A 123,445-nucleotide genomic window follows, 5' to 3' on the forward strand; every position below is an offset into this window, starting at 1 on the left:
ATGCCTGCCACAGGCAGCTGTAATCTAATTAGCAGTTATAGAAGACTAGATGATTTGTAGTTTCTTGGATAAAGAAGGATTTTCAAGCAACAATTATTGGGACTCCAGATGTGAGGTCTCGAAATTAAAAAGTGGGAGGAGAGAAGTGGGAGGGTGAAACAAAAAAGAGGCAGGAGGAGACTCCTACAAAAGCCTTCTTAATTTTTTTCAGGATGGAGTTGATGGCCCAAAGAGCACATAAAACATCCAGAGCCATAGAACCTGGTCTTCCCCAGGTCTTCCCAACCTGAAGACCTCCAGTTGTTGTTGGACTAAAACTCCCATTGGCCCCACAGCTGAATCCAGGCCACTGTGTTGAAAGTTCATTTTTAAAAGGAATTAGGAATTAGTTCCCATTCCAGCTCACCCACTCTAAAAAGACATCTGGGACTCAGCTGTTGTAGTTGTTTAGTTGTGTCCGACTCTTTGTGACCCCATGGACCAGAGCATGCCAGGCACTCAGCTACATTAGTCAAAATAAAATATTGTAAATGTGTTATAACACTCTGACACCAGATGGTGCTGTAGAGCTGAAATTGTAACTCTATGAAATCTTCCATTGTGAGCTATACCATGTTTTTTCCCCAAAGCATTTTCAGAGCGTTTTTATAGCTGTGTAGATGCAGCCCTGTGTAGATATAGCTGTGTAGATGCAGCTTACAGCACATAAAAAAATAAAGTGTTGGGCCGCAAGGTAGTTGGAAGAACATGGACAAGGGGGGATTAAAGGAGACCCCAGGGGTTCATAATCCACATTAAGCCTGAGGTAGGGACAGGGCTTGAGTCTTTTCAACTGTATTTGAGTTGCTACTGAAGCACATACTCTGCATTTCTCTTGTATCAGGAAACACGACTGGTTTCCTCAAGGAGATAGTTGTGGCATTTAGAGTTAGAATGGCAGATCTCTTAGATGGCAGCATTCCATTTTTTTTAATCTCCCGTTTCTGAAAATGCTACAATGAAAACACAGCACTTCCCATTCAAAGCGGGCAAGCTACATAGAACAAAAACATGCAGGGCGGAACAGCCTGGCTGCTCGTAATTAGACTTCATTCTTTCCTCTAGAGTGGAATCAGACATAATAGCACAAAAGCGTAGCAAGAAAAATAGCTTTTTAGATTTGCGAACCCATCGCTGTAAATGCCGATTCTATTTTTAACATCCGGCACTGCGTCCTATGGTAGTATGTATATATCTCTGCCAGTCAAGTGAAGGAGTAGACATGAAGTGCTAATCATTAACTAAGATTTAAGGTTGCGTTCACATGGATCATTAATTACCTCTGTAGGGGGATATACGTGGGTAGGTTCTCTTACTAATCGTGCACTTTAGGGGGGGAAGTACAATACTATATTCTTATTAAACTGTACGTATAAGACTGACTTCAATTACATTATGAAGGCAGTGCATGGGGTTTTGTTTTTCCCTGCTTTGTCTACCCCAAATCATTTGCCCCTGCAAGCCAGAAAGGTGCTATTGCACTTTTCCAAGCCATTCTTCACAACTTGCACATTTTTGATCTTATAATTGTGTGTTTCATTTCTGAAGCGCCGTTGCCAAAGCTTACATTCCTCACCACCCCCGACCCGGATGAAAGCATTATGATGTTGCTTTGTTAGCAGTTCCAGAAGCCACCTACCTCGCCTGACTTCCTCAGGTCCTGGTTCAAACCTGCTCAGTGCTTGTATAGGGTAGAAGGATGCTACTTTAGGACTGCGGTCAGTGCACACATGTTTAAAACCTTGAGTCCAAAGTAATGCTTTCAGAGCAGGAAGATTTTTTAAAAAAATTTATTCAAGAGAAAGCTCACCTTTTAAAATTATTTTTATTCATTTCCTTGAAAAGATGATAGAAATAAAAACATTAAACCAACATAAAATATTATATCTATCATCCAAGTTCATTTCCTCCCTTTTATTCCCCTTTTTCTTTTTCCACGCTGAAGTTCCCAAGGGCATGGAAGTTCCCGGCCACCTCATGTTTCATCACCACTTTTTATTTTTTAACTAAGAACTGCTACACCCGGCTCACCAACACTACCAAACCGCACACTGTTGCTATCCTCCCTTCCCCTACACCTGACCAAACCCCACCCCCTCCACACCTTGCCCCACCCCAGCTCCCTCCAAACCTCACAGTTTGCCCAAAAAAGTTATTTCTCCATAACATGTTAATTTTTCCTCTCTTTGAACATCACTCTTTCTTCAGCCAGCCACCTGCCCTGCTCACTCCCTCATCCTTGCTGCAGTTGGCATGGCTGTGGCACACTGGAAAAGTAGAGCAGAGAGAAATTGCTGTCTCCCTCTTTCTGATTTAATCACACCAATGAATCTAGCCAGTAGGACTGGGCTGGCTCAAGACATTTTTCTGCCTGAGGTGAAGGACAAAATGGTGCCCTCCTCTGAGACACATACAGAAGCCAACTGGACTGGCAATGAAATCTTAATGGCAAAAGGACAGGGTCTTCCACTGCACTTGAGGCCAACAGGCTAGCGTAAGGGGTACAGGGCCGGCCACATGGCACTCCAATCTCTGGCCATTCCACCTACCTCAGCATCTGCTGCCTGAGGCAGCTGCCTCACTTTGCCTCATGGTAGGGCTGGCCCTGCAATAGCAGGCCACATAATAAATAAGGTGACATCTCAGTGGCAAAGTAAATTCAAGAAGTAGTATTCTCGTTCTGAATTGAAATCCCTCTTTTTTACCCTCTTAAGAGCAACCCCTCCTCTCAAAAAAAACACCCAAAGGGGGACATTTTTCTACAATGCTGAAAACATTCACAAAAAACATACTTTTAGATCAGTGCTATATCTTGTCTTCTACTCCCTGTAGTTTAGGGTTCCCTTTTTCATACTTTAAACAATTGCATATTGCCAACTTTCCCCAATGCAGCAGTGATGGGAGAAGCTACAAGTGGCAGTTTCCCCTTCTGTGAACAAGAAACTTCTCAGGATCTGAACCTGGCAATCCTGTCAATGACCCGGAGCCCAATGTGTTCGTGCGCTTGTCATGCAAATTATAATTATTATTTGTATGTCGCAATATGTCCCCCTAGCTGATAATTATGTTTGAAGAGCGGCAGGCAGAGCTAATCAAGCAGCCCACATTTGCCATTCTAGCTGGTCACATAAAACTTAGGTGAGCATCTTAAGCAGGGGCGCAATCCAAATTGAAGGCCTCCTGATCTTACTCGTCATAAATTTCTAGCAAACAGCAGAATGAATCTGAATTCCGCCTCCTCTCTCTGGTGCAAAAGTTTGGAAAATTTATTCACTGATGAGATCATTTTGAAAAAGGGGGGAAGTGGTAGCATAATAAACATTCTGAAATCCGTTTCATTCTTAAATTGCAAGAAGTGGCAGTTAAATGGCTTCTTAAAGAGGTGGTGGTGAGGCATTATTTTATTTAAAAGATAGGATTTTTTAATTGCCTACCCTGGATGGGTTTGAACTACACCTGAAGGAGCAGGTTTGCAGTCTAGGACAGCTTCTTAATCCAGCTCTGTCACTCAGGTAGCCTCAGTGGGTTTAAGTCCACCTGCAGTTGATATGACAAACTTTAAACAACAACAGGCAACACATGGCTAATAATGTTCTAACAAAACATGTGTATTTTTTTCCCAATTTTTTTTATTGATTTTCCAAAATTTCTAAACAAACAAACATAAATCTTGACTGTACTTAATCCAATCTTAGTAACATTGTTAAGTGACTTCCTCGACTCCCCCTGGCTGAGTTTCAATGTATATCATTGTAACATTTTTCCAAAACAAATTTCTCATAAAATTAACTTAGTCAGTTAACATCTTTCTTTCTTTTCATATTAACTTTAAACATCTTATTCTATAACATCACATATTTACCGTAAATCCTAAGCCTATCTGGTATTTGCAAGTTTTTCTATTTAAATTATCTTACCATATTTAACTAAATAGTCTTTGAATTTCATCCATTCCTCCTGGTATTCCTCCTCTTTCTGGTTGCAGACTCTTACGGTCAGGTCGGTTAGCTCCGAAAAGTCCATCATCTTCATCTGCCATTCCTCCACTGTTGGCACATCTTGTGTTTTCCAATTCTTAGCTAACAAAATTCTAGCTGCAGTTGTGGCATACAAAAACATTCTAACATCTTTCTTGGGCAACAAAACATATGTAACATGTATTATTTCACAATTCTTAAACAGAAAATATATGATGAAGATACAAAGGATAAAATAAACAAATATTGTATGAACAAAATTAGAGAAGATAGTCAATCAATATCACAGAGGCAAACAAGCCTTTCAATAGTCCCAATCCTGTAATCATGCGATAACAGAAGCTCCACGTGTAGCCATTCTTAAACAGAGAATATGAAATAGAATCACAGAAAATAAAAGCCTATCAGTGTTGCATGAACAAAATTAGACAATGTAGTTCATCGGTATTGAAAGAGGCAAACAAGTCTTTCAACGCCCTCAATCCTGTAACCATGTGATAATGGATGATCCAAAACGTAGTGCAGTTTTTCCAAATGACAAATTGTTTCAATAGTAACTCTTCATCAGCTGGTGGTGATGTAAAATAAAATCCATTATATTTGCATACAATATAAATATAAAAATGACAATCCTGTATACATAATCAAATCATAAATAATGAATACATACCATATGAATGGTCCTAACAGGTACATCAAGTAGCAGTTGCTATGACAGCTATAACCATTCCTGTACCAGGAAAGCTTGGACAAAGTAGTTCATACATTGGCTACTTCAATGCACTCTTTGTGGGGCTTCCCTTGTGCGTGATCCGGAAGCTGCAGTTAGCGCAGAATGCTAAAAATGTTTTTGCTTAAACCCTACCTAGACATGTAGAATGTTCATATGTGTTTTAATTTATTTATTTTTTTAGTTTATTGCCAATTTAATTTTTTGGGAATGTTTAAAATCATTGTTTTTAACTGTTATAATTGATAACTTTCTTGTTTTTCTCTCTCTTTGTAAACCATTTTGAAGTGTTTGTGTTTTTGCATAGATTTTTATGAAGTAAATAAACTAAATAATGAGGATGACAAAACAAAGCACCCAATGGATAAGGAGAAGTAATTTACCTAAGCTGTTGACTCTGTAGAGACAGTGAAATATGTGACTTAATGCAGAAAAATATTGGGGGGTATTATTATTTACTTATTGAAATCATGTTTACGCTGCTCCCCATCCAAAGACCGTGATACGGTTTACAGAGTAAAATTCAGACGGATTCACATACCTGTATGAATGCACATCACATGATTCCCCACCACAGAGAGTGCAATCCAGCAACCACTTACAGAGAAGTTAGGTGTAACATACCGTATTGGCCCGAATATAAGCCACACCTGAATATAAGCCGCACCTTTAAAATTCAGGGAGGGGGGAAAGACAATACCCGAATATAAGCCGCTCCCTTAAAATTCCGCAGGCATTCACACCCATTCTGTTTTACTGTATGTCTGTTTCAGCAACCGTATCGTAAAAGCCAATTTTTGTAAGGTTGCGAATTTAAGCCGCACTTTAACTTTTCACAGTTAGAATTTTTGGGGAAAGTGAGGCTTATATTCAAGCCAAAACAATACAATACAAAAAGACCTGGTGTGGGGCAGGTCTTTAAAGTAGTAATCAGGTAGGCATCTCTGGCGAAGCATTCCATAGCCATGGGAACAGTGGATTTCCCCCCTAGAGAAACAGGTGCCGGAACTCTCCACAAACACCTCCCTTGTTCTCTTAGAATGGCAAGGGCGCCCACCTGAGAAGTGCCAGAACTGAGTTCCGGCGAGTTCCAGTTGAAAAAAGCCCTGCATGGTACCATTGCTGAAAACGCCTTTTCTCTCAGAGCCAACCTCCCTACCTCATTCCTACATCTCCTGCTACCTGATCCTGTTAACTGGAAATGCCAAAAAATTGAACCCAGCACTCTCAGCATGCAAAGACTTAGGCCCAGGCCACACCCTAGTAGTGTGAATTATTTTCCTTTCATAAAAATTGAAAAGCTAAGGCAGTTTAAGATGAAGGAGGTTTGTCAGTTCGATGCCTGGTTTTGAAACAGTTAGCATTATTTCATTCACAGAGACTGGGGTAAGGAGGGAAACAAGCAATTTTGCACACACACACACACACACACACACACACAAACACACATTACCACCCACATTGAACCTGACAACCTGTTTTTGCAGTTCGTAGAATTTCTGTTAAAACGCTTTGAGTTGGTGAAGTATTTCATTCTCACCCGTTTAAAACACTTCAGGATGAGCTATATCTCTTTCTTGACAAAAGGACAACTAAGGTTTTTTGGGGGGAGGGCAATATAGATCGGAACCATCAGGAATCCTCACTCCCCCCCACATTATTTTCCTATTGAAAACCCCCTTTAGTTGCTATTCGTCCCTGAAGGTTTGGGTGGGATTTTGAAAGGAAAACGGTGCAGGAAGAACTCACCAACTTCCACTCACGGTCCCAATCCAGATCAGATTTCTCCATAGCTGCTTTTCATTAAGAAAGAGACATGGCCATTCTTATACTATATTTTAAACAAAATGGGTTGTATGCAATGACATCTTGTTGGTGTCCTTCTGTCTCAGGAGACAATGGAGTGCGCCTCCAGGGTGAAGTCAAACTACTGCATTAGCAGCACCAAAGTGACCTCCCTGGGGCACAAGCTTGGGCAGTGTGTTTGGAGGTCCTGAGCTTCTCCCGAAGATATCCCACAAGGTAGTGGAGGTTTGTGATCAGAGTTTTCCTTCTCCTAGATGGGCTACCTTCCCAGGTTGATGAGCCTTCCCCATCTGTCCCTCACTTTCTTCTTCAGCACATGCAGAAACTGCCTTCTTTTGTACCCACTATTAGTCTTGTCCACTCAATCTCCTGGAGCCTGTCAACGCATGTAGGAGAAGTCCCTAACTCACCAAGGGTTTGAGATCCATCAGCTACCCTCCCCTGGTTTATCTGGCCAGTTGAATCTGTTCTCAGGGTGTGGACACTGTCACATGCTGACAGCTTCTCTAGGAGCCACAGGTGAGAGTTGATTGCAGGATGGGGACCAAAGGTGGACTGTCTACCCCAGAAGGAGGATGACATGTCCTCCAGCAGATGTACTACCCCTCCCCTAATACCCCCATACACTCAACTAATAGAGTTCCATCAGCAAAATGGGGAGGAAAGAAATTCCCAGCTATTCCGTCTTCTCCTTTCAGTACCCACTGCCCCCAAAATCTCTTCTGGAGGGTCTCCCACCTTCTGGAGCAGATTTGGGGGTAGGAGGTGCAGGTGGGAATAGGAATCTCCAGAATTCACTTCCCCTTGTGCTGATGAAAGCCTTACTCTCACCTGAGTGACACCATGAGATACAACCCAATATTAATATGAGGTGTAGCTTAGCCCCAAATTAGCATTCATTAGGAATCAGAATTGGTGAATGAAAAAGGTGGTATTTTAAATTCACATCCACCCACCAGAAAGAGTAGGAGAGGTAGCTGAAGCTGTGTTTTCTTTGTCTGGAAACGGTGACTCTTCATTTCTTGTTTTCCTGTAAAAGTAAAGCAATTCTTCCAAGTAAGAAAATGGGTCACAAATAAGTTCTTAGTATGATGATGCATTTCCTTTTGTAAGAATCTGGAGGGCATTTTGTTCCAGTATAGCTTGGTAGCATTTGCTCACAACTAGGGAGGGAGAGGAAATTATATTCAGCTCACATTTAAAGTTGAACCTATCTAATTCTCTCTCTTTCTTTCTCTCTCTCTCTCTCTCTCTCTCTCTCTCTCTCTCTCTCTCTCTCACACACACACACACACACAAACTGTATACTGAAACTGAGGGCGCATCCACACTTGCCTTTTGCCCCACACTTTCTAGGCGCAGGTTCACACTTTAAACTGCTGTGTCCAAGTGGTTGTTGGTTGCCCCCCCCCCATTGCCCTGGCGCTTTGCCCATGAAAACCCACTCTTTAACACAGATGGAAATTCGGGTTTTCTGGGGATTGCTGTTTGCTCCAGTTCACTTCCCCAAATTTTTCAGTGCAGTTCGAGAGGTACAAAAATGCATGTTCTAGAGTAAAATGTGCATAGGAGTACATAAATTAGTGGGGAAAAAGCATACAGGAATGTGTTATATCAGTGTTAGGAGTCCAGGTTCCCGGCTTGATGACACAGTAAGCCTCCTTTGCAATAAAAGAGGATTTATTGCAAAAAAACAAGCAATTATCTCCAGTTGGCTCTAGCAAGCCTCCGGCCCCCATCACTCAGTTGACCCTTCTGATGAGTTCTTTCTGTGTCGACAGAAGAGATTGAACCTTCAACCTTTACATTTCTTATTTTGCTTCCTGTCTAGCAGCTTTCCTATACACCTACGCCTCAGACTTATTTGGTCAGTTGCAGCCCCTTCCTGTTCCGAACGCTGTCTCTGTGGCTTTCCATGCCTGTTTGGGCTTACGGGGAGCTTTGGCCGTGTTCCAGCCTGCTCTCCTTTCCTCCCTTATCAGCCGACCATCCAAGGTCAGGGTTCTCCTGTGCCGGCGTCAAAGCCCAGCCTCCCTGTTCCTGACTGCATTCTACAGCCGGCTGTGAGATTACACCTGGAGCTGGTGTGTTCACGACAATCAGGAGGAACTGATTTGCAAAAATGTGCCTACCGGCTCATACAAATGTGTGTCTGCTAGGAGAAATTCACACTACTAACTCATGAGGACTTAAAGGGAAAAATTTGCAAGCTGGCATGGAAATGTGGAGAGCTGAGCTTATGACTAGAAAAATGAGAAACTGAGAGAGGATGAGTTTGGATTGGATTCGGGATTTGACCCGAAGGAGCCAGTGTGGTGTAGTGGTTAAGAGTGGTAGACTCATAATCTGGTGAACCGGGTTCGCGTCTCCACTCCTCCACATGCAGCTGCTGGGTGACCTTGGGCTAGTCACACTTCTCTGAAGTCTCCCTGCCCCACTCACCTCACAGAGTGTTTGTTGTGGGGGAGGAAGGGAAAGGAGAATGTTAGCCGCTTTGAGACTCCTTCGGGTAGTGATAAAGCGGGATATCAAATCAAAACTCTTCTTCTTCTCTTCCTCAAAGTGGCTAACAATCTCCTTTCCCTTTCTCCTCCACAACAAACACACAATGCAATTATTTGTTGTGAAGCAAGCCAAACCGCATTATATCCTTCCAATATCCCTGATTGTTCCAAACATTTATTTAATGCAAAACTAATGAGAGTAGAGCTAAGCCCTCAGGTTGAATATATTCATTTATCAGTAAAAAGAAAGAATGGGATAAAGGTGGGTTGTTTTGGGGGGTTTTAAGTGAAATCCTTGTGCATCTAGACTACAGGTCCCCAGAGTTAAATTTCAGGGCATGCATGCTAAATGGAAATGGGGAAGAAAGGGTGGAAGTTGGGAAGTGTGGTGTAGTGGTTAGAGTGTTGGGCTAGGACCTGGGAGACCAGGGTTCAAATCCTCACTCAGCCATGAAGCTCACTGAGCGACCTTGGGCCAGTCACCATCTTTCAATCTAACTTACCTCGCAGGTTGTTTTGAGGATAAAATGGAGAGAAGGGAGAACCACTGAGCTTATTGTAGGAAAGATGGGATATAAATGTAATAAAATAAATCAATACTAATCTTTTCTAGCTTTCTTCCCTTTCTTAAATTGCATTATATCAAATACATTAGCTTCATAACATTTTAAAACAAAACAAAAAACCTCACACAAAACCCTGAAAACCTCACATGAAACCCTGGAAAGAGGAGTTGGTGGTTAAACCAATCTTGGAATTGTAGCTCTTTGAGGGGAATAGGGTTACATTACTGTTTAAAGTGATACGATACTACTTTATAGTACAGAAGAAGAACTTTCTGACTGTAAGAGCTGTTCGACAGTGGAACAGACTCCCACGAAAGGCGGTGGACTCTCCTTCGTTGGAGGTCTTTAAAGCAGAGGTTGAGTGGCCATCTGTCATGTATGATCTAGCTGAGATTCCTGCATTGCTGGGGGTTGGACTAGATGACCCTGGGGTCCCTTCCAGCATCACAATTCTATGATTCTGTGAGATGTGAAGGCAGAAAAGTAAGGAAACTGTCCAAGTTCCTCCACTCAGCCTCCCATAGTATGTCACTTTTTGAGTGAGCTTTTGCAAGTGCAAGAAGGGATTTGTGTTCTGCTTTCGTTAGCAAATGTTGTAATTCTACCAGTGTGTTTGGGTCTAAGGACTGCCAGCTGTCAACCACACCGCCTCTGAATCTGGTTCAAGCTAGCATACAAATCCATCAGACCACTTTCTTGACTCTAGAATCTGTGCAGCTACCAAATTCAAAGCAAGAGTTGCAGAGATAATTTGTTTCCCAAACCCAAATTGCTCTCATTCAATTGACTTTGTGAAGAGCAGTGCTTATAGCAAGAAAATGTTTTTTTAATGGCTTGCACCAGGCTGCCAAAGCCTTTCCAACTCTTCTGAGGAAAGGGCTCTATTTTAGTGAACAGAAAATTGATACAAGTGCTTGTAATTCCTCAAACATACTTAGAAATCGTGCCACTTATTTCCATCAAAATACATTTAGACAGGGCAGGAAGCCCTTGAGATGGCAATGAGTACCTAATCAGAAAGGAGGTCAGTTTCCACTAAAAGCTCTTAACGTGAACTGCCACCTGATTTCCAACATCTTGATTTCTCCTTGACATCAACCCATTTTAGTGGGATGGTCCAGTGTCCCACATTACAGAGTCTTCTGTCTGAAGGATTGTCACAGTATAGTCCTCTGTTTGAATATGTCTTCTCTTCGAATGCCTGTCCTGTACAAATACAGATAAAAAACTCTAAGGAGGGAAAGCCAAAGAGCCTTAAAGATGCCCATACAATGTCTGCACCCAGAGAGCAAACTAAGCAGGCACACACCTGGTTACAGTCCCCCTGTGCACACATGTGTGTGTGCATGCACTTCTTGTTGTTGTTTAGTCATTTAGTCGTGTCCGACTCTTCGTGACCCCATGGACCAGAGCACGCCAGGCACTCCTGTCTTCCACTGCCTTCCGTGGATTGAACACTTCATGTAATGCGTTCAGGTAACAAGCCCAGATCAGCTAAATTGTGTCTATTTAGAGTGGAGTACCTAGTCACAGAACATGATTATAATAATATAGTTATATGGCGGACTCCAAAAGGTGACTCACACTATTGTGTTGGAAGAGAGTATGGATTGAAATGTTCATATGCAGAAAGGTGCTGGCCTGCGGGCAATAACATGGCCTTGTGTTTTGCTTTACAGACTGCGGTCCTCTTAGGTAAGGAAATATTTGTATTATCCTTCCTTCCCTCACGCTAGTAAGTGATGTAGCAGAGCAAACCCCCTCTATATTCATAGAAGCTAGTTGATTAGATTTGTTTGAATCTTTGTTGTTGTTGTTTAGTCGTGTCTGTCTCTTTGTGACCCATGGACCAGAGCACACCAGGCACTCCTGTCTTCCACTGCCTCCCGCAGTTTGGTCAAACTCATGCTGGTAGCTTCAATAAAACTGTCCAACCATCTCGTCCTCTGTCTTCCCCTACTCGTTGTGCTCTCAATCTTTCCCAACATCAGGGTCTTTTCCAAGGAGTCTTCTCTTCTCATGAGGTGGCCAAAGTATTGGAGCCTCAACTTCAGGATCTGTCCTTCCAGTGAGCACTCAGGGCTAATTTCTTTCAGAATGGATAGGTTTGATCTTCTTGCAGTCCATGGGACTCTCAAGAGTCTCCTCCAGCACCATAATTCAAAAGCATCAATTCTTCAGCGATCAGCCCTCTTTATGGTCCAGCTCTCACTTCCATACATCACTACTGGGAAAACCATAGCTTTAACTATACGGACCTTTGTTGGCAAGGTGATGTCTCTGCTTTTTAGGATGCTGTCTAGGTTTGTCATTGCTTTTCTCCCAAGAAGCAGGCATCTTTTAATTTCGTAACACACGCCAAAGACATGTATTGCCTTTCTATTTAAATTATTGCCATTATTTCTAAATTTGTATCTATGCAAATAAATTAGAATGTGCAAAATGTATGCAAACCTGTGTCCTCTTTCGTCGCCTTTTTCATCAAGTAGATACAGTGATGTTCCCTGCCACATGTTCCTGCCCAGGTGGGGCTGGTGGTTGCTCTGTCCTGCTAGCACAAGTTCATGCAACTGATGAATGTACAGGCTTCTCTGCTGGCTATGGAAATCTCCGCCTTGGAAGAGCCTGGTCGCCTCCCTCTGCAATGCTGTTCAGATGGTACATGAAACTTAACATAGGACCTATAACAAAGGAGAGCTCTACAAGAGCAAAACCCATCGTTCTTGCCAAAGGACTTCTCCCTCCTATCTTACTCCCACCAGTGATCTGCATTCTAAAAGTAGGGAACCAGACATTTCATTTTGAGACTTTAAATACATGCACAGAGACAGCTGGTGCTTTAAAAACATGCACTCTGGGGTTTATCATCCTGGTCACCACTACAGTTTCTTGCCTGTGTTTTAATACCTGCCTGACAGAAGGCTTGCCTCATTTGCCAGCTCTTAGAGGCCAAAACAAGCCTGCATTTTCCATCTCCTTCCAGGTTCTCCAAAGCCTGCCATCTGCAGTGCTAGTTCTTTCAGAGACTGTCAGTTGTGGTGTCACCTAAACAGACAGCCTTTATACTGCTCCCAGATCTCAATTAGTGCACCCACAGTTCTCTTCTTGTCTAGTCCCATCTGCAGCAGGCAGCACTGCCACACAGCCAACTTAAACCAAAGATTGCCTTCCTATTGCATGGAGGGTGGGCAGCAACAGACACACATGCATTCCAACATGTATGTTGCAATCTTACTTTACGTCTGTTTTCACTAGGTCATATAAAAAGCCATAGAGTCAGAAGTAGGGATAAACAGATATGATAATTTTGACTTCTCTCAGCTTCTTGTGTTTCCATTCTTAAATTTGGTTCATCACATTTGCACATCCTTTCGCATGGGATTTCTTAAAGTCCTCATGAAGACACATCAACATTTTAGTGTGAATCTTGCACTAGAACTCATGGAAGAAAATACATTTCCATAGTATGTTGGAGGGGTTGTTGCTGTTATTGACATCAAAAAAATATTGTATCTTTATTTTAGACCTTATTGTGATTTATGTGTTTGATTTGGTTGCGTGTATTTTTTGATGCCTTGTTTATTGTTTAGGACTACTTTTGTTATGTTGCAATTATATGTTTTTCATGATGTAAGCTGCCTTGAACATGGTTTTGAACTATGGAAATGAAACATAAAAATAAAATTATGTATACAGTATACGTTTGTAGTTAGACTATGGAACTTGCTCCCAAAAGGAGGGAGTGCTGCCCACTAGCTTGGATGGATTTAAAAGAGGATTGGGCAAATTCATGGAGGAAAAGGCAACTGCTGGCCACTAGCCCTTGGCTGTGCTCTGCCTCCATGGTCAGATAAAGTAATGCTACTGAATGCCAGTTGCTGGAAAACACAGGAGTGTACACATACTTTAGTATGTGCCTTTTTGTATACACTGTACACATTTTTTAAAAATGCACGCACACGAAAGCTCATATGTATAACAAACTTAGTTGGTCTTTAAGGTGCTACTGGAAGGAATTTTTTTATTAATTTGTTTCGACTGCAGCAGACCAACATGGCTACCTGCCTGTAAATTGTACACATTTGTTGGAGAAGTGCAAATTTCAAATGATGACTCCTTTTTCCGCTCTCATATTGTGTTAATTAAGTAAGTTTGCATTTAAATGCAAACTGAATCAAATTTCTCCCTAGCTGGAAAGAACCTTAAAATACACTTAATCCAGGGGATGGGAACCTTTTTCAGCTCATGGGTCACATTCCCTACGGAACAATCTCCCAGGTGCCTCATGGGTGGGACCAGAGGCAAAAGTGGGTGGAAAAAACTAGTATGAATTTTACCTTTTTACAGTAGGCTAGTTTCTACACAGAGCTCTTAAGCCCTCATACAGGCAAGCAAGAAGCATTGTCAGAGCTCAGGGGCACATTCCAGCCAGGCAATAACACTCAAGGAAGGTGCAAAGCAGGTGTGGTCCGAGGCAAAGTCACATGGCTGAGAGGAGAGCCCTGATGGCAATATTGAGGGACCTGGAAGAGCCTCTTGGGCTCCTGGCAGCTGCCCAAGGATGCCAGGTGCTGACGCCAGCCCTGATAATAACAATAACAACAACAACAACAATTTATACCCCGCCCATCTGGCTGGATTTCCCCAGCCACTCTGGGCAGCTTCCAACAGAATATTAAAATACAATATTAAAATACAATATTAAAATACAATTGATGCTTTTGAATTATGGTGCTGGAGGAGACTCTTGAGAGTCCCATGGACTGCAAGAAGATCAAACCTATCCATTCTGAAAGAAATCAGCCCTGAGTGCTCACTGGAAGGACAGATCGTGAAGCTGAGGCTCCAATACTTTGGCCACCTCATGGGAAGAGAAGACTCCCTGGAAAAGACCCTGATGTTGGGAAAGATGGAGGGCACAAGGAGAAGGGAATGACAGAAGACGAGATGGCTGGACAGTGTTCTCGAAGCTACCAGCATGAGTTTGACCAAACTGCGGGAGGCAGTGGAAGACAGGAGGGCCTGGCGTGGTCCATGGGGGTCACAAAGAGTCAGACATGACTAAATGACTAAACAACAACAACAACATTAAACATTAAAAGCTTCCCTAAACAGGGCTGCCTTCAGATGTCTTCTGAAATTCTGGTAGTTGTTTTTCTCTTTGACATCTTGTGGGAGGGCATTCCAAAGGGCAGGTGCCACTGCCAAGAAGGCCCTCTGCCTGGTGCCCTGTAAGTTGGCTTCTCGCAGTGAGGGAACCGCCAGAAGGCCCTTGGCGCAGGTCCTCAGTGTCCGGGCAGAACGATGGGGGTGGAGACGCTCCTTCAGGTATATTGGACTGAGGCCTGTTTCAAAGAGCCAGGTTCTGTGGGTCAGGTGAGTGAAAACACCTGACGCTTCATAGACAGAGATCGATCTATGAATTCCACCTCTGTGCAGTTTCAAAGCTGAAGCAAGGTGACAGATGGAATCCACACACTGAATAGAGGCTTCAGAGAGCACTCAAACATGATTAGCCTAATCAACCATTCATTCAGTGTCTCCCCTGTCTAGCCTGCACCCCAAAAGGGATGAAGTTCACAGAGGTAGGCCAGCACGATAAAACGGAGACACTGAAATTACCATCATCATCAGAAGAGCCTCAAATCTCTCACACAAGTACCCCTTTTGAAAAGGCCTCTGTTGAGTCCCCTCATTTTGTCTGATGTTAAGGACAATGCCTTTGATTTTAGTCCCTTTTTTATTTGAAAAGCATTTCTCATTGTCATTCAAACATGCTTCCTTTCCCTTCACTGGAGCAGCTGTTGCATTTCCTCAAGTCATTTAAAAATATATATATTATTATTATTCTCATTATATGAGATTGGCCCATTTTATCTCTTACCAAGGGAGGCCACTGGGAAGCATCATCAAAAGAACAGCTGGGAAAGAGCCCTCATGAAAACAATCAAATACCGGTAATTGAACCTTAGTGATAACGAAGAGTCCTTGAAGAAATGCCACAGCCCATGGCATCAAAAGTGATCATAGGCATGATTAGAGCAAACTTCCCCTTCATCAGGACTGGGAAAGAGTTGAACATTCCTTGGTACCGATATTATTTATTACATTTTATATCACACTTCTCCTCCAAGGAAATCAAGATGACATGCATGGTGACATGAGTGGTCGTTCCCTTCTCTGTTATTTTATCATCACAACAACCTTCTTTCTTTTTTTGAATTTTTTTTTTTTGAATTTTTAATACACATTTATTACAAATATACAAGCATACAAACATACATTTCATACAATCCTTAAAAGTGTTCAAACATACCTACACTCAATCCCACAAATAATTCATTTTCCCATCACCATCCACCACCTTTGTGTTTGACTTCCAATCTACTCAATTGCAATTTCTTTCCACTTCTATTACTTTCTTTCAAGCACCTTTAACCTAATTTCATGCTCCTTTTTCTATTACACATTGTTATCCATCTTATTTAGTATTTCAGTATTTAAAACGGAACTTGTTCATTCTAATAGGAGTTCTGATTTTTCGATATGGTTTTGCAGGTATCTTTTAAACACCTTCCAGTCCCTATCTGTCTTCTCTTTTGAGATCCTTCCAATTTCTCCCATTGTTTTGGATATATTGTAGTACTCCAATAATTTGGCAAGCCACTCTATTTTTGTCGGTACAATACTGCTTTTCCAATTTTTCACAATCAATAACCTTGCGGCTACTGTTGCATATAAATATAAGGTCTTTAGGCTTCCTGGTACTATTCCCAATAGAAAACCTTCTGGTGTTTTCCTAAATGAATATCTGAACATTTTTTTATTTCGTTATAAATTGTTTCCCAAAATTGTTTGATGTTTAAACAATTCCACCATATATGTATCATAGTACATTTCCAGTGTTGCATCGCCAGCAGACATCGCTACAATTTTTATTCATTTTTGCTATTCTTTCAGGTATTAAATACCATCTATGTTGTATTTTGAGGTAATTTTCTTTCAATGTATAACACATAGTGAATTTCATATCTTCTTTCCACAATTTTCCCCATTGTTCAAACATGATATTTTTCCCAATATCTTGCGCCCATTTAATCACTGATGCTTTAACCAATTCATCCTTTGTTTCCCACTCTAAGATCAGATTATACAATTTAGATATATTTTTTATTTTTCTTGTATTAAGTATTTATCAAATTTTGATATTTCTTTTTCAAATCCTAACTTTTTGTCTTTCGCTAATCTATACGTAATTTGAATATATTGGAACCAATCACTAATATGAGCTTTAATTTCTGTATAATCCTTTAAATCCAATTCTCCGTTTTCTTCCTTTATTACAATTTTATAGGTAGCCCAATTTTCTTCCATATTTAATTTTTTCACTGCGACAATATCTGCCGGCGATGCCCACCAGGGAATTTTTGGTTCTAGGAGTCTTTTATATTTCTCCCATATTTTATATATAGACTTTCTGACTATATGCCCTAGGAAGCCTTTATGTACTTTGACTTTTTCATCTATTAGATAGGCATGCCATCCAAATCTTGTCTCTACTACTTCTAAATCCAATACATCCGAGTCGTCTAATTTGATCCATTCTTTTAGCCATGTCAGACCCACCGCATCATGATATAACTCCATGTCAGGGAGACCAAATCCTCCTCTCTCCTTCTTATCTATCATTATTTTGTGTTTTATTCTTGGCTTTTCCCCTGACCATACGAATTTAGCTAAATCTCTTTTCCAATTATTAAAACATTTATCTCCTCCTAGTATTGGGATACTTTGAAATAAAAACATCATCCTTGGTAATATGTTCATCTTTATTACCGATATTTTCCCTAGTAAGGAAAGATTTAATTTCCCCCATACTTGCAAATCACTTTTTATTTCATTCCATGTTTTCCCATAGTTCTCATTACTTAAATCTATAGTGTTTGTTGTTAAATTTATTCCAAGATACCTTATTTTCTTTTTAATTTCCAATCCCGTAATTTCTTGTAATTTCACTTTATCTTTTTCTTCCATATTTTTCACTAATATTTTGGTTTTCCCATAGTTTAATTTGAATCCTGCTAATCTGCCATATTCGTTTATGCATTCCAATATTCTAGGTGTACATTGTAGGGGATTTTCTGTTGTGATCATAACAACCTTCTTTCAAAGCCAGCCAAGCTGAAGGCCAACACTTCCTCTTGTGAGAGTACAGTGGTACCTCAGGTTACATACGCTTCAGGTTACATACGCTTCAGGTTACAGACTCCGCTAACCCAGAAATAGTACCTCAGGTTAAGAACTTTGCTTCAGGATGAGAACAGAAATCACGCGGTGGCAGCACAGCAGCAGCCGGAGGCCCCATTAGCTAAAGTGGTGCTTCAGGTTACGAACAGTTCCAGGCTAAGAACGGCCCTCCGGAACGAATTAAGTACGTAACCAGAGGTACCACTGTAAAATACAGTGGACGCTCGGGTTGCGAATATGATCTGTGCAGGATGCACATTCGCAACCCACAGCGTCCGCAACCCACAGCGGCATGTCTGCACACGCACGGGTTGCGATTCAGCACTTCTGCGCATGTGCAAAGCACGATTTAGCACTTCTGCACATGCGCGACCGCCGAAACCTGGAAGTAACCCATTCTGGTACTTCCAGGTTTTGGCGGTCCGTATCCCAAAAAAACACAACCTGAAGCATCTGTAACCCGAGGTATGACTGTACTGTGGTTTCTCCCAAAGAGTCCTGGTTAGGCACAGAGAATTTCCTGTTAAGAGATTGCTAGACCTTTCTCACAAGACTACACACAGTGTGCACAGAAGAATAAAGTCTACAGGGCACTCCTAGTTTCTTGACTAGTAATGCAGATATTCAGGTTAAGCATGCAATGGGGCGCAAATTTGAGGCAATGGGTGAAAAGGTGATACAGGCTGGATGACCAGGTTGGGTGGCCATCTGTCATGGATATGTTAGCTGAGATTCCTGCATTGCAGGGGGTTGGACTAGATGATCATTGGGTCCCTTCCAACTGGGACATGCTGGGTTGTGACCTATGGAGGAGATAATCAGCCCAGGAAAGGATTTGACGTAGCCATCCTTGTAAAAAAGAAAGCCCTGGATGGTTGCAGAGTTTGCTTTTCATTCGGATAGGCTCCACACTCTGGGTTCCTTTGGGAGGAAAGATAGCATAGAAATTGAATAAATAATAATAATTAAATTCTCTATTTAATACATCCAGGAGAGGAAAAACAAGTGAGGTCAAATCAATGCAGATACACATTAAAAACTGGAAATTCTTACTGGATGAAAAGCCAGGCATTCTGTGCAGAGTTTCTACTGAAGTTTCTATTAAAATGAATAGTGATATTACTCAGCAAATAAACTACCAGAGCTCAGAGTATTGGAGTGCAGAGAGAAACATTATTTCTGAATGACAAATGGTGCAAAATACCAGACCATATTACTTTGGGGACTCAGTGGGCCAAATAGTGCCAGATGTTTAGTGGCGGTGATATAGATTTTCAATTTTTAATTAAAAACTAAGATAAAAAAATCCAAAAAAAAATCCCGTGATACAAGTGCTGGCAAAGGTACATATGAAGACAAATTCAGCCTCCATTGTGCTTCTTGGGGGATATAAATTAAATGTACACTGTAACAGGCAGTTTTATATGAGCAGTAGTCCCTTTATGGTTTTAATTAAATGTCACTCAGTCGAGTCAAATCTTTTTCTTCAAAGCCTCTAAAAAGCGCTCAGTCCTTCCGGGGCGGAATGGCAGGGGGAATGATCACAGGCATATGAAAGTCTATGAGACTGCATTTTGAATGCACTCTGAAAATGCTATCCATAAAGATGCACTGCACTTTTGACTAACCAGAAATCTGTGGTTTTTGTTTACAGTACAGTTTGGTAACCTGTGGCTCTCCAGATGTAGTTGGACTACAGTTCCCATCATCCCTGACATTGGCTAGGTCTGATGAAGGCCACCAGCATCTGGAGGTGCCAGGTTCTCCATCTCTGGCTTAAGGAGTGAGAAGTAGAGGGCAGTAAGAAGAGAACAAAGAGGTAGAGGGAACATTCCCTGTGGCCGACCCACAGTGCTTGAATGATTTGCTCCTTTGCCATAACAACAGCCTGTTTCAAAAAGGAAACCATGAAGCAACATTTGAACATGGCCAAATCTTGTTTTCTTTTCAAGGTCAGTGTCTCTAAATGGTCTGCTTAAGAAGGGTAGAATTATATTTTTTGCCTCTCTCTCTCTCTCTCTTGTGTTTTGAAATGAGCTGTAGCAGGCCTTGGCTCTTAGCCCACAAAATCCATTTATTGTCTAACACTAAAAGGAAATGGGGAAACATTGGTATTTTTATTTCTTGCAAAGGAAAAGAAAACATTGATACATACCTTGTTCCTAGGGAATGACGATCTGCAATTCTCCATACAGGGACTTCAATCACTCTGCTATGGCACCAACATCTTTCCAAATCTCAAGGCTATCATCACTCATCATTTAGAGCTGACAATGTATTTGCTATTTTGAACTACTGTGCCAGATTTTACGATCCTAATTCCATGGCCTACTTGAGTTTGGATGACTGCACTGCTACAGATCCCATAAGTCAAAAAAATTTGTTTAGCTTTTAAGTTTTTAAACCACATCGCAATTTTTCAAGGTAGGAATACATTGTATGCAAAATCCTCTCATGAGTTTCACCATCTAGAAATTCTAAATGGACAACTAAGATTTTTGGCAACAGTAAAAGTCTAATGGCCTTAATTACTGAGAGATGCTTCTCCTGATGGCTTGGAATGCAACCTTGAGAAGTTATCACCCATCACATTTTCCAGGGCAGAGGGGCAATGAGGCAGCAAAAGGTGGTTTTGTTGTTTGAAATATCAAGGTAGAGAGCTTTGAGTTGGCTGAAGTGCCTTTGGGCAGTCTTATTCTGCCTGAGAAGCATGGTTAGCTGCTATGCTGCCTACTAAAGAAGTGTGTTTGTTTCCACTAGGCTCTAGTTGTGTTATCTGTAAGCAAAGCCAATATTACATAAGACCCTGGCACTCTCTCGTCCAAAAGAACCTAAGCTTCATACCACTGCCCCAAGCTTTTCCATTTTAAGTGGGGTACACTTCACACCGCTTCACACTACCATTTTACCAAGGGGTGGGGAAATGGATCCGGCCAGTGAGCAAGTTCTAGAATTGGCCCAGCATCCATGGGCTACTTTAGACAGGTAGGCAGTCAGTGGCAGAGCTTCATACTCTGGCACCAGGGGGTAGCGAGCAGGCGGGGGCGGGTCTGGTCTGGCATGCATCCCTGGGGCGTGGCACACGTCCTGGGGGCATGGTGTGCATCCCAGGGGCAGGGCGCACCACCCGCGGGGACGGGGCATGCATCCTGGGGGCAGGGCATGCTGCCCAGCGTGGGTGGGAGGCAGCCGCGATAGCACCCTGGGGATTGCGCTGCAGGGGGCAGTGCGCTCCCCCCACACTCCTCTTCCTCCGCCAGTGTAGGCAGTGCCTCCAGCCTGTCAATCACCTGCCATAATGTGGTCTCTGAGGCTGCCGAGATTCCTGCAACATGAATAAGTGAACAGAGTCAAGGAATTGCAAAGTAATCAGGGCCTTATTAGCTTTAGGAGACAAGATCATAATATTTACTTGCACTTTTCAAGCAGCAGCCCATTTATGGTACAACTTTTGCTCACTTTTCAAACAAAGCAAAATGAACCAAGGCAACAGTCTGTGTGAGAAATTCAAACCTTTCACCAGTTCACACCCCCTACCACTTTTCAAAAGAGGCATAACTTGAATTCCATTTCCTCCACTCAAAATTTGTCCCTATATACAGCTGTCTCATATCTAAACTCCCCCCCCCAATTTTGCCAATAATCGTTCTTCAACCCAGACACTTCTTTAGCCACACACACAGAGAGAGAATTAAATCTTTATTCCTCAAGACCGTAATTTTGTGCAATTACTCAGTGAGGGAGACTCACTGAAAAGCTTCTTATGCCTGACAGAAAACAGTACTCTGGTCTAGGGATGGACAAATCTGTCAATTTTTCTAATATTCAGTTTGCTCCATCTTTGCATCAGTTTTTGAACTTCTTTTTTTAAAAGTCTGCACGTACATTTGTGCACATTTTATGTGCATCTCTCCCAATAATATACCCATTTTTGAAACAATTTCCCCTAATATAATGCATCTTGTACATTATTTTCACTAATATATACTTTCCCCTTATACTGTACATGTCATTTTGGTATTCTTTTTGTTTATTGGAGAAGTGCATTGCAAATTCAGAGAGGTGAAAAATTCATTCATCCATTCATATTTTTATCTGTATTGCCACAAAAATGATCATGCTCAAAGCTACTTTCAACAAAGAAAACAGGAAAACTTCTCAAAATCTCCCATCGCAAGAACAATTTTATAATAACATAACAAGGTAGCCGGACAGTTTCACCCTCCCATGATGTTGGTCACAGTCCCTTTGCTGCTGCAATTTTAAAGGATAGCTATGTTTCAGTTCAGGGATTTACATAAGTTCCCAGTAAAATGCAAAGTGAACAAATTCATCCTTCATCCTTATTCTGGGCACATTCCTCCCCACATATGATTTCCAGGCTCAATGTATCTCACTTCAGTGGAGGAGAAAAGCCTGCTTGCTACAGTTCCTGCTAGCCTTCTTGTGGCTTCCCCAGGGCCTCGCATTCAGCAGGTAGGAATTACTTCTTTGTGTCTGTAACACACAGGACTTTGTTGAATAAATATATTGAGTGAAATCCAGTGCTAGTCATACGCCGAGTAAACCCATTGAAATCAGTGAGTTTTCTCTCTCGCCTGTTTATTTCAATAAGGCTACCACTCTATTCTGCCTTGGTCAGACCACACCTGGAGTCCTGTGTCCAGTTCTGAGCACCACAGTTTAAGAAGGATATTAATAAGCTGGAATGTGTGCAGAGGAGGGTGTGGCGTTTGCCCTCCTAGGTGTGTGACATCATACTGGGTTCATAAGGAAAGGGTTAACTAATTGTAAAATGACTAACCTATAGGAACCCAAGGGGAGGAGTTAGAGTTAGAGTGGTTAAGAAGTCAGTCTGGAGTTAGAGAAGGGAGAGAGAGGATAAATCTGTGGGTTGGGCTAGTTTGACGTGAGAGAATGAGAGAATCTGTTAAGAGGAGTCAGTTGGGATAATCAGTCAGAAGGTATTAGGAAGGTATAGGCCGGTAAAGAAACTAAGGGTAAGAAACTGACAAGAAAAATTATCTGAAACCATAAACTTGTTAATGCTTATAAAATAAAATTGTTTAGTTGGTTTAATTTTAACAACTGTCTGGACTCAGTGTGTACCCAAGAGTAACGGGTTGGTGGCAGCGGGGAAGCGAGCACAGTGGTGGCACAGGGATCAATAGACCGTCAAACGTCCAGGGACCCTGTGTGATCACCACAGAGGGCAACCAAGATGATCAAAGGTCTGAAAGCCAACCCTTATGAGGAATGGCTGAAGGAGCTGGATATGTTTAGCCTGGAAAAGAGGAAACTGAGAGGAGATGTGATAACCATCTTCAAATATCTGAAGGACTGTCACCTGAAGGAGGGAGCAAGCTCTGGAGGTTAGGACACGAAGCGATGGATTCAAGTGACAAAAAAGTAGATTCCAACTAAACATCAGGAATCACTCTCTGACAGTAAGAGCTGTTCAACAGTGGAACGGTCTCTCTCAGGAGGTTGTGGACTCTCCTTCCTTGGAGGTTTTTAAGCAGAGATTGGATGGTCATCTGCCATGGATGATTTAGCTGAGATTCTTGCATTGCAGGGGGTTGAATGAGATGGCCCTTGGGGTCCCTTCCAACTCTACCATTCTATGCTTCTATGATTCAATGAGTATGACTAACATTGAGTATAACCCATTAAGGGGAAGCCTGCAAGCGCAGGAAGCCTTCCTCCCTAGCCCTATATCCCAGGAGAAAGACAAGCAGGTCATCAGTTGGCCCAGAGCCCAATGCTATGCCAGTTCTACCAGGTCTCTCTGCCAGCCCCACCAGGCAAAAATACAGAGCTTTTTGCAACATGTTGCTTATCCTGCATAAGCTGCCTTGAGTACTAGCCTGGCAAAGCAAGAAGACAGAACCAGAATGCAGTGCTGGAGAATACTGTATGTGTTGAATACACAAGGCTGCCAACATTGAGTCTGGTCAATCTGCTTGCCACTTGCAGAACCTGGAGGTTGAGAGGAAATATGTGTCAAGAGCAATGCTGTCTTCCACCATTCATGTTGCTTCATCTCTCCTTCAGTTGCCCACCTCTGTGCTTGTGTCAGGGAACTGCCATCGGAAGGAAGGGAAGTGAAAGGGCTCACACAGGTTGGGAGAGACTCAGCAGCTGAAGAGGGAACCAGTAGGGGGAGAGGAGCTGGGCTGAGGGAAAGGGAGCTGGAGGGATGGCTCAGAGACACTTCCAGCGAAAACAGTGGGGAGGTTTCAGGACCTCCTGTAGGGACACCCACTCCTCGCCGGAAACTGTCACGCAGAGAGTCCAGAAGACGTGTTTCCGTTAAGGAGCTTTTATGTTGGAAGCGATTCCGAAAGCAACCACTGTCGGAATCTGCCAGCGACTGACGGAGCCATGTTTAAGGGGCTCCGTTACAGACAGAGGTTTGCAAACTTGACCAAACTCTGAGGGACTAGGATTTTACACACAAGCAGCTCATCGTCCCATCACAGCATTCCGACAGTCTTCGTGAGCAGCTTGTGCAGGAGAAGGCATCATGAGCAACCCAGCCGGAACCGGAGAAGCAGGAGCTGGAGCGGGTCCAAGCCTGGAAGAAAGGTACCGGGTGTTGGAGGTCCAGCTAGCGCTGCAGACGGCGAGGCTTGAGGAGAGGAGGGCTCAGGATGCAGACAAAAAGGGGAAAGACACCCAGCTCGTCAGAAAGGTACCAGGATTGGTGCAGAAGTTTGGGGGGGAGCCCAAAGACTATCATGGCTTTCGGACAGAGATGCAATATGCCCTCAATCTGCAGTTTGATGAATTCCCTGACGAGGAATCAAGAGTGGCTTTCGTGATTGGGCATCTTGAAAAGGGGGCGAGAGACTGGGTTAGACCCCTGATGGCAGCGAATAGTGACGTCCTAAAGGACACGATGAAGTTCTTTCGCGCCATGGATCTGATGTTTTCCAGCGATATTGAACAGGGAGTGGTCCGCAGACAGTTAATGGCTTGCAAACAGGGGAGCCGATCTGTCCGTGAGTACTGGACTGAATTCACCATGTTGATCCATAAATTGGGGTGGGATCTATCGGCGGAACCCATTCAAATGCTTTTTGAAGAAGGGCTTTCTTCGGCTGTGAAAGACGAACTTTCCCGGGCGCCCAGGGCGGAGTCTATGGACCAGCTGACCAAATCAGCGCTGACCATAGGAGCGCGCCAGGAGGCGAGAGCATTGGAGAGGCGGGAAGGGAAGGGGGAACGTTGGAAGGAGTTCCGCATTCCAGACATTCCAGAGCCAACTTTCCCGCCGGCAGAGCCGATGGAAATCGGAACAGCGCGCGCGCGCGCAGTTTCAAAGCCCAGTGAGGGGGGAAAGAAGGAGGGAAAAGGCGCCCGGAAATGCTATCTCTGCCAACAGCCAGGTCACTTTGCCAGAGTCTGCCCCCAGAGGAAGGAATGGCAAGGGATGGTAGGAGCTGTGGAGGGAAGAGAGGAAGAAATACCGAAGCAAGTAAAAGCCAACGCCTGGCTGCCACCGTCGGGGCACAGCAGTCAGGCCAAAGAGCAGTGAAAGTGCCCACGCCAGAACCTCCTAAACCCGCCCTAGTGATAGAAGTGGCGCTAGAGCTGCCAAACGGACACCCTCTAAAGATAAAGGCGCTGTTGGACTCAGGCAGCTCCTGCAATTTCATGAGCAAAGAGTTTGCAGCTGAACACCAGATACAGACGATCCCTTTAAGCAACCCCCTGCAGGTGACCACGATCGATGGCAGGGAGCTGTTGGGAGGAGAAGTCAGCTTGCAGACCGTCCCAATGATAATGAAGGTGGCAAGGCACACCGAACTGATAGCGTTTAATGTGGCCACCTTGGGAGGAGCTCCCATTATATTGGGGATGAGCTGGCTAGCGTTACATGATCCGCTGGTGGGCTGGCATCAGAGAGTGGTTTCTTTTGGTTCAGCACATTGCTTAGAACACTGCAAAGAGGGAAAGGGTTTGGCAGGGGCCCAAGCCACCCTAGCAGGGACTGAAGTAACGGAGAACGTGAAGGTACCACGACAATACGCAGATCTCCGCGACGTCTTCAGCGAAAGGGAAGCTGACCAATTACCCCCGCATAGACCCTTTGACTGTCAAATCAATTTACTCCCTGGGGCACAGCTCCCTGTAGGCAAGCTGTACGCCATGTCAGACAGAGAGATGCAGGAGCTAAGAGAGTTCATTGACAAGAACCTGAAGAGAGGGTTCATCAGAGAGTCCAGGGCGGTGGGGGGCAGCCCAGTGTTTTTTGTGGATAAAAAAAACACGAACAAGCCGAGGCTTGTGTGTGACTTCAGGGCCTTAAATGCAGTGTCAGAACCAGTGGCTTTCCCTATGCCCAGGATTGACGACATTTTGACAAGGGTCAGGAAGGGAAAGATTTTTACTAAACTGGACCTAAGGGGGGCGTACAACCTGATACGAATAAGGAAGGGGGATGAATGGAAAACCACCATGTTCACCCCTTTGGGGGCATTTGAATATTTAGTTATGCCCTTCGGCCTACAAGGAGGCTCCGCGTGCTTTCAATCGTTTATGAACCACGTCCTGGGGCCTTTGCTTTACAAGAATTGTGTGGCCTTCTTAGACGACGTGTTGGTGTATTCTGAGAATGAGGAGCAGCATGTGAGAGACGTCAGAGAAGTGTTGAGCAGGCTGCAAGCCAACCAGCTGTGGGTGAAACTGGAGAAGTGTCAGTTTCATACCAAGGAGGTGGAATTCCTGGGGTATCGCCTGTCAGACAAGGGATTGGCCATGGATCCCGGCAAGGTCCAGGCGGTGCTGGAATGGAAAACACCCAAAACAAGGAAGGATGTGCAGAGGTTCCTAGGATTTGGGAACTTCTATCGTAAGTTCATCCGAAACTTTGCCCACCTGACGGCGCCCATTACGGACTGTCTCAGCAGTAAGAAGAAGTTCGTTTGGACTGAGGAGGCGGAGCGAGCATTTGAGGAACTAAAAAGGGCCTTCGCCTCGGAACAACAACTCCTGCATGTGGATTTACAAAAACCGATGAGAGTGGAAACTGACGCATCAGACAGAGCGATTGGGGCGGTGCTTCTGCAGCCAGGGAAGGAGGAGTCAGAGTGGAGACCGTGTGCCTTTTTTTCGCGAAAGCTGAACAAATCCGAGAGGAACTACACGGTGTATGACCGAGAACTACTAGCCATTCATGAGGCGTTCCGGAGATGGAGGCACCTGCTAATTGGCGCACAACATAAGGTGCAAGTGTGCACTGACCACAAGAACCTAGAGTATTGGAGGACGGCACGAGTGCTCAACCAACGGCAAGTGAGATGGGCCCAGGAGTTCTCCAAATTTAACTTTGAGATTTGTTACGTGCCAGGCCCAGAGAACATTAGGGCGGACGCTCTCTCACGCAAACCTGAATATTTGGAGGAGGAGGGAGCACCCGAAGAGAGACATGTCATTCCAGAGGACCGCTGGGTGTGTGGGGCGGCATTGGTGGGACAAAGAGAACTGGTAGAGGAAACAGAGAATGATGAATACGCCCAGAATAAGCTCAGAGGTCTTAGGGGTGAGGGAGAGGAACCAGGGGGTTTCGAGGAAAGAAATGGAGCTTTGTATTACAAAGGGGCACTGTATATCCCTGAAGGAGACTTAAGGGGGAGGGTACTCAAGCAGTTGCACGACAGCCCCACGGCGGGGCATTTTGGACAACACAAAACCATGTGGTTGGTCACCAGGGAATTTTGGTGGCCTAAGGTGAGGGAAGATGTACGGGAGTATGTAAGAGGGTGTGAGCAATGCCAGCGAGCCAAAGGGGAGAGGCGGGCACCGGCGGGGCTATTAGAACCCTTACCAACCCCAGAACGACCTTGGGAGGCAGTGTCGATAGATTTTATGACTGATCTGCCGAAGTCCAAGGGGAAAACAGCCATCATGGTGGTGGTAGACCTACTAACAAAGATGTGCCACTTTGTAGCCTGCTCGCATGCAGTCACGGCGGAAGAGACAGCGAAGTTATTTGTAGAACACATTTTTAGGTTGCACGGGGTGCCATTGAGGGTGGTCTCAGACCGAGGAAAACAATTTACTTCCAGGTTCTGGAGGAAGCTCATGAGCTTACTGCAGGTGGAGGTCAACTTTTCGACTGCCCGGCACCCTGAAACCAACGGGCAGGCGGAAAGAGCAAACGGGGTCCTCCAGCAATACCTGAGGTGTTATGTCAATGACAGAGAGAATGACTGGGTAGAAAAGTTGGCGCTGGCGGAATTTGCCTACAACAATGCCGAGAATGTGTCCACAGGGATGAGCCCCTTCTTGGCTAATTATGGGTGTCATCCCAGGGCTTTCCCAGGGGGAGAAGGGGAGAGATGGGGTGTCCCGGCAGCCGAGCATTTTGTAGAAGAAATGGAAGCAATCCATCGTCAGCTCCAACTCAACTTAGAAAGGGCGAAGGAAGAATACAAGAGGCAGGCAGACAAGAACCGAAGGGAAGGTGAAACCATAAGGGTGGGAGATAGGGTGTGGCTGTCAACCCAAGGGTTGCCGTTCAAAGGAGGTTGTAAGAAATTAAGACCCAGGAGATTGGGTCCCTTTGAGGTCATTCAACAGGTCAACCCAGTGGCTTTCAGGCTCCGGTTACCCAACCACATGAAACTGCACCCAGTATTTCACAGGTCGTTACTGTCACCGTATGAGGGGGGACGAGAAGGGATGGCCACTCGGGGACCGGTCATAGAAGAAAGGGAATGCAGCAGCCATGTGGCAGAAATCCTCGACGCCAGATGGAAGGGGGATCAGGTGGAGTATTTGGTAGCGTGGGAAGGAGAACCGGAGTCAGAAAACACTTGGGTAATGGCAGAAGATATCAATGACGAGGTATTGATAGAAACGTTCCATCAAAGGTTCCCAAGGAAACCTCAGCCTGTGGAGAGGTTCCGGAGGGAATACTTTGGGACCACCGATGAGGAGGAGGAGTTGGAAGGATTCTCGGAATCGGAAGGGGAAGGGGAGATGGACTCTGAGGAGGAGGAGTACTTCGAGACCAGGAACCGCAACAGGTGGAGAGAAGTGTTCGGGACATCGGAAGATGAAGGAAGTTCATTCCGGGGTTTTGCCTCCTCACCGCCCGTAGAGGAGGGGGCGAGAGGGGATGAAGGGGGCCCTGGAGGGGAGGTGGATGTCAGGGAACTGCCATCGGAAGGAAGGGAAGTGAAAGGGCTCACACAGGTTGGGAGAGACTCAGCAGCTGAAGAGGGAACCAGTAGGGGGAGAGGAGCTGGGCTGAGGGAAAGGGAGCTGGAGGGATGGCTCAGAGACACTTCCAGCGAAAACAGTGGGGAGGTTTCAGGACCTCCTGTAGGGACACCCACTCCTCGCCGGAAACTGTCACGCAGAGAGTCCAGAAGACGTGTTTCCGTTAAGGAGCTTTTATGTTGGAAGCGATTCCGAAAGCAACCACTGTCGGAATCTGCCAGCGACTGACGGAGCCATGTTTAAGGGGCTCCGTTACAGACAGAGGTTTGCAAACTTGACCAAACTCTGAGGGACTAGGATTTTACACACAAGCAGCTCATCGTCCCATCACAGCTTGCCAACCACAAGACATGACTACCTTCCTGCTTGCTGAATAAGGTAGAAGAGAGGTGGGTTAGTGAAAGGGCCAATGGAGTATTCTGCCCTGGTATACAGAAGTTTTCTGTGTTATCAACATATAGCAACAGAGAGCTGTGTACACGTATGAGCCTTCCCTGGCCAGGAATCGGAGTTCGGCTAAAGGGAAGCAAGCAGGAGTCCTGAATATTCACATTTCAATATTTTGTTTGCACTTAGCTGTAGATCAACATGCAGATAAAGAGAGGGAGAGAAGGGTGCTTTTTAAACATTTTAAAAAGGCTGCACTATAAAATGGCTTTGTATCTTTTTCTTTACAGGATCTTTTAGTCCTGTACTACCCAGAAAGAAGCACGCTATAATTTCCACCATGTAAGTGCTCAGTGGGTTCAGCTGACCTTTAGAAAATATGTTCCTTTCTTTCAGCCCTTTCCTTAATGACTAGTTGATTATTTTTCACTCGGAGGCCCACTGGGTGGTCTAGGACCGCCCGTTCACAGCAGGAGTCGTTTGTGCAAAGAAGAAGGAATGAAAAGGGAAGGGTTTCTGCTTGCTTTTCTGCACAAAAGAAGACCACACATGCATTGACGATGGACCGTCTCCATGAAAGGGGTGATGGCAAGAATTCAAGGAAAGCATGATTAGGCAAGATGAATGAGTAACATACTGGGGTACTTTGGGATGTCTCCCCCTTGCCCCCCCTTTTTTATTTCCTGTAGCTCTGACTACTATTTTGCTTATGAAAAAAGGCAACAATCCTGTGGTTGCTCTTTGCTCACACGTTCTATTCACTGCCATCAAATCTCCCCATAGGATGGAGGGAGCAAGTCACATTGGGTTGTATTCTACTAAATAAATGCGCAAGCAGAACTACTTCCTCTTGCACCATGGGACTTCACTTCCTTCCCCACCCACCCACCCCACCTGCTCATGCACCCTGTTCCAGAGTGTTGTGGGGAAACCCAGAACAGAGTTAGGGGGTGCTTTGGAAGAAGAGAAGTGGGGGGGGTGGAATCCCTGTTGTGTAAGACAAAGTCATTCCACTCACTCCAAGTGCTGCTTGCTGCTACACTGAATGTGACCCACACCTTCCAATATTTGTCAGAAAGGAATTTGAGACATTGGTTTTACACCATGTAAAAAGATCTGTGGGAAGAAGAAGAAAAAGTGGGAAGAGAGATTGATTGTTAAACCACTTGTGAAGCTGTGAGGGAGGGAGGGGTCCCATCGTAACTCTCTACAAGCTACACTTCCCAGGATTCCTTGGGAGAAGCCGTGCCAGTGTGGTGTAGTGGTTTGGAGCGGTAGTCTCGTAATCTGGGGAACCGGGTTCGCGTCTCCGCTCCTCCACATGCAGCTGCTGGGTGACCTTGGGCCAGTCACACTTCTTTGAAGTCTCTCAGCCCCACTCACCTCTCAGAGTGTTTGTTGTGGGGGAGGAAGAGAAAGGAGAATGTTGGCAGAGGCAGTATGTCTCTGAATGCCAATTGTGAGGAATCACAAGTGGGGAGGGAGACCGTACTTGGGTCTTGCTTGTAGGCTTCCCACTGGAATCTGGTTGTCCACTGTGTGAGGACACGAAGCTGGACTAGGTGGGCCACTGGCCTGTCCTTATAAAGCAGAACCAATGACAGAGGGGAGATGGCATGGGAAGAATATGGCCTAAGTATGGATGGGAAAATCAAACACTGCTGATTAAGCCAGTGTGGTGTAAGGGCCAGTGTGGTATAGTGGTTAAGAACGGTAGACTCGTAATCTGGTGAACCGGGTTCGCATCTCCGCTCCTCCACATGCAACTGCTGGGTGACCTTGGGCTAGTCACACTTCTCTGAAGTCTCTCAGCCTCACTCACCTCACAGAGTGTTTGTTGTGGGGGAGGAAGGGAAAGGAGAATGTTAGCCGCTTTGAGACTCCTTCGGGTAGTGATAAAGCGGGATATCAAATCCAAACTCTTCTTCTTCTAAAGTGGCAAGATGGTGTTTTTAATGTATAGTGTGGATCAAGGGTTGGCAACCTAAGGCCTATGGGCCACAAGCGGCCCACAGGGGTCATTTAACCGGCCCCCGAGCTGCCCCCGAACTGAGCTGCCCACTCCACTGCATCAAAAATCGCGTCTGCGCATGCACAGATGCTGGAAATCGCCACGATCTGGCCCACAGAGGGATCGCCACTGGAGTGAACCGGCCCAGGCGAGGAAAACCTTGCTAATCCCTGGTGTGGATGGAGCCTTTGTATCATGCCTAGTTTGGCTTCAGTGAGCGCACAAAATAGAAAACTGAGTGATATTTCATAAGCAGTTTTGAAGGACTTCATGCACACACTTACTCCCTACCATGAAGTTCAAAATACAGTGATATTCAGAATCACACTAAGGCCAAAATACCAACTTTTTCATCACATCAAAATACCTACTTTTTCATTACCCACTTTTTTGAAAGGCAAATGCATCTGTAGAGAGGGTAGCATAATTCAGTTGGAGACTCTAGTTCTGGGTGGAAAGGAGGGGATAACCCCCATCTCCACATACTGCATTTCAGGTTGAGCTTGAAGCAACTTTTTGCTCCATGGGACGAAGCATACAGGCACCGCTGACCATTTTTAAAAACCTCAGGAGACCCAACTGTTGACCTCTAACCATCTCATCTTGTAGGACTCTTAGTAGTCTCTGTTTTGTACATGAATTTAATGTTTCTATTTAGTCTTGGAGCTATGATGTCTTCATTTTTATGTTGTCATTTTAGATAACACCTTGCCATATATTCATTTCCCTTTTTTTGTTATATCATTTGCTTGCTCTGTTATGCATAGGAGGGTGGCAACACGAGAACAGGCCTTTTCTGTGGTGGCTCCCTGTCTGCGGAATGCTCTCCCCAGGGAAGTTTGCCTGGTGCCTTCATTATACACCCTTAGGCACCAGGCAAAAACATTCCTTTTTAACCAGGCCTTTGGTTGATTTGATTGACATCTATGCACTTTTAAAATGTGGCTCTTTTTGAGTGGTGGTGGTTATTGGGTTGTTGTTTTTATTTTGATTATGTATTTTCGCACCCCGTCGTGGGGATTCAAACTGCCAACCTTCCAATCGGCAAGCCCTAGGCTCAGTGGTTTAGATCACAGCGCCACCCACATCCTTAAAGAGCTCTATCTATCTATCATCTATCTATATCGATATGATTTTTGTGCTTAGTTTTTCCAACCTATAGTAACAGGTATTATTATTATTATTAATAATAATTGAATTTATAAAGAGCTATATATAAATTTAATTAATAAATAATAATAATAATAATGTTACTATAGGTTGGAAAAACTAAGCAAAAAATCATATAGATGATAGATAGATGATAGATAGATAGATAGATAGATAGATAGCGCAAAATATTCAGGCCAGCAGCTGTGGAACGCTGTTTAAATCTGAGAAATCAAGAAGATGATACGATAAGGTACCCAGAATTAATTAGAAGCAGGCTTCTCGAAAATGTGAGGTGTCAGATATTTCTATCTGATAAACTCATGAATTATATAACAAACATAATCTACCAGAGTATGAAGGTCAGAGGCCTGCAAATCCTCCACTGGAAAATGTTCTCTGTGAAGGAAGAGCATATGTTTTCTGCCAGTGGAATTCTCTAAATTATTCTGATGCTATTTTCAACCTGTCAGCTTTGTAACACAGAAAACTCCTTGAAGCCTGGTTACCCTTCACAGAGCAATCCTACAGACCAGGGTTAGGCAACATGGTACCCTCCAGATGTTTTGGACTACAACTCTCATCATCAGCTACCATTGGCTTTGCTGGTTGGGGCTGGTGGGAGTTGCAGTCCAAAATACACCAAGGATGGCAGAGTAGAGCACTATCCTGGCAGAAGAGCTGCCATGTTCTATACCTGCTCAGTACAGAAAGGGAGCAAACACACAGCTCAGAAAACCCCCAAATAGCATAAAAATGGCAGACACACAATCAGCATCCATTGGTGAATCAGGGACAGGGACATTAATGCCACCTTCACCAGGAGGGAGCCAGTTGGCTCATGGGGATGGTAACACCTCTCCAGCACACACACTTTGACATCACAATACACAAATCATTCAAAGAGGCCACCTTCAGTGCCCTGAATCTAACAGCCTCACTGGCCCAGAGAGGTATGGCTTGTAGCATAACACACAAAGGGAAGGAAAAAGAGCCCATACGACACAGCAAGTCCATCCTCTGGCCAGAATGCCTATGACGAGAGCACACACGGGTCCCTTGGGGCAAAGGTGTGATCTGTGTAATTTCACAACAGTAGACATAGAGATGAATGCCGTTTGGGGCAGAAGATGAACTGCAGTGGAACGGAAGCAGTGCTGCATGTGTGAAATACAGCGTGGAACAGAGAATAGTGCTTCCTAACATCCTGAGCAGCAACTCAAGTGCACAGAATCTGCGAATAAGGCTCCGCTTACCTTTTGCATGCCTGGGAAAAAACCAGTCCTACCAGAAGCAAATGAGAGGGAGCTTCCAATATTTACATGGTGGTGAGCCTGAGGCCCAGAGGCAAAAGCAGCCCTCTAAGCATCTCTCTCTGGTTGTTGGAGTGGTTCCCAGGCCACACAACCCTTACCAGCCCTGCATTACACCCCAAATATTTTTGCCCAGATAGAATGTGTCCTTGACCTCTGATAATGCCTCTTGCTTGTCTGGGTGGAGGATACTGCAGAGTGTGTGAGTGTGTGTAAAAACTAGATTATTACACAAAGGTGAAGATGGCATCCATTGCTCCATCTACGGGTGCCTCTGACCCTACCCAGCACAGTTGTCCAGAAAGGAATGCAACCCTAACCTGAAAGAGGTTCCCCACTATGGCTATACTCAAAGCTACACTGCAAACACCCCAGAGTAATTCCATAACCACTTAGCCACAGTGGCAAATAAAGGATAAAGATGCCATGGGTCATTTGCCTTTCCCCAGCCAGTGGTGGTTGGCAGAGAAGCGTAGGCAGGCCAAGTGTTGCTCACCTGCCTTCCAAATGCCAAGCACCATTGCTGGTTGCTGAGATGGGGTGGCTCAGGGTGCCCAGCATGGTGCAGGTAGCAGGAGCATGGCATCTGCTCTGCCACCATGGCCGCAGCACAATGAACTCCCTGCACCTCACTCTAGACCCCTTCTCCAGAACCAACAGTGATGCTCGGCAATGGGAACACCATCAAAGCACATTCTTTCCACATCAAAGAATACTGGGAACTTTAGGTTGTTAAGGAACTGTGGTTCTGTGAGGGGTGAACTACAGTTCCTAGGAATCTTAAAGGTAAAGGTAAAGGGACCCCTGACCATTAGGTCCAGTCGTGACCGAGTCTGGGGTTGCGGTGCTCATCTTGCTTTATTGGCCGAGGAAGCCAGCATACAGCTTCTGGGTCATGTGGCCAGCATGACTAAGCCGCTTCTGGCGAACCAGAGCAGCACATAGAAACGCCGTTTACCTTCCCGGTGGAGTGGTACCTATTTATCTACTTGCACTTTGATGTGCTTTCAAACTGCTAGGTTGGCAGGAGCAGGGACCGAGCAACGGGAGCTCACCCCATCGCGAGGATTCGAACAGCTGACCTTCTGATAGGCAAGTCCTAGGCTCTGTGGTTTAACCCACAGCGCCACCCACGTCCCTAGGAATCTTAGGGGAGGGGAAATACGATTTAAATGTATTCCATGTATGTAGCCACCGAGTAAGTTTGCTCGTTCCCTGTGCCACCTCATCCCACCCATAACAACAGCCTGTTTGGACCGTTCCACCAGCATAACATCACCAGAGTACTTTACGTAGTGCCAGCATAGCACTGCTTTTGCCAAATCCTGGATCCCTTCAGCCAGCATAAGCTTTGGATTGTTCTGTGAGTCTTTTACTCCCTTATCCAAGACCTCAGCGGCTTTGGAATTTGAAACCCATTGCTTAAGGAAACAGTTTACCCAAAGAATTCTTAATTTGCTCACAGAAACTTTCCCCTGGTTTTAGATCCACATTTATTTCCCACCTAATTATTTCAGCCCTGCACTTTTTCAGATCTTTTATTAACATTATTAAGCTCACTGAGAGAAGAAATATCATAAACAACCCAGATATTCTCTTGCAAGCCCATGCGTTTATTTTTAAATCACCCTCCTTGTTTCAAAGGAAGAAAAACAAGGTCTTATTAATTTTGCATTCGAAGTCAGCCAACATCAACACTGTCACTTTCCAGGTAATTTATGTTATTAAAAATAGCAATGGTACCTTAAATATAGCACTATGAGGCAAACAAGGAATGAATGTAAGCATCAACTATGTCATCACATACCTAAACATTCGTTTTGGAACACCAGCTGACGGTATGTGTGGTTAAAAATTGCTGAGACAATAAGTATTAATAATTCTCCTTTATGTTTACTGTGGTAATTGGGTTATGATTTGTAACTTATTTTTGTTTTTCATCTTATGGCTAAACTAGGGTCAAGATCTGACCAATTCCTAAATAAGATGGAGGGGCCAGTCTATTTCCAGTTCATGTCATTTTCACATATCTTCATTCATAAGCTTTCCCTGTTCCATTTCTGTCTTCTGCAGGTGTTGTTTTTTAGCAGTCACATGAAAAGTCACATTTGAATATCTATATTTAACATATTGTTAACAAATACACATTTCTCAAGCTATTTTTTCTTTTAAAGCATACTTTCTATGTGTATTTCATCCTAAAATAACATTTATACACAATTTTGTACTTTTTAAAGCCATTAACTCCAACACAAAATTTGGAGAAACGTGGAACTGGAAGAACAGCTGTGTTCAAGTCCATACATGAATCTGAGATATGGAACTGAAGCCAACTTGTTCTAGAATTATTATTATTATTATTATTATTCCTGGGGGATGCAGGGGGACGCATACCCCTAAACATTTTGCAAATCTTTGTCCTTTTGTCCATGAACTGTATTTATTTTCCCCAATTTGAACTATAAAATGGTGGTTTTCTTGAGTCAAAATGAGAGTACCTCTAAACATTTTTTTAGTTTACACTTCCCTTACTCTGATTTCGGCGACCCTCTACATTTATTTACCGTTTCCCTTATTTGGTCTATGTTCCTATGCAATTACTTGCTAAGCCAAGCAAAAAATACTGCATTCTGATAATAAGCTTTAACATCTCCATTTCACAAGTGTGAGTTGATCTGGACTGCAGACACTTGTCTACTTGTTGCAACCACATCCAGACCATAAGCACTAAATAGCTCCACTTGTCTGGACTGTTGACATTTGTCTAACTGTTACATTTGTTTGGGGGAAAGCAACATCCTCATTCCTCACACCCATAACCTGGGGTCTAAGTCAGCACCCCTTGCAAGAGGCAACTTATGAAAGCCTCCTAAGCTTAATAGTCATGGAATGAGGGTGGTCCTCTGGTGGATCAAGAATTGGCTAAGTAGCAGAAAGCAGAGAGTAGGAATAAATGGACAGTTCTCAGAATAGAGGGAACTAAAAGCGGAGTCCCCCAAGTATTGGTATTGGGGACCAGTGCTTATTAACCTGTTCATAAATGATCTAGTCCTATGAGCAATGAGGTGGCCAAGTTTGCTGACAATGCTGACTTGTTCAAGGACATTAAAACAAAAGGATATTGCAAATAGCTCCAAAATGGCCTCTCCAAACTGAGGGAATGGGTGGTAAATGCAGTTCAATGTAAACAAGTGTAAAGTGATCAGGGCCGGATTTAGGTTTCATGAGGCCCTAAGCTACTGAAGGTAATGGGGCCCTTTATATGCGATATTTTAGGGAGCAGGCTAGCAGGCGGGGCCCATTACTTACATCATAGGAGCCTACAAACACAAAACACTGTTGCTGTATGTAGGTTTTATGTTATTTTTTTTATCTTATATTTTGGAAATGTACATCCAGTGTTTTTTTCCTTTAAATTTTTTGGGGGGCCCCAAGAGAGTGGGGCCCTAAGCTATAGCTTGTTTAGCTTATATGTGAATCTGGCACTGAAAGTGATGCATATCTGGATGGAAATAAAATCTTAATTTCACATATACACTCGTGGGGTCTGAACTAGCACTGACTGATCAGGTACGAGACTTTGTGGTCGTGGTGGTTGAAACTGTTGACCCTGTGTGTGGCAGCTGTGAATTCCTTACTAGGAATTATTAGGAAAGGAAATGGAAATAAAACTGCCAATATCAAAGTTTTGAGCAGTAGGCTGCTCTCTCTCTCTCTCTCTCTCTCTCTCACACACACACACACACACTTTTAGTCCATAATAACATCTGAAAATGGCTGTACAAGAAGCAGTTTATGATTGACAGCTTCACACATACACTTTTTTTCAATACAAAGTCTAAGCTATATTTGTTGTCATAGCCAAAAGAGGAAGCAGTCTTTACACAATTAGCTTCTTTATTACAAGCGCCTCGAAGCATAATTAATTCATGGCTTCTTCCATAATATTCTTTTAATTAGTGATAAAAAGTAGTAGTATGCCTCGTAGACAGACTAGGCAATAAATTAATAGGTATAGAACATTATTTAATTACTGTGCTCAGTTATCTTGTTTTAAACAGAACTTGTATTTTTTAAATACACTCGAACAGACGACCACAAATATGCTAAAATCACACCTTAAAGTATATTCTCTCCTACTTTCATTATTCTGGTTTTATATGTCAGTAAAAAATAAAAGCAAAAATCCTTTCTTTACGTCACAAGAAATTTACCTTTAGATTCATCTTTAGAATGAATCTGTTGGATTTGGTGCAAGGAATTTATTTCATCATGACCTAGAGTAGCAATGGGATACCTGCAGCCTTCCAGATGTTACTGAAGAACAAGTCCCATCATCTCTGGTCATTGGCCACGCCAGCTGGAATCTCCGCCAACCTCTGGAGGGCTAGCTCTGATCCAGAAACATATGTGGATTAGAAGAGCGAAGCTTATCCCTGTGAAAGGGTAAAAGTTTTGTAGAGGAGATTGTCTGGATAGATAATTATCAACCCATTTTTTAAACTTGTCTTGGGGCACTACAAACCCAGGAAAGTGAGAGAGAGAACAAAGAGCCCTTACTGATTCTGTGCTACTTGAAATTATTCAGCCACAGAGGTGCCAACACAGGAAGTTGAACAGGATGTCACTCAAAGTCAATGTAATTCCTGCTGCAGGCATTTTTCGCTTGTGTCACTGCGCCAACTACAATGATCCCTGTTAATCCAGTGCAGTCCCTGAACTGCTTTCAGGCAACAAGTACATTGGGAACATGAAAAACACTAAATCCTATAACTCACTGAGTCTGGTGACATGTTACACTCCCCCAAGATTGCCAAGATGATCAAGGGTCTGGAAGCTAAGCCTTATGAGGAGCGGTTGAAGGAGCTGGGTATGCTTAGCCTGGAAAAGAGGAGACTGAAAGGAGATATGGTAGCCATCTTTGAATATCTAAAGGGCTGTCACATGGAAGAGGGAACATGCTTGTTTTCTCCTGCTCTGGAGGGTAGGACTCGAACCCATGGCTTCAAGTTGCAAGAAAGGATATTCCGACTAAACATCTGGAAAAACTTTCTGACAGTAAGAGCTGTTCAGCAGTGGAACAGATTCCCATGAGAGGTGGTGGACTCTCCTTCATTGCAGGTTTTTTAATAGAGGTTGGATGGCCATCTGTCATGGATGCTTTAGTTGAGATTCCTGCATTGCAGGGGGTTGGACTAGATCACCTTTGCGTCCCTTCCAACTCTAAGATTCTATGATTTATAAAACATGGCCATACACAGCAAAGCTCTACTGTTTCAGAATTCTGCCAGAGATAGCCAGAGTTTCATCAGCAAACACACATGGAAGTCACCTTTCTCTCCCTGTTGTCTCTGCTTATGAGTAGACCCACCCCCTACTTCGGGGTACCTCGGGGTACCTCAGTGGTACCTCGGGTTAAGAACTTAATTCGTTCTGGAGGTCCGTTCTTAACCTGAAACTGTTCTTAACCTGAGGTACCACTTTAGCTAATGGGGCCTCCCGCTGCTGCCACGCCTTCGGAGCACGATTTCTGTTCTCATCCTGAAGCAAAATTCTTAACCCAAGGTACTATTTCTGGGTTAGCGGAGTCTGTAACCTGAAGCTTATGTAACCCGAGGTACCACTGTATTCTGTATTAACAGCGATCTCCATCCCTCTGCAGTGAAAAAAAATGGCACCAAGAAAGAACCCAAACCTTAAACATTATGAGCCAATGTGGTGTAGTGGTTAGTGTTGAACTGCAACTTGGGAGACCTGGGTTCAAATCCACACTCAGCCAGAAAATTCGCTGGGCAACCTTGAGCCAGCCACCTACTAGCAGCCTAACCTTCCACACAAGGTAGTTGTGAATGCAAAACTGGAAGGGAAGAACCACACGTCACACTGAGGCTGGAGCTAGACACATCAAAGAAGCGTTTCTGTTAAACACGTTGTAAGCTTTCTATGAGAAATCAGTCTGGCAAAAACGGAACTCCACAGCGCCACCTGGTGTCACAGAGTTATAATGCATATACAACACGTATAAAGCACTTTTTCTTTACCAATCTAGCTGAGTCTCGTGTCCCTTGCAGGAAAGTTGGGATATAAATTGGTACAAGGTATGGGATGTAGGCTCAATAGTGTTATATGCTGCCCCCATCTCCAAGCAGTGAGAGACTCCCAGGGTAAATAATATTTTTAACATAGTGTATAGGTTGGTATTTATATGCCATTGGTTTTGGTGAGAAAAGTAGAATGAGAAAGTTAATTGTATCATTGCACGGCACCCCAATCTCTGAGCGGTGTGAGGCTCCACAGTTCCAGGAGCTTAATCCAGGGTTTCCTTGGAATAAGAGACAGCAGTGACTGCAGTGTCTTTATGATATATGGTTTATTTGCACATATATACAAAACCTGAGCCTATGGTGGTGGTGTTCACAGCATTAACACCCACAGCCTTCAATTCCAGCAGAAATCAAGCATGTCTCTCCTTCTCAGGCTTCTGCCTCTGTCCTGCTTCCAGCTTCTAGCTCATACACACAACTCTGAGTTTTGTCCTTCTCACCAAGAGCCAGTGGAGGGGGCCCCACCCATTTACCCTCTAGCACAGAGACACTTCCTTTGTTACCCTAAAGGTAAAGGGACCCCTGACCATTAGGTCCAGTTGTGGCCGACTCTGGGGTTGCGGTGCTCATCTCACTTAATTGGCCGAGGGAGCCAGCGTACAGCTTCCAGGTCATGTGGCCAGCATGACTAAGCTGCTTCTGGCGAACCAAAGCAGTGCACGGAAACGCCGTTTACCTTCCTGCTGGAGCGGTACCGATTTATCTACTTGCACTTTGACGTGCTTTCGAACTGCTAGGTTGGCAGGAGCAGGGACCGAGCAACGGGAGCTCACCCTGTCGCGGGGATTCAAACTGCCGACCTTCTGATCGGCAAGTCCTAGGCTCTGTGGTTTAGAGCACAGCGCCACCCCCGTCCCAAGCAGCCAATAATTAAGGAACATTACCAAGCAGCTGGCCTGGCTACTTCAACAATGGAGTCCTCCATTGGATTTTAACCCTTTCTGGATCCATGAATTAGAAGGGTCTCAGGCATGCAGCCTAACACACATAACCCGCCAACTCACAACAATACGTTAACTCTCTCTTGCTGCAATCATTGATGCTGTAAAATACTTGACTTTTGCTGGTTTGTCCTCCGTATCTCTTATCTCTCATAATTCTTTTTAATCTTTTCCCGGAGTGCTTATCGCTCTTATATATTACTGCTTAGCTATCATCGCAAACATATTGCTACCACTTTTCCACGTTTTGACAAGCCACATAAGGAGCAAAAAGTGGCTGCTTTTTGTGAATCATAATGAGCCTCCCCCAAATAACCAAGACAGTGATTTTTGCAAAGCTTTACCCATTAATGTAGAAGGAAAAAAGAAAAAAGAAATATATCTGACATTTTTAGGTTTGCTAAGAACCTCTCCCACATGCGAAAGATTGCTCTTAATGCAGGGCAAAATTAAGTTCTAATAGCCCGCATTTTACCTTAATCGTTCTGAATTATCATTGCTCCTTGCAGAAAGGCTCTCAGGTCTGGTGACTAGGCAGCAGATAAAAAGGTTAGAAAACATGTATCTGACAAGTGCATCAAAACTCAAAGCAGGTGCTACCTGCTTTTGCAAACTTCTGAAAGGTCAGTCATGATGAGGCAAGTCCGCATCCTCAGTGAGCATCATGCTTTTGTGTAACTTTGTCACACTTACTAGAGAAATAATGGCAAGTGAAGAACTTGGCAAGTGAATAACAGGGTAATAAGTTTATTATTAGCTACCATAGGCACACACGACTAGCCTCTAATCGGGACTGGCCAGAAAATATTGTTGCCTCAGGCCCCCCCCCTCCGCCACTCATCCCTTGGCCCTCCAGCTGTTCTGGGACTACAATTCCCATCATCCCTGACCACTGGTCCTGTTAGCTAGGGATGATGGGAGTTGTAGTCCCAAAACAGCTGGAGGGCCAAGTTTGGCCATGCCTGTGTGTATACCGAAGCCAACTGGGCAGGTGATGAGTCGGCACATTCCACCACACCTGAGGGCTGTAGGCTAGCTTAGAGGATGCTGGGCATGCCGTGTGGTACCCACAACTCTGACCTGCAACACTGCATCACAGCTGCCTGCCTCCACCCCCCACCCCAAGTGATTTAATAATCAAGGCCTTTTCCTAGGGAACTCTAAAGATCATAGTTCTATGAGGAGAATAATCCCTTTATAAACTACAGTTCCCAGGATGCTTTGGGGGGAGCCATTACTGTTTAAAGTGGCACGATACTTTAAGTATGTAAAGTACAGATGACACACATGTGGGTTCATAAATGTACTGGGTGCCTGTGATGGCCTGGGGTTCGGACTCAGATGCTGAACCTGAGAGACCCCAGCCTGCACAGGATTCCCCGCCTCCAGAACCAGCTGAGCCCGGGCTGGGGCATGAGCCTGAAGGGTCCTCACCTGTGCTGGATCCAGGTGCAGGCATCAGCTGAGTCTGCTCTGGCTCCTGAGGTGATGGAGGACCCATTGCCTGCAGGTGCTCCACTCTCAGCCCCGTCAGAGGAAGCTGAGGTTGCCTCTGGGTCCAGTAACCCTCCAGCCTCTACTGAGCTGCAGAGGCTCAGGGCAGAGAGGCGGAGGGAACTAAGTTCCCACAGGAGGAGTGCTGGACTCCAGGAGAGGCGGGTCACCAGAGGATCGGGGCCGCCCTATGCCTCAGGGCAGATAAAAGCCGGCCAGCCCCAGTCCCAAGTTGCAGGAGCAACATTGTTGGTTGCTAGTTCCTGTCTGAACCCTGTCCTGCTTTTCTGCCTGAGCTCCTGACCCGCCCTGGCTCCTTGCTTGCATGCCTGTTCCTGACTTCACCCAACTCCCTGCCCTGCACCCAGCTTCAGCTACTATGGACTGCCTCCACGTTGCACCTTTGACCATGGACCGGACTTGGACCTCGCCTCTCAGGTAACCCATGGGACCAGCACAGTGCCATTTTAAGAACGGTCTACACAGTGCTATTTTTCTAGAAAAAAGAGGTGCCAGAACTCACCATGAACACTTCTTTTGCTCTCTTAGAATGGCAATGGTGCCCATCTGAGAGGTGCCAGAACTGAGTTCCAGTAAGCTCCAGCTGAAAAAAGTCCTGGGTCTACGAATATTTTTTCAATATCATTTTGAAGCTTCTCTCTCTCTCTCTCTCTCTCTCTCTCTCTCTCTCTCTCTCTCCCCTCTCTCCCCCCCCCCCCCAGTCTCTGTTGCATTTACTACTTTCCCCCCATTTCCCCCCTCTTATCTGACCTAAGCATTAGGGGCTTGAGGAGGGGGGCTGTCAACATGCAGCAAGACCCTCTGACGTTATCAACTGCAGCTTAAACCTCAGTTTATCTTTTCAGCCAAAAATAAATCCATGCTAATAAAATAAAATCCCTTTTCTGCAAAACCAGTTAAAATAACAGTTACCTTAGCGACATTTAAGAATTCATTGCAGCCCCTCCCTGCCAGCTATAATGTCAACATGCCTTTGATTTAGGAACGACAGTTCCTATGACAACTGATGCATGTAGATAGAAGAGAGTCTGGACTCTCCCAAAATGTCAAAAGCGTATGTTGACACATAGGTTAAAAAACAGGAAGGAGCGGAGTATCCAGTGCAAATATAGTCTATATGTATTTGCCACCCTGGGTTCCTTTAGAAGGAAAGGCAGTATATAAATTCAAAATAAATAATAATAGTAATAGTAATGCCAAACCTTTTTGAAATATGGTCTGGAGGAGACTCTTGAGAGTCCCATGGACTGCAAGAAGATCAAACCTATCCATTCTGAAGGAAATCAGCCCTGAGTGCTCACTGGAAGGACAGATCCTGAAGCTGAGGCTCCAATACTTTGGCCAATTCATGAGAAGAGAAGACTCCCTGGAAAAGACCCTGATGTTGGGAAAGATGGAGGGCACAAGGAGAAGGGGACGACAGAGGACGAGATGGTTGGACAGTGTTCTCGAAGCTACCAGCATGAGTTTGACCAAACTGCGGGAGGCAGTGGAAGACAGGAGTGCCTGGTGTGCTCTGGTCCATGGGGTCACGAAGAGTCAGACACGACTAAACAACAACAATGTCAAATGTATCCATCAGATCTGGAATTCTGCTTGAAAAACTCCAATCAGACTACTTAAATTAGTTAATTAGAATGCCATATACAAAATATCTACAGAGGGTTTGGATACTGGAAGATGGTAGGTGTACAAAGCAGAAGAGGGCATGAAGAGAGGGGCTGAATCATTGGAACTTCGATGTCCCAGCAGTCTCAAAGTAGGAATTATCGAAGCAGCTCATCCATAAGGACAGACACACACACCCCAACATGAGCTGGTGTGTTGTTGTTGCTTGCTGAGAAGGAGAGGAGATGTTGGGGAGTTTGACGTGGTGCGGGCACACCAGCAGGAGCACTGGATTGGCTCTGCCATTGCACCCACACTGCGCTGACCTCCCTGATATCTCCTCCCTCTCCCTGTCCCAATGTGTGACATTGTCATTTCATAGCGATTGAATGGCAATCCATTTTATTGACAGAGATGGGGAACTAGCAATCATGAATGAAGAAGAATATACGGTTAGCTCTGCGTACCTCAACACCTTTTTATCGGCTTATGTTAACATTAAACCAGCCACTGATACATCACATTTTGCCTCTGTGTTGTTAGATATGCCCCTGCTGCCCAAGAGGTGAAAAGGGCACCTGAAGGGGTTTGTTCCCTCTGTAAATGAGAGTCCTGGAGGCTCACCGTACTGCCGTACTATTTTCTGTATTTACAAATGTACAAGCTGAGCAAAGTGCAGGCAAATACATTCCCAGGCCTAACCAGTGCACCGGGACTTCTGGCAGTTGCTAGGGACCCTGAAAACCCCATGATGGGCAGCTGGGTCTTTAACAGCCATTTAACATTTCATGAGGGGAGAATCTCAAGACTCAGGATCCAGATATGCCCTGCAGGCCTCTCTGGACCTCAGAACTCTCCCCATGTCACATCCAATCTCCCCAGGCAACTAGCCTACTGCACAAAGGCAGCATTTACATGCATTGCTCCACCCACTTTTGCCTCAGGCCCCACCCACCAGTGGCACGTGACTCCTGGAAGGTTGGCCAGAAAGGAATGCAGCCCTATGGGTTCCTCACCCTTCTCCGAAATGTACTTTTGCCCAAGAGCATTGCGGGAAATTTTAAATGGTAGGATCACAACTGTCCGCCACATTCACCAACTCACACTGGCGGTCTGCCAGAATAGAGGTGGATAGACAGTAGTTCTGGACCTACTGTTAGTTCTTGGGAAGATTGGCAATAGATGGGCAATGATTACTGACCAGTTGCAGCAACAAAATTATTCCACCTCCATGAGGAAATGTAGTAAACCAGGAGTTGATTTTTGTGTGGAAAAGAAGTGAGTGCTTTTCAGTTATGATACTCAAAATCCCTGGGCTCATCATCATCATCTTTTTATTTGTATGCTGCTTTTGCATAGTTGAAGCCATGCTCAAGGCAGCTTACAATATGAAAAGATATACATAATTTAAAAAGTAGTCATAAACAATAAAACACATCAAAAAGTACACAAGAAAACTTAAACAAATTCCACATACAGTCATACCTCATGTTACGTTTGCTTTAGCTTGCGCGTTTTCAAGTTGGGTCCCATGGCGACCCAGAAGTAACAGAATGGGTTACTTCTGGGTTTCGTCGCTCGTGCATGCGCAGACGCGCAAAATGACATCATGCACATGCGCAGAAGCAACGAATCACGACCCGTGCGTGCACAGATGCGCAGACACGGGTTGCTTTCTTTTCAGGTTGCAAACAGGCCTCCGGAATGGATCCCATATGCAATCAGAGGTACCACTGTAAATCCTAAGATATAAATATACAAAAATATATCAATAACAGCAACAACAAAAACCAACAAAACCACTTAAACAATGCCCCTGAATAACCAGATCTTTGTCCAGTTTCACTTATACCAAAATACATTGTCATAGCAAAGGAGGGGGGAGGAATTGTGTCTGTGAACAAGCAACAATGGATAGAGGCAAGTTAAATAAACATGGGCATTTCAGTGCCTGTCCCTGAAGTTCAACTGGAAGATACTTGTAAATAGGTTGAGTACATGGATGGTTGGATATGAATCATTCCCAACAGTGAGAGAGGAGACACAACATTGCTGTGTTCCATACCCAGTGTCCTGTACACCCCAATAGGCAAGCAGCGTGGTTGCTCATCTTACACATAAGTGGCCCCTAGTCCACAGTTCCAGCTAACTCCAACTAAACTCCCGACTCTCTTTTTTCCCCTCTAAATTCAAACTGTAAAATTGCCTGCTTCTCAACCAATCTCCTGTACAGTTCCAGACCCCATCTCCTCAGGTGAATTACCCATTCAAGAAATGCATCCTTAATCAAAGAGAACCATTGATATTCTTTTGAGAAGTCCTACATTACTGAGCATCAGGTGCCACTTTAAGAAAATCGCAATGATAGGCCCATTCACAGAAACGAAGGCAGCCAAACTCACAATGATAGTCAAGTAATCCTTTTCATGTTCATAAGTATCTGTCTCTCGTTCTCTAAATAATCTTAAATGCATAGGCTACAGCAACTCACTCACCTTCCAGCCGGGGCAAAAGCTAAAATTTGATACCCTGGTTGACAGAAAAGTTTGGAAATCCTGTCATATATATGTAGTTCCTCTCTATCCTTTGAAAGTGAGGACTTGAACTCCACATCACAGCAGGTCTTGGTTTGAGTGAGGGGTGGGGGGTAGGATTTCTGATGTCAGAGAAGTGAGAAGTCTGAAAATGAGACAAAGCACATGCATGCCCTCCAACATTTCTCTGATGAAAATAGGGACGCCCCATTCCATAATTATAATTTTACTATTTATACACCACACATCTTACTCGGTTGCCCAGCCACTCTGGGCAGCTTCCAACATATATAAAAACATAATAAAACATTTTTTAAAAATACTTCCCTATACAGAATTGCCTTCAGATGGCTCAGGGATCAGATAAGTCCATACCCTCCAACATTTCTCCAGTAAAAATAGGGACATCCTAAGGAAAAGTGGGACATTCCAGGATCAAATCAGAAAATTTGGCTTCTCCAAATCAGGGATGTCCCTGAAAAATAGGGACACTGCACATGTGAAGAGGGCTTTTTCTTGTAGCCCAGACACATAAATACAACTTGCATTTTGCAATTGTCTATTTGTTTCTGGCTATCCCTGCACAGCCCCTCTGCTCCAAAAATTGTTGGGACAAATGAAGCACATAGTCTCTTGCATAGGTCAGAGACCTTGCAAGGCAGAGAAGCCAAACAATAATATAAAACATGGCTGGGGAACCTGAGCCAGATCGACTACAGCTCCCATCATTCTTGATCACTGGCCATGCTGACTGGGGCTGACTGGGGAGCTGAAGTCTACTAACAACAGGAGGACCACAGGTTCCCCATCCCAAGTCTAATGGGAACAAATGGACCACAGCGAACCATTGACTCATGCACTCCCCTTTTCCTCTGCTCCTCTGACATCTGCTTTCACTTGAGAACGAGCCACACTTCTGTGCTATGGACAAACTCAAGAAACTGGGAAACTGTGGTTTGTTCTAGCCAGAGATAGTTTAAGCAACCCAGAAGTCATGTATTCTGATGGCCTGGTTTGTTTCAACTAATTTTGGCTAGAACAAATCACAGTTCCCCAGGTGAGTGCATAACATACAGTTGTGTGTTGTGTGTGTGTGTGTGTGTGTGTGTGTGTGTGGTTTTTTTGGAAATAAAATTTTATTTGATTTTCCAAAGTATAAACATACAACAAAACCAATTCCGAATCTAATTATTGAGATTACTCTGAATCTCCTGACTTCCTCCCATCCCTTCCATGGGTCCTATTAATTCTATTTTCAACTGTAGAGCCAGTGTGGTGTAGTGGTTAAGAGCGGTAGTCTTGTAATCTGGGGAACCGGGTTCGCGTCTCCGCTCCTCCACATGCAGCTGCTGGGTGACCTTGGGCCAGTCACACTTCTTTGAAGTCTCTCAGCCCCACTCACCTCACAGAGTGTTTGTTGTGGGGGAGGAAGGGAAAGGAGATTGTGAGCCGCTTTGAGACTCCTGAAGGGGAGTGAAAGGCGGGATATCAAATCCAAACTCTTCTTCTTCTTCTTCAATTTTTCATCTTCTTAGATTATCTATACATTCTGTTACATTACAGGTGTGTTTAAAATCCTGTTAATGTTTTGACCTGTTTACAGTGATTTTGTATTTACATTAGAAATATTTCCCATTCTTTTTTAAATTTACTGTCTTTTTGATTCCTGAGCTTCCCAGTTAGTTTTGCCATTTCGGCATAGTCCATCAGCTTGATTTGCCATTCAGTTGTGTTGTGTTTTTGTTCTAAAGTGGAAGTGGAAGCTTTCACATGCCTCCTCTTACACACAAAGCCACAGCTCAATGGTACAGTGGTACAAACCCTGGTATTATTACTATTATGATCTTCTTCCTCCTCCTCCTCCCTTCATCCAAAGATCTCAGGGCTAGTTAAATGCACCAATGGGGTCCAAAGGGAGGAAGGGATGGGAAGAGGAACCTGTGAGCATAAAGTTAGAGATGTGTTCTCTTACTCCTCTACCATTATCAGACTCGGTCCCTCCCAGTACAGTTGGAGACAGCTGGCAGTGGGTCAAACCAAGAATGAAACAAGTAGGAGGCTAGACTTCTGCCCTCAGATGCAGTGGAGATAGCTGCAAAACATTGCTAAGGTACATGAAAGGAAACTCATTTTTGTATTTATAGACAACGAAACTTTTATACAGATCAGGAGCTTATTAGCTGAGACACGAGATAAGCCCCAAAAAGTGCACATAAACTCATGCAATCTGCTGGGATTCTGAACAAACTTGAGCTAAAAATAACCGCTCATTATGACATCTACAAATTCAAAAGGTTGTTTATATTGTGATCACACAACACTTGAGTGGCTTTTTTGTTTGCTTGTTTGCTTGCTTGCTGGCTTTTATTGCTAACATTTAACTTTTTGGCTCAGTTTTCTGTACACTTCTTTGCTTTCCTCACTCCATTTTTCACCTGTGTTTTTTAATTTGCACTTCTTGTTCAGAAGATTACTGCTGGAAATGCGCTAATAAAGTTCAGGCAGGGACAACAAAATATCCAACTGAAGGTGTCATTTGTATTGGGCCAATACCCCAATGAAATACATGAAAGAAGAATCAATAAAGGGAAGTTGGGGGAATTGATGAAACAGAACAAAAGACTGGGGAGTTTTTCAAAAGCAGAGACTAAGAAGTACTTCCAAAAAATCTATAGTATGTGATGTGTCACTTCTGAAAACTGCTAATGCTTGAAGATAAGACAATGGAAGGGAGCCATCTTAAATTACGCATATATTTGCATTAAATCTAGCTCTTTCATTCTATTTATAGACACAGAACATATGAAAACCAATTTACATGTTAGTAACTTTCGGAAATGGCTTGAAATATTTGCATACGTTAGCCCAAGATGCTGTGTGCAAATTAGACATGCCCCTTATTTTGCAGAAAGTAGTTATATATTTCAACTAACAAGCAGGCTGTGAGAGAACTTTGTGAGGACTACAAACCGACTAAAGGATAATTTAATGGTTGTTGTTCTCCTGCAGGACTGGCCCTACCTTTAGGTAGAGTGAGACCACTGTTCCAGGCAGTGGGTGCTGGGGGAGAGGGGCAATGGTTTTGAGAGAGGGAGGTGTTTAAAATAAATAAAAGGATAGGAAAGTTTCTTCCTACAATATCTCTCCAGACTTAAATTTTTAAAGGAAGGCAGACTGGACCCTGCCTTTCCGACTTCTGAAAGTCAAAAGAGAATGCTGCAGATTTGGTTTCAAGCGATTATGCAACAGGAGAATGTTATTAAAGGGAGCGGGCATAGGCTACAGCCAAGTACAAACTCTTAACTGAATGCCAGAATTCACCACTAAAACGTTTTGTGAAGGAAATTTCAGAGTGAAAAGCCTGGAACAAGAACACTACAAAACAAAGAACACCTGATAGAACAGAACAGCCTGAAAGTGTCTATATTTTATACTGAACATTTGCAGACTGCTCACAATGACAATAATGCAAAAGATGACTATGCAAACAAATACTCTGATTGTGGTCTTCATGGGGTTTCAGAGGAGCTGTACATGAAGATCCAAAGCATTGATCCCGAGACATTGTGCAAGTAAAATGTGTGCTCCAGCAGTGAGTGACGGCTCCTTGCTAAGCCCTTCCCGAGTTTGTAACTTTTTCCAGGAAACATATGATTGGACACTGTGGAAAGCAGGTTGCTAGTGCATATGGGCCCTTGCTCTGTTCTAGCAGGAACTCGTATGCTTTCTTAGGGCTGTAAACCATGCCTGATCACCTCTTAATACAGTTTTCCTGGAATACATCATGCAACCTTTTCATTTTAGGCAAAGGTAAAGGGACCCCTGACCATTAGGTCCAGTCGTGACCAACTCTGGGGTTGCAGCGCTCATCTCACTTTACTGGCCGAGGGAGCCGGCGTACAGCTTCCAGGTCATGTGGCCAGCATGACTAAGCCGCTTCTGGCGAACCAGAGTAGCGCACGGAAACGCCGTTTACCTTCCCGCAAGAGCGGTACCTATTTATCTACTTGCACTTTGACGTGCTTTCGAACTGCTAGGTTGGCAGGAGCAGGGACGGAGCAACAGGAGCTCACCCCATCGCAGGGATTTGAACCACCGACCTTCTGATCGGCAAGTCCTAGGCTTGGTGGTTTAACCCACAGGCATTCACCAAAGTTGCATGTTGTAAACAATCATATGAGTGGGTGCAGAAAAATGCTGCCAAGCTCTGCCCCTCTGGTACAACTTCATTATTCCATGTACAGTCCCTCATTAATCTTAGAGTGAAAATTTGCAGCGGGGAGTCTATTCTATTCACGGGCCTGCCGAATCAGGGTTTCAAATCATGCAGGGAGCCTCCATAAGCAGAAGTTGTTCCCTGCTTCAAACTCTCACCCTTAAACTCATGGAGAGTTCTAAATTGAGTAGAATTGATGTGCCACAGGGGGTAGATCTTGACAGCGCACACCCCATGCTTCCCTGCATAATTGCTTACATGAGGCTGCATTGAACAGCCAAATAGGGCTACAGACTGATTCCTACACAGAGGTGTCATGCGAAAGCGCTTAAAGAACTTATGTTTCTTAGGAATAATTGCATGATAGGTCGCATAGGAATCAAAGATACACTTGCTCTTTCCTGATCATCCATATCGCTTTTTAAATGTTATCTCCCATCCAAATGACACGTTTGCTCATGTTTTTACAGTGGGATTCAGCTCGATCCAGCACTCTGATTACATGACTAACGAGAGCTACACTAGTGACATTTTGAAATATACACATCACTGTGCTTTACTTTTGTAAAACAATAAGCCCACCAGAAGAACAAAATTGACAGATGGCTGGCAAACAACATCACTGAGAGTGATGTGCTCAGAGGAGGTGGTGGTAATCCAAAATGATGTGCAGGTCGCAACTCAAGTGTTGTTGAAGTCCAAAAGGCAGTATTTGGAATGACCTCAGTGGACTTCAGAGCAGTTTCTATAGTCCTGACAGGTATAAAGGTTTAGCGCTGCATCTGGCATAACACATTCTCAAGATCTCTTACCCCTGCCCTCCACATTCATCCATATACTATATACACACACATACACGTTCTCAAGAAAAACACCACAATTTCCCAAATGGTACACATTCTCTCTTTCCGATTCAGTCCTAGTAAACATCATTTCTGTTTGCATTGTTGAGCCTCATTACAGCTAAACTACTGTTCAGAACCACCAACTGGTCCTGAATGTGACAGCCCGTTGCCCAAGAAATATGGATTCTGACAGTGCCTGCACTTTTAGACTTTTTGTATCTTTTGTACAACTCAAAGACCTGGCAATTTCATCCTTTTTTCCCCAATTGCACATCACCCAAATAGTGATATTTTAATCCAACGCTATTCACTGCCTTCCTTGTTACTCTGGAGAGATACAAAGTTATTTGTATTGATTGAACCCTCCTAGGTGGGCGGGTTTCACTCTTTAAAAAACACACACACAGTCTAATATTAGGCTTTGTATGTTGCAAAGTAAACTTTTCCCCACATGTAGGGCAAGCGGTTTCTATAGAAACGAATGCTTTTCCCATTCCACATTAGAGTTGCTATAGCAACATATCAAGAGTTATAGAAATATGTAAGAGAAATTAACTTCTCAATCGTGTTCTCCTCCTCCTTTTTTTTCTGTGCCCCTTCAATTTTCTAACTATGAAGCCTTCATTTGTTCTCATAGTTTTCGAGTATGCAAGATGTTTTCCCAGAACAGAAAAGCAGTTCTCACCAGGTCCTACTTCAATTCACGTCTTCGTGTGTTTCTTCAGCTGAATTAAATGACCCACTCCAAATGGATTGAGCACTTCATGTAATGCGTTCAGGTAACAAGCCCGGATCAGCTAAATTGTGCCTATTTAGCGTGGAGTACCTAGTCACAGAACATGAGTATAATAATATAGTTATATGGCGGACTCCAAAAGGTGACTCACACTATTGTGTTGAAAGAGAGTATGGATTGAAATGTTCATATGCAGGAAGGTGCTGGCCTACGGGCAATAACATGGCCTTGTGTTTTGCTTACAGACTGCGGTCCTCTTAGGTAAGGAAATATTTGTATTATCCTTCCTTCACTCCCGCTAGTAAGTGATGTAGCAGAGCAACCCCCCTCTGTATTCATGGAAGCTAGTTGATTAGATTCATTGGAATCTTTACAAGATGACTAATCCAATCTGGCTTGCCCAGATGGATTACTCCTGGTGTCCCCTTTTCCCTCTTTTAAAATACAATAAAGACTCGCGAGTCTGTCTTTAAAAGTATAACAATAAGTTTACTCACAAGTTGTTCACAGTACACATCCTAGAAGGCAGGCTTACATCCTTTGTGAGGATGGGCCAAAGTGCTGCTGGCTGAGAACCAGCAGACAACAAAATGGATGAGATTTAACTTAGAGTTGAATCGACCAGAGAACAAAATGGCTGTGTGATTCTGCTTTTATAGGGTCACAAACATCTGCTAAGTCACTTACAGCAGGGACAGGAAGTTACACATCCCACTGTCTCTGTCCACTCTAGGAAGTAAAGCATGTTGTAACTGACTGTACCGATGTAACGCATCCCACACTCTGTTAGGAAGCTTCTTCTATTTGAAGGGCTTTCTGATCCATGCCCAGTTTAAAGATGAAGAACCATCCTCCCTCCTCCGTTGGGGAGGAGAAATTGTAAACAGTAAGGTCAGAAGGAAAGGAGATACAGAAAAATACAGACAATGATAATTAACTTTATTAGCAGCAGACATAACAGACATCCTGGCATTGATAAGCCAATAAACGCATGTAGTGTGATAAATATCTACCATGCTGATTCAGAACTGAACCCCTTGATGAACTGTAATTCAGTGGTTTCATGAAGTCTCTTCTTTTGAAGCTCTTTTGTTCTAGTATGGCCACTTTAAGATTAATTTCAGGGTATCCTGAGAGGTTGAAATGTTTGCCCACTCTTTTTTGGATATTGGTATTCCTGATATGATGGATTTGTGTCCATTTATTGAACTTTTTCATATAGAGTGGCCAGGATGTAGTTCACAAAAGCTTAGGCCGCAATATAGTTGTTGGCCTGTTAGGTACCATGGGAGTCCTTGTTGCTCTTGGGACTTGTGTTTCTCAGATAGGTGGTCTTCATGTCATCGTTAGATGCTTACTTTCCCAGAAGAAGAAGAAGAAGAAGAAGAAGAGTTTGGATTTGATATACCGCTTTATCGCTACCCGAAGGAGTCTCAAAGCGGCTAACATTCTCCTTTCCCTTCCTCCCCCACAACAAACACTCTGTGAGGTGAGTGAGGCTGAGAGACTTCAGAGACGTGTGACTAGCCCAAGGTCACCCAGCAGCTGCATGTGGAGGAGCGGGGAATTGAACCCAGTTCACCAGATTATGAGTCCACCACTCTTAACCACTACACCACGCTGGCTTCCCAGCCTAAGGCCAACAGAAACAAGGTTTAAAATCCTTCTCTAAGCCAAGCATTTCTTGCATAATCAAAATCCCATTACACCTGACATCATTAAAATTACGAATTGACCTAGCTTTTGATTAGTACTGCTGAATTATGAATAATACATCGTTGCTGAAAATGCCGACTTTTCCCCTTTCCTTCATCTCAAAAACTCGACCGTTGTGAGAATCCAGTGGGTTTTGTTTTGTTTTCTAGTTTAGGCTTCTAGCTGTCTCACACTGATAACAATTGCAGTGACTTTCATGGAATTGCTACAGAATAAGAAGTTGCCTTCCGGATAAGGTCAATGTTCTATATTGTCCAACGTCCAGTTCACACTATGGCCTACCAGATGCCTCTGGGAAACCATCAAGCAGAACTTGAGCAGAAGAACAACTCTCCCCTCCTGTGATTCCCAGAAACTGGCGTTCAGAAGTTAAAATGCCTCTGAGAAAATGAAGTGCTTTGAGGATGGCAACTTCTGGTTACTTCGAGGCAAATGGAGCTCAGAAAGTTCACCCACATTTGAAAGAATCTGGCTAATGGGCCCCACAGGAATAGAAGGCCGGGGGGGTGATAGAACCCAGCTGAAATGCATTTATATCTGTTGGACTTACAATCGATGAAATTATATTCAGTAATGATTAAAGAATCAAACTCTCACTAGAGTCAATTAAATGTTATTATGTCTGCACACTGCCAGGGTGTAGCTTCTCTTTCCATATAATAAAATTAGGGCAGAAATAATTGGTGACCTATTTCAAATATGTTTTCTTATTGTTCTGAGCATGGCTTATGAATGATAAACATTGCAGCTTCCTACATGCTTAAAATAGCTAATCAATAAAATTATGAATCAATGAATTATATAATAAAACCCCAACTTACATGGAATAAAACCACAGGAAGACCACCATCCTGTGGTCTTACTTTCCCAAGAGCATAATTTCTCACCCAATGTTTCAACCTGGTCTCCAAATTATTTCATAATTATATCAATAGTGGCTGGTCAATTAAAAAAAGTAAATTAAATTCATTGCGTATTTGAATAATAAGGAAATAAGCTTGAAAAATATGTAATATCCTATTTACTGCATCATCTGGAAACTCACAACGATGGGAGCTGCCTATTCAGCCAGAAAATGAATGAGTCTGATTGTATATGCTGCTTTCTTACGTGCTTTGGACAACATAAAGTGCTGTATTAGATTAGTTAGTCTAATTTTGTTGGACTTCCTAAATCTAGTAAAAGTTGTAGGATCCAATTTCCTGCAAAATTTAATGAGAGCAGACCTATATCTTTTTCTCTTTTTTTTACCTTCACTTCCATGGACAGGGTTGAGGGTGAAATGAAGTGCAGGGAATAGTACATAAATAGTTTAAAAAAGAACTGCGACTGGCCAGATGGTAAGAAGAATTTAGTTTACAAAATACACGAGAGTGAAGTGGGAAAGAAGCTTGCTCAGCCTGGCAAAGAGTGCTTTTGACACTGCATGCTATTAAGGAATCCAACTGAAATCCCAGCTTTCATGTGGAACTGTTGAGGTCTCTTTTATTTTGTATCAAATTTTGCCACGGGAAGTAAGAGGAAGCTGACTCAACACCACATAGCTGCATAACTTTCAAAAGTCCTGAGCACTCCATTTTCTGACTTCTGGTCAATCCCACTATTGCAATGGAGGGCAGAGGCCACTGATGTTAATCTATTCTTTGGAAATCAAACCCCACTTATGGGACAAGCCTGAACAGTCTCATTCTATCCAAGACTGAAGTGTGTTGTGATGCAACTTCAGCAGCTGTTGACATTTATTCCATAATTCCAATGGCTCTCCTTTAAAATAATATCCCCCCCCCCCCCCCTTCTCTAGGGTTCAGATTGCACTCACTGCCACGATGCTTTTCCTGGTCATTTATGAGCATCTGAGGAATTATTATTATTATTGTTGTTATTATTATTATTATTATTATTATTATTATCATTATCATCATTATCATTATTATCATCATCATTTTAATTTATTTATTTGGTTTTTCAAACTACAGCTTTACAATCACATGTCCAACATACAACATAAAAACAAGATTCCAAAGAATCTCCTGGACTTCCCTCCTCCAAGATTAAGATTATTATAAAAGATGCAGGAGGAAATGACCAACAATAGGACCCACAAAGGGGAGGAGGGCATGTGAGGATCTTTAAAACTTGCAGAATCTGGTTCTGTTGTATAGTCAGTGGCAAGATACCACATAGTCATTTCTGACATGGTATATACAGTGTTAGTAGAGCCACGGCAGGCCTGAGTTTTCCATGTGCTAGTTTACAGTTAACTCACAAATAAATCTCTGCCGTCTTCATGACATTATCCAGCTGGATAGAAGATTAACTGAAGTAACACTTTCTGCTATAATGCTGTCATAGATCTAGGGTGCTAGAGTCTGCCAGTGAATGGTAGAAATTAATAAACAGTAGTGTGGTAAGAATTCACTTCTACACCACCTCGATCATTATCCAGGTGAGATAAATAAACCACAGAACGAAGAAAACTGTTTTCAAGCCCAGCATCCAGATTAGGGACCTGGTGTTTATTATAGCCATTGCAACACGAAAGAGCTCCCTCAACTCAACGTGCCAGCTAACAAGGTCTGCCCTGAGGCACTTCGGAACAAAAACTTATATAGTAGTTCAAACTCAGCAAACAAAGAATCATAAAACATCTTCACATACATTAAGAAAGGTTACAGGTCATGGGGATAGATAACATGTATGGCAGGCTTCCTCAAACTCGGCCCTCCAGATGTTTTGAGACTACAATTCCCATCATCCCTGACCACTGGTCCTGCTAGCTAGGGATCATGGGAGCTGTAGGCCAAAAACATCTGGAGGGCTGAGTTTGAGGAAGACCGATGTATGGTGTCTTCCTGCTCTCCACTTCCCCTGGTATCACCTTGGAGTTGACCAGAAGTGCGTAGGCCTTTTGCCCATTTTAGGTATTGGATGTCCCACGTTGCCCTGGGAGCCTAGCCTATGATTAGTCTTTACTGACATTCCTCCATCTATCTTTCAGGAAGCTTCCAAGGATTTCTGATCGACACCCTTGTGCTAACTCATAACTGACATTGGAAAGCATCCTGACATTTGTGCCTCTTTCGGGGTCAGATAAGAAGTGATGGGATCCAGCGTAGGAGGGACAGACTGAAAAATGCAGAACATAGGCTCCCCATCCCTGGCTTGAAGCCTAGCAGAAGCAACCAGCCAGAAGGAGTGCCACTGCAGACCAGGCTTACATGGATGACGAGGGAATGATGAGGCAGGGTGGTGGTAAGGTTGGAGTGGTTTGGGTGTGCTAGTAGAGGCCCTCCATCACTGAAACCATGGCCCACCTCCTCACTGTCCCAGGGCATGGCAGTGATGTGCTGGCCACTCTTGAAGCGTAGCCATTGCTCCCGATGATCTTCCCAAGTTGGAGAATACTTGCTCCTGCAGCAGGAACAGAGCCTAAACTGAATGTGTGTTGCCCTCCTTACTACAGCTAAAGTCACCAGCAGCCTGTTTTAGAAGAAATCTTCTCCCCATCCTTATTTTTGATGCCCTCCTAATGCCCCTGCCTTTCATTTCATTTCAGCCGCTGTCCTCAGATGTACATGTTCATTTCAAGTGCTTCCAAGTCAACCCTGCAATTAAATAATCTCCTCGCTCCCCAATTCTTTCAAGCGTCTTATGGAGATGCTTTCACAGCTCACAAACCTTAGACAAGAGGCAGTGAGCAAAATCGAAATGGAAGCAAAACACAACTGAGCATTTGAGACACAAAACACAATGCCTTGAATAAGAAAATCTTTTTCCTGGGAAATGAAATCATGGTGACTAACAAGAAGGACGGCATGCTTTTTCATTTCTGGCAGCTTCTATCCCTTTGAGAAGATGGTTGGGAAACGACTAAAATGAGCGAGATCTGCCTCTTGGGAATCTCAGTAGAGAAAATGACCGGGAGTTTCATGTTACAAGAGGCCAAAACCAAGGTAGACATCCTGCAGAACCAACTAATATATGAATTCCCACTACCTTGAATTATAGAAACACCCCCCAAACGATGGAATGCTCTCATTCAGGGTATCTGTGCATTACTATTAGACTGCCATCATTCTGAGGTCTTGGCAAGCCATGGTCTATGGGTGGTCTCTGCATTTACGGTGACAACATCCAAGTATCTGTGGACAGAGTAACATACAGTGGTACCTCAGGTTAAGAACTTAATTCGTTCTGGAGGTCTGTTCTTAACCTGAAACTGTTCTTAACCTGAAGCACCACTTTAGCTAATGGGGCCTCCCGCTGCCACCGTGCGATTTCTGTTCTCATCCTGAAGCAAAGTTCTTAACCTGAGGTACTATTTCTGGGTTAGTGGAGTCTGTAACCTGAAACGTCTGTAACCCGAGGTACCACTGTATAGTCGCCAAGCTAAAAGAGTTAACAAGGTGGATTTACCCACATCAGTTTCAAGCTACAGATAGAAATTCTGCAGATACATCAGGACTTTAGTCCTTGGTGCCTTTGGCTGGTGTGCTTCCTCCCCGCTGCCCCCCACCCATTTCCCATTCCCAATCCGGGCATGTGTCAAATACTTGCCATATAAAACAACCAAGGAAGTGTTAGCATTTCACTCCTCCGTTGCTGATGTGTGACTGTTACATCACGTCACATATCTGTGTTTACTTTCTAGGCTGAAAAGCCTGAGAACGGAAGTGGGCCTTATCTCTTCCGTTCTGCTGTGTTTTTGTACTTTTTACTTTCTGTTCTCTCTCGGAGCTAGAGGGAGAGAACGCCATGATCGTTCGTCCTGCAAATATTGCTGAATAAAAGCTTAGAATGAACACACAATTCTCCACTTTGTTTCTGCTGATCTCTGCTGAGTGTGTGTGCATGTAGGCATCTGCTATGTGTCGCTGGAGCATCCCGGGTGTTATGTAGTGAGTTGAATAGGATCCAAAAGGCAGCAGTCTGATTGGCCCTAGAACAATAGGGTCCAGAATGCAGCAGTCTGATTAGTCCTAGAACAATGCAGCAGTATGATTGGTCCGCAGGAGCCACCCAATCCAGCTCCAGGTGGAAGTGAATCCGCAACCTGATTGGCCTACAGGAGAATCCCAGAATTAGCCAATCATGTGTGGCCCATTGTGTAAATAATGTATATAAAGCAGATATTTTAGGGGAACTTTCATTCCTCACTACTATGAGATGAATAAGGACCATGAAATCCACACTCGACTCCGAGTATATTTCACCGGGACTGTTGATTTATAGACGTCCTGGAGCTGCGCAACACCAGGAGGCCTGGAGAGATTTGTCTCATCCCAGGGGCTGCGCGGGCCCCCAGGGGCGTATCCTGACAGGAAGGACATCTATTTTTACCAGTGTAACATAGGCACACAGATTGCCTGAACATTTAACTTAGCGTGCTGGCAGGAGGCATGTTGCCTACGGAGATGCTTCATAGGTAGTATAAGATCCTTGTCCAAAAATATCTTAAAAGGCAATCACATTTAAGAGAGAGCTTACGGTATTTGAGAAGTGAATTACGAAAACAAACAGAGATAAGTAAAAATATATCAGCTTTTACTTAAATCAAATACAGGACAGATAACAAAATACATGGTGATGGGAGCACAGAATGCAAGGCAGAATATTCCTTTGGATATTTGGGGAGGTCTCTGGAAATCATCTCATAAATTTCCATTAAATATGAGCATGAGAAAAAATGCTTCAAAGGCATCAGCAAACAGTGCATCATTCCAGCAAAGATAAGCAAATTTGGTGAAAATTGTCCATCTTTGTGCTGGAAATGTCACAAAGAGTTAGGGGACTTTTTCACATGTGGTGGAAGTGTAAAATGATGGACGGTCATTGAAAGATAACAAAAAAACCAGTTTCCAAAGATTTTAGGAGAGGAGGTCCCACTTTACTTTATATGGTTTTTATTAAATTATGTTGAACAATCAATGAGGTCAGAAGATAAAGAGCTGGTTTCTTTTGTGGCCACTATGGCCAGAATTCTCTACACAAAATACTGGAGATTACAAGCTGTACAAAAAAAATAAAGAATGAGTTGAAAAAAGGGGGGGATTTCACAGCTACAAATTCAAATATTTTCTAAAATATTGAGAAAGAACAGAGAGAAGAGAACCTCTTGGTAAGGTGGCAGAAATTTATTGATCTTAGGAAGAGACAAAATAGTATTTATGGATTTACAATGCACTAATATTTGAATTATGAAAAATAGATACAGAAATATCTTATTTATTATGAGAAATGTTCATGAAAAATGGAAATGATGTTTTAGATTTTCCTAATTGGGGAAGATGGAGCTTATATATTTTTTCCTGTTCAGCTTTTGGCTAGCAACATTATTATTATTGGATTAAGTAATTATGGTTTTGTGGAGTACTCTGTTATGACTAATAATGTTATTCCTCTGCAATAAAGCTATGTATGCTGTTAAAATGATAATGATGATGGATGATGAGAATATATTTTGAACTTCGAGTAAAGGAAGTGATTCTCAATCGAAATATACTAATAGGAGGTAGTATTCAACTAAGTTTTACTCAAAATAGACCCATTGAAATTAGTTTGCACAACTAAGTTATTTCCATGAATTTAAATGGTTTACTCTGAGCAAAACTTTGTTCAATACAACCAAATATATTAGACAGAAAATATTTAATAACTTTGATAAAACCTGAGTATACGTAGTCTTTCATGAAGAAATGCACTTATCTCAATTACATATCCTTAATAAAATAAAGGTTTACAACTATTAATCAGCATTGAGCTCCCTTTTGTGGAAGACAACACTGATTAAGGTCTAGTTTAAAATGTCTGCATTGTAAATCTGCAGTTACTGCATTTGTTGATCATATTTGGCACACCCATCCTTGCATATCAATCCATTAAAAGCAAGCTATTTAGCTTAATGTAAATAGAAAACCCAGGGGCAGATCTTTTGGCATAATTCATGGGCACTGCTTATGTTTACCAAGCTTCCCATAAATTGGCATAATTGCCTACATTGGTGTGGGATGTGAACCACCAATAAAATCGCTTACCAGTATGAAATGGCCAAGCAAGTCCACTGATCTTCCATGACTGGTTTCAATCTTCAGGTTTTATCTCCACAGTACTAAAATGATTTGTTCAAAGAAGGAAGCTGAGCATGTCTGGAACGTGCATTCTGAGAACTGCAGCTAATGGCAGAAAGGTTTTGAACGGCAGCAGCTGGCCTGTTGAGGCTGAGCTGCCCTCCTGATAGTGGCATTGCTGAGGTTGACCTCGATGGCATTGGGTGGCGCAGGGTGGAGGCAAGGTCTGGGCTGCACGCAGGTGCCAGGGGAGCGCTGGACTGCCTCTGCTGGTGCATCTGCACAACGCTGACCTCACTGTTCCCCAGGAAAGCTACAGTGACACATGTGCCAAGTGGGTAGCTCTGCCCAACCACATTAGCTGCTACTGATTTTGAATCAATCACAAGAGGCAAATCGGTACAACTTTGTGCCAAAAAAATTTCCTCCTGCCCAACCATTCTCTACCAATTAACGAGTAAAGAAATTGCATTCAAAAAGGGAAGGTGAGGGTGTTCAGGGTTCTTGCTGCACTTATCTTATTTTCAAACTAAGATCATGGCCGCTGGTCCCATCACCTCCGGGCAAGTAGAAGGGGAAGAAATGGAGGCAGTGAGAGATTTTACTTTCTTGGGCTCCATGGTCACTGCAGATGGTGACACCAGTCACGAAATTAAAAGACGCCTGCTTCTTGGGAGAAAAGCGATGACAAACCTAGACAGCATCTTAAAAAGCAGAGACATCACCTTGCCAACAAAGGTCCGTATAGTAAAAGCTATGGTTTTCCCAGTAGTGATGTATGGAAGTGAGAGCTGGACCATAAAGAAGGCTGATCACCAAAGAATTGATGCTTTTGAATTATGGTGCTGGAGGAGACTCTTGAGAGTCCCATGGACTGCAAGAAGATCAAACCTATCCATTCTGAAGGAAATCAGCCCTGAGTGCTCACTGGAAGGACAGATCCTGAAGCTGAGGCGCCAATACTTTGGCCACCTCATGAGAAGAGAAGACTTCCTGGAAAAGACCCTGATGTTGGGAAAGATGGAGGGCACAAGGAGAAGGGGACGACAGAGGACGAGATGGTTGGACAGTGTTCTCGAAGCTACAAACATGAGTTTGACCAAACTGCGGGAGGCAGTGGAAGACAGGAGTGCCTGGCGTGCTCTGGTCCATGGGGTCACGAAGAGTCAGACACGACTAAACGACTAAACAACAACAATCTTATTTTCATCGGAGAAATGTTGGAGGGTATGGGAAACCTGTTAGATGGCTTGGACTCCATCTCCCATCATCTCCAACCAGCATAACCAATGATCTGGGATGATGAGAGCTATTGTTCACCAACTTCCTCAGGGCCTGTCTTTGCTTTAAGACACCATATTGTGTAGAAACTGGCTTTATACAAACTACAGCTCAGTTGGTAGAGCCTGAGACTCATGAGACTCTTAATCTCATGTCATGGGTTCAAGTTCCAAGTTGGGCAAAAGATTCCTGCATTGTAGAGGGTTTGACAATGTGGGAATGTTCTGGGGTGCAGGAGAGGATATATTGACTAATTATATCCTTATCCAACTTGTGCTAACAAGTTCCCAAAATATCAGCAGAGTTTATAAACATTCCCCTTTAAGTTCGCAACGGTAACGTGTGCACAGGTTCGCTAGAACCTCTATAATAATTACTCTGGTAATTTCCCCTTTTGTTCCCTCTTAAAATACAAGACACGACACAGTCTTTATAAAAGCATAAAAGAGTTTACTCACGTTCTGTTCACAATATGATCCCAGAAGGCAGACAGCTTAAATAGGTTACATACATTTAGAATCTATCTTGTAGCAAGATAGTCCTTTCCTCCTCTCTTGGCTGAGAGCCAAGAGAGCATCTTTAGATGCTTCCTCATCGAAGGAAAATGGCAGAGAGAGAGAGATGGCTGCCTGCCCTGTGCTTTTGTCATTACCTGCACAGGTGAGGCCACACCCACCTCTGGTCACATGCGGAGGAAGTCCGTCCCCAGGAAGTTTACCTGCTTGCTGGACAGACATCCCTCCCCATGTTCTAACATGTACACTCTAGGAATGTTGTCATTGACTGCTCCTGTGTTTACATCCCACAGACAACAGGACTCTCGTGGTCCCATCCAACTCTACAATTCTATGATGCAGCTCAATGAGGTTTGTTTGAAACTGTTAAGTATGGTAACATAAGAGAACTGCATTTAGTACAACATTCCTTTCACTATTAACCTATGTTAGCACATCAAGGCTCTGACAATGTTTGTTGTCTCCTGGTTGCCTAAGCACAACAAATATCAGCAGCTCACTCCCACTTAACTACTTATCAAGAAGATGGATCTTGGATGGGCTTGCTGGATGTTGGCAGCTAGTGTTAAGTAGGTATAATCAGTTCCATTTTGAGGTTGGCACGAAATATTCTTAAGGGTTTTTTCCCTCCCCAAAAAGAAATATTTATGGTCATGTTATTAACACTCTTGCTTTAGAAGCCAAAGCAGGACTGGGTTTGGTTGAGAAAATTAATTATTGTGTATAGGAACCGAGCATGTTCAACAACGTGTTATTGTGAGGAAGAACAAACATACAAAAGAATGCTCCCCTTTTCAGCTGAGAAATGTTGGGAGGCTGTGATTTCAGGGAGCTGTTCTCAACCTGGGGCTCTTCAGGAGTTTGGGGACTACGATTTTCATCAATTGCAGGCAACATATACCAGTGATAAAGGACAGCAGGAGATATATTCCAAAACTTCTGAGGGGCAGCAGTTTGGGGGCAGCTGCTATAAGACTTGGATGTTAGTAAGAAAAAGTTCCCTTCTTTCAATGTCATACACAGAAAGGCACACTGAACTTAATTAAATTAGTGTCTTATGATTTGCTACTGTCCACAGTCTCTCTGCCAGCCTGATATACAAGCCAGTTTGAGAAGCATTTGCTTGGCCAGTGGCTAAAGCACTAAAACCATCACAGCAAATTGTACTTTCCTGCAGAATTTGTCCATCTCAATCAAAAGGGTAAGCCCTGCCAGTACAGGAAGTTGAGAACTTGATTTGAAATTGCAAAAAATCACATTTTCAGAGCACAGAACATTTTCATATCAAGCGTTCCCATCTGCAAGGATAGGGGTGGTGTTAGTGTAGATATTACATAATCTCAGTTTATAACTAGTTTCCAAGTCACAAACAGACAATTACAAAACACATTTAATAAAGATGAAATTAATCCTATTGGAATCTGACAATAATGAAGTTAATTTTGCCAGTCAACAAATAAGCAAGCCTCTCTTTCCAGTAATTCTCCCCAGGGATGCTCACCTGGTGCCTTCATTACACATCTTTAGGTGCCAGACAAAATGATTTTCTATAACCTGCCCTTTGGTTCATTAACACTGTATGGCCTTTTAAATGTGTTTGTGGGTTACTGGGTTGTTTTTGTTTTATTATGTATTTTGTGTTCTCATTTTGTATTTTTGTGTTTGCGTGTTCAGACCCAGAAACCTCCCCTCTAAATAAATTCAGACTTGACTCACATCTTGGTTTTGGTTTTTGGCAGAATTTAGGCCACAACTTTATTGATTACAGAAAGTGACTGGTTGCATAGGCTCTGGTTTGACTAGCTCCCTGCCATGCAGGTAGCGCTGACCCAGGATTCCAGCATAGGTCAGCCAAGGGTGAACACCTGCATAAGCGGGAAGCCGGGAACAGGCAATCTTTGCCACCCAAATGTCCCCCTGGACTCAGGCACGGGCACAACCCCCTCTCCGGGGTTGACCAAACCATCGAGTCCTTGGATTCCTTTAACGGAATACCCTTCACATAGATATGGCGAGACCCATCGTTCTCCCATCCCTATCACCTGAACCAGAGCCTATCCGCAATCTTACAAGTTTTTTTTTAAAATTATATTTATTGGGGGGGGAAATTTTTAAAAAAATTACACCAAAAAAAGACAAGACAGAAAAATAAAAAGAAAAAACAAAACCATCATTCTCAAATTCTCCACTTTCAATACCTTCTTTCTTTGACCTCCTCTTCCTCCCTTTTCTTGTATCCTGATTAATAATAATCGCAGCAAATCCTTTCCATAATTCATAATATTCTGTCATTACATTACCTTAATCTATTTTCATCTTATCTTATAGAAAACCTTAAAGTTTAAAACTTAAATCTTATTTTTACCAACTTCTCCTAGCCATAACATTCTTACCAAATTCTTTAGACATTTTTACAAGAGCCAAGTAATTTCATTTCAACATTTTTCTAGCATTCATCAATTTCATAGAACAATCCTAATGAAAAAAAAAGAAATAAATAAACAATCCAATCTTCATCCAGCGTCCCTTCCTCCTGGTCCCGGGTTTTGTCAGTCCTTTTTATCTTATTAATCTAGCACATTAACCTGGTAATCTTATATCCGAAGCCCTCAAGTCTCTTCCATGTCCCTCCTGCAGCTCTTCTTCATATTTTCCTTTCATTCGTGGGAACTCCAGCTTGGTAATGTTTTTGACCCTTTTCAACAAATCAGCCCCTTTTCCATAGTCCAGACTAGACTCCATGTGGTATTTAAAAACATGTTTCAGATTCCCTCCAAAATTGAGAGCCCCCACAGCTCCAAACATCTGACGGCCCATTGCCAGACTCGAAAAGTCCAAATCTCCCTGTATAGGGGGGTCTGTCCAACCCCCCATTTCCAAACCAAACCAAACTTTATCTTTCCAAGTCTGGTTTTTTCCAAGTTCATTTATCAAATCCAAAAATTTATGTTCCTGCTGGGCCGCAGCTCCCTCCGTCTCTGGCGCCCAAGATTCAGCAGCATCCTCTTCTCTCAACTGTTCTGTCATGGCACACTCCTGTTTTAGCTCCTGGGTGGGCTCCATATACTTTCCCACTACCTGTTCAAAGGTTCTGGCCGCATTAGTCATCAAATCCGTCTTCTGGCTTAACTGATCCAATAGGGCATTTATTTTGCAGAGAGCACCCAACAGTGCTTCTGAAGACATTGTCCTGCAAGGTCACAAATCCTTTCCCACGGTTGTAATCTGTGGCAGCTGCAAGCTCCCAGGAATTAGTTACAATTTCACAGTCCCCCTCTAGGGGGAAATCTTCTGGTTGTTCTTTCTTTTAAAAACAATAGCAACAAAGTTTCTTTTTTAAGGTATTTTGTCCATATTTGTTCTTTTTAAAATGCGAAAGGAAACAATGGAATCACTATGTTTCTCTTCTTTTAACTATCTGTCAAAGACATTTGTTTCTGGTCAATGAGCTTCAAACGTCAATTCTGACACCCCGCTCCAGGATCAGGGCGGTGGAAAATTACTTTGCTTTAAACTCACTTCTGCAGGTTTAAACAGCCCAAAAAAGATCCCCCTTCTTCTCCTGCTGCCGAAGGGGGGTTCAGCGATTTTAAATGATGAAAGCCAATCCTTTGAAAGTGATTTTTAAAGCTCTAGTTTACATTGTCTTTGCTTTATTCTGGCTACAAGGAAACGGAAGGCTGACTTCCTGTTTAGACCTTCCCGTTTCAGTACCAAATTAAGGTAAATTTTTAAGTCCAAATTCCTTTCTATTTCGCCAGTTCTTATTTAAAGTCCAAATGTTCAATGTTCCAGTACTCACGGGTGGTTATTTTAGATGCCAAATTGTCCCAGGAAAAAGGCAGCGCTCTCCGGCAACGGCTATGCGGCTTCGCTCCGCAGAAAAAGCAATTGACTCACAGCACCGCGCCACTTCCCCCTCTTCGCTTTGGAGCCCGTTAGTGGGTTCCTTTGCGGGTTGGGGGGGCGCTAAGGGTGCCCGCCGAGTCCCACGGTCACAGGCTTCATCCGCCTGTGATTTCCAGAAGGGTCCCCGCTTCGCTGTAGCGGAAAAGACCCGTTTCATGCGGAGCTGGTCCCTCCAGTTCAGAGGGAGTCCGCCATTGCCGATGGCGCCACCCCGGAAGTCCGCAATCTTACAAATTGGCGATGATTTGCTACACGGCAGGCGAAACCCAAATGGCAACAGCCAATCAGCCAAGTGGGGGAAATTCCTGCCAGGACCCTGTCCCAACAATAGACGACACACGACGGCATAGCAAGGTCAAGCGCAAAGCCCTAAAAGTAGGGAGAGGTGGGCGGGTGTTCCAAATGCATGCACCAGAAGAGGAAGCTCTGGGTCACGTGCATGGGTATAAATAGGTCCCTCAAACCGTTTGGACTGCGTCCCATTGGCCAAATTGCACCCAGCTACGAGGGACCTACCAATCGGGTGTTGTGGCTGACCAATCGTACCCACCCACAACACAGGGAGTCGGTTGTCCAGGTCTCACCGTAATACGTGCCCTCTTTAAGGGAGGACCCGATTGAGAACCGCCCTGTGATCTTTAGATGAAGTATACAAATATCAACAACACCAACATTTAATGCCCCACCCCACCCCCCGTCAAGTAAATATAGCTGATTAACTTACTCACACATGGTTTCAAACTAGAGACATCAGTGATCAGCAAAAGAGGCATGAGTTTTATATGTCAGTGTGTTGCAGCAAAGGTTGGAGAGGAGCAAGCTGGAGGGTTTGTCTAATCTTGTTGGACTCTTTTTGATCCAATATGATTCTTCTCTGCCGGTCTTTCCTAACTGCCACTTCAGATTCCTTCATTCTCATTTGCAAATGGTCATTTAATGAGGCTAGCACAAAGACATTGGTGCTAGGCATATTATAGGCACTGTAAAATTATTTACAGTTATTAAAGGAGGATAAATGATGATAACTCCAGTACTCTCTCTTCTCCAAAGGAAAACGACTTTGGGGTGGCTGTTCCTAACTTTCCACCAAGCAGAGAAGAGAGAGGAAAATAAACGATAGTCTTGCTGTCAGCATCAACACTTTGAATCTTTGACTTTTAACTAGGGAAGACATCCTAATGAAAATCAACATGTTTCTGAGCCTGTGTATATATTTTTGCATTTATCCCCTTTTTGCTTGCAGTTTGTGATGTACCCTTTCGAAAATAGCAGCCCAAAGAGTGACCCGGGCTTTGCATAATTAGCTCTTGTTGAAACGAGCCAACTGTTTAATGAAGTTCCAACTCACAATGCGACTGATGGAAAACAAAGAGAATATCTGAGACCTGCAGAAAGCTAATCAACGTTACATGTCAAAAGTAGGAGGGCTAAACAGACCGATTATAATAGTCAATCCTTTGTTTTAAAGCCCGTCAGTATATATACAGTTGCAGGAAAGACACATCTGGATGGACAGAGAACTGATTTTCCAGTCAAAGCCCAATATGCCAAGAAATGAGGATAGTAAAAGATGAAATAGTAGGAAATAAAATACCTAGCATTTCATGGGCCTGGGAAGCAATAAGTAAGTCCATTCAACATTTTGCCTGAGGTCAAAGGCAGAGGGAAATGTACGCCCTGAAAACTTGTGAATAGATGCCACACAATGGCTTCCAGTTTGTTTCTGGGTCCATTCAATGTGCTCATGTTGGTGTTTAAAGTCCTAAACAAGTTGGGCTACAAATATCTAAAAGACAGCCTCCTTCCCTACAGTCCATCCTGGGTATTAAGATAAACAGAGGGTGCCTTTTGTTTTGTTTTGTTTTTTTAAGATGATCTTTATTGGTTTTTTATAATTACATACTATACATACACAAAAGGGACGCGGGTGGCGCTGTGGGTTAAACCACAGAGCCTAGAACTTGCCGATCAGAAGGTCGGCGGTTCGAATCCCCGCGACGGGGTGAGCTCCCGTTGCTCGGTCCCTGCTCCTGCCAACCTAGCAGTTCAAAAGCACGTCAAAGTGCAAGTAGATAAATAGGTACCACTCCGGCGGGAAGGTAAACGGTGTTTCCGTGTGCTGCTCTGGTTCACCAGAAGCGGCTTAGTCATGCTGGCCACATGACCCAGAAGCTGTACGCCGGCTCCATCGGCGAATAAAGTGAGATGAGCGCTGCAACCCCAGAGTCGGCCATGACTGGACCTAAAGGTCAGGGGTCCCTTTACCTTTTTATACATACACATATTATATTGCATTTTACATTTATTCTTGCTCTCAAGAGCTGACTTCCCTCCTTCCTCCTTCCGGCTTTTTTGTGTCGTCTTTAACTTTTCGCATTGTCTAGAGGGTGCCCTTTTGATAGCTCCATCTCCCTCAGAAATTCAGGGGACTGCTCTGGGAGAGGGCATTCTCTGTGGTAGCCCTTAAGTTGTGGAATTTCCTCCCTACAGAAGTACATTGGCTTCTTCTCTATATACAGTAGGACCTTGGGTTACAGACACTTCGGGTTACAAACTCCGATAACCAGGAAGTGGTTGCTCTAGGTTAAGAACTTTGCCCCAGGATAAGAATGGAAATTGTGTGCCAGTGGCGCAGCACCAGCGGGAGGCTCCATTAGCGAAAGCACGCCTCAGGTTAGGAACCATTTCAGGTTAAGAACGGACCTCTGGAACAAATTAAGTTCTTAACCCAAGGTACCACTGTACAGCTCTCTGCTAATGCTGAAGACACATCTCTTTACACTGACTTTTGACACCTGATATGTGTTTTCAGGGTCTACGCCATGGGTATGCAAACTAAGGCCCGGGGGCCGGATCTGGCCCAATTACCTTCTAAATCCGGCCCGCGGACGGTTCAGAAATCAGTGTGTTTTTACATGAGTAGAATGTGTGCTTTTATTTAAAATGCATCTCTGGCTATTTGTGGAGCATAGGAATTCGTTCTTTTTTTTCTCTTCAAAATATAGTCTGGCCCCCCACAAGGTCTGAGGGAGAGTGGACCGGCCCCCTGCTGAAAAAGTTTCTACCCACACTTACACAGCCCTCTCTATCCACCATATAAACAAGCAAAAGGCATTGTGCTAAACCATGCTTTAGTGTGGCTTGTGGACGTGGTCTCCGTGTACCTGACTTCTCACTTTTACCACCGCTATTATTGCCCTCACCCCCAGGCCCTGAACCACGTGTCTGAAATCAAAGCCCAAAAGTTCCACTTTTCAGCTCCGACTCTTCACCTTCTGGCACAATTGCAAATGAACCGAAATATTAATTAATTTGCATTAATTAATGAGATAAAAATGGGGATAGATGCCTGAAAGACAGGACGCGTCAGCAAGTTTACAAAGGCAACTGTCTCAAGACAGCAGTAAGGTATATAATTGGCACAGTCAATTAGTGCAGTCAATTGGAAGAATCCTGAAAGATTTAACCAACCAGTAGACAATTAATGACATGAAAACTCTCTTCTTAATTCTATTTATAATCCTGTTATGTGCATCAGTGCATACTTTCCCCTTTTCTTGCTGCATTTCTTATGCAAGAGGGTGTGTGTGTGTGTGTGTGTGTGTGTGTGTGTGTGTAAAAGAGTAAGGGAACACGAACAGGACACTTGCCGGGAAGCATTTTCATGAAGTGCCAAAGGAATGTTTAAACCTTCCATATGAATGGATTCTCCCCATGAGATCTGCTGCAGGCCAATCACTGCGCTGGCATTACAAAACAAGCATACCTGTGTTTGTCTCACAAAGCAGTTCTGCCCTAAGGAGTTATTATTATTTTCTTATTATTCTTAGATTTCTAGCAAACAATTTCCTCCAGGGGAGCCCATGGCGGCAAGTTAGGATGGGAAACCTCATCAACTGTTGGCCTAGATAATCACAATTACCAGGTGAGGAGCAGATTGGCAGGATATGCAAAATTGCATGGAGAAGGGATGCAGCAAGAGCAAGCTGACCCCATCTGGATGGCACCAGGAGCCATTCGGCTCATCGTGAACCATCTTTGTGTGTGCAGTGATAGGCCCTGATTTAATAGTCACCTATTCTAGTAGGATTACAGCCCCGCAAAAAGTAGGTAGCTAGCCCAACCCACCATGTGGTATTTTGCTCCACTTGCCATGACTCCACTGGGGGAGGAAGGGGGTGCGGTGGGTGTGATCCACCCTGTGTGTCATCCCTGAGGGGGGATGACATCGCCGCCACCCCCCCCCAGAACGCTCGCTGCTTGCTGCAGGCGGTGCCCCCCTGGGATGCTCGCCCCGCCCCCGGGTGCCAGAGCAGCTAGCTCCACCTATGCATGACTCCCTGGCTATAGGCCAAGCCACTGTTCTACATGTGCCGCAACAGCAGCAGTACCTGTCAGGGGGGTGGCCTGGAGGCAGGACAGGCCCCCAGGCAAACCCTTCTGCGTGCCGCTTGGGAGATCCATCAGTCTTCTTCCCTGACGTGATTCCGTGACTCATGTCTTGGGACGTGAGCACACATTGACTTAGCAGAGTCAATAACAGCTGAGCTAGGCCTGAGGTGTGAGTACTAAGCTACTTTTATTATATACAAATCAGGACAAAGGAAAAACATGGCTCCTTTCTCTCTTCTTCCTCGGAGAGAAGGGAAATACAACAGTACAACAGAGTGGAACAGTGTAAAAACAACATCCGCTCCCATGACTCCATCAGTGATGGAATGTAAACACAGACATGTGATGAAACAATCCCATATATCTGCACAGCGGGGGTATGGAAATCCAACATCACCACCACACAAATATATGGTTAAAAGCTAAGAAATGGGTCCCCAAATGCATGTTTGGGTTAAAGGCAGTCTCGGGTCTTTAAAAGTTGGGCAACTGCTATCCTAAAGCTACCTTGCCTCTGAAGTATGTGTCTGAAGAGATTAATGCTGAAACATCCTTTCCTCCTTGAGATGTTTTTAAAAGGTATCATCTTGCCATCAGCAGCTGAAATAATGATCTTGTTCAGCAGGCTATAATCACCCTTCACAGTCTTGCAGGGAACTTGGGGTGGCTGGAGTAGAAATCTTAATTCTTGTGCCATGTTAAAACCTGTGTCTCTGATAATAAGCTTCCATCTGTTGCAATCAAGGGAGGGGGGGGATTGTAATGGAGAATGGGGAGTGACCCAAACACTTCAAGGAAATTACTGCACACAATTACATGTGAGGTTGTGATTCAGAAAGGTCACTCTTTTGAAGGTTTATAATTGATGTACTTTGAGGGAAGTATTTAGAAGTGGTATTTTAAAAAAAAAAGCTTGAAAGCATTCAGCTGTTGGAGGCAGGATATTGAAAGAGATGGACCAGGAGCAGGGCCATCTTAACCATAGGCACCAGGGGTGCAGTTGGCAAATGTATCTGTGCATTTGCCACTCTCCAGGATTCTTGCACACTCTGCATAGCTGTCAACTTACAGATTTTAAAATAAGGGACCAACAGCCTCAAAAATAAAGGATCAGCAGCCAAAATAAGGGATTTTCCGAACACAGGTATATTCAACTTCTGATCCCCTCCGAGCCAAAGGCAGGAAGCCCAGCCAGCAGCCAAATGAAGCCTCAAGCGGTGGTTCCCACAGTGCAGCAACCCGGCAAAGGGGATGCAGCAAGGAAAACCACCGTTACCTCTCTGCTGGGAAGCGCTGAGCAAAGGCGAGTCCCCAGGCAACGCGGCCGATTTGATCAGCACAAGGCATGCAAGCTCCACCCCCCAGTCGTTCTTAGACTCCTTATTGGGTGAGCAACACAGCCAAGCAACACAGTTGGAGCCTCCCTCCTCCCTGGCTGGCAGGGAGGGAGGGAGGGAGGGAGAGGAGCTGCTTCCTTTGAAACCCGGGAAATTTAAGGGACATAATCAATAAGGGACAGCAGCGGGACATGGCGCTGGGATAAGGGACTTTCCCGCCAAATAAGGGACGGTTGACAGCTATGACACTCTGGCACAACCAAGAAAAAGAAGTAATTTTAGGCCTATACAGACAGAAATTGGTTCTGGTTTGCAAAGGTTGGAAAGGAAGCCAACCACATTTCCATTTGTTTCATGGATGTAAGCCTTTTGTTGATGGCAGAAAACAGCCACAATTTTACAGTAAATTTTATCCCTTTGAGCTTCTCATTTTAAACCTCTGGTTTATAAATGGGTGTGGATGTGAAGATAGGGGACACCAAGAAGTTTATCTCCTTCGCTACTAATATCCAGGGACAGCCAATGAAAGTCATTGGCAAGAGATTTGGAACAGACAAAAGAAAGTAATCTGAAAATGATTGATTCATGGAACTCAGTGTCACAGGACTGGTGTGATGAATGCCACCATTAGTTTAGATGTTTTTTAAAAAAGGTGATTAGACAAATTAATGAAGGATAAGTATATGAATGGTTATTGGTCACGAAGGCATATGCCACTGAATATTAGTTGCTTGGGAGGAACAGCAGCAGCCTGGTTTGTGGGCTTCCCCAGAGATGTCTAATTGGTGACTTATGAGAAATAGGGTGCTGGACTAGAAAGACCTTTGATTTGATCCAGCAGGGTTCTCTGTATGCTTTTATAAGCTGTATTTTGTACAGCTGGAGTGGGGAGAGCAAAACAAAGGACTCCTCCACACTATTTTAAAAAGCCTCTTTTTCCAACCTTCACCTGTCCTCTGTAGTACATTGTTCTTTTAATTCTTGGTCTGGCAGGAGGGAGAAAAATCATTTCCCACAAACTAAAACCTCATTGTCAGACTTAAAATATGAAATCTACAAGCTGCAAAGATTGCGGGCTATTTGTGAGTGCAAATGTTTGAAGTAACGTCCTTTGCCGTGCTGAACCAGTGGAGCAGGTGATGATAAGAACGACTCTAACAAAAGCAGAACGAAGGGCTGATAATGCAGCACAAGCTATCTTTTTGTTGTCAGTATATGCTAGTGCTTCCATACTTATAAAGCAGCTCTGTTGCCAATAAGTGCTTTCTATTCCTTTTGGCTTTTGCAGGAAGGAATTTGCATTTTCTCCTTCTTGATTACCTTGCTTGACATTTGCAATCAAATAATGGGGCAGAGTTATCTCAGAAGGCGTTTACTTGAAAAAAAATACTTGCAAATAATTTATCCCAGCTTAATCAAGTTTGTTTTAAGACAATTGCTCATAAATGTATTGGGCTGCAATCCTAGCATAAGGAGAATTTAAGAAAAGCCTGCTGGATCGGGCCAGTGGCGCATCTGGACCAACATCCTAGTCTCACAGTGGTCACCTAGATGCCTGTGGGTCAGTGGCATAGCATGGGTTGCCAGTACCTGGGGCCACACAGAGTGGGTGGGAGGGAAGGAAACAGATGGAGTACACATGCGCATTCAACTGCCTAACAGCATCTGCGTCACCCAGGAGATTACAGCCACAGAGTTAAGATAATAAGAGTTCTTCCGTTGTCTGGAGAGGTCATTTCCTGATTCAAACTGAGAAGCTGTTTTCAACAGAGCCCAGCAATGAAATCATGCAGCTGTATTGGAGCAGCACCAGGTGTTGAAATTGTGCATCCCTAACAATTTTGCACCCAGGGCAAGCAACCCTGTGCCCCTCCCCACGCCATGCCATTGCTGTGGGTAACCTGCAAGCAAGATTTGAGCGCAAGAGCATTCTTCCTTCCCATGCTTTCCTGTAACTACTATTCAGAAGCATTGCTGCCTCTAACTATGGAGGCAGAGCCTAGCCACCATGACTAGTGTTAAGCTGTGGGTGAACATATCAGACGACACAGTGATTCTTCAAACAGCTCTTGTTTATTCACAGGCCAGAACAGAACTAAACTGAAGGGTTCAGCCACCCTGCTTATATAGAGCTCCACTACAACGCAACTGTAACCACTTTCTGTAACTATCCAATCACTTTTTAGTCACTTTCAATCCCCTATTTGCATATGTGGACCTGAGTGAAAACTATCTACAGTATCCCCCTGCTGGCCCAGGGTGAGAACTTCAGTACATAACAGCTAGTACGCTTCAATAGCTCTCTCCTCCATGATTCCGTCTAATTCTCTTTTAAAGCCATCCAAGTTGGTGGCCCTCACTGCTTGCTTTGGGAACAAGCTCCATAGTTGAGCTGTGCGCTGTGTGAAGAATTATTTGCATACATACACACACACAATTGGTTTTTACAAAAAAGAAGATTTACTTACTTTTCTCTGCTGAACCTTCCAACTTCCAGCTTCGTTGGAAGTCCACAAACTATGAGAGAGCAAGAAAAACTTTTCTCTTTCCACTTTCTGCATGCCGTACATACCGTATCACCTCTTCCTCACCTTTTCTCTAAACAAAAAACTCCCAAATTCTGCGTCCTTTCTTCATAGGGGAGTCACTGCATCCCCTTGCTCAATCCTATACACTCTTCCTTGGAAGCAAGCCCCATTGAAAACAGCAGGGTTTCCTTCTGTGTAGGCATGTCAGGCAAGTTATGCAGTGTTAGCCTAAGCATATTTACTTAGGAGTAAATCTCCATCACTTATTTTGGGTTTACCCCCTAATAAGTGTGTTTAGGATTGCAGCCTTAAAAGAGGTCAAATGAGACTGCCATTGCTTATGACAATGTATTGCCCTCCAGATATTTTTGGATTAAAGCTTGCATTGGCTGCATGATGGGAGTTGTAGTTCAAAATCAGGAAGGCACAACATTGGCTACCCCTAACTTATAGGATGTACAAGCAAATATGATCATGGTGGTGAGTTTTTTGGTTTGTTTTGCCCACTATCATCTCTGGCTAAACAGGTTTTATAGGTAAAGGTTTTGGTAGTACTTCAAAAACTGTTTGGGCAGTGATTCCCTCTGCAGCTTTTAACACCACTGTAGTGAGAGGAAGCAGCAAGTGAATAATGGTGAGCTGCCTCCAAATTATTAAGAGGGGAAAAATCTGGTAAACTGAACTGTGAGGGATAAATTTAGCTTTTTCTCCTTATAAACTCCTCTCGCTTCTCCTCATAAATTGCCTGGCACTGTACTGTTTGTACAACCCATGCAAGATGTCCCACCTTCCCAAAGAACCTAACTTTTTTTAAAAAAGGAAAACAATGTTCCCGTTTGATATGCGCTGGCATCAGATAGGCTAAGCACAGAGATTTCTGGTGAGTGTGTAGATGGGAGTTTTTCCAAGTGAAAGCTCAGAAAAGCGTCAAGCAACCTTAATGGGTGGCACACTTCCAAGGCGCTTTTTCACAAATCCACGAGGAATATACATTATAATTTGTTCTGCTTTTTCAGACGCTGTATTTCTAATACAGTGACAAAACGTGCAGTGCATTCCTATGCATGTTTACTCAGAGGTATATTCAATTATGATGTTGTAGGTGTGGGTCAGGGGATGCGGGTGGCGCTGTGGGTTAAACCACAGAGCCTAGGACTTGCCGATCGGAAGGTTGGCGGTTCGAATCCCCGCAACGGGGTGAGCTCCCGTTGCTCAGTACTGGCTCCCGGAGAGCCAGTATGGTGTAGTGGTTAAGAGCGGTAGTCTCGTTATCTGGGGAACCGGGTTCGCTTCCCCGCTCCTCCACATGCAGCTGCTGGGTGACCTTGGGCCAGTCACACTTCTCTGAAGTCTCTCAGCCTCACTCACCTCACAGAGTGTTTGTTGTGGGGGAGGAAGGGAAAGGAGAATGTTAGCCGCTTTGAGACTCCTTAAAGGGAGTGAAAGGCAGGATATCAAATCCAAACTCTTCTTCTCTTCTTCTTCTTCAGTCCCTGCTCCTGCCAACCTAGCAGTTCGAAAGCACGTCAAAGTGCAAGTAGATAAATAGGTACTGCTCCGGCGGGAACGTAAACGACGTTTCCGTGTGCTGCTCTGGTTCACCAGAAATGGCTTAGTCATGCTGGCCACATGACCCGGAAGCTGTCTGCGGACAAACGCCGGCTCCTTCCGCCAATAAAGCAAGATGAGCGCCGCAACCCCAGAGTTGGTCACGACTGGACCTAATGGTCAGGGGTCCCTTTACCTTTACCTTTACCTTTAGGTGTGGGTCAATCCAGAGTCCCTTCCGATTCTTGGTGTTCTGTACCAAGTATGGGCAGGGGCGTAGCTAGCAGAGGGGGCACCACAATGATCCGCGCACGGGGGCACTGTTAGGATTCAAGCCTTTATCAGGAGAAACTGGCCACTCTCCAGGCACCCGGCTTGATCTCCTGTTGACCTCCCTGTCTGCATTCCCCAGCAGGATACAGGCTAGGTCGCGATAGGCGATCCTTCTCAGCGTGAGAAGAACACGCCCCCTCTTTCCTGCCCCCCCTGGGCAGGGGGGAGAGATAGACAGAAACGTATTTACATGCCTTTATTTCTGTCTTTGCAGCGTTACAAAAATCATGTCTGCTCTCTTCAAGCTTCAGCAGTCGAGAGACAAACTCCTCCTGTACTTCCTGTACAGCTCATATTACACTCTGAGCTAATTCCGGTGCCCTCTGCACTGTGAATTGACTGTCCCTCTGTTTCCCATGGAACAGTCCCAACATTCCCATTATGTTTTGCTTTCAAGCTACCAGCTCGCGGCCGCATTGCTTCTATATCGTAACAGGCACTGCGTGGGGGTGCCACAGCGATCCGTGCATGGGGGCGCCGCGGTGAGCTGCCCACGGAGTCCGCCTGGCAGACGCAAGCCCCACACTGCTGTTTCGGGCAGCGCGGGGCCCTGAACCACCGCGTCACTCCCAGGAGAGACGCGTGGCTTGGGCACGCAGCAGGCCAGGCCCCACAGTAAGTGCTGACCCCTGCGGTGTGCTATTTTGTCACCCCCCTCAAGCATGACACCCAGGGCAGCCCGCACCCCTGCACCCCCCTTCCTACGCCCCTGAGTATGGTTTAGAATCCAATAGAGGGTTCTGTTATTGAACTAGTCTGGCTGTTTATGTTAAAGGTAAAGGTAAATGGACCCCTGACCATTAGGTCCAATCGTGGCCGACTCTGGGGTTGCGGCATTCATCTCGCTTTATTGGCTGAGGGAGCCAGCGTACAGCTTCCGGGTCATGTGGCCAGCATGACTAAGCCGCTTTTGGCAAACCAGAGCAGTGCACAGAAACGCTGTGCTAGGTTGGCGGGAGCAGGGACTGAGCAACGGGAGCTCACCCGTCTCGGGGATTCAAACCACCAACCTTCTGATCGGCAAGTCCTAGGCTCTGTGGTTTAACCCACAGCGCCACCCGCATCCCTTCGGTTTATGTTAGCCAGATTTAATATGTTTCCCTCAATGATAGTAAGAGGAAGATATTTAGCTCTCCCAGAAGCAGAGCGTCTCTGCAAATGTAGTAAACGGGAACCTGATACTTTGGAGCATATTTTCTTTTCTTGTGATTTTGGCATTTATGCCAGAAGACAATTATTAGAGGCCTTACAACTCAACAGGCTCAATTCTATGCCACCAACGGTTCAGGACCTGCTCTCGGACAGAAATGATCAAATTACTTTAATAGTGGCTGAATTTTTGAGTGCTGTCCATGTAGAAAGACTGGGCCATTATAAAGAGATTTAGTGGTTCTTAATTGATTGGTGATGTGGTAGTGTTATATTGTATTATTTATGCAAATTGATTTTCTCTGGAGTTAAAGATCTGACTGGGACAAACCTTGTTATGCTGAATTCGTATTTTGCACAATTTGTATATGATGTTTGTTTGATAATGTGTGGTTTGCTATGCCCAATAAAGGATTGAGTTTTTAACTAGTCTGACAAGGAACATTCTTTGTTATTCACAAACGTGCCTAGAGAGCTGGTGTAGTGATTAGCTTATCAAACCGAGGAAAACTGTAGTCAAAATCCCTTTCTGTAGGGCCCCAGCTCTCTATGAAATCCACACACAAAGGCCTTCCTTTCTCCACAAACTGAAGTTAAATAAGTACTGTGCGTTCTGCAACATTTGTCCCCACAATATCTGAGAGCCAATTTTCCTATTAAGCCTTTCTGTGTCTCCCTTTCATCTGATTAAGTGCATTAGTCAGAAACAGATAGGATATTTGCCATTAACTTAATACGTATTTGTCACCCTAAATGATGTGTTTAGAATAAGGCTGCAGTGAAATTACACACCATTATAGATGACACCATATCAGAAATATTCTATACACAGATTAAAATGCACAAAGAGCCTTTCTCTGCAGCTATAAAAGCTGCGGTTCCTCCCAGGCTTAAAGTGGAAAGGGTAAACTAGCTTTGTCCATTTTGTAAGACGAGAGCGCAAGAAGCCCCCTGCTGGATCAGGGGATCTTGCTCTCCCTTACCCTCCAAATTTCTATTTTCCAGGGACAGTCCTGGAATTTCTGAAGCCATCCCAGTTTCTGATTTGATCCCAGAATGTCCCGGTGTTCCTTTTTTCCTCACCTCCACATCTCGGAGAACAATTAAAAGTGGTATACTGAAAATACCGGTAAAATCCTTGCACCAAATGAAGGATATGGTGAAGCTGGCATACAAAGCCCTTCCTAGAATTTTGAAGGAAAATGTCACCCACCCACTTTAAATTCATTGCTGTTGAGAAAATTTACTGTTCCCAACCCTAATCCTGCGGAAAGCCATCTAATTCAATTTTAATTTGATGATGACTTGTTTTTAGGAGGTAATTTAATTATTGTTTGATTTTATACCAATGTTATATATTTGATGTTAGCCGCCCTGAGTCCCGGCCGGAGAGGGTGGGATACAAATAAAAGTTGTTTATTATTATCATTATCATCATTATCATTATTATTGCAATGCTTCAGCAGCCTGCCATTTTTAAGGAAACGTGTGGAGTGTTTATTTCTTTATTGTAAACAGAGTTTTACACAGTCTACTGAGAAGTAAGTCCCACTGTATTCAATAGAGCTGACTCCCAGGTAACTGGGTAAAGACTGTGCAGCCTTACACTGCAATCCTAAGCTTTCTTCCTTAGAACTGAGTCCCAATGAGTTCAATAAGATAGTATGTTTCTGATCATTCTCACAGTTTCCATTACTGCTGCTGCTACTACTACTAAATTATTATTATTATTATTATTATTATTATTATTATTATTATTACCTACCTTTTTCCCTGACGGAGACTCAAGGCAGCTTACAGCTAAAATTTTATTTCATTCCATTTATCTGTTGAATAAATATACAATCCCTTCTCTCATACATTTTTTCTTTACAATAATCCTGTGAGGTCGTGAGGTTCACTCAATGTGACAGAGGGAATTTCTGGAAGGCAATGGATCTTTGGCAAGTAAACCAAGAAATCGTGGTTGTCCTGGCGTTTTCATAAAAAACATCTCAACAATTTCAGGATGTCTCCTGGTTTTTGCTTTTTGAAATACCTTAGAGCAGCTTCCAAGAGGACCCTTGTGCCTTCACAGAGTCCAACACACTGATGGCTGTCCGCCCTCATGGACCCTTCAGGCCCATTGAATTTCTGCAGCCACAACATAGCTGGCATCCACCATTTTGTTTCCCCCACAATGCCCCAGATGTTGTGTCAGTCCATGGCACTGCGGGAAAAGAACAAAAATGGCACCCTACCCCCCCCAACCAACACCTCTGGGACATTGTGGAAAAACAAAATGGCAGATGCAAGAAGGCTGTTACTCAGCAGAATTGTCATTCCTTACAGCTAAAAAGAAAAAATGGAGAACGGCTGCATATACATCCTACACATTTAAAGCAGTTTACAGCAGAGCTGTAATTCCCAGAACCCTTATGATCTATTATGATCCCAGAACCCTTATAATCTATTTTCTTGAAAAAGCTCAATGACTACAAAAATACGTCAACAACTTTTTTACTTCTAGAAATATGGCAACCCTGAATTTGCAGTACCAAAAATCTAGCCCCATCCCTTGAAACTTAGGGGACCCCCCCACATAGGGGGAGAGGCAATGAGAGTAATGCGCAAATGGACCCTCAAACCTGCCCTGAATCTATTGATTTGCTTTTACCCATATACTGTACCGGTATTTATGCCCCTGTCCTGATACAAGTTCATGTTCTACATATTCTTCCCCATAAAGGACTGAATAGCATTTTCCAGGGAGGGGAGCAGAAACCTCTGCAGTGGTTGAACTGCAGAAAATAGGCAAGCTTGTTGCCCGTGATAAGCAGAAAACAGGCATAGATAATTACGAGGGTGGGGGGATGGGGGACGAGGAGAGACATCAAGGCAGATACTTATTTTTAGATAAAGACTTGGAGAAGATTTATGGTACAATTACTATGAAATACCATTATCAGATTCTTGTGTCTGCTTAATAAAGTCCTTATTTTAGAATAATGCTTCCTAAACTTAATTTGTAAGGGCAGGAGTCATTAACCAGATAGCTAGACTGCATTTCATGGTAATTTTGCCCTATGCAAAGACATATGTGCAGAATAATCACATTATGTATGTCTCGCATCTTGGTGTATTATAAGAACGATAAGAAGCACAGACACTGTTTGAACTTCACGTTGTCTCCCCCGGTTCATTGTTACAAATATCCGCCCCACGCTAAATGAATTCATTATCTTCCTTATTCATGACCCTCAAATTTAGATTAAAGTCAGTCTAATTGCATGCCTTACCCATTCCTTAAGACCGTGCAGGCCAGCTGCTCTCAGATCCTTCCTAAACTTGATGCTCTTGCCAGTTGGGAAACTATAGACCAACTAATTTTGGACAGCTCCCTGCCCCTTTACCAATTAATTAATTACTTAATTAATTAATGCCCAAAAAAAGAGGGGTTGGGGGTGGGAAAGCTGCATACTCCTCCCTGGTTTGCGCTCCAGATTTAATTTCCTTTTCTTTAATTTATGTTACTTTGTTTTTTTATTTCTGAAATAATACACAAACAGACAGAATTTTGTCTTTCAGGAGCAGGCAACTTTAGCAACAAGTGCACAAGTGACATTTGAAGTTAGAGTTGTACGCCGGGGGGGCTGTTTGAGGGCCAGTGTGGTGTAGTGGTTAAGAGCGGTAGATTCGTAATCTGGTGAATCGGGTTCGCTTCCCCGCTCCTCCACATGCAGCTGCTGGGTGACCTTGGGCTAGTCGCACTTCTCTGAAGTCTCTCAGCCCCACTCACCTCACAGAGTGTTTGTTGTGGGGGAGGAAGGGGAAGGAGAATGTTAGCCGCTTTGAGACTCCTTTGGATAGTGATAAAGCGGGATATCAAATCCAAACTCTTCTTCTTCTTTTTCTCCTATTCAGAACTTTTGGCTAGGGGGTTTTTTGAGCAGGAATTTTCCTGATGATATCAGATCTGTGGAACTGAGGAGCAAGGCCCTTTCAGCAGCGGCCCCCGGGGCCTTGGAATAAACTCCCAAAGAAGGAAAAGAATACGCCTCTCATTTATTTCTTCTTGAGGGAAAAGCTGAAGACCATTTGCTAATTCAGGCTCAGAGAGTGCAAACCTATGCACCAATATTCAGAAGTAAGTGCCATTTACCGTTCAGTGGAGTTTACTCCCAGATAAATGGCGACAGGACTGCAGCGTTGGGAGAACTAAAATGAGGCTGCAGCAGAACCGAATGATTTTATGACTTGCTTTTATCTTTACTTTGCATTCCACTTATTTGCTTGATCATGCTGGCATTTGCGGCGCCTGTCAGGAGCTGCTTCAAGCAGAGAGGCAGAATATGAATATCTTAAGCAAATGAACAAATAAGTTTTGCAAGAGCTTAGTGTTGTGGTCTGTAGAGTTTAACTCATGCAGATTTCTCACGGCAAGCTCATGCAGCCTCCTGTTTCGCCTCCTCCCCGTTTGGATTCACACGCTCCTTTCCTGGCCCTTCTCTAAATAGTGTTAATGGTGGTGCAACGTTATGTCTGTGGTTAATGGCAGGGATAGGGGATAAATTCAATTTGATTGGCATTTAAAGGCAAACTTACCTACTTCACAAGGTACGAACCAAAGTTATCCAGGTGAACAAAAGTGCATATACCTATAAATGCATATCATACTGAAAACAACATTCGGAAATGCACTGCACATGGGGAAATTGCTTGCAAAAATGTGTATATTAGGCAAAAGTGCATATAAAAATGTGCATATTTGGAGAAATTCACACTAAAAAGCTGGTCAATTTTTATGAGAACTTTTAAAAAATATATCACAAGCTCATGTGGAAATATGGAGCATTGATCTTAAAGGGTGGAAAATGAGAAACTGAGAGAAACCAAGACTGAGAGCTGCACCCATTCATTGCAGCAGCTGGTTATGCTGATACAGACATAATACTAGAGTTTCATGCAAAGACCAGCTGTGGGGGAACTCTGGCTCTCCAGATGTTGCGGATTCCAACTCCCATCATCCCCATCAAGCATGGTCAATGGCCAAGGATCATGGGAATAGTAGTTCAGAAACATTTGGAAGGCCTAAGTTCCCCCGCACCTGATTTTGACTAAACATTAGGTGGAGCTCTCTGATGATGCAAGCTGTTTTGAAAATGGAACAGGTTGCCTCTGAAGGACTACCTCTCCTTCCTTAGAAGTTTTTAAGCAGGTGCTGGAAGGCCACCAATCAGGGATGCTACAGTAGTAGATTTCCTACATTGGCAAGGGAGTGAAGTAGATGACCTCACACCTCTAGGATTCTAAGGTTCCCTGGACTTCCTACTGATCATATAAACCCAATAGGAGGAGTGTGAAACAGTATGACTCTTAAACAATTAGCCTTCTAAGAAGCTTTGCCAGTCTCAAAACAATGGCAATTTATTTCTTGGTACAGCCTTCTAATGAATAAAAACCAGTATACAGTGGTACCTCAGGTTAAGTACCTAATTCGTTCCGGAGGTCCGTTCTTAACCTGAAACTGTTCCTAACCTGAAGCACCACTTTAGCTAATGGGGCCTCCTGCTGCCGCCGCGCCACCGGAACACGATTTCTGTTCTCATCCTGAAGCAAAGTTCTTAACCTGAAGCACTATTTCTGGGTTAGCAGAGTCTGTAACCTGAAGCGTATGTAACCTGAGGTACCACTGTATTTCAATTTTTAAAAAAATGAAGAGCAACACAACTTGAAAGGCGTAATGGAGCAATCATTCACACTGCCACAGTTAACAAGCAGAGCCGAGATACAAAGGAATGGCAGGGAACTTTCTCATGAACAAAGAGAGAAAGAATCGCATTGTCACACAACCACATTACAGATATGAAAGAGGAAGGGACAAAGGAAAGCAGCGCAAATGTAAGAATCATTCCATAATAAATGGGATGAAAGGAGAAGGGAAAGGTAGGTTGGGTAACACGAAATCTGTAACAGAGCTGGGCTTATGACAAATAGCAACAACTAGGCTTCTAGGCTATGTAGCTCAGTGGGACAGCATCTGCTGTGTACGTAGAAAGTTGCAGGTGCAATCCCCAACACCTCCAGGTAGGGTTGGGAATGTGCCAACTGGACCACCAGGGGAAGTGAAACTGCTCATGGCATGATTTCTCATAAACAGGGATTTTTTTTTTGCCAAAACTCGCCGGAACTCTGTCCGGGCCTCTCTCAGCTGGGTGCCATTGCCATTCTAAGAAAACGAGGGAGGTGTTCATGGGGAGTTCCGGCACCTATGTTTCTAGAAAAATAGCACTGCTTATAAAGATGTGTAATCACTCCAACCTCATCCTATGAGTATTGGCCAGAATCCAATACGAAACCATGCGAACGAATTGTTGGCGCTGTTAATACAGATTGTCAAACTTTTGAGTTGACATTACGGGCAATGGCAAACAGAGAAAGACATGAAGTGAATGGTTGAGAGCAAGAGGTATATATATATATATATATATATATATATATATACACACACACACACACACAGTGGTACCTCAGGTTACATACGCTTCAGGTTACAGACTCCGCTAACCCAGAAATAGTGCTTCAGATTAAGAACTTTGCTTCAGGATGAGAACAGAAATCGTGCTCCGGCGGCACAGCGGCAGCAGGAGGCCCCATTAGCTAAAGTAGTGCTTCAGGTTAAGAACATTTTCAGGTTAAGAACAGACCTCCGGAATGATAAGGCAGAGTGAAGCACCCCCCTCACCCCCCTGCCACCTGCTCCTGCTGCCGCCAGGGTTGTGCGGTGGTGGCAGCTTCTGGCAAGGTCTTGCGAGGTCTCGTGAGATCTCACAGAACTCTCATGAGGTCTCGCAATAATTCTGTGGCATCTTGCGAGATCTCACTGGAAGCCACTGCCATACAACCCTGGCGAGTAAGGCTTTGACGGGGTGTGTGGCACAGCAACCATCTCAGGTAACAAAATGGGCCAGGCCACCCCGGACTACGGTACTAATTATACTTCCAAAGACATTTATCATGTTTCTATGGCAGCAACAGCATTCTTCTGTGCACATTCAGGGGAATTGCTACCTGTAACATACATATGAGAACATCCCACAAGCTCAGTGTGGAGAGCAAGGAACTGGGTTGTTTTTTAATCACACTTTCTCCTGCTTCTCACAGTGCCTCTGAGCATCTGATATTGGCTACTGGCAGAGAAAAGAAACCACTAAGTGGGAGGTTGGTTTCCTTCAGCTATTAGGGCTGTTTCAATGTTCTTAATCAGGAAGAAAGGAAGTGTCATCATGAGTGTCTCAATTTATGCTCAAGTGGCGCATCCTGTGGGTATTTTGTTGCTGTTGCTGGCATCCATCTGTCTTGGGAGACGATGGAGTGTGCCTCCAGGGGTGCATGCCAAACCGCCAAAGAATCACAGCGCCCACTGTGGCTGCTGAGACCGCTAACTCATAACTGTTGCCTTCCATGTTGTTTTTGCTGCGTTAGCAGCACTGAAGTGACTGTTAGTTTCTGTTTTGCCACTGAGCAGCTGCTTGGAGTCACAGGACTCTGTTTACATTCCTGGGATTCCATACTATTGGAAGTCTCACGGGAGAGGAGACGGGATGTGACATTAGTGGTTTCCTGTTTGCTTTGTTCCTTTGTTGTTCAGTTGCTCTCTGCTCTCACAGAGAGAGGATGTATTTTTCTTTGCTCTCTGCGTAGCTTAGAAATAAAGCATAGCATGTAGCCAAGCCTCTCGTCCCTTCCCTGTGCTGGGAACTCTGCTGAATGGATGGAAACGTGCCTTGGAGCCTCATCAAAGGCTCGAGGTCGTTAATTATTCGTCGGAGGCGATTCTGGAGACTCGGCCGGAAAATGGAGCTTTATCAGCTTGGCCAAGTGGAGATTCCGACAGTGACCTCCCCGGGGTGCAAGCCTGGGCAGTGTGTATGGAAGTCCTGGGCTGCCCAGATGAGAAGACCCCCACTTGGCCTCTCTGATGCGGTCCAAAGGAAAGCAATATGTTTGGCACCAGCTTGGCTACAAGAGTTGCCAGAAGGAGGCGTAAAAGTCACCACCCAACTGTTTTAGGGAATTCACTCTGGCTTTGTGTAGGGTTTACTCCTTTGCCTTATCTTCTCCTGAAGGTGTTCCCCAAGGCAATGGGTACCTATGGATATAAAAAATCAGAATCAACTGTGGTCCCAATTAAAGAGCACCTTGAACTATGCATTAGTCAATAGCCCTTCTGGTGGGCGAAGAAGGGGAAATCTTGTTCTCTCAGCCTCCAGCATGGGTCTCAGGCCCCACTGCACACACGTGCACAAACCTAAACCTACAAACCGGCAGCCCTTCTGATTTTATCCGAGTATAATATTTCCAGGTTCAGTGGTGTGACTCTTTGCCAGGTCAAGCACCTTAACCGTACTCAGTTAATTTATTCGCCACATTTTCCACATACTTGTATGCTCAAAGCAGTTCACCCCCCCCCCAAAAAAAATTGCAGTCTAAGTTAGGGATGGGGAAGAAATTTTATTCAGTTCACATCTGAAAGCAAACTTACCTAATTCACACTTCCTGAAACAATATGTGAATTGGATCACCGCCACCCTTCAAACTTCACACTTCTCTGAATTTTGCAATTATATTTAAGTATTTAACTGAAGTCGTTAATATCCCACCTTTTTCTCTAAGGAACTCGTGTTGGTGTACATGGTCCTCCCCCCCCCCATTTATCCTCACAATGACCCTGTGAGGTAAGTTAGTCCGAGAAGCAGTGACTGGCCCCAGGTTACCCAGTGTCAAGTGGGCATTTGAACCCAGCCCCTAGTCTCCACACTAGCTCTCAACACAGACCTCCAGCCAAGTAATGTGTAGAGCTTTCCAAATTTTTCATGTTGGTGACAAGCTTTTTAGACGTGCATCGTATCTCGACACAGAAATTCAGTTTTGCTAGCAAAAGGCAGTCAAACTAACCCCATTCCAGCCCCAGATGGAGCACGGAGAGCATTTGCACAACGCACCTGCACACTGCAGTAGACACATAAATTTGTCATGACACACAGTTTGGAAAGCTTTGGTGTAGAGAAATGCATATAGTAGGACAAAGTGCACATGCAAGTATATGTAAAAGTGCTGACCTTTAAAACCCTAAACGGCCTCGGTCCTCTATACGTGAAGGAGTGTCTCCACCCCCATCGTTCAGCCCAGACACTGAGGGCCTTCTGGTGGTTCCCTCCCTGCAAGAAGCAAAGTTACAGGGAACCAGGCAGAGGTTGCTATCCATTCTGAAGCTATCCATTCTGAAGGAAATCAGCCCTGAGTGCTCATTGGAAGGACAGATCCTGAAGCTGAGGCTCCAATACTTTGGCCACCTCATGAGAAGAGAAGACTCCCTGGAAAAGACCCTGATGTTGGGAAAGATGGAGGGCACAAGGAGAAGGGGAAGACAGAGGACGAGATGGTTGGACAGTGTTCTCGAAGCTACCAGCATGAGTTTGACCAAACTGCGGGAGGTAGTGGAAGACAGGAGTGCCTGGCGTGCTCTGGTCCATGGGGTCATGAAGAGTCGGACACGACTAAACGACTAAACAACAACAACACATCGTTATTAGCTGCGATCATCCTATGAATTGGCTGCAGAGAGTTGAGCACTTGGTGGGACTCAGAGCAGGCAATGATCCCCTGCCCCTGGGAAACATGTAACAATATCCATTGTGAATTACTGAAGGAACAGCAGCAGAAAATCAAATTAGCAGCCAGGTGTAACTCAGAAACCTGCTCTACATTAAGGACAACAACAACAACAGAACTGATATGATTCTTAAACTTTGCTGCATACATCATTCTGGGTTGCTTTTTCTGGGTTGCATTGACTTTTTAACATTCAGACTAGAAAATGGCTTGCCTCTTCAGCATGTGGCACAGGGGCAGCCAAAATGTTGCTGACTACAACACCCACCAGCCCTGACCACTGACCATGCTGCCTGGGGCTGATGGGAGTTGGAGTCCATTGACTTCATGGGCGGGCACCATGTTGGGTACCCCCGTAAGTGAAAACATCCAAGAAACCTTAAGCCCTTCAAATGTTTTCCTTTCCTTTCATTACAGACTTGGAGATGATCTGAAAACACGTCAGGGACCAGCTTCTCCAGTCATCACCCCCCCCCCCCAGCTTGGGTCATAACTGTTTCCCTGCTGAATAACATACTAATCCTGATCCGCCCCCTCCAAAAAGCAATTCCCTGAAACGTATTATGGCTTCGTAAGCTTCCATTCCTGTAAATACTCTTGTTTTGTCTTTATTGGAGACAAAGCCTATTAATATTTTAAATGAATAACCCCTTGCTTTTCATTGAGCCTTCTAGAGATGCTTTTCTCGCGCTTTTACAACAAATGTTTACATCACCTGTACTGCGAAGATACAAATGGCTATGTATTTTATTCATTATTGTGTATTTGCAGCCAGCTCTGTTGCACAGGCTCGAGGCAAAAGCAACATGATTAAAATGCAACAATGAACTATATCCCCATTACAATTCAATTAGTTGCTCAAAACATAGAGTGTTTCAAATCATCAACCTTCCCTTTAAAACCTGCTCTCGGTAAAAAGGGCTTTCAGTGTTTCTGAAAGTTGCTTGAGCTTTCAGGAAGTAAAAAAAGAACATTTGGTTTGCATGCAAACATAAGAGGCTGGTCACTAGGGCGAGGTGGGGCAGAGGGTGGGAAGGAATTTGCAAAATAAGCTAAGGCTGCCTTATTGGGAGAGTTAAAACAGTAACCACTGTGGAGCCATCCAGGCAGCAGCTCTCAACACTCCCATTGCAGTGCCAATGGTCAGAGATGGTAAGACCTGTAGCTCAACAATGCCTGGATAGTATCATATTGGCTACCCATGATTTAAAAGTAGGTGACTGTTCTCCAGCTTTCAATAAGGCAACCCAAGCTGAAACAGTTTGCTGCCTGCTTAGTTTTCCTCTTCCCTCTCCATTCCTTTTTCCTTTTGTGTTGTGTAGTTTAGATTAGAAGGCTGAGAACAGGGACTGTCTTATTCTTATCAATATTTATGTAAGCTGCACTGGGAGCCTTTTTTGCCTTAAGGGGCAGAGGTGAAAATGCTTCAAAATAAATAAATAATTTGCAAGGCCAATTCTGCATCTATCCCACATCTAAAAGTCTTCACCACTGGGCTTTACAGAAGCCACTAAGCTTAGAACAAAACAGTCCTCCCCTTCTGCTTGTGGAATAAAATGGATGCCGAGGATCCACAAAGCTGGAATCGCCCTGTTCCACCTTCAGCGTCGCTGCTGACTGCAGAACGACACTGGTTTTATCTGCAAGGACCAGGGAGCTGGTAAAACAAGCTTTCAGCTTCAGGATTCAAAGGAACAGAAGGTAAGGTAGCCCTCAAGCAACAAACAGTAATGAAAGGGGGATTAAAATTTTCTTCCGGCGCGAAATCTTCAAGGACAGACCAGTTCATTTATTCAGGAAATCCATTGCTAGTTTAATATGCAGTTAATTTACAGAGGTGGTTGGATCTCTGTTCAACATCTTTAGGGCATCTATTTCTCCACCTGAATTTGCTGATGATTGTATGGAACACTGCCCAAACAATATTGCAAAACACTGACAGAAGCACTCTAGCATCAAACGGGCCATATTTCAAAAACAAGTTGCCATGCTTCATGTGTAGCCTTCAGACTGAGAAAAATGTGTCACAAGAGGGTCAGTGCCTATATAAGCTCTTTAGTCCTGCAAAAAAACCAAAACCCTTAACCGGTATGATTTGTAGTAAGGGCTATGGAATGCAAAGCTTGCCAATGGCACCTAGACTGGACAAAAGCTTCCTGAGCCACCAAACCAGTAAAGTAAATATGCACTGTATATTCTCTAGCCAGTGTGGTTTAGTGGTTAGAATGCTGCACCAGGACCCGGGAGACCAGGAATCAAATCCCTGGCATGCCATGAAACTCAATGGGTGGCCTTGGGCCAGTCAGTCTCTTAGCCTAACCTGCCTCACAGGGCTTGTTTTCTCTTGCTCCAGAGGAAATATGCTGTCAGTCAGAGAAGACACAACTGGAACCTACGGACAAATAGCCTGACGCAGTATATGGCTACTTCCTGTACAGTGGTACCTCGGATTACATACGCTTCAGGTTACATATGCTTCAGGTTACAGACTCCACTAACCCAGAAATAGTATCTCAGGTTAAGAACTTTGTTTAAGGATGAGAACAGAAATAGTGCAGCAGCGGCAGCAGGAGGCCCCCATTAGCTAAAGTGGTACCTCAGGTTAAGAACAGTTTCAGGTTAAGAATGGACCTCTGGAACGAATTAAGTATTTAACCCGAGGTACCACTGTATGTTGCATCAACTGTACCTCTGTCAAAGGAACAGGCCTGTCCAATGAGCATGAACAACTTGCTCTATACTTGGGAATCGGAACTAAACCAAAGTTTTCTGGATTCTGGTCCAAGCCCACAGCTGCAGAATCAACATTCAGCACTCATGGATGGCCTTTAAAAAAAAACCTGAATTAATCCCTTCCCCCCCCCCCATTAAAAAATAGTAATAACCCAAAGGTCACGTTCCTCAATATACCGTTAAGTTCTGCCAATTTCCTGGAAAGTAAAAGAAATTTCATGCGGTGTGCCATTTCCAAAGCTCCTGTGCTAGTTTAATTGGAAGATCTCAATTCTGAAACTTGTTTTTGAGCTGCCAGAGAAGCAAATTCTCATTCAGTTTTAATGGTCTCGAATGGGTTTTGTCCGACAGATTTCTCTCCCCCCCCCCAAAGTTAAAATTGTTCTTTTTTTAAAAATATAGCCTTAGGTTGCCTCAACATGTGTCAAAGTAAGATACAAGGGCTTTTAAACAAAATAAAGGGTTATATTATAAATAGGAGCATGGCAAGCAACACATGTGCAAGAAGAAATGCATGAGAAAATAATAATAAATAATAAAATTTTATTTATATCCCACCTTCCCCAGCCAATGCCGGGCTCAGAGCAGCTAACAACAGTAAAAAATAGCACATTTTACATAAAATCACAGTCAATTAATTGAAATGCATTCTAAAATAAATTCATTTAATAATAAAATCCCTCTGTCCAGCAAAGAAGTCAGCCTACAGCGATGCAGCGTCACCTAGTGGCCCAAGTCCACAATGACTGCAAGAGTTTCTGCAGAGTAAATATCTATATTTGCAGACACGGGTGGCGCTGTGGTCTAAACCAGAGTCTAGGGCTTGCCAATCAGAAGGTCAGCAGTTTGAATCCCCGCGACAGGGTGAGCTCCCGTTGCTTGATCCCAGCTCCTGCCCACCTAGCAGTTCGAAAGCACATCAAAGTGCAAGTAGATAAATAGGTACTGCTCGGGCGGGAAGGTAAACGGCGTCTCCGTGCGCTGCTCTGGTACGCCAGAAGCGGCTTAGTCATGCTGGCCACATGACCCAGAAGCTGTCTGTGGACAAACGCCGGCTCCCTTGGCCTATAGAGCGAGATGAGCGCCGCAACCCCATAGTTGTTAGCAACTGGACCTAACGGTCAGGGGTACCTTTACCTTGGACGGAGATTTTATTCAGGAAACGGCGTAAAGAAATCATTTTACTTTTCAGTGCATGGTTCTTGGAAACAAACCCCTCTGTATTAAAAGTGGATCAGCGCTGTGTCTGAGAGGGGCTGTGGGCCAGTGGTAAAAAAACAACAACCCACGCTTTGAATGTATGAAGGTCGCAGGTTCAGTCCCTGCCCAAGTAGACCAGAGAATGACACCTGCCTGGAGAGTCAATGTGTATGTAGACTCTCTAGTTGGGAGGGTCAACTTTTGGTGGGTTGTTGATTTTAACAAGAATATATCCATCAGCTTGTTATCTATCCTCCAGGTAAAAGACACACTTAGAATTTTTAAAAAAATATGAGCCCAGGAATATGTTAGAAGCGCCGCCAAAACGGCCTCCCACACAAAAATCCACTCCCTGCAATCTCCCCACGCCACGCTTCTTTCCTTATTTCAGTGTTGTCACGGGGGGGGGGGGGTGCTGTTAAACAACACGGGAATCCGAAATCCTTGTTGATCTACCGCAAAACACCCTACCAGCAGATCTCGAGCTACCCTCCGCTTTCACCTGATCCTAGGCTAGCTAGACGGACCACGGGATCCTATTCCACGCAGCAGAATCCCACGTATCTGCACAAGGAGAGCAGCCGCAACTTAACTGCATCACGAACACGCTGCGGCGATTTGAGAGGGGTGTGGGGCGCTGTCCTACAGAAATTGCTTTCCGGAGTATGATAGGGCCCGGCTGGGGTGGAAGATGCCGGCAGCCTCGCACACAAAAAAAATCTAGCCTAAAAGGCGTTTGCGAGTGAGGGGATTCGTTCCTAGTCTATACGGCGAGGCGCACACGCGTGCTGCTGCAAAAGTGTCTCCACGACCACGTGTGTGTGTGTTTGCGCGTGTGTCTGCTATGGTTCACTGCAAACTCTTCCTCTTCCCGGTTTATTCCACGGATCCCCCTGCCTTTACGTGCTTACTGGATTGGAGGCGGGTTACAAAAAGATGAATACGTCGTTAAAGGGGAAATTAGCTGCGGAAATATATCGCCGCTGAACGCTATGGAGGCGACCTACGGAACGAGGGACGCACTTTCCCCTTAATTGCATGCGGCAGGAGGAGAGCTGCGCACACGCCGGAGTCGAAGCCCTGCTGCCGGGTCTTCCTTCTTTGCAACGCTTCACTCGACGCGCGTCCCGCGGAAAGAGAATCGAGAGCTTCCTTCGTGGGAGCGGCGCTCCAGCCTGGAAAGGTGGGATTTGCTTCTTCCATGCTCACGTTCCGCGGGGATACAAGTTGCACGCCCACTTGTTGCAGTGTGTCTGTGTGTGTGCGCGCGCGTTCCTGTTGCATGTACAGTACAGACCTGGATGCGAGAAACGTGCGCTGGCTCTCTGCCAAGCAGGAGCACGCGTCCACTGGGATGCGCGTCGGGGCGTGCAGACCTGTTGCAGGCAAGCGCGTCCCGGCGCCCGTTGCGCGCAGGGCGCACTTGGCCGCCGGCTGCCGCCCTCGCCAAAGGGCGGGCGCGGAGGGTCGCGCACGCGTCGGTCTCGTGTGCAGGGTGTGGCCTCCGCCTCTCTTGCGCGGGAGCCATACCCCAGGACGGGCTTCCTTGGGTGCCGGAGCCGCCGTTGCCATGCCCGTGCGCTCTCCTTCCAAAGGGCGCCAGCCGAGGGCGTCCCGTGGGCTCAGCCCCGCCGCCGCCTGCGCTCCGGAGTCTCCGTCCTGGTTAGCGGCGCTGCTGCTCACTCCCGGGCTGTTTCGCCACCTGCTTTGCCCGCCCAAGAGGAGAAGCGGAGCGGCTGTTGCAAGTAAGTGAGCGGATCCCCTCCCTCTCCTCGCTTTCCTCCGACAGGCGATCTTCTAGGCGCGCAGCTCCTCGCCGAACTTCCCGGGCAAGTTTCTCGGGGGGAACTTTCTTCAGTTCCGGGAAGCAAACCAGCGGATCGGATTGGGGAATCCGGTAACCGGATCCGCCGCCGCTACAAGCTCTTGGGTCATTCCGGGCTCCAAGCGCTTAATGCAGGTTTAGAGACCCCTTGACGGCGATTACTCTTTTTTCAAGCCCACCAGCGCGGAGATTTAAGGGAAAGTGCCGGCGTGTTGTTGTCCGTCCCCCCCCCCCTTTGCGCGCCCCACCCTTTCCGTGTTGGAATACGGAGCGAGGGGTTAATCCAGATTTAATGCGCGTGGTCTGCTTTGACTTTCGGCCCCAGAGACACTGAAGAACTACCGGAGCTGGTAGTAGGATGGTGTGGGAATAATGGTGAAATGTTTTGATCGCCCTAAAATTATCCACACATTCCTCTTACATCAGTCACCGTGTCTGGGAACGGTGTTCTCTTTTGGTGAAGATCCGCTTGCTCCGGCTTCTTTTCCACCCCCGTTATCCCATCGGTATGTGGTCTGATTTTAGGCATGATTACTGAGAACCAAAAGCCTCCCTCTCCCCAATAATTCGGTGGGATTCACTTCCAAAGCATGCATGGAGCTGTAGCTTTAATTTTGGATCGCTCCCTTCATTTCCCTCTTTTCCATCTTCCACAGCCCCAAGGCAAGCCTCTCCAAACTGCAGTTATGGAGCCCCACCACTACAGCAGGTTGAATCCAATCTATCACTTGGTGCAGGCTGTCGGGTATGACTTGGGTGCTTTGGAAACATTGACTGCATCTGGTACCATAACTGCATTGGATTCCATGTGCAAAACCCCAAAGCTCTTTTATTTTCACATCCCCAAACAAGACTTCTTTGCTTTGCTGGGGGGGACAGAAGTGCTTTGGAACAACTGAACTTCTGGAGTTGTGCGCCTTTGAAAGCCCAGGTCTATTTCCCCTCAATTGTTTTCCTTGCAATCAATTGAGTGACAGCTATTTGTGTCATTCTTTGTGATAAACGTGGCGTATTGTTGATATGGCATATTATTGACATCAGTTCTCCTGCCTCCGGTATCACACTCTTGTTTCGTGTCGGATGCTTTTTCTCAGTTTGAGCAGTGTGGTGCATTGAAGTTGGGAAGGTGAATGAATTTCATACTGATACTTTATTCTAAGCTAGATTTTCTGTTAAAACCAGCTTTATTAGTTGTCTTCATCACTGATTCATCTCGTTTGTCTGCTCTTTGTGGTGTTTTCTGTTGCTGAAAATCATCGTGTGTTTTAGCATTTCACTGCTCTAGTGCTTGAGGTACATGTTAATAGCTGTTTTGTGGCTTGGTAACAATTTCTGCAGGAGGATGTAGCCTATCTGAAATAAATTTGCAGGGGAAATGGTCACACTCCCATCCTATCAACATCCAGCAACAATAGCTCTGTAGTTGGAATTAATAGCAGAGTGGATTCTCTGTATTTGCAGAACAACCTTATGGGAAAAAGTAATGTTTTTCTGCAAAATGTATTTCTCCTCCTTAATAGAGTCCGTAATAGACTTTCTGCAAAGCCCAAATTTCGACCACTATTGAATACATGTGTTGATTTTCCCCTGGTCTTTAGGTACTGAATTGTCCTGCTCCAGTTAATAGCTGCAGTGAGATAGTTAAGCATAATATTTATTTTCAGATATTGTAAAAACTTGGATATGCTGATGGACTCATTTTGTTATGCCTTTCAGGTCTGCCTTGTAGTGAGCAGCAAAAGTTTAAGGTGACCTTGTCAGTGTGCATGTCTTAAATCTGCCAAATCAGAATTTGTGAGGTTGCCTTGAGATGGGAAATGAGCTCTTTGTGGTGAGGTTTAAGGTATGTTTCAACTATTGAAGAACAATCTCTTGAACCCTAAACTTCCTTTGAGCTTTACTGAGCGTAGCGTACATAAATAAAGCGGTGGTATACAGTGGTACCTCGGGTTAAGAACTTAATTCGTTCTGGAGGTCCGTTCTTAGCCTGAAACTGTTCTTAACCTGAAGCACCACTTTACCTAATGGGGCCTCCCGCTGCTGCCATGCTGCCGGAGCACAATTTCTGTTCTCATCCTGAAGCAAAGTTCTTAACCCGAGGTACTATTTCTGGGTTAGCAGAGTCTGTAACCTGAAGCGTATGTAGCCCGAGGTACCACTGAATTAGAAGAGCCCCTTTGGATCACACCCAGCCCAGCATCAACATAATACAAACATAGAAAGCTGCCTTCTATTGAGACAGATAAGTGGTCCTTCTACCTCAGTGCTGTCTACACTGACTGGCAGCAGCCCACCCAGGATTTTAGACAATTGTCTTTTCTAGCCCTAGCTGGAGATTCCAGGGATTGAACCTTTGACTTTCTGCATGAAAAGTAGTTACTCTATTACTCAGCTACAGCCATGCTTCTGTTGCTTTCCAGCAGCTGTTATTCAGAAGTAGGAATGGAAGGTCTGGCAAGTTTGAGATTTTTCCAATCCTAAATTTGTGATTTACTCTTTTTTTTAAATCATTACGAAATTCTTCAGCAATTTAGGGTGAAATTCTCCTAATGAACACATCTTTGTATGCAGTTTTGACTAATTTTCACATTTCTGCAAACAATTTCTCATAATATTATGCATTTTTGTTCGCTGTTTCCATGGCTAAGCACATTTTCACCTAATATTTGTGCTTACTTGGTTGCAGAACTGCATCTCAAAATTCAGATAAGTGTGAATTTTGAAAGAGGCCTGTGTTTTGGTCCTTGTTTCAAAAAGTGTGAATTTGGTAAATTCAGCCTTTAATGCGAGCCGAATCAAATCCCTCCCCCATCCCTACTCAGAAGCATGCTTTCTCTGAAACCTGGAGGTTACATACAGGTATCATCAATTGATTTTTCTTCCCGAAGGAAAAGTCTTTCAATGAGACCTTCAGAGTGCTTAAACAGCAGATAGCTTTAGTTTCTTGTAGCAATGCCTTTTTTTGGCAAAGCCCATTCATTATATTGATGCTTAACACTGCACCAGGAGATGCTTTGCTAGGGTGGTGGGTGGAAATAATAAAACGGTAGCTAAGACCGTTCCAGACGTCTGTTCAGACTTTTATGACTTGCTGCAGAACCCGTTTTCATCCATGGAGTGAATCGAAAATTGCTTGCACCATGGAATAGTAACAATCCCTTTTTTGCAAGTTCGGTGATTACATCAGAGATGCACTGCAGAAATCCAAATGCTGCAGAGGGAATTTGGAGGGGTGTGTGCAGATGATCAAGAGTGGAATGTTAACACTGAAGTTGCTGCTTCTGTTTCTTGCTGTGGAAAGGGCAAACGTCTCTGGTCTATTTAGCCTGGCATTGTCTTGGATTCTTGAAGATAAGAGGACTGATCACACAGCTTTCTAAATTTGATAGCGGGGGGGGGGGGGATCCTTCATCCTGCTGAGTCTGATTAGTTGCTTAGGAGATGTGCCTATGCATGTTTACAGAGAAATCTGTGTTCAGTGCTGCTTATTCCCAAGTAGGCGCACATAGGATTGTATATGCGTCTCCCAATTCAGCCGCTCTTAATATGGTCTCTCTATGCATCCCGTTTGTTCCCATGTGAACACGCACAGAAGCAGCACTGCAACACTGTGGACTATGGAAGCTATTCAGAAAACTTTTTCTCAATTAAACAAATAATAATTTTTATTATTTATACCCCACCCATCTGGCTGAGTTGACCCAGCAATTCTGGGCGGCTTCCAGCATATATAAAAGCATAATAAAACACCAAACACTTAAAAACTTCCCAATACAGGGCTGCCTGTTCAGATGTCTTCTAACAGCTGTTTATTTATCTCCTTGACATCTGATGGGAGGGTGTTCCACAGGGTGGGTGCCACCACCGAGAAGGCCCTCTGCCTGATTCCCCGTAACTTCACTTTTTGCAGTGCTTGGTTCTGTATTCGCTCAGAGATTGAATTGACAGCAGCACAGCCCTTCATGCAAAGGACCAGGGTGTTAAAGGCGGTTTAGTCTCCACATCCAGAGATCAGTAAGAGAGAACAGAACCCTTTGTAGAAAGATGCTGTCACACCGCTGGTAGGTGCTATAGCAGGTGAAACCATCTAAACATCTTGAAAACACAGGAGGCCCACACAAACCTGCAATATACCTTGCCCTGCGGTAGCCAACAAGATGATGTTGGACTCCAACTCCCATCATCCCCAGCAAGTATGGGTAATTGGTATGATGGGAGTTGTAGTCCACAACACATCAGCTACCCACTGTAAGCGACTCTCCCAGCACACAGGTTGCGTGGTCCAGTCCTGCCATCTTTCTTGGCTGCCGCCCAGTGGCTGCCTCTGGTAACGGCAGGTTCCACTTTCTTACAACCATTGGCCCCAGGTGGCTGTGCTTTCATCCCTTCCTGCATCCATTGCCATTTTATCGGTACCTCCTATTTTCCCGCATCAAACCATTAATATGCCCTGATCGCAAATAGCCTCTTTGTAGGCTTCACGCTTCTTTCCGTGCACACACCACTTTGTTGTCTCTCTCATCCCTTCCATTGGCTGTACAGTGGTACCTCGGGTTACAGACGCTTCAGGTTACAGATGCTTCAGGTTACAGACTCCGCTAACCCAGAAATAGTACCTCGGGTTAAGAACTTTGCTTCAGGATGAGAACACAAATCGTGCTCCGGCGGCACAGCGGGAGGCCCCATTAGCTAAAGTGGTGCTTCAGGTTAAGAACAGTTTCAGGTTAAGATCGGACCTCCAGAACGAATTAAGTTCTTAACCCGAGGTACCACTGTGTAAACAATACGCAGTGCATGGGGAATGTCACACAAACCGAGACCCTGAAATGTCTGTTTATTTTTCCGTTGCAGAAATTTTGTAGCGGGAGCAGCAAAGGGATGTGAAGCCACCTGGTGACCAAGATGACTCTCTTACCAGGAGAAAATTCGGACTATGACTACAGCGCCCTGAGCTGTGCTTCGGATGCCTCCTTCAACCACCCTTTCTTTGCTGAGACAGAAACGCTCAAGGGAGTCTTTTACCAAAGGGCCAAACTCATCCACCCCTCGGAAGAACTATACGGAAGCATTCGCCCGGAAGACCGGAAGCATCACATCATCATCAATGTGGGTGGCTTCAAGTACTTGCTCCCATGGACCACTCTGGATGAGTTCCCCATGACCCGCTTGGGGCAGCTGAAGTTCTGCAACAACTTTGACGACATCCTCAACATCTGCGACGATTACGACGTGACCTGCAACGAGTTCTTTTTCGACCGTAACCCCGGGGCGTTTAGGACCATCTTGACTTTCCTCCGGGCAGGGAAGCTCCGGCTCCTGAGAGAGATGTGCACGCTTTCGTTTCAGGAGGAGCTGCTGTACTGGGGCATCGAGGAAGACAACCTGGAGTGGTGCTGCAAAAGACGGTACCTGCAGAAAATGGAGGAGATTGCGGAAATGAACGAAGCGGAGGATGAGTTCGCGGACGGCGAAAACCAGTGCGAAGCTGTGGCGGAGACAAAAGCCGGGCGTTGCATGAAAAGGTTGCAAGACATGGTGGAGAGGCCTCAGTCTGGGATTCCGGGGAAGGTCTTTGCCTGTTTATCGGTGCTGTTTGTGACTATCACTGCCGTCAACCTTTCCATCAGCACCATGCCTGGCTTAAGAGAGGAAGAGGAGAGAGTAAGTTGATTTTAAGATGCGTAGGGAGCTGTCTTCAGGCATGTGGGGAGAAGCCATCTAAATGGAAAGAAAGTTGGTGTGACGGTTTTGCAGGCCATCAGTGCATCGCAGAAACCAAGTATATGTGGACATGCAAAGCTGGTTTTTTTAAAAATGGGTGGAATAACAAACTTGGAGATTCATATGCAAAGCTGCTCCATGATCACTGCCAAACAACCAGGGCCCGTTCCTACTTCCATTAGGGTAGGGGTGGGCAGCCTCTACTTCTGCCTCACTTCCTGCCTTGACGAAAACCAGAGGGAACATTGCACTATTGCCACAAGAGCCAGTAGGAAGGGAGACAGGTACATGCTTGACTGAACCACAGTGCATACACCTAGGGCGGGGACCCTCTAGGGCAGGAATAGGCAAACTTGGCCCTCCAGCTGTTTTGGGACTACAACTCCCATCATCCCTAGCTAACAGGACCAGTGGTCAGGGATGATGGGAATTGTAGTCTCAAAACATCTGGATGGCCAGGTTTGCCTATGCCTGCTCTAGGGGAGCGACCCTCTAGGGCTAGATGTGGATGGCAGGGGGTGGGGGAGAAATGTGCATTAGGGTATCTTTAAGATCTGCCCTTTGGTTCTTGCTTTAGCACTGAATTGAAAGGGGCCACGACTGATTCTGCTCTAAGACCCTGTTGCCTGGAGTCCTGTGTCCTGTTCTGGGTACCGTACTTTGGGGAAGGCTAGACAAAATGGTTCAAACGAGGGCAGGAATGGTGGTCAGGGATATGGAAAACAAGTCCCGTGAAGAAAGTTGAAGGAATTGAGTAAGTTTAGACTGGAGAAGAGAAGACTGAAGGGGGGGGGTGTGATGGTACTGCCTGTAGGGCTGTGACATTAGGGATGCTCACATACTGCATTCAGCAAGGGTACATACAGCCTGTGCATGCAAATATCTGTGCTATGCAAATCAACAAGTGTACTCTCACACAAACACTTGTGCATATGGCAAGAGCTTGTACCCGTGTTCAGTGTAGCACGTGAATAAACATATCGAAGAGGAGAAAGACTTTACTGCCTCGGTGGTGAGTTCTTCTATACTGGAGGTCTTCAAGTGTCTGTTGCAGGACATTCTCTGCTTCCCACTGGCTTTAGGGAGGGAAGAGTTAACCCTCCCTGCAGAGAAAGAGAAGGGGCAGCAGAGAGAAAGGGGCAGCTCCACCTGCTTCTGCTTCCAACCCCCGTCTGTCTTAGTATGCGGCCCTAAACATTAAAAAAAGAGGATTTCCTATCCTTGATCATAGAACTATAGAATTAGAAGGGACCACAGGAGTCATTTGGTCCAAACAGGAATCTTTGGCCCAATGTGGGGATCAAACCCACAACCCTGAGATTAAGAGTCTCGTGCTCTGCCACATGAGCTATGCCAGCTGTACAACTTCAAAGTGTGGTTAACACAGCAACATGAACAGGCACCTGGGGATCAGGGGGCCAGTCACATCTGGCTATGCAGACAGCTAGTCATCAGCAATATAAGCACAAGGCTACTGTCACCGCCCCAGAATCACTCAAGCATCGAAGAAAGTGAGGGCATGATCACACTGGGCTTAGCAAATGTCCAGAGCCCAGATTTATTAAAAGGGTGTAGCTGGCCATGTCTAAGTTTAGCATGGTTTATATAAAAAGGCAGTTTATAATATAAATCTATAAACTTTTTTTTTTTTTAAATGTAAACTCTGAGGAAACTTGGATAACCTGTCCTGGCAAATCATGTGGAAAATTTGACAAGAGCTGGTAGCTGCTGCCCCACATAGCTGCATGTTCTAAAGCAAAATTTTAAGCCTAGTGAACAGCGCAGGGACATCTGATGCTAAACAGGCACCATGGGGTTGATTATGTCCTTGGAAGGAAAAACCAGGTAAGAGTAGAATGTAGGTGATTTTGAAGCACCTTAAAACAGCCAGAACACTGCATTTCAACCCATTTTTAGTATAAGTTGCAGATCAGCTAGGAGCGCTCTGTTGTATTGTTGAGAGTTTTTCATTTTGAAAGTCTTTATACCCAGAAAGGTGGCCTTAAAATATTTTAAAATTAAAAATGAATACATAAATAATACAGTCATACCTCAGGTTACAGATGCTTCAGGTTGCGTTTTTTCGGGTTACGGACCGCCGAAACCCAGAAGTACCAGAATGGGTTACTTCCAGGTTTTGGCGGTCGCACATATGCAGAAGTGCTAAATCGCGCTTTGCACATGTGCAGAAGCGCCGAATCGCAGCGTGCGCAGACGCGCCACTGTGGGTTGCAGACGTCCATCCCACACGGATCACGAGCGTCCACTGTAAAGTGAAGATGCAGCACATAGACACACTCGCATAGGTGGCTTTTTAAAAGCATTGGGCAAACTTCTCTGTTCTTAGCAAAACCTTTCTGCCAGCCGTTTCGTTGCTCACACAGTCCCCTTCTCTCCCACTCCAGGGCGAATGTTCTCAGATGTGCTACAATATTTTTGTAGTGGAATCCGTCTGCGTGGGGTGGTTTTCCTTGGAGTTCCTCTTGAGGCTCATCCAGGCGCCCAGCAAGTTTGTGTTCCTGAGGAACCCCTTGACCCTGATCGATATCGTCGCCATCCTCCCCTACTACATCACCTTACTGCTGGACAGCACTTCGCTGGGCAGCAACAAGAAGCCGACCTCCGGCAACATCTACCTGGACAAGGTGGGCCTGGTCCTCCGCATCCTGCGTGCCTTGAGGATTCTGTACGTCATGCGGCTGGCCAGGCACTCGCTGGGCCTGCAGACTCTGGGGCTGACGGCCCGCAGGTGCACCCGCGAGTTCGGGCTCTTGCTGCTGTTCCTCTGCGTGGCCATCGCGCTTTTCGCGCCCCTCTTGTACGTGATCGAGAACGAGATGGCGGACTCTCAGGAGTTCACCAGCATCCCTGCCAGCTACTGGTGGGCCGTGATCACCATGACGACGGTGGGATACGGTGACATGGTACCCAGGAGCATCCCAGGCCAGGTGGTGGCCCTGAGCAGCATCCTCAGCGGCATCCTGCTCATGGCCTTTCCCGTCACGTCCATCTTCCACACGTTCTCGCGCTCCTACATCGAGCTGAAGCAAGAGCAGGAGAGGATCATGTACAGGAGGGCGCAGTTCTTAATGAAAACAAAGTCCCAGTTAAGCAACGCATCACAGGGGAGCGGCATGTTTCCGAGCCTCTCTTCAGAGACCAGGAATGACGGCTGAAACGGAAGTTTCCACGTCTGCCCTGTTGCCGAGCAAACAGCAAACTCTCTCTCTCTCTTTAATCTCGGCATTTGCTTCTGGAGGCTTTGGGGAGAGATGGCATTGTACAAATAAACACGCAAAGGGCTTTTAGCCATTATGACCGTGGGGACTTGGTTCATCATTATGTTGTATTAGCATTGCTATTAGGGGGTGGGGGATAAGATTGTTGCTTTCCAGTAGGTTGCACAATTTGGGATCATGAAATGGAGATTTGTTTATTTTTTAAAGGAAGAGTAACATGCATCGTTAACCAAAAGGAGAACAGTGTAAAATTACATACTGGGCACAGCTGTTGCCATTTGTAATGTAAAGAGGCAGGCCGTTTTCCAAGAGAGAACTGACTGTGAATGTCAACATTTTGATCTTTCGGTTAATTGACCTTTTGTTGTTTATTTTTACCAAACCTTGTGAACTATAACATCTCGCAGATCCAGATTTAATCCTTGGATGTATAACCCCGTTGTTTGTACTGGAGTTAGGAAGTTTGTGGGTCACATTTGAAGCAGGCTTAGGAATGTTTTATTTTCTTGCAACTCTCCCCCCCCCCCACTTGCTGACCTCCCAAGCTTCAAACACTGGACCCACCAAGCAGTTTTGGCTTATATTCTGAAGATAAGCAATAGCAGCGTTTTTCAGCTATAATTTAAATTGCAGCAGCGAGCTGCTTATTTCTAAGGCTACTTCTCAATCAGGGCATTTCAACCTACAGTTCTCATTGGCCAAAGCAAGCATGGCCAGTGGGGGAGAGGGATGATGGGAGTTGTAGTCCTACAACCTCTGGAGGACTACCAGTTCTCCATCCTACCTTCAATGAAGCACCCACTTACTGCTGAGTCAAGTAGCATTTCCTGATAGGCGGTCAGGCACAGCCCCAGTGTCACTGGATGTGATTTCTCTTTTCTGTGAGATGGCTCATTATGTAAAGTGTCTCATACCCAGTTCCATCGTGTATCAGATACCAACAGGAACTCACAGCTTGCTTTTAGCACCATTTCCCTTCAGACTGGTTAGGCGTAGAAAGGAGACTTGGAAGGGGGGAAGTAGCTTTATAACTCCCCTCCTGAATTCTCGTGTGCATCATCCTCTGAACATTTATGAGAAAACATACGGCAGTCATCCTCTTGTCTCCAGGATACTGATTGTGCTAGATTGACCTGATACAGCTGTCCTTCTGTTCCACACCCTCTAATGTTAGTAACACAAAGCTAGATAACAGGAAATCCAAACAGAATGTGCACCCAAATGCCACACCAGTCATTGTCTCACGGTTGTTTTCTTTTGCGCAGGATAGAAGGAAATAAAACTCGCTATGTCTTAATCCACCTCCGTTGCCAAAATTGCTAGTGTGATAGCTGCAACAACTTCTGGACATGGGGCTCCTTTCAAGGAGGAAAGGAAAATACCGGAAGCAATTGCTGGAAAAGTAGAAAAGAGGATATTATATGGATGAGTCATTGGAAACTTAGTAAGTCTCCCATGAGTGAAACCTAAAAGGCTTAAAGCCTTTTGTTAATTGCCTTGTCCTCCCCCCCCCCCCACACCAATCAACCAAGGGTCTGATACAAATTGGGTTTCTTTTTCAAGAATCTGGGCATTTTTGCCTGCCTGGATACACCACATGCTTGGCAAACCCGTTGCGTGACTTGGCCACAGTCACAAAATAATGGCTGTGTTTCCGCTGAGGAAATACTGTACACAGCTTTACCACATGAGCCCTTGCAATTCAGGCTTGCAGTAAACTGCTCGTACTCAAGTAACACAGCCAGTGCACTGCATCCAGTTTTGTCAACCCTGTTGGATAGCAATGACAGCCTGGGATTGGGAAGCAAAGATTACCCAAATGATTTTACAATTGTGTACTGGTTCCTTTGGTATCTTGAAATGGTTAGTCTGTTACACACCCTATAATCAGTGGTTATCAACCTGTTCCCTGGAAGTTTTCCAGCAATGGCCCAGTGAGAAGGCAAACAAGCTTCCCAGAAATAGTCTTCCGCAACAGGCCCTCTGCAATATGCAGTTTCAGGGGAGCATATTCTATTTGTATAGGGTGATGGGGAGGACCAAGAGGCACAACCATAGCTTTGCATGAACAAAACAGACTGCCCCAGAATCCTTTGCAACATAAGAGGTTCCAAGGCAAATATGCAGAGGTGGTTCTTCAGCAGATGAGTCTCATCCTGAAGGTTTGGTGTTTGAATATAACTGCTCTATGAACCCCTGGATCTCATCCAACCATTTCTAAGTGGTTCTGCTTCTTAACTGCTCTTTAATTGCAAAGATCTAGTTAATTGACCTGGAAGAACCCACCTGATTTCCAGCTAACTAGACATAGTTATTAATTTGTATTGGCTTATCTCTTAATGCGGAGGCAAACAATGTACCTTTCTGGTATCTTTAAATCATGTTAGTATTCATTGTGCAAGATCAGGTCCCAAAATGAAAATTTGAGAGCTTAGAAGCAAAATAGTAAAATGATAGGAGTGAAATACCATACTTTTCCATGTATAAGACCAGGTTTTTTTTCTTTAAAAAGTATGCTAAAAAGTGGGGGTCAACTAATACATAGATAATGCATAGGGTGGATGTTTGATTGGTTGTCAGCGGCTATTTGGCGTGTTATTGGTTGCTGCGTCAAGGGCTGGTGTTGATTGGCTGATGCTGCAGCAATTGGGCAGGCGATTGGCAGCTTCTGCTGGTGAGGGGACAAAAGGTGGATTTTGTGACACGGGCTGGTGAGCAATTTTCGGCAATCCTCCCTTAAAAAAGCTCAACAACTCTGTGCCATTTCCCCCCATTTTCTTAAATTTGAGTCCCCAAAAATAGGAGGCGTCTTATACATGGGCGTGTTATACACGGAAAAATACGGTACATTGCTGATTTACAATGCAGTTGAGAATATGATGGATAGTTTCATCCCCTTATGCATACATTAGCATTACCTTGTAGTATTTCAGATTTGTGTCGTGCAGTCCAATCCTCTGTACAGTACGTTTATTCTAAGCCTCGCTGTGTTCAGTGGGGTTACTCCCAAGTAAATGTGTATTTTATTTCAGTCTTAATGACCCAAGAGTCAAACTCCAGAGTGAACTGGGGTTTGGTGGTATTCTGCAGGATTCTGGATGCCAGACCTGCCTGCCAAACTAGAGCTGCGAATTATGCACATTTACTGGGGGTAAGCCCCACTGAGCACAGCAGGAAGTAGTTCTGAGTAAACATGAAGGAAGATTGAGCTGTCTGGAATAAGGATGGATTTGGCTTGCTTTGGTTTTGTATCTTGGTAACAAATTACTTCTAAGCTAGGAGTATGTTCTATGAATCACTCTTTAAGAAATTGCTTCTCTTCTCCTTTCAAAACACCAAAATGAGACCCACTGTGGCTTCTTGCAATGAATACAGTTTATATGTTTCAACTTCCATAATGTATTGTGTCCCACTGCCAGCTATGAATATTTTTAAAATGATAATCAACCCTTCACAAAGTACAGTCTCATTTCAGTCTTTGAAGCCAGCTTCAGTGAAACGACAGAATTATTTTAAACTTTTTTTAAAAAAAAAAAAACCATCTCAATGTTTGCAAGTCCTGAGAGTTTTTAAAATATTTTGCTTTCACACAGCATAAACAGCTTACGCCATTCCAGTGAGAAAAAATGTGGTATAAGTTAACATCCAAACTATATACACATAAACCAGTATACCTGAAGGAGCGTCTCCACCCCCATCGTTCTGCCCGGACACTGAGGTCTAGTGCCAAGGGCCTTCTGGCGGTTCCCTCGCTGCAAGAAGCCAAGTTACAGGGAACCAGGCAGAGCGCCTTCTCAGTAGTGGCGGCCGCCCTGTGGAACGCCCTCCCATGAGGTTGTCAAAGAGAAAAAGAACTACCAGACTTTTAGAAACAGGTATTCTTCTGTCTTGCTGCAAGACAGACCCAAAAAAGAAAATAACAGAACACCTCTAGTCATCACATACAGCTCCCAAGTTAAAACAGTACAACACATCATCAGAGATCTACAACCTCTCCTGGACAATGACAGTTCTCTTTCTCAAGCTCTGGGAGGAAGACCTTTCATTGCCTACAGACAGCCACCCAATCTTAAACAACTCCTAACCCACAATAATACTACAACCAGACTTAACACGGACACTGGCACCAGAGCCTGCAATAAACCCAGATGCCAACTTTGCTGCCACATACACCCGGACAACACCATTACTGGCCCCAACAACATCACACATACCATCTCGGGACTATTCAATTGCTCATCATCTAACATTGTGTATGGCATCAAATGCCAACAGTGTCCTTCAGCTCTCTATATTGGACAAACAGGCCAAACCTTACGCCAAAGAATAAATGGACATAAATCTGACATCAAGAATCACAAAACAGAGAAACCAGTAGGAGAACACTTCAATCTCCCAGGACATTCTATACAAGATCTCAAAGTAACTGTTTTACTACAAAGGAATTTCAGAAATAGACTGGAAAGAGAAGCTGCTGAATTGCAACTCATTACCAAACTTAAAACCATAGAGAGACCTGGTTTGAACAAAGACATTGGATTCTTATCCCATTATACATGACTAAGCCATTTCTCACCTTCTCACCCCTTGCCTTTTCCTGTAAGACCTATTACAGTCGTTAAGAGTCGTCAGCAGGCTCATCTCAGCTATCTGCTAATCTCCAATTCCCACCACTCTTCTGAGTAATACCCCTCCCCACCTTCTCACTATATAGAAGGATCTGGCAACTTCTGTTTCAGTGTATCTGAAGAAGTGTGCTTGCACACGAAAGCTCATACCAAGAACTAACTTAGTTGGTCTTAAAGGTGCTACTGGAAGGATTTTTTTTATTCAGACTTTTAGAAGACATCTGAAGGCAGCCCTCTTTAGGGAAGCTTTTAATGTTTAACAGACTACTGTATTTTAATACTTTGTTGGAAGGCGCCCAGAGTGGTTGGGAAACCTAGCCAGATGGGCGGGGTATAAATAATAAATTGTTATTATTATTATTAAAGGTAAAGGGACCCCTGACCATTAGGTCCAGTCGTGGCCGACTCGGGTTGCAGCTCTCATCTCGCTTTATTGGCCAAGGGAGCCGGCATACAGCTTCTGGGTCATGTGGCCAGCATGACTAAACCGCTTCTGGCAAACCAGAGCAGCGCACGGAAACGCCGTTTACCTTCCCACCGCAGCGGTACCTATTTATCTACTTGCACTTTGACATGCTTTCGAACTGCTAGGTTGGCAGGAGCAGGGACCGAGCAATGGGAGCTCACCCCGTTGCGGGGATTCGAACCGCCGATCTGATCGGCAAGTCCAAGGCTCTCTGGTTTAACCCACGGCGCCACCCACGTCCCATTATTATTATAAACATATATGAACCTCCAGGTTCAAAGGCAGTATGCTTCTGCATACCAGTTGTTAGAGCAACAACAAGAGAGGTTTCTTCCCTTCAGTCCCAGATTGTGAACTTCCCAGAGGTACCTGGGAGACCACTGTGGGAAAGGATGCTGGAATAGATGGGCCTTTGTTCTGACAGGCAGTACGAAGCAGTAGTGCTTCTGAATGCCAGTTGATGAAAACCACAGGAGGGGCGAGTGCTCTTGTGCTCAGGTCCTGCTTACAGGCTTCTCACAAGCAGCTGATGCGCCACTGTGAGAACAGGATGCTGGACCCCTGGCGAAATCCAGCAAGCTCTTACTTGTTTCTTATATCCAATTAGTTTTTCATAATCTCCTTTGGCACAGACCAGACAAACAGCGTTCGCCAGAACCTTTCATGTAAAAACCACCACAGTGATTCAAGGCGTCTCTGAAGCAAAGCTGTGTCACAGTGCAATGGATTTTCATTTAATTCTCTGCCCCTCCTAAGCGAATCGCTCGCTGGATCAGCAAACCTGTCTATTTCCATGCTTTGGCGTTCTGGGAAGCTTAGCGTTATTAAACAAGAGTTTGCCCACCGCCAGTTCAAAGAGCATTCTCTCCAGGGTTTGGTTCTGGTTTGATTGTTGTGTTTTTCAGTCTTGGCTAAATGGGCAGCCAACTTTTTAGCTGTATCTTAATTCAACAGAAAGTATTTGTGCTTGACCGAGTCATAGCTGTATGCTTCGTTTGATGCATATGTCGGGGAAAGGAAACGGGCATGAATTGTGTATGCACAATCTGTGTGGGCAGAGTTTTCCAGTCTGCGTTAAATCCAGAGTTGCCGAGGGGAACAATGCTGGTCTCCACCTTGTGCCTTTTGTTAAAGGGTTTAGAGTTTATGAGAATCCTATGTGAGGTTAACTTTTCCACACATAATATCCAACTCACAGCAAGTACAGTGGTGCCCCGCAAGACGAATGCCTCGCAAGACGGAAAACCCGCTAGACGAAAGGGTTTTCTGTTTTTGAGTTGCTTCGCAGGACAAATTTCCCTATGGGCTTGCTTCGCAAGACGAAAATGTCTTGCGAGTCTTGAGATTTTTTTTTTGCTTTTCCCCCCTTTATCTAAGCCGCTAAGCCTTTAATAGCCTTTTAGCAGATAAGCCGATAAGCCTTTAATAGCCGCTAAACCGCTCATAGCGCTAATCCGTTAAGCCGCTAATAGGGTTGCTTCGCAAGACGAAAAAACCGCTAGACGAAGACTCTCGCGGAACGGATTAATTTCGTCTTGCGAGGCACCACTGTACGATAATCACACACTAATTCTCAGTGCTCCCATCATGTAAGCACTTGCTGTGCGCAAAACTCGGAGGATGAAATCCATTTTTTCTTGGCCCAGACAACTAGCTTCTGCAGGAAACCCATCAGCCAGTATGAATTTCAACCAATTATGGCTGTGCTTCAGTTTCTTCATTTTCATCATCAGTGTTTCATGTTCCTTCTAGGCCCCGTGTGTTTTCATGCAGGTGTTTCCTCCCATCCATGGAGTGCATTATGGGATTTGTAAACTTAACCCTATACAAAGACCAGAGACGGCCAACGTGGTGCCCTCCTTTCAGCTAATAATAATAATAATAAATTTTATTTATATCCCGCCCTCCCCAGCCGAAGCCGGGCTCAGGGCGGCTAACAACAATAAAACAGTACAAAAGTACAGCACAAACAACACTCTAAAATCATTCATTATAAAATTAATTAATTCAAGCCACTGGCAACCATTGGGCCAGAGCTCCGCGAAGATTGCCGAGGGAGGGAGTCAGGCTGTGCCCTGGCCAAAGGCCTGGTGGAACAGCTCTGTCTTGCAGGCCCTGCGGAAAGATGTCAGGTCCCGCAGGGCCCTGGTCTCTTGTGACAGAGTGTTCCACGCTACAACTCTCATGACTGTGAGACTAGGGAGCTGGCATCTAGCAACATCTGAAGGGCTCCACATTAGCTACCCCTGCATTAGACATAGCAGCAATTTGTCATTAAGAAGTTTTCTGAGTTGACTGCTATGTCCCATTGGAAGAGCTCTGTACATTGTGGGTGAGCAACTTCACCTGCCATCCACTCCAGCCAGCACAGGCAATGGTCCGAGATCATAGAATTGTTGAGTTGGAAGGTACCACATGGGTCATTTAGTCCAACCCCCTGCAATGAAGGAATCTTTTCCCCAACGTGGGACTTGAACCCTCAAACCTGAGATTAAGAGCCTCATGCTCTACTGACTGAGCTATCCCAGCAGGACAGTTGTTCCCCACCCCTGCTGTATGTGTTCAGCATACAGTGAAGCAGTGCAAGTGTTCATATTGTATGCTCAAGATCTGTGACCTGGTGCCTGAAGTAGCTTGACACCCGAGATCCCTGTATGTCCTTGTTATGATACCAGATAGTCCCAGCTCAGTGAAGTACTTAACACAGGATTCGTATTTAGATCTGTTAATTCAAGGCTATTGGGTAGTAGTCCACATATAGAGCTCTCCAGGAAGCTGAACCTCGTGTTCAGAGCTTAGTAGCTGTGCAGCTCAATAGAGCCCCTGATTGGCATGTCATGTGCTGCATGCCATGTATTCCGGTCTATTTTTTCTCAAGCATTGCCTAACCAATAAAAGCAGTAGATTAAGCTCCTGCTTAATCATGCCACTGTTCAAGGGGTACAAGTCTTGAGCTGCAAAGCCTGCAGAGGCTCTGACTGACCATATCTGAAAGATTAATTTCTCCTCTAAGATTAGCTGAAAACGTCTATTCTGTGGGTGTGCCATGCCTCCATGCCAAGATGGTTAGAGCGTGGTGCTGATAATGCAAAGGTTGCAGGTTCAATCCTCTTATGGAACAGCTGCATATTCCTGCATTGCAGGAGGAGATGATCCTGGTTCCACAACAAAGACGGAAAGCTGGCTCATATAGTTCATGGCCAGTGCATCAAATGAGTTGAATATGTGAATTGGCCATCACAGAGCTATCACCACAGACTGGCCTCCCAAATTGGCCCAAATGCAGTGTTTTTGAATTGTGTTCATTCATACAAGGTGCTTCCAGTATGGGCATTTATTGTGAGACGAGCTCTTGCCCATTTTCTGCTATATTAATAAGCGAGGGGGTTGTCCAAACAGAGTCTCTTAAGTCTAAACTACCTCACAGAGGAGTTCAGTCGGAACCTGAGTTATAATACTACTGGATTGCCTAACCGTCTACAGCAAGTGTGGGGAACCTTTGGCCCTGCAGCAGCTGCTGATCTGCAGTTCCCATCAGCCTCAGCAGGCATCCCATCAGAGATGATGGGAGTTGTAGTTCAGCAGCATCTGGTTCCCACACCAGGTCTATAGCACCTTTGCAAGGGAGGAGGAAGGGCAGAAAAGTTGGGAAAAATGGTCCTGCCTCCACTGTCCCCCTTGATCCCACCTCCAGTGCCCCCCTTGGCCACCCCAACAGCCACCACTGCGTTGCCCTAGGCTGAGCAGTGGATCAGTCAAGTGGGGGAAGAGCCATAGCTCCCTGGCAGAGCATATACTCTGCATGCAAAAGGTCCCAGGGTCAGCCTCTAGCACAGGGGTCAGCAACCTTTTTCAGCTGTGGGCCGGTCCACCTTCCCTCAGACCTTGTGGGGGGCCGGACTATATTTTAACAAACAAATGAACAAATTCCTATGCCCCACAAATAACCCAGAGATGCATTTTAAATAAAAGCACACATTCTACTCATGTAAAAACACGCTGATTCCTGGACAGTCCACGGGCTGAATTGAGAAGGTGATTGGGCTGCATCCGGACCCTGGGCCTTAGGTTGCCTACCCCTGCTCTAGCACTTCCAGGTAGGGCTGGGAAAGAGGTCAACATAAAAGCCTGGAAAGTCAAGGCTAGGCAGTGTCACCAGGGGTCTGACTCAGTGTAAGGCAGCCTCCTTTGCTCCCAAGAGAAGGAAAAGGACTGCTGGACAGAAAGGGTTTCAAGGAGATCCTGGTAACCCAACCCCCCCTCCCCATTTCCATCTGAGGCTCTGAGTAGGAGGTGAAGGCATTCTCCCGATACTCATAGCAATATAAACCCTGCACAACGTGATACTCCACATTCCACTTCCAATTGGTAAGAGTCCAGAGTAGTTGGAGAACATGAGCTACGTGTGACTTGCAGACACTGAATGAAACAGAGAATCGGGGATGGTCTCTTTTTTTACTATCACAAGCACTGCCAAAAATAGCCCATGCATATTCGTGCTTGTCAAGGTGACACAATTTTCCTCCACCTGATCTTGCCAGTGCCAGCCTTTGTCTTCCTAACCATGTGTCCTTGGGCTGAGTGCACACCATACATTCTCCAACAATAGAATCATGAGCATTGTTTGTTGTTGGTGCTAAGGATTACAGTTCGGGGGCGGGCAGGTAAACCTGTTCCTAGGATGTGGAAGGGGGAATGTGTTTTAAATGTATGGTTTGTATGCAGCCCTTGGCTTCCTAACTTTATAGGCTGCTACTTTTGGCATTGGCTTGCTTCTGCTGCCTAAAGTTTCAGCTCAGAGTGGCAGCTGGGTCCGAGCCAGAAGGCTTGCCAAGTTGCCTGATGATTTATTGGCTTCTTAATATTCTTATTCAACTCGTTCAAAAGGAGTGCTCCTCATCTAAGCAACAGCCTACGAAAATTTATAGCTGAAAACCTTGGTGGGGTTTCTCATCTTGACCTTTTGGTAACTTCTAATATTTCACCTGAATATTTGCCCTTTTAGGATTTCTCTGGGCTCTGGTCTAAAACTCACTGGGGTGGTAAACCTGTGTCTAGACTCTGGTAATTCAGAGTGAAGGTGAGGCTCACATGACAGGATGCTCTGCCATAAGTTAAAAAGAAAACCAGGATGTTAGGGATGACCTTTCTTCCTGACATCTAGTTTTGTGTGTACAAAGCCATGGGCAATACTAGATAGTTATAAGGCCCATGACAAATCTGCATAAAAATTGCACATGCTAATTTTACATAATATAGCCTCCTACATCAATTGCCTCTGGTCTGTGAGTTCTAGGTCCAAGTAATCACTCCAAGCGTTCAAATAAGTTGCTGGTTTTACTGCACAGATTTATAGAGTTACCTTTCTCCACCTCTATTCTTTACCTGATGTCAAGTCATACATCAGCAGGTATTTGAGGGCCCAAACAAAATAACTCCACAATGTCTACATCTGATCACATTCACCATGTTCCCGTGCATGTTTACTCAGAAGTTAATAGGCCTGCTTACAATAATCACTCAGACACTTTCAAATACTTCAAAATATAAAAATGCGTTCATCAAACAGTAGTGCCTCTGCATACTTATTCCTTCTAATAATGAACTTGTATGCTTGCATGCCCAATTCTATCATTTTGGTAATGAAAAATATCTCAAAAATAACTTGGCAGTCTTGTACTTGCAGGATTGCCTAAGCTTCCAGAAGTATACAAGTTTGGAATTTAAAAGAAAAGAAAAGATGCTTTTAAACCCCAAAATGGGATTCTAGTACCTTGAACAGGGCTTTCAGCTGGAGAAATTTGAAGAGATTATCTCCACAGGTGTGAAAAGCAGAACCTGCCAAGTTCTGTAGATCAAGCTCCTATTAACTGTTAATAGTGCAAGAACACACCAGGATGGTTATTTCTGGTCAGTTGGCAGCCAAGCCCTCATCCAGGTGACCCTGCCATAGCCTAAAGAAAGATTTAAGAATTTAATTAGCATTAATGAATTCTCCCTCTTTGTTTCCTTCTGGCATCAATTTCCCCTTCTTTCTTCATTCCTTAAACTGGCATAATGCAGAACCCTCCACAGCAATCACCATCACTGTCAATAGTGCAGGGCACACCTGATAAACTGCAGGCCTGGAAGGAAAAAATGGTATGTTGAGCTTGCGTTAGACTAGCAGCAGCTGTGTCTTCTCTCTGCCTAATAGGAATATCACTTCCTTTCCGCTTTTCGGACCTGCTCCAGATACAAACGTCAGCTAAACAGAAATAAAGAGCCCAGCCCTGCTATCCGTTATGCTTATGTAACTTTCATCAGTTTTCACAAGGCTTCAGGCCAAAGTCAGCTAGGTAATTTTAGACCCTGGACTTAATGGTCTTATGTACATGGTTCCAGGTGCTCGTTTTATTGTTTTCCACTTCAAAAATGTAGTATCATTTCCTGCCACAAAATTGTGCATGAAAATGTGCTTAGCTTCAAGGCAGCAGAAGCAAACAAGTTTTTATTTGTGTAGTCGTGATGGTGCTATGATTTAAGTGAACTTAAAATGCAAAACTGCACTTACTCAATCTTTCTAATTAGAGGCTGGTAAACTCTTTGGGGTGGTTTTGGGGAGTTTTGTTCGAATGCAGGGGCGGCTTGCATTTTTCAGGCTGAGGGTCGCATTGACCTGTGGTCCAACCAGAGTGGGGGATGCCAAAGTGGGAGTAGCCAAACTGTAAAATTGGTGGTGGCAAAAACTATGGTTCCCTAGGCTGTGGGTAGGAATGGGGGAGAAATTGGATTCAGTTAATATTTAAAGGCAAACCTGCATAATCTTCATTTACTGAACCAATATGTGAAGCGAAACACAGCCATTCTTCAAAATTCGCACTCCTTTTAATTTTGCAATCCACTTCGACCAGCCAAGTAATGTGTGCAAAAATGCATAAACTCAAGTAAAGGTGCCTACAAATCCATGCATTTGTGAAAACGGCATATAAAAATGCATTATATGAGGGGAAATTGCTTTCCAAAAATGTACCTATTAGGGAAAATTGCATACAAAATTGTATATATTAGGAGAAATTCGCTGATGGGTTTTCAGGAGGACTTTTTTTTTTAAGCAAATTGATGTGGAAATGTGTAAAATTGCAATTAAAATGGGAAAAACAAGAAACGGAGAAAGCAAACCCCACAAGTTCACCTGTGCCTAGCTGTGACACCTTGACTTCGGTCTGGAGGTCCAGCCATGGCTCTGCTGCTGGTTGTTTGTAGTTTGGTCCTTTCCTTATACATCACTAAATAAGCCCAGGGCCTCGAATGTAAGCAGCCTTACATAATTTATCCATATAAGCATGAAGCATGCTGGTAAACAAACACCTGCAAATAAATTATACACGTGGCCACAAGAGCATCCACTACATACTGATGAACTGTTTTTCTCTGCTCTGTATTACATCTTTGTAACAGCCTGAGGCTATATTTCTTTCCCAGGTTTTGATTATATAAAACCTCACACTGAATGTGTGTCTTTGTGCTGAATGTGTGTCTTTGTGCTGCACAGTTATAGGCTCACCTTTATTTGGGGAGCCACAATGCTAGGTGGCTCCAGAATACCAAGATACAGTGTCCCTGCTCCTGTCTCAACAAACCAGTGAGTGACTATATTGCTCCATCTATTGCTCAGGGTTCTCTGTAAGCACCAATATTTATTAATATGATTCAGACATGGCAAAGCACAGCATACACCTTGAGCCCAGGACTGCTCTCCCAGAGACTGTAGCTGAAGAGTTCCCTCACCAATTTGGGAACCTTGGCCATTGAATCAAAACTTGCAGGAAAATTAAGCTCGGGTGATATTGTTGAATTATTTGCTAATAGAAAAGTCTGCAGAGCCCTGTTAAATGTGCTGCAGGCCAATAGACTGATGATCAGTCATAAGCAGTATGTTTTCATTCAAATGTAATAGCACTGTTAATTAAGTAGTTTAGTAATGTATCAGTGCTAAAAATGTTAAGTTTGTTTATTTTCACTCGGTTTTGTGAACAGTGTTGTTTTTAATAAGCGTATTAACTATCCTATTCTGATAAATGCTGTTCATTTATTTTCAATCTTTCCCAGCCTAAGGGAAACCTAAGCCACTTCAAAGCTTGTTTAAAGAAACTAGCAACATTTGGTCTGTAGGAAGATTTAGGGAGGGCAGTCTTTGATTGTGCATCTTGCCCCAGGCCCAGCACCAGCTCTCATCTGGCAGCTTCCACTGGGTCCATCACTAGACATCAGCCAGCTTCCAACCAGGGATAGAAGTTGCCTTAAAACTACAATCCCACTCAGGAAGAAGACCAGACAATGCTGAATGTTGCAGCTGTTATCTGCTGTGTTTTGTTGGGGAAGAGGGTAAAAGGCCCACCTTTATATCCACTCAGCTGAGGAGGCATCATCATAACCTCCTTAGGCCTCACAATTGTGGATACAGTGATTTGTGGGCCATATTAAGCTAAATCAGTGGTTCCCAACTGGTGGTCTGCAGACCACAAGGGGTCCATGTAACCCACCCAGAGGGGTCCATAGCACATACCCATCAGCTGTCCAAGACATCCTGTTCTGAGGGGCCATGCTCTCGCATGACAGCACAGCATCCCAAAACATGTGAGATAGTGGCCAGCCAGGTCTCTCACGTGAGGTCATGGCAACCCAAAACGTGTTTTGGGGCGCCGTGCTGTCACACAAGTCATGTGAGATGCCCATCCTGGTTGTTGGAGGCTTTGGTGACACCACTTACATAACAGAAGCTTCCAGAAAAATATCAACATTTTCAAAAGTAAGGGGTCCATGGCTTGGCTTTTGAAAAACAGGGTCCTCGCAGTATTTAGCTAATTGGGAACCACTGATCTAAATTATTTATAGGCCACCCCTCACCTGTACTGATTCTAGGAAGCAGCATTCCATAAAACTGTTGTAGGGGCCCTTGCTCAGCACAAGGGCCACACTTCTTTGTTGGGAACCTTCCAGGGGCCATATGCCAGCAGTGGGTGGGGGTCAGAGACAAAGAGGAGTGGAGCAACAAAGTACAGGGGGCTCCATTCCAGCTGTGCAAAAGAAGGGAAATCCATGCACTCTTGTGGGAATGCTTTTTTCCTTTTTTGTATTTCTGTGGTTTTGTCTTGTTACTAGACTGCATCTCACATTGCCACTTTGTATGCCTTACAACACACACACACACACACACACACACACACACACACACACCAACAGGAGGACAAGGAGAGCTTTTGTAAGCTGAAGGAGTAAGGAGAGAGGATAGGGCTTGGGAAAGCTTCATATAAACCACCTCGTCAGTAGAAATGCCATGTGGTTCCTGCAAAAGAAATGAAGGAGCAAGCAACCTGCAAAGAAAATTTTTAGACTGTGCAAATGAGGCTTGAGGCAGCCTTCTAACCTAACTCTGCAGTCCAAGCAAAATTGGAACCTGCAATAAGTGTTACTTATTTTTGCATCTTACACTGCCACCTTCAGGCCCTTTGCAGAAGTTTTAAAAATATTTTTATTATTGCTATGAAAATGTATACCAAGTGATACAATAGAGCAGGGGTGTCAAACTCAAATTCATCGGGGGCCGCATCAGCAGTTTGGTCACCCTCAAAGGGCCGGTTGTATCTGTATGTGTCCATTCTTTATTATCATAAATTATTGTCACTGCATTCAATTATTACTGTTTTTTGTAATAATGTAAGTAATAACTAGCTCTGAAAGCAGAAACATAGTCAGAATAATGGCAAGTAGATATTCAAATGTACAAACAGCCTGAACTGTCTAAAAACCACCGAGCCTCGTGGCTTACTGATCATAAAGTTGGCAGTTCAAATCTGTGTTACGGGGTGAACTCCCATTGCTCTGTCTCAGCTCCTGCCAACCTAGCAGTTGTAAAGCATACCAGCGTGAGTAGATAAATAAGTACCGCTGCAGCAGGTAGGTAAATGGCGTTTCCATGAGCTCTGGCTTCCGTCATGGTGTCCTGTTGCATCAGAAGCGGTTTAGTCATGCCAGCCACATGACCCAGAAAAGCAGTCTGCAGACAAATGTCGCCTCTCTCAACCTGAAAGCAGAGATGAGCACTGCACCCCATAGTTGAATTTGAGTGGACTTAACTGTCCAGGGGTCCTTTAACCTTTATTTCACCAGACTGCAAAAAAGGGTGAAGAATTACTGAAAGAGGTGGTGAGCAAAATCCAGAGTAGCCACACAACCCAGTGACAGTGTAGAGCCTGAGGAATCAGAAATAAAGACCTCAAGGGAGAGAGGGAAATTGCCCTATGCCAAATCAGACCATTAACCCATTAAGCTCAGTGGTTCTGCACTGGCTAAGCATGGCTCTCCAGGGTTTCAGGCAACAGCCTTTCCCAACCCTATCAGGAGATGGACAGGGATTAAACCTGGGACATTCTGCATGCAAAGCAGATCCTCTATGACTGAGCTACAGCCCTTCCCCTGGTGGGCATCAGGCTAGTAACATATGTTGGCATACCCTGGCATGTTGAAGTCCATCCTTGGATGAAATCATTTCCTTCATGTTTAGGACTCTCCAGGCTTAATTACCATTTGACATTAAGCTTAATTATGTGCTCAAAGTCTTGAGCTGTCCAAGGCATTGTATAGTTCTATTTGTTTTCGAGCCAGTTCCTCCACAGACATGCTGTGGGACTAGTCTTGTGAAGAAACACACATGGAAAATATTACATTGGCATGAGAACTCTGCCCAGGGCGGACATAATTTTTTATGAGCAGTGAAGGAAGTGTCCCCCACTGTGTTCAGTACAACATGCATTTCTGCACCAGGAACCAGGATACATTCTCAAAAGCTGGTTCTTCAAGCATTTGCTGAGGTTCAATGTGAACTGAAGAAAGTATAGCCATGGAGGGCACCTATTGGATAGTACCTGTGACATCACTAAATGCATCTTGCAACCCACCCCAAATTCCAGAGCAGTTTTCCAATGTTTTGAAAGATGCTTTTCATTATTTTATAAATGAAAATATGATATTTAAAGAATAAAAATATTATAGCTATAAAGGTCCTTAAAGCGGACAGCCTACTTAATACATGCGGGAAAGGCAAGACTGACTGCTTAAGCAGCATGTAGGTCTGGCATGTTGTAGAGCCAGAAAAACCCCTCAAGTGAAAGGTCCACTGCGACCGCTGTCCTAGTGTTTCTCTTTTGGACCAGAACAGGTCATACTGCAACTCATAAAGACTGAATTCCACAAGTTTCCTTAAGAGAGAAAGATCCTTGCAAACTGAAAACTTTACATTTATCATTATATACTCTATTGTGGTGTTTATACTGAACCCAGGAGGAAATATTTCAATGACTTGGCTGGTTTTGATAACTTACTTGTAAATAATTCACTTTCTGCCTAAGCAAGAGAAATACGTTACTGTCAGAATTGCAGTATTTCCTTGGCTGCACAGAAACTGAGAACAAAATGTACTGCAACAAATTCCATAAACTGTCAAAATGTACATATGTATTAAGATGTGTCTTTAAACATATGGACTGCCTACCAACACCCTGTTTGCTTGTTTTCACTTCTGCTACAGTTCAAATTAATGCTGTATATTATTTGCAAAGATGCTGAAGTCTTGTAATGATGTAACTGGTTAAACCAGCTGTTCCTATTTGGGTGAAGTTCAGTTCCCATCACCCCCTAACCATTAGATATACTGACTGGGGCTGGCGGAAGTTCAAAAACATGTGAAGGTCACCAATCTGGGAAATGCTGGGTTCAACTATTGGCCTTCATTGAGCTGGTAGATCAAGACCCACTCTTGGGTTACAACTCAACGTAAACCGGATAACAACAGTAGCACGGCCACCATAGAAATATGCTGTAAAAATATTAAGAAGTGGGTCTCCAAGATGCACAAAGGTGGGTCCTGAAAATCTAAAGTATCTCCACCCCCATCGTTCAGCCTGGACACTGAGGTCCAGCTCTGAGGGCCTTCTGGCAGTTCCCTCACTGCAAGGTTACAGGAAACCAGACAGAGGGCCTTCTCAGTAGTGGAGCCCGCCCTGTGAAACACCTTCCCACCAGATGTCAAGGAAATAAGCAACTATCTGACTTTTAGAAGACATCTGAAGACAACCCTGTTTAGGGAAGTTTTTAATGTTTGATTTTTTATCATGTTTTTAATATTCTGTTGGGAGCTACTCAGAGTAACTGGGAAAACGCAGCCAGATGGGCGGGAGTATGTATGTATGTATGTATGTATGTATGTATAAATAAATAAATATTTATAATTATAAAAGGTTGAAGACTACTGGGTTAATCAAAACATATTTTGACTGACTGACCTGGATAGGTCAAATGATTCAACCTCAATCTGTTAACCACTACCCATCCAGCCATGTCCTGTATCTATAGCAGTGACCAGAGGAGGAATGACGACTGGGAGGAATGCAGAGAGAATAAACACCATGGTGCATGTCCTTCATCTGCCCAATCTGCAACAAAACATGTCTCTCCTGCATTGGTCTCTACAGCTACATAGCCTGTCCTTCCCTGGCTCAAAAACAAAAACAAAAAAACCCTTATCTGCAGGCAGACATAGTAGGAAGAAAAAGAATGGATAGTTCTTTCTACTGTTCCATTAGAAGACAATTAAGCAACATAGCCTAGAAATAGCTATGAATCCAGTACAGTCTCCGTGTTCTATTTCAAACTTTTCTTTTTTATCTAAGTCAGTGAAAGATTAATCAGGCTCTGTGCATAACAAATAACGTCATGTGGATAATTAATCAAGAGCTCTAATAGGCTTTTCAGTGCTTGGAGAAGTATCCATTCATTCACCTAATTATATGAAGAGTAAAAGTCAGCGCCAGAAATTTCTTCCATAATTAGATTAAGTCTCTTGATCATGATACTTTTTAAAAGTTTATCAGCCCTTGCCTCCTTATTTCTTACTTCCTTTTAAATCTGGCGAGTAAAAGTGGCTCATCTTAACACTTTGCTTGAATCCCAGAAGAAGAATATACCCTTTAACATTATGCAGGTGAGATCTGCATATTTTACAACACCGTCAAGCTTGACTATCGGAGGACTCCACCGTTCACCTCTGGCTGCTGTTCTGTTTCATTAAAAATTTACTCAGCAATTGCCTGACCTATGAAGCAGTGCAGAACTGAGCGTGACAGTTTATTTGTTCCATTTATTTCCTGCCTTTACTCCAATGGGTAAAGGTGCTGTGCATAGTTCTCTTCCTAAGTGAAGTGAAGGCACAAGACAGGTGTTGATCATCATGTGAGCTGCGCACAGGTGGGCTGAAGCAAGCTACTGGCCAGTCCTGTGGAGCCTCCTTTTATTGAGACAAATATGCAAGCTAGGCAGCTACATTTTGGGCTGTGACCTTTACACATCTTCCGTCCCAAGATCGTGGGGTGGTACAAAGTTATTTTGGCACCTGTTTCCACAGCGTCATTTTCCCCTTGCACAGTGTACGATGAAGGAGACAAAAGGTCTCAGGGACAAAAGGTTACAGACAGGACACCGCCGACTACTGAGACCGCAAAAGGTTAGACAGAGGGAACGATGTTCCAACAGCCGTGGCTTGTCTGGGGGGGGGGGTGTACCCCACACCCCAGGGTCACGCGTGCAGGCAGATTGTGGCTGCCTGCTGGTGGGGAGTGTGCTCCCTCCGGACCTCACTGCCCACTCGCGATATCCCTACACGAAGTATCCTCACAAGAAACCTGTGAAGTAGCTGAGACTGTGACATAGTGACTGGCCTAAGATCACCCAGTAAGCATCGTAGAACTGCAGAGTTGGAAAGGACTCTGCGGATCATCTAGTCCAACCCCCTGCAATGCAGAAATCTCAACTAAAGCCAGTGGGGTCTTGAACCAGGGTCTCTTCCGTCCCTTTCAGCCTGGCACTCTGACCAATACAACACACTGGCTCGAGCAAACTCAGTAGAACATATAGACCCACTTACAAAATAACTGCAGCTTAAACTCGTCTAGATAGGCAGCGATAAGGAATGTAGAAGCACTGGCATTTCTGTGTCTGTGTGTGTCCATTTTCACAATGTGCACTGGGGTCAAGGTGCATCTGTCAAACTGAGATTAAGCTTCTAGGGAGCAGGGTAAGGGAGCTGAGCCCCCAAGAAAGGCAACTGTACTACATATTTGAGAAAACATTATTTTAAAAAGAAATCCTCAGCTGTTTCCCAAATGAGGAAAAAAAAGGAACAGTGAGTACTTGAAACAGGGAGAGAAAGGAAAAAACTAGGCCTGTTGGAGTGTATATGAAAGTGCATAATTTTTACGATCCTCTTTGTTGTTTTGAGATCCAGCATGTTTTTCAGATGCTGCCTATAGTGAGCATGCTGGCTTAACATTCGCTTCTACACCGTTCCCGAGGACAGCATTGTTATCTGTTAACAAGGCTCGTGGGGTGCTGGATTTTATATACTAGCAGTACTGGAATCAAAAGAACCTTTACAGCTGACTTCAATAAAATCAGGACTTCTAGTTCCACTGCTGTATGAGAAGTACTGAGAGCAGGGGAAAGCTCACAGTTAGCTGCACAAGTACATTATGCTGAGTAATGCATGTGCAGGAAGCTGGGTTTTCCGAGGTACAAATTATAGAGCAGCAGGGAGGGATAAGAAGGAATTTACCCTACATCACATCTTGGCATTTACTTTTGAGGAGAAAGGGGAGAAGGAGCAATGGTTGAACACTAGGTGGTTGCATCCTGTTGTTGTTTCTATACCATCCTTCATCCAAAGATCACAGGACAATTTACAATAAAATGCAGTGGAGCTCCATGGGCACAATGGGACTTCCATTTCTTTTTCCTAGCATGCATTCCTCAACCCCCAGAGCTTATTTCGAGGGTGCAAGAGAGGAAGTCCTGTTGCCCGCATGCAAGTTCCTTGTGCCAGCAGTGCTGCAGCATTAGAAACTGCTCTAGGCAAGGAATACGAGCAGGAACAGAAGTAATAAGTTCATTGGGTCCAGAGCCTGGCATGAAGCATATGTGAGCAAGGAGCAAGTGTTCATCAATGGAAGATTAAGGTGGAGTCTGGGCGAAAGGTGAAGCAATGGGAGAATGGATGCAATTATACTGAGTTCCAGCTGTCCAAGGATTCAGCAAGAGGGCGCCAAAACACATCATTCTTAAGGCATTGTTTTGTATGTCATTTTATTGTTAGGCACGAATCAGCATGAAGTAGGAATATGGGCACTGTTTGTGGCTTTGTCTTGGATCTGGCTAGCATCCCCAGATGGATGGATACTATAGATTCCAGAAAGAGAAGAGGGACAAGTCCCATTGAGACTAACCTCAAAGACTGGTAGATCAACTTTGCACTGTAACAGATGGCTAAAGCAGGATGATCAGGATTGTCAGGAACTGAGCAAAAGAATTGTTTTAGCTATTTAAGATCTGAAGGTGTGTCAGCAATGTTTGTCAGTAATGTTTGAGTTATATACTTAATTTTTCCAGAAACTGGGGGGGGGGGGGGCAACCTCTGAAAGCTCAATTCACATTTCCCCCCTGGATTGGTAGAAAAGTACTTTAATCAGGACTGATAATCCTGATGCTTTAAGGGAGGGGGCACAATATGAAAATCTGATTCTTTACATTTTGTGGTGAAGGTTATCCATACAGGAAACAATCTGATTCTTTAAGAAACCTCCCCAATTTTCTTTGAAAGTTAAAAACTAAAATGCTTTAAGTACTGGGTAATTTTAGGTAGGATAATTATTCCCC

The 123,445-nt window shown here is 44.4% G+C and overlaps 1 protein-coding gene and 1 long non-coding RNA gene across 5 annotated transcripts; one reads left to right on the top strand and one right to left on the bottom strand.

The window, feature by feature from the left end:
* Positions 1-21,066: 21,066 nt before the first annotated feature.
* On the bottom strand, positions 21,067-75,201 carry LOC308480267. 2 transcript variants are annotated; one of them, XR_013987975.1, is made up of 5 exons: positions 75,146-75,201; positions 46,625-46,785; positions 45,615-45,871; positions 22,091-22,366; positions 21,067-21,194 (listed from the first exon to the last, which is right to left on the bottom strand). It is a non-coding gene; the product is annotated as an uncharacterized lncRNA (long non-coding RNA). The 2 variants fall into 2 exon arrangements; XR_013987974.1 differs by lacking the exon at positions 45,615-45,871.
* A 17,041-nt stretch (positions 75,202-92,242) lies between these two features.
* Positions 92,243-103,904, top strand: KCNG1 (potassium voltage-gated channel modifier subfamily G member 1). 3 transcript variants are annotated; one of them, XM_081011319.1, is made up of 3 exons: positions 92,243-93,005; positions 98,499-99,308; positions 101,774-103,904. In XM_081011319.1, the coding sequence occupies exons 2-3, from the start codon at positions 98,550-98,552 to the stop codon at positions 102,542-102,544; spliced, it is 1,530 nt and encodes a 509-aa protein (XP_080867445.1). In that variant the 5' UTR covers positions 92,243-93,005; positions 98,499-98,549; the 3' UTR covers positions 102,545-103,904. The 3 variants fall into 3 exon arrangements, with proteins under 3 accessions (XP_080867445.1, XP_080867446.1, XP_080867447.1); XM_081011320.1 differs by lacking the exon at positions 92,243-93,005 and adding an exon at positions 93,113-93,567; XM_081011321.1 differs by lacking the exon at positions 92,243-93,005 and adding an exon at positions 95,364-95,490.
* Positions 103,905-123,445: the final 19,541 nt, after the last annotated feature.

Source organism: Podarcis pityusensis (genome assembly GCF_964106645.2).
Source record: "Podarcis pityusensis genome assembly, chromosome: 6".
Classification (NCBI taxonomy): domain Eukaryota; kingdom Metazoa; phylum Chordata; class Lepidosauria; order Squamata; family Lacertidae; genus Podarcis; species Podarcis pityusensis.

What these genes read in the sequence shown, in the direction of transcription:
- KCNG1 (XM_081011319.1), top strand. Translation starts at nt 98,550, where the DNA reads ATGACTCTCTTACCAGGAGAAAATTCGGACTATGACTACAGCGCCCTG. An exon ending in TAAGAGAGGAAGAGGAGAGA is followed by an intron (nt 99,309 to 101,773) that starts GTAAGTTGATTT and finishes CTCCCACTCCAG; the next exon opens with GGCGAATGTTCTCAGATGTG.